The sequence below is a fragment of the Phragmites australis genome, chromosome 8 (genome assembly GCF_958298935.1).
Source record: "Phragmites australis chromosome 8, lpPhrAust1.1, whole genome shotgun sequence".
NCBI lineage: Eukaryota > Viridiplantae > Streptophyta > Magnoliopsida > Poales > Poaceae > Phragmites > Phragmites australis.
Window position 1 is genome coordinate 18,630,593 of NC_084928.1, and position 144,179 is coordinate 18,774,771.

The 144,179-nt window shown below is 46.0% G+C and overlaps 1 protein-coding gene and 1 long non-coding RNA gene across 5 annotated transcripts; both read left to right on the forward strand.

Moving 5' to 3' along the window:
• The first annotated feature begins 29,351 nt into the window (after positions 1 to 29,351).
• LOC133926727 (protein decapping 5-like) lies at positions 29,352 to 36,229 on the forward strand. 3 transcript variants are annotated; one of them, XM_062372777.1, is made up of 8 exons: positions 29,355 to 29,681; positions 31,827 to 31,927; positions 32,735 to 32,803; positions 32,937 to 34,055; positions 34,301 to 34,372; positions 35,229 to 35,414; positions 35,501 to 35,611; positions 35,712 to 36,229. In XM_062372777.1, the coding sequence occupies exons 1-8, from the start codon at positions 29,552 to 29,554 to the stop codon at positions 35,874 to 35,876; spliced, it is 1,953 nt and encodes a 650-aa protein (XP_062228761.1). In that variant the 5' UTR covers positions 29,355 to 29,551; the 3' UTR covers positions 35,877 to 36,229. The 3 variants fall into 3 exon arrangements, with proteins under 3 accessions (XP_062228764.1, XP_062228761.1, XP_062228763.1); XM_062372779.1 differs by having other exon boundaries at positions 29,356 to 29,681; positions 35,693 to 36,229; XM_062372780.1 differs by lacking the exons at positions 35,501 to 35,611; positions 35,712 to 36,229 and having other exon boundaries at positions 29,352 to 29,681; positions 35,198 to 35,408.
• An 870-nt stretch (positions 36,230 to 37,099) lies between these two features.
• Positions 37,100 to 91,972, forward strand: LOC133926728 (uncharacterized). 2 transcript variants are annotated; one of them, XR_009911172.1, is made up of 5 exons: positions 37,100 to 37,481; positions 37,554 to 37,758; positions 39,543 to 39,782; positions 89,434 to 91,445; positions 91,526 to 91,972. It is a non-coding gene; the product is annotated as an uncharacterized LOC133926728 (long non-coding RNA). The 2 variants fall into 2 exon arrangements; XR_009911171.1 differs by having other exon boundaries at positions 37,100 to 37,475.
• Positions 91,973 to 144,179: the final 52,207 nt, after the last annotated feature.

Sequence of the window (144,179 nt, forward strand, 5' to 3'; positions counted from 1 at the left end):
TCTAGATCATCATCAACCAACGTATCTCCGGCAGGCGACATATTAGTGTATTCGTCAGCCAGCATATCGGTACACAAGTCTTCATTTTCTCTGCCAATGTATTGCCCTTCCTGTACGATTTCAGCTTCACCGTGCTCGGTCCAATGAGTATAGCCAGGTATAAAGCCCCTTGGCATCAAGTGGGAATGTATCTGCTGGGTGGTGGAAAACCGTTTCTTGTTCTCGCAATCGACGCATGGATAGCACATGTATTGAGACTGTGTATTTGACTTGTGCGCCATGGCTTGTAACAGGAAACAATCCACGCTGTTCTTGTACTCTACGCTCACACGGCTCGCATCGTACATCCATCTTCTGTCCATCTACAACTATATCATTATTGTAAATCCAAATTCATAACATCTAGAAGATTTTGCGATCACCAACAAATAAATTACCTCGTCATCTCCCACCGCCTTTTGTATGCTTTTGCGTACGCTTCCGATGAGTATTTATTGGTGCCATCCCTAGAAATTTTGTTTATTATTCAACCCCTTGTAGGACTAATTAAGTAAAACAAATACGCTCCTACATAAAGTTTATATATTGGAGCCTGCTAATTAAATAAAATATAAAAATTATAATTGGATCTTGCTACATACCTAAATATCATAGAGAAATTTTCTAATTCATTAAAAATCAAAATAAATATGCTCATACCTAAAGTTTTCATATAGGAGCGTGCGAATTGATTAAAATATAAAAATATAATTGGAGCTTGCAACATACCTAAATATCATGGCCAATTTTTCTAATTCATTCTAAATCAAAAATAAATATGCTCATACCTAAAGTTTCTATATTAGAGCTTGCTAAATTAATTAAAATATAAAAATATACTTGAAGTTTGCCATATATCTTAATTTTATGGCTTATTTTTCAATTCACTAAAAATAAAAAATAAATATGCTCAAACCTATAGCTAACGTAAATCAATAATAAAGACACTTTCCACTATAAGCTACTATTTGATGCTTCCGTATAATAAATGAGATATAATTGTATCTACATTGTCTTAAAACATCATGGCCATAAGTGCATCTCCATTATTTCAAAATATAGAGCAATTTAGTAAATACAATTCAACTAGAAATGGATTGAAGATGAAGTTACATATCTTGGAATACCTAGGGCATGAGAATTTCTTAAAATTTTGAAGCCACTAAGAACTTGGTGACCAAAAATGGCCGCCACCAAGCAAACAGAGCTCCTCTCTGTTGTGTGCTCGGGCTGGGGAAGGAGAAGGTGACTTTTATATAGTCGAGATATCACTATCGGCTCATATAACAAGCTGGCAGTGACGCCCTGCTATCACTGCCAGTCAGTGGATTAAACTGGAAGTGAAGAAGGAGCAGGGTATCACTGCCGGCTCATGCCAACAGCAGGCAGTGATGCCTTAATCACTGCCAGTTCGTAAGCCACGATGGCTATATTTTCCCGCGCGGCTTATGAACCGGCAGTGATTCCCCATCACTGCCGGCCCATTAGGAACTGGCAGTTATGGGCCGGTACATATAAGGGTTTATGTAGTAGCGGTGACAGGCTGTGACTGTGCATCGCGCCGCAGTGGCTGCTGAGGCGGGGGCACTTTGGCCCATGGACGCGAGGCATGCGCGAAGGTGGCGCGCGAAGCAAAGAGGTGGACAAGCGTGACCTGTGTGGCGGCTTGCCCCCACCGGAGGGACAACCAGAAGAGGAGGAGAGTTGAGGAACTGGTGGCTGGTTGTGGTGGGAGGGGCAATGGCAACGGCACGGAATAGGTAAGAGCTAGCGGCGCTCGGGGGTGGCAGCACACGGAGGAGAGGAGGGCAGAGCGGCTCAAGGGAATGGGGTGCGTAGAGGGAGACCAGGTGTCGGGTGAGAAAGACGAGGATAGGAGAAATCAAGAGAGCTCCGTAGAATAGATATTTTCAGCCGAGCGAACCAAGCATCGGTACGTGGACCACACTAGTTGGATGACGTGGTGGAGCGCTCCGCTGGCGTCGAGCACTGCACGATTTAGATCGGACGGGTCACAAGAATTTCACGGACGAGGACCGCACAACTAGCCTTCAAGACACGCTGCTCTAATATATAGTATATAGTAATGTTGGGGTTTGTACCCATGACCAATGATATATAACGATGGGCCAAGCTATGATGCTCATATATTAAAAAACTATTTACTCCTATAAATCTGATAGAGATATAATTTTTAGTACATGATCTTTTTCATACTACATACATGGCATGTACTCTCCTTAAAATACTGCTAGGAGCTCGCCAAGGACTAGCTGGACCACCTGCTCGCCGCTGTTGCTGACGCTAGTACCGACGATGTAGTGGACCATATTGCCTCAGAGGTGAATCTTTGTGTTGTTCTCTTATGGTCTACAGATCTAATCTTGGTTAAGTTTATTTGGGTGCAGGGATTTTGGGCAATGAACCGGGGAGCAGGTGGACCGTGCGCTCGCTGCCGGTGCTGATGCAAGCGCTGATGATTTGGTCGAGGAAACTGTGTCAAAGGACCCTTTGGGTCCGCATGTTTTGTCTTGGTTGATTTTATTTACATGCAGGGATTGCCATTGGGGATGAGGCTTCATAGCAACACTGTATATACGCTACTATTTTTCTAAGGTTTAGTTTACTAAGTATCCATCTAGAAGAAAAAAAAGGTGTTGGAGTTCAATTCTCTTAGGTGCAGTAGCCAGTAGATGTCATCAAGTGTTAGCTAATTTAATTTAATGAATTTTCTTGAATAAAAAATGCCATTTGTAGATGTTTAGAAGCAGATAACCTGAAAGGTGAAACCACAATATCAGTTGCCTTTCACAAGTAGGTGATGTTTTTTGGATATGACAAGAATTTGCGGTATGATGGTTTCACATGTGCATGCAAATTATGATCAATTTTTGGTCTCCCATATTTCATTTTCAACTCCGCTAAATAACTGAAGCATCCTAGCTGAATTGTCGGGTCTTAGGTAATGTGCCATAACTGAAGGATAATTGCATTATATTTATTATAACTTGACAAACAAATAAGCACATTTTTTTGCTTTGGGGCTCATGAAAGTCGGTGATGGGTACACATTCAGTTAGGAAGAATTATTACACGCTTACCCACACTTATACTGAATGTGAATGATCCGAGTTTTTGGACCCTCAAACAGACTTATAACCTCATGTTATTATCATAATAGAGAAACTAGGAATGTTAATGATCATCTATGTACCTGCAATGCATGAGTGGAAATCATATGCATTTTTCAAATTTTTCTTTTCATTGATCCTACTTGCTCCAGCTGGACGTTTGACATCTGTTGGTAATATGTTATTTGTTGCGCTATCGATATCACTTAAATACATAGAGCTAATATAGGCTCGAGATTTCATTCGAATTGGTTTTTATTTTGTGCAGGGATTTTGGTTGGAGATGCAGGACATCATAAGCTAATTTGAGGGTTATCAGAGCTATCACAACATCAAGGTGTTTTGGTTCCATTTTCCTTGTTGAATTCTTCCTACATGTATGCATATTTTCTACAGCATCACTTACCAATATGGAAATACAAATGGTTATATTCCGTTGGCCTCCATGTTTTGGTACGAAATGTGATATATCACATTACCACATAATTCAGCTCTGGAATGGTCCAGCGGTACGGTGTAAGCTTGTTACTTTTGAATTGTTCTCCCTTCCAACTAGACATCCTTCTACGTTTGTTCCTTGGTTTATCTCACTACTTCCTATTTTATTAAGTGTGTTTTGAGCCTATCTTATTATCCATCCAATTGACACATATAAGTTGCGTCTTGCAGGATCTACATTTCTGGAAAAGTAGAGGATCTAAATGATCTGCTAGATTTGATTTCTCTTTTGCAGGTGGGTTGCAATAGGTTTCATCCAAAGAATTCAAGTGAATAATTTGTCAATATAATATTCAGCTCAAGGCATTGCAACATGAGCTTCCATGTACAACAGCTGGGCTTAATTCTTAAGAGACTAAGGAACATGATGCAGATGGATCCATGGAAGAGACTTTTTTTAGTTTGAGGTACCCTTTACCAAAAGATTCTCTATTCGTTGAAGTTAGTAATATTAATTTTTGTGTATATAGTTTGGTTTGGCTACATATCATATGCTGGTTCTAAACTTGAGTGTACCTTCTTAGATTAGAGGAAAGGGTTGGCATTTTTGTTTTCGTGTATTACCCAATGGCTTCCACTGACAATTATGGAAGCAAAGGTTGGGGAAAAAAAGAGAGGCAGGATCATTTTCTGTTGTTGAGACAAATTTGTCATTTATATTTGTATTTGTCTATTAATGTAGCCTCTTCTTATTGTTCAATATTTCCATGGTTGTATTTGGCAGATTATATGATTGATATATTTTCAAGCATGAGATTGTTTTATGTTACATCAGTTTCCCTTCTCTGATTGCCTCCTTTGAAGTAATAGTGCTCTTTGTTTTGAAGTTTGGATGTAGCGTCAATGCATGGTAACACTTGCTACAAGACGGGTATGAAATAGTTTATTGAATCACGTGTGTTATATATGTAAATATGTTTGAGTTTAGTCAGTCCATTACATAGCAAAATTCCAGACTTAGCTTTTATCCATGGTGGGGTGCTAAAATTGACCTGTACAAAAAGTAAAGTTGATTATTCATGGCTTTCTTTTTCACTATTCTGAACTGTAACCAAGGCACGTCACAATGAACGAACCACTATGTCTTATCTGCAAAGAAGGCAATGTTTCTAGGCATAGAATGGACAAGATCAAAGATGCTTATCTGTTATGGACAAGTCTAGACAATAGTTTATGAGCCCAAAAAATTAATCCTAGCTGTCCAAAACATTAATTTTAATTATATTTACACATAAAATTAGACAGGTGTTCCGAACCTGGCCCTAACTATGGCTTGACTTTGCTGTTGAGTGGGATTATTGGATCGGAACTGGACAACCACTTTCAACCCAAAACAAAATCGAGCTTTTCTTCGATCCAACCCAGGTCTAGCCCGACCCATGCTCAGGTCTAATTCATAGCTAGCATATGATAGCTTGTGGTTATCATTGTATGGTTACGCGTATATGTTTTTTGGGATATTGTTAACCCATTCAGCTTCTTATTTTCAAGATGATGTTTAATCAACTGTAACTAAACAACTCTTGTTAAAGAAATTCACTTGCTGAGATTTTCAAGTCTCATCCTTAGTATCTTTTCTTGTGCCTCTCGAGGTGACGTCGAGCATACAGGATAGATAGCAGCATGATTTATGCATGATCACCTTCACATTTTTGTCTATTTAGATAAAAAGTTAATTTGGTGTCTCTTAGCTATTGTGCTTATGCAATGGATGTATAATTGAGACATGTTCCTCGTTTGTTAGGATGTTTAATATTGTTAGTATGATGATATACTTTTTCTCTACGTGATGATTGACCAGTTATACCTCTAGTTACAGAGAAGGTGTTGCCGAATTTTTTTATACTTTGACGGTCTTGTTGGTTGGTTTAAATAGCACTTCGAGTTTATACCGGTCCCGGGGTGTCATAGAAATATTTCTTAGCCATGCATAGAAATTTTGGCCTCCCACAATTTGGCGTACCAAGTTTGACAAACTAATGCTTGTATGAGATACATATACACAATAAGGGCATCCATATAGTGCAGATGATGGTGGCAGATTTGTCATCTCACTACCATTCGCACAAGAGCTAAATAATCTTTGTTTCTCCCTCTAGTTTTTACGATGGCCTCCTCTCTCGTTTGGGTGTAAGCAAGGCCGGCAGGCATCATCTCCCTTCGCCGGCCATTTGGATGCATGTAGGCATAACGATGCTGCGATCGAGGATATGTATCATTTGTTATGTGAAGTTTGAACCTTGAAACTTGGCCCGCACTATCCAAAATTATATACAGCTCTGATCCTGTACCCAGATACTACTAAAAATCTAAGGTTCGTTAAAAATGTATACTGGAATCGCAAAGTTGAGAAGAAAAAGAAAATATAGCTAGCTTATTGGTAGTCGCAGTCTACGTCAGAGCAAAACCGCATAGGAAATTGTATACCAAATAATTATTGGTGACTCAAAAAGGGATTGTCTTAACTAGCTAGCAGGTTTGTCTTGTTGGCAGGGTTCGGTCAGTGTTTTCGCTCCCGCTGTGCGCCACTACCATCACTCCAGTTTCTAACTGTCTATATATGCTCAGGACCAATACGGAAAGAACTCTCTCTGTCTCTCTCTCTCGGGGACGTGAGCGAGAAGAATATAGAGGGGGCACCATGGAGAAGGCGAGCCTTGAGGAAGCCCTACTCCCGAAGAACCCAGCCCCAGATCTGCGCATGGAGGGAGGAGAGAGCTTGGCAGCAGTGCCAGTGAGCGACGAGGTGAAGAGGCAATTTCGGCTGGCCGGACCACTGATCGCCGGCAGCCTGCTGCAGAGCCTGATCCAGATGATTTCCGTCATATTTGTCGGCGACCTCGGCGAGCTTCCCCTCACCGTCGCCTCCATGGCCAGCTCTGGCCGTCACCGGCTTTAGCCTCCCGGTACTTACCTTACCTTCTCTCGTTATCAAAAAACTATTTTTCAAAACATCTGTATGTCTTTTTACATACGACTCATGCAACAAACCATCTGACTAACTACTTACGGTTTCGGACCACATGTAAAATAAATTTTTACATACGTTACGACAACTACCTCTAAAAATAGGATAATTATCATAAACGGTTCTTTAGACCATTTATGTAAAAGATCATTTTCAAAGTTGGTTTATTTTCACAGATAATTCTTTATGTGACTCGCATCTATTAATGATGTCAACTTATTTTAAAAAATTTATAACTTTTTCATTCGAAGTCGGACAAGGACAAATTCTATAACTTTGTAGTTGAAAATATTTTCATTTAAAATTATTTAGATGTCTAAATAATCATTTAAAGTTTCAGACAGAACAGATTAAAATGATTGCATATGCAATTAGTATCACTAGTACTTATGTGGTGGGATTGTAATGATGTGTGACGCGAGCTGAGAGGTCCTAGGTTCAAGTGCCATGAACCGCACACACGTGAATTTCTACTATAAAAAGATTTTTCACGTCGCTATGAACATTTGAGCGTGAAAATCTCCTAAATCGGTGTTACGAACAAAAAGTTATAAGCTTTTAAAGTTTCAGAGCTTTTCTGCAAATTTTACTTGATTTTCAAGAATAAACCGATTTGTTTTATACTAAAAATCTTATTTATGACATCATAAAACATATATTGAATTATTTTTTAGTTAAAAAATGCGTGAAAAATGTTCATTGGCTCATGGATCATGGCTTGGAGGCCGGTCCATAGGTCTACGGTCAATCGATTACATAAACCGAAGAGATATGCGATCTCGACCATTGGATCTTGATCAGATGGCCAGAATCAAAAGGGCTCAGCTAGACAGCCCTAAACAGGGAGGGTGGTCGGTTGACGGCGGCCGGGTGGCTGGAGCATCGCTGGAGTGGCGTAAATACGCGCCTGCGGCCACGGATCTCAACGGGGAGGAGCACAAAATGAAGAGGTGGGCGAGGGGAGCATTACCGAGGGCTTCTCATCGGCGGAGAGGGGCTAAGGGAGGCCGGCGATGGAGAGGGGTAGTTGGCAGGGGCTCGAGCTCAGTGTGGTGGTGCTCCAGGGGTTAGGCGATGCCAAGAAGCGGCGGGACGGTCTTTCGGAGGCTTTGTGACACCAAAGCAGCAAGAAATGAGATCAATGGTGGCCCGAGCATAGAGAATCGATGCGGTCAAGCACTTTTGCCGGCAACGGTGAAGAAGGGCACAACAACAGCGCTAGAGCGAGGGAGAGAGGGAAAAAGTGGCCGGACGGGGTGTGAAACGAACGTGTGGTGCTCGTGATGGGTTTATATACGGAGGAGAGGGTTCGGGGAGGGAGATGGACACGACTGGAGCCGTTTCCAAACCCAGCGGCCACCTTGGGTAAAGGAGGGGGAAACGGCTGGGGACATGTGATTAGGGGGTCGGGATCACGGCCACGGCTTTTAATTGATGCGAAACTGCTCGAGGAGGAGCAGATTTGAATGCCTGACGGGATTTAGGGGCAGTGAGGGTGGGCATGAGGAGGAAGAAGCGGAGTTGTTCGGGTGACTCGGCGGCTCGGCTCGGCGCGAGGCTCGCTTGAGAGAGAGAGAGAGAGAGGGCAGGAGGGGGCAGTTTGGGCAGGCGGCTCGGCGGCTCTAGTTGGGCTCACCTGGCAAGGAGAGAGAGCTGGAGAGGAAGGCTTAGGCGTGAGGGAAGGCTAGCTCGGCCGGGGTAGGCCGGCCCGAGGCCCACCGCGGGAGAGGAAAGGGGCCCATGCGGGAAAGAAATGGAGAGAGGGGGGCAGCTTACGCGGGGAGAGAGAGGAAGGGAGAGGAAATGCGCCAAAAAAGGAGAATCGGCCTGAAATGCTTTTATGAATTTTGAAATTCCTTTACTTTTTACATTTTGAACCAAATTCAAAAGAGGTTTAAATGAGTGCCTCCTAGCAAACTTTCACAAAATAAAATTCATGCATGGAAACCTATTGCAACTACGACGGCATGAATGCATCAAACTTAAATATAACCTATGGCAAATTTACATTTAGAAAATAATTTCTTTCCATTCAGCAAAATTTGCAACTCCTATTTAATTATAGAAAAATTTTAAACTATTCCAAAAATTAAAAATTTAGGCTGTTACAAACCTACCCCTTGGGTTGAATCTTGCCCTCGAGATTCAGAAGGATCGGAGAAGAGATGGGGAAACTCTGCCTTTAGATCATCCTCTGTTTCCCAATTTGCTTCCTCTTCTGAGTGATGCTTCCACTGCACTATGCATATACGGACTCGCCTATTTTGGGTAACTTGTTCTGATATCTCGACAATCTTTATTAGACACTCTGAGTAAGAGTGATTTTCTCGCACATCCAGTTCTTCTACTAGTAGCTGCTCCTCGGGAACTCTTAGACACTTTTTCAGCTGTGACACAAGGAAAACATCATGTACTCCTTAGAGTTGAGGTGGTAACTCAAGCTGGTAAGCTATTTCTCCTCGTCTTTCCAATATCTTGTACAAACTAATAAACCGAGGTGAAAGCTTGCCCTTGACCTTGAATCTACGTAGACCTCTTATAGGTGACACCTTGAGACACACAAAGTCTCCATATGGAATCATATTCTGACTGTGTTCGTGGTAGACCCACTATGAAATCCATGCTAATTTCTTCCCACTTTCATTCGGGTATTTTCAATGGCTTAGCAGCCCTGTCCGTACCACCAATACTGATCTTTAAGATCTTGGTACATCTTGGTACTCCCTAGGTGAATGGAACATGCTAAATCATGAACTTCCCTTAGAATTATATCTCGAATGGCCTTCACGTCTAGAACACATATCCTGTGCTTGTACCACACTGTATCTTGCTCATCTTCAGTGAAATCTGGGGCTTTGCCAACTCTGATGAGCTGCTTGATTTCCAAAATCTTCTCATCCTCAACCTGACCTTTCCTTATATCTTGTTCAATCGTTGAGTCTATTTTCATTGCAATTATTTTGGTGTTACATACCGTTCCCAAATTCAACTTCTCAAATTCCTTGCATAGCTCGGGACTCATCTCTTGAAGAGTTATAGAGTTGACCTAAGATTTTCTACTCAAGGCATCAGCTACTACATTTGCCTTTCCTGGGTGATAGTTAATTTTCAAGTTGTAATCCATGATAAGTTCTAACCATCTACATTGTCTGAGATTTAGATCTGGTTGAGTGAAGATATACTTCAAGCTCTTATAATCTGAATAGATCTCACACCTTTGACCTATCAGATAGTGTATCCAGATCTTGAGTGCATGAACTACTGCAGCTAGCTCCAAGTCATGCGTCAGGTAGTTCTCTTCATGTTTCCTTAACTACCTAGAAGCATATGCTACCACATGACCCTCTTGCATGAGCACACAACCTAAACCTTGATGAGATGCATCACAATACAACAAAAATGGCTTCTGGGTGTTGGGCATGATTAATACTAGAGCTGAGATTAACCTTTTCTTCAACTCATTGAAACTAGCTTCTCGAGCGGCTGTCCACTTGAACTCTGCTCCTTTCTCTAGCAGTTCTATCATTGGCTTTACTATCTTGGAGAAACCTTCTATGAACCGATGATAATATCATGCTAGACCCAAGAAACTACTGATCTCTAAAACATTTTGCGGTGGTTTCCAATTCAGAACATCTCTCACTTTGGATGGGTCCACAGATATACTTCCTATTGATATAATGTGACCAAGGAAGTGAACTTCCTTCAACCAGAACTCACACTTGCTCAATTTAGCATACAGATGGTTCTCTCTGAGCTTTTGCAATACCATCCTTAGATGTTCCACATGCTCTTCCTTATTCTTGGAGTAAACCAGGATGTCGTCAATAAATACTACGACAAACTTGTCCAAATACTCCATACAAACCTTGTCCATCAGATATATGAAGTAGGCTTGGGCATTTATCAAACCAAAAGACATTATTGTGTACTCGTATAGACCATACCGAGTAACGAATGTGGTGTTTGGAAAATCCAAGGCACGGATCTTCAGTTGATGATACCCAGACCAAAGATCGATCTTGGAGAACACACAAGCTCCTTTTAATTGGTCAAACAGACTTTCAATGCGGAGTAGAGGATACTTGTTCTTGATTGTTACTTCATTCAAGGCTCGATAATCTATACATATCCTTTGGGTTCCATCCTTCTTCGGTGCGAAGATAACTGGGGCTCCCCAGTGCAAAGAACTGGGGCAGATAAACACTTTGTTTAGTATCTCTTAGATTTGCTCCTTGTGTTCAGCCAACTGATTGGCATCAGTCTCTTATATATAGGAGCCATTTCGGGTACTAACTCAATAACGAACTCAATTTCGCGATCGGGTGGCATACCTGGCAATACCTCCTTGAAGACGTCAGGAAATTCACTGACCACTCTGCTCTCTTCCACTGCATTGGCCTTGTTGAGACTGGTGTCGATAGCTGACTCCGTTGTGGCTTGGAATTCCACCTTGGTACCATCTGTGTGTGTCAACTATACTGACTTCGTAGCACATCCAATGATTTCATTATACTTGGTCAACCAATCCATTCCCAGGATGATATCAATTTCCTTGGACTCTAGAATGATGAGGTTTGCAAGAAAGTCTACCCCCTTATGCATATACTTATTTTAGGGCATACATGCCTTGATTCTATTTCTCCTCTAGGAGAACTAACTAGCACCCAATTTTCATTAATGCTCTTGGTAATTTATATGTATTCACAAACTGAGATGATATGAAAGAATGTGTAACACCAAAATCGAACAAAACTGTAGCAGGGTGAGAGTTTGCAGAAAACATATCCAGCACTATGTCAGGAGCATCCTAGGATTTCTCTACTGCAACATGATTGACACGACCTTGAATAACATTCTGCTAGGATTGTTGCTGATTGTTACCCTGAGCTTGTGCTTGATCTTGCTGCTTCTTGGGGCACTTGTTGGCGAGGTGCCCGAAGTTGCCACAAATGAAACATGGACCATTGTTGCCTGATCCTTGACCTAGACGATTCTGCTGCTGGGGTTGTTAGGTTTCTGCTGGTGGTAGTTAGGATGAGACTACTGATATTGCTGTTGTTGCACTAGCTGCACTGGCGGCTTGTATGCACCTGCGCCCTGATTGAGCATCTTCTGTGGTGGCCACTGCTACTGATTTGGCCCTCCATGATGGAACACATGACCTGTAGATGGGGGGTTGAAATGGGGATGGGTGTTGCTGCTTGAAGACTGACCTTGCAGGCTGCGCTTGCATTCTTTTCCCAGATTCTTTCACTTCTTCTCCATGATAAAAGCTTTGTCTGCCAGTTTCTGGAAACTGATACTCATTGGCCGAGAGGGCTACTGTAATCCTGTGTTAAGTCCCTCCAGAAAACAGTCCTGCTTCTTCTCGTCGGTGTCAACATCATTGGGAGCATAGCGAGAGAGCTGGGTGAACTTGGTGAGGTACTCTCTCACTGACATGGAATCTTCCTTTAGACTGATGAACTCCTTCCTTTTTCAACTTCACTTCTCCTGCAGGGACATGATGTGCACGAAAGCTATTCCAGAACTTTGCCCATGTGATCTCTGGGGATTCTCATGAGCGACAGTGTATGCTATCAACCATTCTTGTGTTGGCCCAATGAGCTAATGGGAAGCGAAAAGAACTCTTTCCCTTCCGGGACATTGAGCTTTCTGCAGCTTGCTTTCAATGGTCTCCACTACCAGCATCGCCTCATCCCCCACGGTGTCCAGCTCGTCCATCAACTTGTTGTTTCCACGCATCCCCTGTCGCCACATCCCTAAGCTCCGAGGCGTCGTCGAGGATGTTGTCCTTGCTTCAAGTGAGTCTGGTAGGCTCGTGAGTCCTCACGAGCCAGCAAACGAGCTGAGCTGAGCCAGCATTTTAGCTCAGTTTGCAAACCGAGCCAAGCCGAGCCGAGCCTGTAGTTCACTAAGCTTCTCCAAGCCGAGTCGAACCTCTCGTTTCCAGCCCTATTCATAATGGATGACAACTTATCTTAAAAATTCATAATTTTTTCATACAAAGTCAGATGAGAACAAACTTCTATGAAAATTATAGTGCTCGACTAGATCTACAACTTTGTAGTTAAAAACTTTTGCATTTGAAGTCATTTAGATGTCCAAATAATTATTTGAAATTTTAGACAGAAGAGATCAAAAGGATTGCTTTTGCTATTGTTATGGTGGCATGGTAAGGACATATCGCATGAGCTGAGAGGTTTCGAGTTTGGGTCCTACAAACCACACGTGTGCGTATTTTACGTGAAAAATCGTGTAACTTGTGACTTGCGATGTCACATGCGCGGGGGTTCCTTAGGTGCCAAAAAAATTGCTTTTTTGAAGCAAAAAATGTCGATTTTGGGACGGACTATCACTGTCGACTGAATTCTTCAGCCGATAGTGATAACCGACTATCACTGCTGGCTAAACCTTCAGCCAATAGTGATAACCCTTTCACGGTTGGTCCCTAGGCCGACCGTGATATTTAGGGACTATCACTTCCTGTTGGCCACTATCGACTCCAAAACTGGCAATGAAGGTGGTTTTAGAGCCAGCAGTGAGACCCATTTCTATAGTAGTGTCTCCCCTTTTTTGGTAATTGATGACAATAACACTAAGGAGTGATGTGATTTTAGTTTTGAGCACACTTTTAGATCAAAGTATAAAGAAAACTCTAGGGTGAGTTTCAATAGCAAATAATGCAAGGATATGAAAATAAGTAGAGATGAATGCTATTTCATGGCATAAATTAAGAATTTGAATAAAATTTTGATGGAGTTTACCTTTTATTATTAGATCCAAGGAAAAAAGAGATATTATCAATGAGATCACTATGTCGAATATATCGTGATAAATAATTCCTCAAGACATCCAACAACAACATTAGAACAAGTCATAGAGATGAACAAAAAGATAAGAAAATCAACATAATTCATCACATTACAATACCACAAGTTCTTAATCAACATAAATGAAAAGTTCACACACAACCCGCCACTCAACCCATAAGAAACAATATGCGAGTAATAAGGTTTATGAGACATAAGAGAAAGACAATAAGAACTAAGTCTCATCCTTACCTAGCTAAGAAAGAAATAAAAGCTAAAGCTAAACTAATGAAACTTCTTGTGCCTTCTCTTCACTTCTTCACCAAATCTTATCCCCTTTTGGCATTAAGTACCAAATAGATCTAATCATCCCGAGGAGGAATAGGAGGAGGCCTGGGATAGATATTGTAGAAGTGATCAGAGAAGCTAGTGAACTACTACTGAATACTCTGTTGCCCGAGAGATAAGTTATGAAACATGTCATTCAATTTTTGGTCCTAAATATTCAAAGCTGCAATGTCTTCACGGGCGATATAGATAGTCTGCTGAGTCGACTAGAACTCTGACATCATAGGCTGAAAATAGTTTTGATGAAAGTTCGCCTGGAAAGAGTTCAAACTTTGCTGAAAGTTCTGCTGCATAGATGCCACGAAGAATCAAAGAACCCAGCTAGAGGTGCCCACTGAGGTGAAACTCGCTGTATAGGTCTGACGATCAGACCGGTGATCTGGCGGTCAGACCGTTGGGACCAGACAACTCTAGATTTTCAAGATTGAGCTAGGGATAGGATTTTAGAGATTTGAGAAATCTAAAGATATGATTTTTGATAGCTCTACTAGCAACACAAATCAATCGTAACCATAGATTGAGTATCTCAAATTTAAATTGTGCATCAACTTGGCATAATCAAGAGAGAACTTAGCATATGGAATATGAACATGTAATTCATGGTATGATGCTAGAATATAAAAAATGCATAAAAAACATGTGTCTAATGTTTGAAGCAACATTTGAGAAGTTAATGACATTAAGCTCATTTTTTAATTTACAAAAATGACTCTCATCTAGAGGTTTGGTGAAAATATCCACCAATTGATCTTTGATCCTCACACTATCTACTAGGATATCACTTTTGCTCATATGATCTTTATGAAAATGATGGAGAATATCAATATGTTTGGTTATAGAGTATTGGACCGGGTTTGTAGATATTTTCACGACACTCTCATTATCACACCAAAGCGGCACCATTTTGAACTTAACTCTATAATCTAATAAGGTTTGCCTCATCCATAGCAATTGTGTACAACAACTACCCGCGGAAATATATTTTGCTCCAGTAGTAGATAAAAACTACATAACTTTGTTTCTTGGATGACCATGAAACAAGCGACATGCAAAGAAATTAACAACTTCCGAAAGTGTTTTTTCTATCTACTTTGCAACCCGCTTAATCAAAATCCGAATATCTGATAAACTCAAACTTAGCGCATTTGGTGGTGCCGCCCGCCTCGGCACTGCCCTCCAAGCTAGGTGCCCCCTGGCCCAGGTGTCACACTGCCAACCGCACCCACCCTCCTCGGCACCACTCTACCACCCACGCCCACTCGCCTCGACGCCGCTCTACCGCCCACGCCCACTCACCTCGGTGCTTGTCGGAGGATTAACTCATGTCGCAGGGATCCCGAGAGACCCCTTTTTAGAGATTCGACCGGGGGGATGATCCTGAATAAGTTCGTTGGAGAAATAAATGGAAGTGGAAGTAAATGCAACGGCCGGTGGTGGGGGATGATCGACCTAGTGCAACAGGAAGTAAATGCACCGGAGTTTAGACAGGTTCGGGCCGCACGGGGGCGTAATACCCTACTCCTGTATGGATGCAATAACTTATCCTGAGGGGGATCCCTCAAGGATATATCTGGTTACAAGAATGTAGTGTCTAAATAAGGGCTTGATGCTCCTTGTTCTTCGGCAGGAGCCCTGCTCAGGCTTGCTTGCAATGTGTTCGTCTGTTGGCTTGGTTCGTCGTGGGGTTCGTCTTCTTCGTCTGAGTGTGGCACGGTCGACAGCTTGGGCTTGTGTTCAATCCAATTGTTCTATCCCTCGATCCTTGTCTTCTTCTCTCTGTATGCCAATCCTTTTATGCACTCGCCGGCTGCGACATACCCCGAACGGGAAGGAAGGGGCACAAGTTCCAAGACGCCACGACTGAGAAAGGCGTCATCATTTCCTCTGGGCGAAGTGACAGGGGCGGTAGAAAAACACGGCGCGCGTCCGGTCACTCGTCACTGTAGGCGCCCTAGCGACGGGCGCCATTGAGAGGGCCCACCGAGCAGCCACAGAGGCACCCGGCGTGCCCGCCCTGTCTTGTTCCTCTGCCACGGCAGGGCGGCAGGCGGAACGCCTTGGTCCTAGCAACGTTATCCTGAGATACACCGGATGATACGGGACGGGACCCGTGCAATTAATGGCCCCACGCCTCTCTGCCAAAGCATGGCAGGGACTGACACTGCGGCGGGAGCAGTTGGGTATGTCAGGCCACGCATGCCCATTAAATGCGGCCTCGGTCCTCTGACTGGTTGACACCTCATCGACGGGCCCCTCGGGGGCCCTTCTGGGTCGTCGGGGCACCGAGTGCTCGGGGGTACTATTCACCTCCCCGAGCACCCTCTCCCGAGCACTCTCGCACGAACCTTCGGGGAACCGAGTGCTCGGGGGCTGCCACGTGCAACCCCGAGCACTCTCTCCCGAGCACTTTTGCACTGACCCTTCGGGGAACCGAGTGCTCGGGGGCTGCCACGTGCTACCCCGAGCACTCTCTCCCGGAACTTAGCTCTTCTGATCGTCAGGGGACTAGGGTGGTCGGGGGTGACCAGGCACCTCCCCGAGCACTTTTTTTCCCAGTACTTGGACTCTGCGGGTCGTCGGGAAACTGGGGTGCTCAGGGACCAGAGGCTATGGCCCCGAGCGCCTTCTCCCGGAACTTAGATTTTGCGGGTCGTCGGGGAATTGGGGTGCTCAGGGACCAGAGGTTGTGGCCCCGAGCGCCTTCTCCCGGAACTTAGATTTTCCTCATCCCGCGGGAGAGACCTCGCGGGATGGTGACACGTGGCAGACGGCTGGCCTGGCCTCGAACCTCAGGGACCCCCAGTTCCTGATACACCGACAGTAGCCCCCGGGCCCATTGGCAGGTGATGGCACGGAGACTGCGGATGGGCCCTTCGTCGTGGACGAGGCCGAGGCTGGCGTGGACGCCACATGGCAGGCTTTCAAGAGGTGGCCCTTTAGACCCGGGCCTCTGGTACGGCCCAGCGGGGAGACAAGCGGACGCGTGGCCACACAACTCCCGAAGGGCATGACAATGGTACGGGCGGCACGCGCGGCTGCCACGCAGATCGAGGAAAATACGCCTGGCAGCCGCTGACGCCGCACGACGAGCGGGAGATTCGCCTGGCAGTTGCGTCGACCGAGGAAGCCGTCCCGCCGAGCGAACCATTGGCAGGCGTCGTTTGAACTCTGAGATATAAAAGGGGGAGGGGATCGATCCGCCCCCCCCTCTTTACGCCTTCTTGCGATCTTGCTCTTGTCTCCTTCGTGCTCCGGAGCCCTTAGAAACCCTTCAGGCGATCGGAGCGCTTCTCCTCCTCCCTCTCCACCACCAGACAACCTCCCCTCCCGTCGAGATACCGAGAGCCGGAGGAGGCCGTCGTGACAGGACTCCGGACAGCGTGCTGCCGGAGTCTCGCCTGAAGAATGAAGAAGCGGCTGATAAGATCAGTAAGCTGCTGGTCCCCGAGGGCCAGCAGGGAGTCGCGGTGGTGACGCCGGCGAACTTCCCGCCGGCGACGACCGTTCCCGGGTGAATTGTCTTGTTCACGTCTTTCGTGGCGGCGGGGTTGGTGCCGCCGTTTTCAACTTTCTTCCTCCAAGTTCTCGACACCTACGGCATCCAACTGGTGCACTTGAGCCCCAACTCCGTTGTGGTGCTGGCAGTCTTCGCGCACCTCTGCGAGATGTTCGTGGGGGTGGTGCCTTCGGTGACGCTTCTCTGACACTTCTTCGTCCTTCGGCCGGCCAGGAAGAAGAGGGGGTACTCCACGGCGGACATCGCGGGGTGCTGCAATCTTCAGCTGCGAGACGGCTTGGGGGAGCAGTACATCCCCCAGGTGCTGTGCAGCAAATGGGAGGAGTGGCGGCGGGACTGGTTCTTCGTCGACGTCGACCCCCATGATCGTCTCGCTCTACCGGAGGTGGCGGCGGAGCCCCGAAAGTCGACGTGAGCGGTGCCACCGCCGGAGGACGCGAGGTTGGAGCCGATGTTCGAGCGCATCAAATTCCTGCGTGACTCCAGGCTGACCTCGGTAATGGTGGTGGCAGACTTCTTGCGCCATCACCTGGCGCCACTGCGGGAGCGGGCCCGGCCGTGCTGGCTCTACACCGGGCCCGAAGATATCACCCGGACCCAAATCGGCGCAAGCTGGGATCTGGGCCCAGCGGAGCTGAGGGGCATGACCCGAGTGGTGACCGGGGTGGAGGACAAAAGCCGGGCGGTGCTCCCGTGGCTGGAGATGGCGCTCTGTACTAACCCCGAGCACGCGGTGATCTTGGCGAAGCTGCCGGAGTTCGACGCCCAGGGGCTCGTCGACCAGCCGAGGAGCCGGAGCCCCAAGGCCCCCGAGCTCCCTGGGTTGGACGAGGTGGTCAGCGAGGAGGCTGCGAGCAGCCCGGTGCGGGCCGGTGGCCCGGGCGCCGGGTGTAGCGAGCCGCAAGCCAACGGTAGAGCCGCTGCGGGAAGCAACCGCCGCATCGGAGAAGAGGGCACCGCCGACAGCGCAGCGACGGTGGCGCCGGGAGACCGTGGGAAGCGCCCCCGAATCTACATCCCTGTGCCAGATTCCCCGCCATCGCCATCGGCGGTGGCGGCGTTCCAGGCCCTGGAGCCGCGCCTTGTGAGGATGGGACCTGACTCGGCACCTGGAGACCGCGCGGCGGCCCCGCCGAGCCCCTGGCGAAAGAGGCGGCAGGAGGATTCCGGTCCAGCACCGCCGGACCCGGAGTTCAGGCTCCCGGCGGCCAAATGGCAGTACCGGGGAACTACGACCGCATAAGTTTCATTCTTTGCTTTTTCTTGGGTGCTCTTCGCCCGAACTAGACGTCGGTTTTGACCTTCGCCTATCTCCTGCAAGCCACACACGGGCGCCGCCGAGGGCAAAGGAACGCTGGCGCTGGCGCTAGAGCCAAGCCCGCCGGCCGAGCCGAGGCAGGCGGACGCAGCGATGGCGGGGGGGCCAGCGAACGCGGCGGCCGAGGGGAGGACGGCGGAAGCGGCGGCCGAGGGGAGGATGGAGCCGTCGCCCGAACCCTCGGCATCGGTGGAACCTACCTCGGGCGTGCAGAGCCCGGGGCGGATGGTGGCGGAAGTAGCGGCCTTGCCGAGGCCGGCGGATGCGGCGGCCGAGGCAGGAACGCGGCCATCGCCCGAGCGCCGGGCGCCGGTCCAACCTACCCCGGGCGTGCCGAGCCCAGGGCGGATGATCGTGTGGCGACCCTTGGGGACCCCGAACCCCTCGGAGGCGGATCGCGGGGAAACCAGCGCTCCGCCGGCGCCCGGCCGGCCTGCCGACCCCTTCCTAGCCGCAATCGAGGGGCAGCTCGAAGCGGAGCACGCCCGGCTGGACTTGGAGAGGGCGCAGCTTGTGAACGCCCAGGAAGAGGCCCGCGCGGCGGCTGCGTGAGAGCAGAAGCTTTTGGAAGATACCCGCGCGGAGGTTGCGTGGGAGCGGGAGATTTTGAAGACCGCCCACGCCGAAGCCGCGCGGGAGTGAGAAGACGTCGCCCGCCTGGCTGAGGCTTCGCGACAGCGTGCTGCTGAGGCCCTTGCTAGGGAGGCGCGGGCGCAGGAACGGGAGGAGGCGGTCGCCGGCCGCGAGAAGGCGGCGGATGACCTCCAGGCTGAGCTAACCCGACGAGAGGGTGAGGCCGAGCGGACGCGCGCCAGCCTCCAACGTTGGAAGGAGGAGCTCCAGAGAACGGACGGAGATGTCCGACGGTGGGAGGAGGACGTCTCCATCCGGGAGGTCGACAACGAGATTGCGGCGGCGAAGCTGGGTGCCCGGGAAGACTCGCTGACCCGCCGGGAGGGGGAGGATGCCGCGGCGGCGACGGCCGTTGCCGCCAGGGAGGAGGAGAACGCTAAACACGAGGCAGAGCTAACTGCCCGTGAACGCGCTTTGTCCGAACTGGTGGCGCGAACGAAGCAAGCCGCCGGCCCGGCAACCAACGCCAGCTCTTCTGGCATGGCCGAGGGCCAGGGACTCGAGGAGCAGCTGCAGGCCGCGAAGGAGAAGCTCGAGGCTGCCTTTGTCTCACGGGTCAACTTGCAGCAGATGTTGTAGGACGTACTCCGGCGGATGCGGCGGGCCGTGGAGAGGGCCAGCCTTGGGCAACTCGTCATGGACAAGAAGAGCGATGGCCCCGCACGACAAGTCCTGGGGCTTCAACAAGTCTGCGAGTGCCTCGAGGCGCTACCCTGGGCCGTCCAGGAGCTCGCCGCCCGGGAAGGACGTGGCTTGGCCCAAGCAGTGGCCGAGCACGTCCTGGCCTGCTACCAGAGCAGAGACTCGAACTTCCCGCTGGAGCCAGCGCGGGAAGGAGTGGTCGAAGCAGAGGGAGAGGCCGCCCGGGAAGCAGTTCGGAGCACTGCTGCCGAGGTGGCGGCCGGCTTCAGGCGGGAAGTGCCGCCGCCGCCAGCCCCCGGGCATGGCCAAGACGACTCCGATGCCGACTCTGCCTCCGATTAGGCTTTTGTAGTAGTTTTCTCTTCTTTTATTTTTTTCTTGGCTGGATGTAAATATGGGAGCGATCCCTTAGAAATGCTTGTATTTTCCTTGTGAATATAATAGGAGCTTTTCTTTGGGCTTGCAACTCCAATGTTCTTGAGTACTTAGTGTTTCTTCCGATGTTTTGCCTTGAAGCCCCGGGGAGTACTCAGTCGGACCGTTCCCGACCTTTACGTCCCCGAGAACGAAGTCGTCCCGATCGTCTTTCTTGGCGCGTTCAGCCCCCGAGCCCTCGCGAGTCCGCATCGACTGAGTCAAGAGACAAAGACACGAACTTCCTTGCTCGGGAGATGGATCGATCCAGCACGGAACACGCCATGACCGGTGAATACTTTTTCACCTTGCGACCACTCAGTCAGCAGACCGGAGACACGCACGGGTGGGTACGCGCCCAAGAGTCCCCATGGTTCGGTGGTGCCCGGGCTTAAGACGGCCCGAACCGAGCACCGATAGCCCGCCCCTGAGGCCTAGGCTCCGGACTACTCGAGTAGCTCGAGCGATAGGATTACCCAGGGCACCCAAGGACTCGGTAGTGCTCGGGGCCCTTAAAAGCGGACCGAACACCACGACCACCACGAAGGACTTCGGTCGGACATTACCGCACGTACGGTACACCTTTCTACGGACCGTTCTGTCGTTCTAGGAAAAAGTAGACACACGGTAGGGTTTTGTGCGCGAGGAGATCATCTTATCGGGCAGATTAGAATACGAGGGCCCCCGAGGATGACTCGGGAACAGAATACTATTGAACGTAAATTTATCTGAATTTAATCACTCACCGGACAGCTGTCGGCCTTTCGGCCGGCCGATCCAGGAGGAGCGTGCGCTCCGAGCTCGGGGTGCCCGGGGGCTTGGTTCCTTCCGCCGGGGTGCCCGAGCGTCAAGGGGTACGCGAGGATGTCGGGGTCGGGTGATGTCGACCACTCATGCCTAAGCGGTAGGACCACCCGAGGACCCTTGGGGCCGATCAGCGACCTGGGCATCGAGGCCCTCGCGGTCGAGCTGCTTTTGCTTTGATTGTCGACCTGTGACTTAAGAGAGAATAGGGAATTTCCTTGCTTGGTGCGCTCTGTCAGTGCGGTACTTGTTATAAATTGCTCTCGTTTTTGACCCGAGACCTCTCGAATACCCAGACCGGCGGACAAGAGCAGGCAGAGGCATAACCCAGAGGTCCTATGGTTCGGTGGCGCCCGGGTATGACAGACCAGACCGAGCACCGACAGCCCGCCCCTAGGGCCTGAGCTCCGGACTACCCGAGCGGCTCGAGCGATAGGATTACCCAGAGCACCCAGGGACTCGGTAGTGCCCGGAGATCAGCCAGGACATCGAACACCACAGCCTACCATATCGGACGTAAGTCAGCGGCAGCTGCCCGCGCGCATACCGATCGGGATTCTTTTATCAACGGGGAAAATGAGAGAGCGAACATTTCTCGCACAACCGAGCACCTCACCAGACAGATTAAACATATGGAATCCGGAAAAAAAGAAATTGACATACAACTGCACATTAATATTTATGTTGAATTGACAAATTTTACAAGGTTGGGTGACTTACCTACCCAGCTAGTGGTGGCCCCCGGTCAACTTGGGCGGGGGGGGGGGGGGAGCCCCCGGCCTGGTTGACCTGAGCCGCGAGCATAGTCATCTACGGGTAGAACCTGCGCAACTGCTTGATGTTCCACGGGTTGGGAAGCGGTCGCCCGTCTTCTGCAGCCAGCCTGAAAGAACCTTCTCGCGGGACCCCGATCACGGTGAAGGGACCTTCCCACATAGGGGATAGCTTATTCTTTCCTTCGCGCGACTGGACGCGTCGGAGAACTAGATCCCCCACCTGAAAGGACCGTGCCCGGACGTGGCGCTGGTGGTAGCGCCGCAAACTTTGCTGGTACCGAGCCGCCCGGACAGCGGCACGCCGCCGACGCTCTTCCAGGTAGTCGACGTTGTCGCGCCTTTGCTGCTCTTGCTCACCCTCAGAATATGCATGCACCCGAGGGGAGCCTAGAGTGAGCTCGGAGGGGAGGACCGCCTCAGCGCCGTACACCAAGAAGAATGGAGTCTCCCCGGTGGCGCGGCTTGGCGTGGTCCGATTAGCCCATAGCACGGCGGGCAGCTCGTCCACCCATCCCTTCCCGTGCTTTGCGAGCATGTCATAGGTCCAGGTTTTGAGGCCCTTCAGTATCTCCGCGTTGGCGCGCTCGACTTGCCCGTTACTCCGAGAATGAGCGACGGAGGCGAAGCAGAGCTTGATGCCGAGGTCTTCGCAGTAGTCCCCGAACAGGGCACTCGTGAACTGGGTGCCGTTGTCGGTGATGATCCGGTTCGGGACACCGAAGCGACTGGTGATGCCGCGGATAAACTGGAGCGCCATGTTCTTGGTCACCTTGATGACTGGGACCGCCTCCGGCCACTTGGTGAACTTATCGATGGCGACGTAGAGGTACTCATAGCCCCCGATTGCTCGGGGGAATGGACCCAGAATGTCCAACCCACAGACCGCGAAAGGCCATGACAGGGGGATGGTGTGAAGAGCCTGAGCTGGCTGGTGAATCTGCTTTGCGTGGAACTGGCACGCCCTGCAGCGCCGAACCAGCTCGGAAGCATCCTGGAGAGCTGTAGGCCAGTAGAAACCTTACCGGAAGGCCTTCCCGACCAGCATGCGGAACGATGAATGGCCACCGCACTCGCCCTCGTGGATCTCAGCGAGAAGCTCGCCGCCTTCTGCCCGGGAGATGCATTTCAGGAGGACACCTCCTGCGCTACGCCGGTAGAGATCCCCATCTACTATGGCATAGCGTCTGGACTGCCGAGCAACTCTTTCGGCAGACGCCTCATCCCCGGGGAGGGACTTTTCCTTCAAGTACCCTCAGATGTCGGACATCCACGAGGCATCTTGAGAACATTCAGCGAGTGCAGCATACTCGCCGGACGGCAGCACCCTGACGGGGCTTCCCACTGAGGGCACCGCCGGGGTCCCCTGAATTGGGTTCGAGGTTTCCCCTTCGTCCTGTTCGGCAGGCAGGACGGAAGGCCGTGCGAGTCTTTCTTCAAAGACTCCGGCAGGGACGCGCACACGGGAGGAGGCCAGGCGAGAGAGCTCGTCGGCTAGAGCGTTGTCGCGGCGAGGGATGTACCGCAACTCAAGGCCATCGAAGCGCCTCTCCAGCTTCCTGACTGCTGCCACGTACGCCACCATTTGAGGATCCGTGCACTGGTACTCTTTGGATACCTGGTTGATCACCAGCTGGGGGTCTCCTTTGACCAGGAGGTGATGAATCCCGAGCCCCACCGCAGCTCGGAGGCCGGCGATGAGGCCTTCATATTCCGCCATGTTGTTGGATGCACGGAACTACAGCTGCATAACGTATCGGAGTTCTTCACCCATTGGACAGGTGAGAACCACTCCGGCCCCCGTGCCTTTCAGCGTGAGGGAACCGTCGAAGTGCATGACCTAGTATCCGGGCGCGTCGTGCCCGGGATACGCAGAAATCTCTTTTGGGACGACCTCGGGGACGGGTGTCCACTCTACCACGAAGTCGGAGAGCGCCTGACTTCTGATCTCCTGGCGACTGACAAAGTGCATAACGTATCGGAGTTCTTCACCCAGCACCTGGCCCCGCGCACTCGTCGCTCTCCACCACAAACACCATGCTTACGACCTGAGGAGTGGCCGATACGTAGAGCAGTAGGGGCTCGCCTTCGAAGGGAGCCACCAGCACGGGTGGTGAGGTAAGGTACTTCTTCAGATCGCGGAGGGCCTGTTCGGCCTCCGGCGTCCAGTCGAAACAACCGGTCTTCTTCAGAAGCTTAAAGAGGGGGAGCCCTCGCTCCCCGAGCTTGGAGATGAAGCGCCCGAGGGCCGCCATGCAGCCGACAAGACGCTGGACCTTTTTGAGTCGAGCCGGGGGTCGCATCTGCTCGATGGCCCGGATCTTCTTTGGGTTGGTCTCGATTCCTCGGCCGGAAACCAAGAAACCGAGGAGCTTGCCCACCGGCACCCCAAAGACACACTTCTCGGGGATGACCTTGAGGCGGGTGGTGCGGAGACTGTCGAAAGTCTCGGTAAGGTCCTCGAGCAGGGTGGCGCGGTCTCGGGACTTCACCACGAGATCGTCGATGTAGGCCTCGACGTTGCGGCCAACCTGCGAATCAAGGGTAATGCGAATGGCGCGCTGGAAAGAAGACCCAGCATTGCGCAAACCAAAAGGCATTGACGTATAATAGTAAGTCCCCACCGGGGTGGTAAAAGTAGTTTTTTCTTCGTCCTCAACGGCCATGCGGATCTGGTGATACCCGGAGTTTGCATCTAAAAAACATAAAAGATCGCATCCCGCGGTTGCATCTACAATTTGATCAATGCGAGGCAAGGGAAAAGGATCTTTAGGGCAAGCCTTATTTAGGTCGGTGTAGTCCACACACATGCGGAGCTTGCCGTTGGCCTTCGGGACGATTACTGGATTTGCCAGCCAGTCGGGGTGAAGGACCTCTCGGATAAATCCGGCGTCAAGGAGCTTGCTGACCTACTGCCAGATGAACTCCTGGCGCTCAGGCGCCTGCCGCCGGACCTTCTGCTTCACCGGGCGGGCGTCCGGGCGCACCGCCAAGTGATGCTCGATCACCTCCCTGGGGATCCCGGGCATGTCGGATGGTTGCCATGCAAACACGTCTGCGTTAGCCCGGAGGAAGGTGACAAGCGCGCTTTCCTATTTGCTGCCCAGGTCACCGCCGATCCGGATGACCTGGGTAGCGCCTTCGCCCACCACGACCTCCTTCGTAGGAACAGAGGCGTCGGCGGTGAGTCGGGGTTTAGATGAAGAGGGTCCCGGGCCCCCTGTGCAGCCTTCGACTTCGGCCCGTGCTAAAACCAGAGCCATGTACGACTGCTCGGCGCAGGAGACGGCGCCGCCGGAGTCAGCAATCACGGAGATGGGGCCTGCTGGGCCCGGCATCTTAACCGTGAGATACACATAATGCGTGGCCATCATGAATTTGACGAGCGCCGGACGCCCGAGGATGGCGTTGTAGGGGAGGGGGAGCTCCGCGACGTTGAAGAGGACGTTCTTCGTGCGGAAGTTGACTCCCAAAGGTCACGGGTAGCTCGACCTGCCCGAGGGGCAGGGAGTGCCCGGGTGTCACTCCACAGAATGGGAGCGACGGCCTTAGGCGCCTGGAGGACACCTGCAGCTTTTGGAAAGCCTACATGGAGAGGAGGTTGAGGCCTGCACCACCATCAATCAGCACTCTGCCGACCTTGACATTGCAGATGGTGGGGGACACTACCAGGGGTAGTCGCCCCACGGCTGCAGTACTCGCGGGGTGGTCGGCCATGCTGAACGTGATCGGGGCATCCGACCACCTTAGGGGCCTAGCGGCTTCCTCGCTCGGGGTTGCCGAGCACACCTCGTGCCGCATGACCTTGATGCCACGGCACAAGGAAGGCGTGTAGGCGCCTCCGTCGATGAAGGCGACGGTATGCTCGGGCTCCTGGAAGCCGAGCTCGATGTTGCCGGGGGCGGCCTCAGCATCGCCTCCCCCGCGGGACTCATCGCGCTCCCTCTGGCGTTGCTCGACGAGACCTTTGACCGTACGACACTCCGTGAGATTGTGCCATCTGGTCTGGTGTATGGGGCACCATTTGCCTGCCTCGGGCCCCGTGGGAGCGGGGACCCTCGCTGGAGCAGGAGCCCGGCCAGGTGCTGGGGCTCTTGCGGGAGCCGGTACCCTAGCAGGTGCCGGGGCCCTCGCGGGGGCCGGGGCCCGAGGAGGGGCCCTGGCAGGGGCCCTTGCGGGCGCGGGCCGTCTGTCAGCGGCCGCCCGGCATTCTTGCCGGTGGTCAGGCTCTTGGGCTGGCCTATGGGCGGGGCCCTGGGCCGGTTCGACAAGAGCGGCTTCACGCTTTCTTCTCTTCTTTTTTTCCTGCCTGTCGGAACGGGAAGAACTTGGCTGGTCGGCGGTGGGGCGCGAAGCATGCCACGCCCGGGCCTCCGCCGCCTTGGCGCACTTATCGGCCAGTGCGAAGAGCTCCGAAGTGGTTTCGATTTCGTGCGTACTTAGCTTTTCGAGCATCCGCTCGTCGCGGACGCCCTGCCGGAAGGCGACGATGACAGCGTGGGGGGCTACCCGCGGGATGGTGTTGCGGACCTGGCTGAAGTGCTGAATAAAGCGTCGCAGCGTCTCCCCCTCCTGTTGCTTGACGGCGTGGAGGTCGCACTCCAAACCGGGGCGCGTGAATGTGCCCTGAAAATTAGCCACAAACTGGTGGCAGAGGTCATCCCAGGAGCTAATAGACCCTGGGGGTAAGTTCATGAGCCAAGAACGAGCAGAGCCCCTCAAGGCAACATGGAAATAATTTGCCATCACCTTTTCACTGCCCCCCGCCGCTTGGACGGCCGTAGTGTAGATCTGGAGGAACTCGACGGGGTCGATGGACCCGTCGTACTTCTCCGGCAGCTCAGGGTGGAACTTGGAGGGCCATTTGACCCGACGGAGCTCAGTGGTAAAGGCACGGCAACCGGTGCCGTACCCCGTGGCGTGGGCGGCAGTCCTTGGTGGCGAATGCCGGCGAGCCGGGGATTCCTGGCGATCGTGGGCCAGGAAAGAGGAAGCCTGATCCTCTGCCTCGGCCTCCTGCCGGGTTTCCCGTTGACGCCCGAGAGTGACGCGCGCATCTTCGTGGCCCCTTCGCTCGTTGAGACGCGAGCGGAGGTCCTGGGCTTCGGACGCGGCCAGGGGGGTGGCGCTCCGCCTGGAGGCCCCCCGGCCCGCGCGAACGTTGCCCGGTAGCGCCACGCTGGGTGGTGGCGCGAGAACTCCCGGCCAGCACCTGGCGGCGAGCAGTGCCGACCAGGGCGACGACGTCTTGGATCCACCGGCCTTCCGAAGTGTTCGGCGTTGCCTGGACAGGCGGATGCATGAGGAGAGCGTGCGCCGCAAGTAGCGCACTTCCGGGGCCAGCCTTGCCGAAGGCGAGCCTACGCCGTAGAGGCACCTGGCGCTGCCCAGAGGCGGACCTGGCGACCGGGGTTTCGACCACCTGCTGGGGGTCGGACGGTGCACCGGCGGCGACGGCGGCGGCCCTGCTGGGCCCAGCACCCTGGTCCCCTTGGGAGGGGAAAGCCGCACGTGCAGATAGTGGCGGCTGCTAAAACGCAGCAGCGACTGGGGCCTCCTGGACGTCGGGCAGCATTTCCTCACTGGAAGTGGAGCCGAAACGCTGGAGACGGTGTCCACCGGCCATTTTTCCTGCGGAAGAAAACAAACGAACAGATTCAGGGATGTTCCCCCCTACCTGGCGCGCCAGCTGTCGGAGGATTAACTCCTGTCGCAGGGATCCCGAGAGACCCCTTTTTAGAGATTCGGCCAGGGGGATGATCCTGAATAAGTTCATCGGAGAAGTAAATGCAACGACCGGTGGTAGGGGATGATCGACCTAGTGCAACGGGAAGTAAATGCACCGAAGTTTAGACAGGTTCGGGCCGCACGGGGGCGTAATACCCTACTCCTGTATGGATGCAATAACTTATCCTGAGGGGGATCCCTCAAGGATATATCTGGTTACAAGAATATAGTGTCTAACTAAGGGCTTGATGCCCCTTGTTCTTCGGCAGGAGCCCTGCTCAGGCTTGCTTGCAATGTGTTCGTCTGTTGGCTTGGTTCGTCGTGGGGTTCGTCTTCTTTGTTTGAGTGTGGCACGGTCGACAGCTTGGGCTTGTGTTCAATCCAATTGTTCTATCCCTCGATCCTTGTCTTCTTCTCTCTGTATGCCGATCCTTTTATGCACTCGCCGGCCGCGACATACCCCGAACGGGAAGGAAGGGGCACAAGTTCCAAGACGCCACGACTGAGAAAGGCGTCATCATTTCCTCTGGGCGAAGTGACAGGGGCGGTGAAAAAATGCGACGCGCGTCCGGTCACTTGTCACTGTAGGCGCCCTAGCGACGGGCGCCATTGAGAGGGCCCATCGGGAAGCCACAGAGGCACCCGGCGTGCCCGCCCTGTCTTGTTCCTCTGCCACGGCAGGGCGGCAGGTGGAACGCCTTGGTCCTGGCAACGTTATCCCGAGATACACCGGATGATACCGGACGGGACCCGTGCAATTAATGGCCCCACGCCTCTCTGCCAAAGCATGGCAGGGACTGACACTGCGGCGGGAGCAGTTGGGTATGTCAGGCCGCGCATGCCCATTAAATGCAGCCTCGGACCTCTGACTGGTTGACACCTCATCGACGGGCCCCTCGGGGGCCCTTCTGGGTCGTCGGGCACCGAGTGCTCGGGGGTACTGTTCACCTCCCCGAGCACCCTCTCCCGAGCACTCTCGCACGAACCTTCGGGGAACCGAGTGCTCGGGGGCTACCACGTGCAACCCCGAGCACTTTTGCACTGACCCTTTGGGGAACCGAGTGCTCGGGGGCTGCCACGTGCAACCCCGAGCACTCTCTCCCGGAACTTAGCTCTTCTGATCGTCAGGGGACTAGGGTGCTCGGGGGTGACCGGGCACCTCCCCGAGCACTTTCTTCCCGGTACTTGAACTCTGCGGGTCGTCGGGGACCTAGGGTGCTCGGGGACCAGAGGCTGTGACCCCGAGCACCTTTTCCGGGAACTTAGATTTTCCTCATCCCGCGGGAGAGACCTCGCGAGATGGTGACACGTGGCAGATGGCTGGCCTGGCCTCGGACCTTAGGGACCTCCGGTTCCTGATACACCGACAATGCTACTGCTCGAGTCAACTCGTAGCTCCCACCCATAGGATTCTAGTTGGGTTTTGGGTCCCCACCAGATTTGAGGGTAAGGGTGAGTTTTCACCTGTTAGGAATTTTAGAATCGGATAGAGTTTTTTATTCAAATTTTGAATCAGATTTTTTATTTAGGTTTCAAGTTAAATAGTTCTTGCTGCACTGCCCCGTTGACCGGTCTAGTGCCATTAGACCGCGGACCTGGCATGTCATAGTCAGTGAGTTCACGGCACTGGCATATGAATCCGGCCATTACGCCGCATATCCAATGCACCTGCCGTACATCGATGGCCTATACGCACCCTCGACAACTCCCGGGGCCACATGGGGCCCCGAGCCGACGTCACAGAGGGTCCCACTTACACAAGTGGCAGCAGCATGAGTCCACATGAATGAAATAGAGGGATGGTGGGAGACTAGGCGGAGCGATTAGCGGAGGCTTCTAAACAAGAAGGGGAAGAAATAGAGAGAGAAACAAATAATCAGCGAAGAGGGAGCGGGGATCGAAACCCTAGGCGAGACCGACGGCGATGGCTTCTGCGGCGGCGCCGGAGTCGTACATCGGGAGCGTGATAAGCCTCACGTCCAAGAGCGAGATCCGGTACGAGGGCATCCTCTACACCATCAACACCGAGGAGTCCAGCATCGGGCTCAGGAACGGTAGGGCTGCATCCATCCCCCTCTCTTTTCCCTGCTTCTTCCGAGATTGGTTGCTAATCTGTGGAGAGTTGTATGTAACGACGCCGCAGGATTACGGATTTAGTCTTATTTATTTGTTTGACTCCTTTTTTAGACATTTTTGTTTGAATCCGTACTGCCGGGCCGATGGTACAGGATTTTGAATTTTTCTTTCCACGATTACTGTTATATCTAGGTTTTCAGTCTATTAATTTTACAATTTTTTAATTACTCTTAAACTACACTACTTTGTTCATATTTTAAGTCGATTGTTACTGATTGGATGCTTTAATTTGAGTTGGTATATACAAAGTTCGTGCTTGGCTAAACATCCAGGACTATGTTTTGAGCTGTGCGCATCTTGCTTTTTTGTGCTGTATGTTTTGTTCCCTGAGAATAGCGGCTCTACAGTGGAGAGGGCATAAGGTTGGCAGCTTAGGGATGATCCATGTCTCATCGACTTAACGAGTAGTGTTGTACATTAGTTATGGAAAACTCTTTTGGTTTTGTCCATCAAGAGCAATCCACTTTCAGGAGTATTACAATGTAATTGCCAGGGCTAGGAATCTATACCATGTTTGGATTGTGTAGTTACACCAAAATGGAGAGTGGTGGATGTTGGAGGGTCCCATCATGCCCTAGTTGTCAAACTGTCAATTGCCATACATCTGTTTAAGTATCAAAAAAAAAAAAAAAAAACAGAGGTTTCAATTTTATGCACACATGCTTCTGTTCTAAATTATTTCCTTGTTGGAGATGGTGCTGCGACTTGACCCATGCCTTCTTGACCAATCCAGTAGTAAACCTTGCTGTCCAAGGATCATTGCCTCGTGTGTCTATTTGTTGTATTTTTTTAGATAATGGAAGTGCAACTTCACCAACAAGATGCAGACAGGACACATCCATTTTTTTAAAAAAAATAGGCACTCAAATTTGCGTCCAAGAGGACTCGAACTTGGGTGGTCTAGGCGTACATCCACACTCTCAACCGAGCTAGGCTTAGTTCCTTATTTGTAAGGGAGACTACCTGTTTTGTTGCGCAGCCAACCTTCCGTTGCCAAGCTGTCAATTGATGTGCTTCTGTTATGTAGCACCAAATAGGCAAAGGCTTCTCTTTTAGGAACTGAATCTGTCTTACCGACCTTTTTTACATGCTGGAGATAGGTGTATTTATGGCTATTCTTAATTTAGTAAATTCCATGAGATTTACAAAATCACATAAATTGTACCTGCATTGTTTTCTAGAGAGCAAACAGTAAACGTTTAAAATTGTTAATAGCATTTGATTGCCTGATAGGTACCACCGTACCGAATTTGGGCCCAATCTTTATTTGGTAATTATATATCTGATCTTTGTTTAAATTCGAGTAATATTCTTAATTTCTTATTACCTTAGCATAGGTTGAAAAATTTGGACATTATTTTATCCCAAGATGTGCCTGCCTAGGTGCTAGGCACCACCCTCCTTCCTAGGGCCTAAATTCTGTGTAGCCTGCCTAGGTGGCCACCTAACCCCCGTTTGGTTCCAGGCATCACCAAGATGGCTTTCTAGAGCCTAGCCCTTTTCAGAACACTGAGTTTGATATGAAACCTGTTAAAGACCATTGTTTGATCCATACTCTACTGATTACACTGGTCACGTGAGAATCTTGCTCTCTAAGTCATTGCCAGATTTATTTGTCTGTTTTATCTATAAATGGGGCTTCAGTATCAATCTCAATTCCACTGTACTTCGATTTGCGTTTTACTGTATAAAGTTGACTATATCATCTGCACAATGTGGGAGCCTACAGCAACTTACGTTGACAGGAGCGTGCACATGCATGCAATTTTGTTTATATTCTTGAGTACACAAATTCTTTGCCATGTGAGGCCTTCGGCTTCTGTATTTCAAGTCCGAAACCTTTTAATAAGTTTTTCCTGGAGCATTCGCGAAAGTAGTTCGATGAAGCTATTTGTATAGTTTATTAGCATAAAAAAGTTTTCTTGTGCTTTTTTTGGTTCCGCTGATTGGATCAGGCATGTCTGCACCAGGTTCAAAGTTTTTTGTGGCCTTAAAAAGTAAAGTTTCACCGGTCTTGCTCACTATCTTATTATTAACGAGTCACTCTGTGTACTTTGTTACAGTTCGCTCATTAGGAACTGAAGGTCGTAAGAAGGATGGCCAACAGATTCCTGCCAGTGACAAGATATATGAGTACATACTCTTTCGAGGAAGTGATATAAAGGTAATGACAGTAAGTTAGAAAATATACAACTAATAGTTGTCATATCTGTTATGATTATTTAACTGTTGCTCAAACATTTTGCGAACTAATGTGCCTTGGAGTGATTTATGTAAGTTGTGCAATCATTGATATGATGTATCTTATCCCTTATGCTTTTCAGTATTTTAAACTTCAGACATCTATTTTTATCATATAGCTAATTGGTGCGCATATGCATGTCATCAAATCACATCAGATTTAGATGAAACAATGGGAAATGCTAGAAAACAAGTTGTCTATTCCAAGCTCCCAAATCAGGCAACACCCGAGCGTACAGTGGAGAAGGGGCTTGGCCCATGTAGTATAGCTTATTGGATATGGGTATTAAGGGAAAATTCAGGAGGATGGAGTTGTGCCTGTAAGGAAATTTCAGGATTGGGGTCTAGTTCGGCTTGTTTTTATGTTGAATTGTTGATAGGATCAGGAGCGTGGGATGTTATCTCCTGAATTGTGATATATTGAAGGTTTTGACTACCATTTTATTTAGCTTTACTTAATTGACACGTAGTGGTGTAAATATTAGAGTGGTCCCACATGAGCTTAGGATTTGTGATTTCCTATAGTATATATTGAGGTCCTAACAACTTTGTTCATTGGCATTTCCAAAACTAAAGTGGTTGATTTTCAAAGAAAAGACGGGTGCTTTCAGTGCAAATCCACTTTTTTTTACTGATTCACTGTTTCCATTAATCTGCCCTTTTACTTGTCTGATAGTTCTGTCATAATATTCTCCTTATCGATTCCTTAGCGTTACTTGTTTTACCGCAGGATTTGCATGTTAAATCCTCTCCACCAGCTCAGCCTGCAACTTTGCTCAATGATCCTGCAATTATTCAGGTATTTATTTTATTTTTCCTGTAAATCTTCTGTAAAATGTTAACTGCCTTTGATGATTCTTTTATTTCGAAAAAAATGTTAGCATAGTAATTATGGCTCGTCTTTGCTCACTGTTATTATTCTTTTTGTGTAGTCACACTATCCTCGTCCTGCCTCATTGTCTACAAGCTTGCCTTCCGCCGCAAGCACAACAGCAGCTAATCCTACTTCACACAATGCTCTGTCTGGAATTCAGATGCCACCACCATTTCAAGGGAATTTTCCCCCATATCAGCCTGGGGCCAGCTTACAGTCATGGAACTCATCACCTATGCCATCATCAGCAAATGACACCGGCCTTACAATGCCACCAATGTTCTGGCCGGGATATTATGCACCGCCAAGTGGGTTTCCTCATTTGCAGCCACCACCCTTTCTTCGGCCACCGCATGGTTTGACGGTTCCACAGGCCCTGCAGCCTCCTGTACAGTATCCTGGACTTAATGAATCTTTACTAGTTGGGTTTCCAAGTATGCCAGAGCTTCCTTCTTTTCTTCAACCTGGTAATAGTAATAGTCTAAGTCAATCTTCAGGTGCATCCACATCAGTGCCAGCGCCTGCTTCATCGAGTACATCAGGAAGCCAACTGCCAAATAAGTTATCATCTGTTTCTGCTTCTGTGTTCTCCATGGGTTTAACTCCCCCATCTGCGAGTCCTTCGATTTCTACAGTTGAACGCACCATGCCCCTGTCCCAAGGCACTTCTTCTCTAGTGAACAGTAAGCCAGTTGCTCTACCTTACTCCAGCCTTCTATCTCTATCCAGTGATAAGCCTGTTAGTGTACCTGCTTCTATACCAACCTATCTACCTTCCTCTCAGCCACCATCTGCTAATGTTGGGCCTACAGTAAATGTTGTGGAACCAGTTACATTGGTAATTCCTGGCCAACTTCTGCCAACTACTTCCTCTATGGTCATTTCATCTCATGCCTTGCAAACTGCTTCTGCTATGGTGCCATCCTCTAAGGCCGCCTCTTCTACGGTTCCATCCTCTCAGGCAACCTCCTCTGTGGTTCCATCCTCTCAGGCTACTTCGGCTATAGTTTCACCCTCACAGGTTGCTTCCTCTTCTGTTCTGTCGTCGCAACAGTTGGAGGTGAGCAGAGAAAATAAAGATGCCAAGCAGCGTGAATGGAAGGCAAAACAACCCGCGGTTGCTCAATCTGAAAATAATGAGCCCCAATTGCCAACACCAAAGCCCGTACATCAGAAGGTAGCACAGAGTATTTAAATTTGATTGTCATTAGACAATTAGAGGGAAAGCATATTTTGAGGAAATTTGCATAAACTCTCTACATGTCACTCTAAGCCTGACCCCCACCCCACCCTGAACTCCCCAAAAAAACCACACACAAAAACTTATTTTGTGTCATTTACACTCTAAGGCACTACTTCCCCTAATTTGCATGTTTTGTGATCAGTCCCTTTTTCTTTCCTATATAATTGTTTTGGTTTCAGCCTGTTGGAGCTTCCTTGTATGTTCAGTACAACAATCGAGGCCGAGGAAGAGTTCAGGGTAGAGGAAATGGGGTATGTCCATATAAAACATGTTCTGTATTTATAGCTTTCCAGATCTAGAAGCACCTGATTCTTAATATGAAGTTCTGTTTATTTGATGATACTGGCATTGTTTTGAACACATAGTGTAATGGGCTAATGGCTCATTTTATCATCCAGTTTTCGTAGCCTCCTCTACACTTGAAGGTTGTAACCACTATAAGAACTACACCAACTATAATATTTTTGAGATATTATTTCTCTTATTACATTATTGGCACTCAATGCATAGACCATTCTTAATTTCAGAAACATTCTCTGGAAAGCACTATCAATAACATTGGTTTTCCTTTTTTTTTCCAAAAAAGATAACATTGGTGCTCCTTGTTACTTGGTGAGCTGTAGAAACAAGCAGTTAAACATAGAGAAATTTTTTGGTACTTATAAATTTGTCACAACAACATAATTGTACCCCTACTCTGTTCTAATCAATATATGACCCATGTGACGTTTACATATGACTTTGTTTGGTTGGGGCATACTGTTATGAGCTTTTCTTCTATTGCATCCCCAATGTCAAGTTGTTTGGAATTTGCAGTGTGACTAACCCAGTGTATGTGTCATAATATGTTAGCAAAAATTATATGTACTTTTCGGTCAACATATGTTAATCAAAGCAGTGCAATTTAAATGAACTGTGTCTTGTCACTTGGTGGCACAAAATAATTGCCAACTGAACTGCGAACTGCACATGCATATAATAGTATGAGGATTGGTCTGTCTTTAAATGCTTCTTTTCTATCTTCAGCTCCTTGAGGACATGAACCATCTTTGTAATCTGCTTTACTTTTGTGTTAGATTGTAGATTTCACTAATATTCTCTCTCCAGCAATCACGTCCCATAACCAAGTTCACAGAGGACTTTGATTTCACGGCAATGAATGAGAAGTTCAACAAAGATGAAGTATGGGGCCATCTTGGTAAAAGCAAGAGACTGTTGAATGATGAACGAAATGATTATGAAGATGATGTGCTAGAAGATGATGATATATCTCCTAGAAAGCTGGAAGCTAAGGTAACGGTGTTGTTGGATTGCTTCTTGTGATTTACCATTCAGTATCCTTGATGCTTATTAGCCTTTTTTCCCTTGTGCCTGCAAAGCCTGTGTATGTCAAAGATGACTTCTTTGATTCACTCTCGTGCAACACAATTAACAATGGAGGGAGGAATGGAAGAATCAAATTCTCCGAGCAAAGAAAAATAGACACCGAGGTACTAAACAGCCATACATTATCTTTACTGTACCATGTCGTGTTAGCATTCAATGCTTATGATAGTTTAATTTGGTTATAGACCTTTGGTGACTCCGCAGGGCATCGACCAATGGGCATCCGGGGAGGGAGGGGTCCACGTGTTGGTGGTCCTCCTGGTCATGGCTATTATGGTAGAGGGTATGGATATATGGGTAGGGGACGTGGCTACTCTTACCCAAATCACCAATTGTGATACAACTGTTAGATTTGCTTTCAGTGCCTAGAAGCAGATAAATGTCGATTGGTATCACTAGCCCCAGCACGGCTGTTGGAAAGGAGCAACATATTCTTATCTTCCAGCTACAGCTGAAAATGCCATTTATTTTCGTTCTTGTCAATGTTGATGCTCATTTTTTTTTCTTGTGGAGGCAGATGGGGGATGGACTAAATTATTTTGCGATTTAGTGGGTTGTATGCAGTCTTGTTGTGACACTATTTGGAGAAAGTCATCTAGCACTGTTGGATGGTCTTGTTGAGCTTCCTATAGAGCATGTCTGGAGACATAACCCAGTTTGATGTATGCTAGACAAGCCTGTAAAGTTGCATCTTTGGTTTGAGCAAAATTTCCTCTTTTTAATCATGTGCCAGTGGTGTGACATAAGCAAACCGTAACTAGTTATGGTTTGCTTGCTTTGAGTAATTAACTCATCTGCAATTTATGAGACGGTCCATCGTGTGTCATCAAATGATTTTAGCGAGATCATATTATTTGTTATATACGAGGAATGGCGCTGGTGATGATGAACTCAGTAAAGTTCTCATATCAATTAAGTGGGTTAGATTCGTAGTCAATATCAGATAGCCCGCGAGCATCTTATTCCTCAGATGAAGCATTTTTGTAAAATTTCTATTATAAGGGTAATTGGTGCTGTTGTGGCGTATCTATATCTATACTAATATATAAAGCCCCAGTTGGGTGATTAACATTTGATCTCCTCCCCAATAGGTTTTGAACGAAAGATCCAGATTTAGAGTTAGTCCCCTCCTAAACTTAAGGAGCTAATTAGTGCTCCCCTCTGCAAATTACATTATTTATCCTACCTTTCCCTAAAATTAAGGACCTATTATCCGATCTGCTGCGTAAATTACGAGATGGAACGAATAGTTCACGTGCATTATTTCTATAGCCTGTTAGTTCATTCAATTTTGTAAATTAATAGTGATTAATTCGATAATGGTAATTGTTATGTTGCCTTGACATGCAACTCTACAAAATTTGATGTATTATACTTTTTGTCTTTTAGGATCGCACAGGTATTTAGATGGTCTATATTTATATATCTATATAATTTACCAATTATGATAGACCTGAAAGATCTTTATCGTCTGTATAAAATTAGACTCTATTTTTCTTCTAAAAATATTACCAATAACAATTTATTATCTTTCATACTAAACATCTTCTTTCATATTTCACCTCTTTCAATCAACGCATGATTGTAGGTGACGGTATCGGTTGCTGCAGCTCCTGCCGGCCCTAAGCGCACGGTGCCACACGGCCACGCTCCATTGTTGCTCGGGTCGACCACGATGCCTAGGGTCACTCCGCTCGGACTCCGCCATCGCCGCCTTCGATTCTCTCTAATCATTCGTCTCTTACAGGGACGGTAGCCAATGTAAAAGTTCTCAAAAGCTTTCGTTTCCTGTACTCTGTGCTGACGAATAGAGCCCGAGACATGAGTGGGGGTGTAGAGCCGGAGGCCACGCCCGGTAGCAGCAGCGGCGGTAGCAAGCCGCTGGGCGGCTAGCCACTGCAGCACCACCTGACGTCCATCCGCCACTGCGCCAGCAGCGCCCGCATCGCCGAGGCCTCCGCAGAATTTGTAACTGTGCTCACTACCGTTCCAGCTCGTTACCCAGCCATTTCTTCCCCAAACAATTGTGACGCTTGTCTCTTGCAGGAGCTGGATTCAGGGACACTGAGCTTGATCTCGCCCACATACATCCGTCCGGGCTTCCTGCCTGTGTTCCGGTCAGGGAGCTGCGCGGATATCGGGCTCAAATCGTACATGGAGGACGAACATGTCTGCGTCGAGTGGCGACAACCTCGTCGGGCACCTCCTATTGCGTACTCCAGGCATGCCTGCACCGGGTGCCTTCTATTGGGTGAGTTGGAATTGCATTTGCCATAAAATCTTGTTGGTGCAGTGGTTGCTTGCTGAGTGCTGCCCAAGGTTTAAAAAACCGTTTGGAGCACGAAAATCGAGACCTTACGGTAACCCAAAAATCGCGGTATCGCGATAACTGCTCGAAATTCGGTGTTCAATCAAATTTAAAATTTGGTGAGAATTCGGACCGAATCGACCGAATGGTAACCGCTCGGTTTGCATCGGTTTCTGAGCGGTTTTGCTGATTTATGGAGCGTATTTTCCACATTTTTTACATTGTTGGTTACCGTTCGGTTTTAGCGATTTATCGAGCGGTTTGCTCAAATTTCAGTGATGTTCGAAAAATAAAAAAAATGGCTCAATATTGTAAAATCAATAACTAATTCACTGAGCTTCAAATCAAGTGAAACAAATTTTTTTAGTTTCCTTCTAACGTGATCTACATGATAAAATTATTTATACTCATAAAAAAGTTGAATATTTTCTGTGAGAAAATGTATTTGCTAAACCAAGTTAAATGCATAGTTTACTCATTGTTACTCTAAAAATCATGAAACCAATTTTGTTAGTCTTCTTACATGATCTTATGTCTTTGAAAAATACATGAACTCATGAAATAGTTAATGTAACATGCATGATTGTATAAATATGTTGTAGCTAGATTAATTCATAACTAACCTATCACATCTCCAAAATTAGTGAAGCCACTTTTATTAGTTTACTTATACTATTATTTATGTAGGAAAAATAATGGTAGACATGAAAAAGTTAATTACAATTATGTTTCTTAACATATTCACTTTATACTTCTGAAATTTGTAAATATCATGAAGAAATTAATAAATATCTAACTGAAATGAAACCAATTTTAAAGATCCTCTTAACATACACCCTACAAAAGAAAAATATATGTTTGCATGTTAAGATTTTCCTTAATATGAGTTAATAAATGAGCTGCACGCTTAAAGTTTTTCTCTCTTTTTTTTCAAACTTCCTCCCCGTAAATATGATGCAAATGATATTATTTTTGAATTTTTTTCACGGAAGTTCTTAGAATTGTCTCTAGTTTTTAAGGATTTTTTTTCCTAATTTTTTAGTATTTTGAATTTTTTGAATTTAAATTCGGTAACCAATCAGTTTATATTATCGGAGCGGAACGGTAAGTTCGGTTACCGCGAATATATTCAAATTTGTTTTCCAGATATGAATATATATATATATATATATATATATATGAATCCGTTAAATGGATATGGATATAGGTAATATCCGTATCCGAATATGCAGAAATACTTCTATAAAATATAAATATGAGTAACATAAAGTTTTATTTTCTTATTTTGTTCTTTTGTAAACTCTTTCGATCCTACCAAATATTTTATTATTTGATACTGTACTACGAATATTGTAGCAATAAATCGGGCATTTTCATCTTCCATCCAAAGGTCCAAAAGCATATGAAGTTATGGTTTTTTGTCTTGAAGGTAGATGGTCAATCCATTAAAAATGAAGTTCCTTATGATAAGTTGACATCATGCTTGTATTTCATAAATTTATTATGTCACAATTTGTTGTTAAATTTATACGATATTCACATACAACTGAATCTAAGTATGTATTCGGATGTAGATTCATATTCGTATTTGAGGATATTTAGATTCATATTAAAATATTAATAGCAATGTGAAAAAAGAATTATTTAATTCGTATATGATTCGTTTGCACCTCCACCTCACATTGTAGACACGAAGACATTTAATATTTTGTTTGTGGAAAATTTAGGTGTTTGATGGCCATGGCGGTACAGATGCTGCCTGTTTTGTTCGGAAGAATATAATTAAGTTAATAACCGAAGATTGCCACTTCCCCAACAGCATGGAGAATGCGTTCGTAAAGGCTGATCGGGCAATTACGGATTCTCATTCTCTTGACCGTAATTCTGGGACCACAGCATTGACGGTCCTTATATTCGGCAAGTAAACTCTCAAGCTAAGAGCATCTACAACAGTACATGGCAGCTAGGTATAAGATTATTTATACATATTTTTGTGTAGATGAAGAGAGGCGAAGAAAAACTAGCTCTTAATACGTAGATAGACTATAGCACATGAGACATTAAATGAAAGATAAAATCCTCTTTACTGTTAGTTTTAGAGTCGACAATGGATAATGGACAATAATAGTAAGGGACTATCACTGTCGGCTTCGTGGACCGGCAGTGAAAGGGGTTATCATTTACATCACCGGATGGTTCGGTGTTATGGATGTTAAGCTCATCGGACCATATTTGACAAATAGGGAGATGGGCCTGAAGACCTCACCGGAAGGTCCAGTGATTAGTAAGTGTGCTCACCAGAGCAATTCTTCCAGAGAAGGATGCCGTGTTGAAGAATGAAGGCTAAGCCTCACTAGATAGTCCGGTGATCAAAGTATGGCAACACTAGAGTGTTTTTGTCTAAAAGGCAGAATGGAACAACCCACTAGATAGTCTGGTGATCAGAGGAAGATACACATCATAGCATTTCCACCAGAGAAGGTTGCAGCCATGGAAGATCAAAAATCAACACGTCAGAAGGTCCGGTGATGAATCAAGGGTACACTGGACAATACACCAGACAATGAATAGTGCAAAGAGGTAGAACAAAGTTTAAGATATCAGATAGTCCAATGATGAAGTGATGTGCACCTGATACTAACACCGGACCAATTTACATATAGAGGATGCAATTGGCTCGGATGGCTCAGGATAACTCACCAAATAGTTTGGTGATGGCGATAAAGTATACATCGGAGTGGCTGGTGTTCATAGAGGCTTGAGTGAGGTTCCAATGGCTAGTTTGTGAGAGTATACTCATCAGATGATTCGGTGTTAGTACTATTGTTCTCACCGAATTATCTTGTGTTAACAACTTTTCTGAGCAGTTAGGTTAACGGCTAATGCGCGGGTTTGAGGCTATAAATACCCCTCCACTCAGTCATTTAAATGTGTGGCATGCTGCTGGAGTCCTAAGAAGTTCATGTACACCTCAGAAGACATCCAAGCCACCAAAGTGCTTAAAATAATCATCCAAGGCGATTAAGCACAATATTAGAGAGTGATTAGTGCTTATAGGCCTAGAGAGAGTGTTGCTAGGTGATTGCTGCCTAGAGTGTGGATCAAGGAGTGATCCATCCTTATACCAAATAGTACGTTGGCACCTTGGAGTCTTGGTGACCCTCCAACTTGGTGTGGAGTGGCAACGAGAAGCGTGTACGGGGACACGAAGACCTTTGCCTTGGTGGCTCAAGCTCCGAAGTAATCATAGCGGCAAGGAACCGGAAGAAAGACTAGTGGTGAGACCTTTCCTTGGTGGCTTGGTGGCTCATCTGGGTGGAGGCCTTGTCTTTATAACTTGGTGGCTCAAGATCCGTGACCGGATGTTGATCGAGAGCATATCCTTTGTGGAGCTCCAACGTGAACCAGGGGTGGCATTCATGCCAGTGATATGACAGGATAAATATCCTTGTGCCGAGTTTTCTCTCTCTACTGTATTTACGTTTCCGCATTTACATTGTTGCAATTTACCTTCTTAGATAGGTTGCAAGCTCTTTTGATCGGTAGAGTAGACACATTAGATAAACCTAGAATGCATTTAGATAGAAATTGATATAGGTTTATCTTTTGTAGTTTTTGGAGCTGAATAGATTCTAAGTGTCATAATTCACCCCTTTTTAGGATGTCACCGATCCCTTCAATTGGTATCAGAGCCAGGGCTCACATCTAGCTTGTGTTAGAGCTTCACACCTTTCATAAGGTTTTACCAATTCAAGTAGCATTTGAGCCTGTCTCATTGTGATTATTTGAACTTCACTGCCTAGTGAGTTGTGATGGATTCTCATAGTGCTCCACTTTTTGATGACACAAACTTTCCCTAGTGAAAAATTCTAATGATTTTTTATTTGCAAGCCCGAGGGTTAGATGTTTGGAGAGTCACCGATGAAGGGATGAGGCAACGCATCACTAATAAGGAGAGGCAATTAGATACATTGGCAAAGATTATTCATTTATCATTTCTATGTGTTGATGTGTTTAATCGTGCTTATTCTCTCACTAATGCACATAATATTTGGACTAGTCTTATTGAAATACATGAAGGCACAAAGGATGTGCGCAATGAGAAATATCATGTGCTTGTTACTAAGCTTAATGACACCAAGCAATTACTAAGCTAATGATATGTACTCACGTTTGAATATTCTTGTCAATTAGATTAATAGGTTAGGTTTGACGCCAATTGAAGATGATCAAGTGATGAGAAGAATACTTCAAACACTTCTTCTAAAGTACAGGTTGATAGTCTCCATCATCTACGACAACAATGACATTAAGAAGATGACTCCAAGTCAAGTGCTCGACAAGATCACCGCCTATGAGATGACAATAAAAATGGAGGTGGAAGCTCCTATCTCATCCAACGCCAAGAATCTTGCCCTCACAAGCAAACAAGCTCAATGCTCACACATGAAGTCGAAGATAAGGAGACAAGAGGAAGAGTCAAGCTCAAACAAAAATGATGGTGATCAAGATGAAGAGAGTAATGAAGAGGATGATCAAAGCACAACAAGTGATGATAAAATTGATCTAAATATGGCCAAGCTCTTCTCAAGGATAGAGAATAATATGAAGAGGATCAATGCCAAGATTGATCTTCCTATTTTCATAAAAGATTTGGTCAACACAATTGATCATATCAAGAAGGAAAAGAAGACCAAGAACAAGAGGGAGACAAAGGGAAGAGCTAAGGTATTCACAAGCATAGGAAGATGGGTGAGCGACGATGAAGAGTCAAGATCAAGTGATGAAAGCTTCTGTTGGGGATCATCTCCCGCCAACCCCTCACTCGAAGGCAACTGCGAAGTTAGCTGGAGGTGCTACGTGATAGTTGTCGTGTTGATTGCAGGAGTTCGCCCGTCAGTCGTGGAGATCACGGAGCGAAGTCGGTCGAAGGGTGCGGGCGTCCAAGCACCTTCTGGTCACCGAATTGGCGCATGCGAAGGCTAACCGACTTCGATTGTCAGGCGAAGCCTCAGTTCGCATCCTGCGTCCTTTGGAGCGAGCGAAGACAAGACCAGGTCTTCGCCAGGGGGCGTCGAAGGTAGTTCATCATGTGGTCGGGCGAAGAGGGCTTCGACACCCTTAGTGTGGACAGCCAGCTCGACAGTGGGCCCGACTACGGTTGTCCTGGGTACTGTTATAATTATGGGATCACGCTCATTTGTACCATATTACTCCCGGATATTCCGGGAATGTAGCAGGTTAGGGGGTAAGATATGTAAACAGGACCCATGATCGCCGGGTACGGGTTATAAATAGAGCCACAGTGTAACCGTGAAAGGTAATTGAAAACTGTTCCACTTCCAGTACGTGTCACTCTAAGGGACCTTCGCCACTTCCACCTCTGAAGGCCCACCTTGTCTGGGACTTCGATCCCAATAGTTGGCGCCGTCTGTGGGATTGAACCCACGAAGGCATGCCACCCAAGAAGAAAGCGAAGCCACCTTGAGGAGCGGAGGCGTTACTAGAACCCCCAGCCGCGGTCGGACCTTCGGCCGACAGAACAACTCCAGCCGTACTAGGATCAAGTAATGCCTTAGCCAGGGGGGCTTCGGCTGGACAAGAGCAGCATTGCGAAGTTGATGCAGCGCCACAACAAGTTGCCGATGGCCGACATGACGGCGCGCTTCGGATGGACACGGAGCAAATGCCGATCATGGAGCCAATGGATCGCATTCGCTTCGATCTTCCAAGAAAAGGAGGCAAAAGAGGGCGGAACGAAGAATGGGAGGAACTAGGCGACTTCGCGGAGTTTGAACATGATGAAGAAACAAACAAAGAACGAAATGGTAGGCTAGAAGCTGAGGAGTTGGAAAGGCAGATTACACACAAGAAGCGCATGTTGGATGCCCTAGCAGTGACCCGGAAAGCTGCGGAGTACCGCCGGCGAGCAGACGAAGCAAGAAAAATGTTGGAAAAGATCCAAGAGGAAATCAATATACTCCAAGCGGAAGGCATGTATCGCCGGCCGACGCCACCGGGAGATTTGATACGAGCTTCGCAAGAAGTTCGGCGAAGATCTTCCACGGGAGATCCTAAGTCACCCCTAGCAATGGACCTGCAAAATTAGCCATGGCCACTAGGATTCAAGATGCCCAGAGTGGTAATGTTTGATGGAGAATCAGATCCGAGAGAATTTGTCATGAGTTTCGAGGCAGCCATAGAGTCAGCTGGTGGGGACGGTGTAACCTTGGCAAAGGCTTTCGTATTGGCGATAAAGGGAATAGCAAGGTCGTGGTACTCCGCCCTACCCCCGGGGTCCATGTATTCATGCACAGCTGCGCACTTCCCTGTACAGCAACTTTCAGGGGAACCGGGCAGACAACATTACCGCAACCGACCTCTTCGCGCTGAAGCAGCAACCAACATAAACTTTACAGAGCTATATGCGCCGATTCGTACACATACGTTGTCAGGCGAAGGGATTGAGCGAAGATACGATCATTGATGCCGCAATACAGGGCATCAGAGGGGGCCTGTTGGCAGGAAAGCTCACCAGAAAAAGACCCACAAGCGTCCAGGAGCTGCTAAACAAGATGGAAGAATACTCAAGGTCTGAGCTCGATCATCTCCAGAGGAAAAATGAGTTTATGGCCTCAAGAGTAAAGCATGCACCACCTAAAGAGGCAGTTGGTGGCAATCAGAGAGACAGACCTCAGCGTCCAAGAAAACCCGAAGGTCCTGATTATCCAAGCCAAAAAGAAATCAACCAGATCAACCCCGGCCCGCCCGAAGCAGTCCAAGGCTTGTGCGAAGCCTACAACTCGTCCAATAGAGGAGGCCGGGCGGGCAGGGGAAGAGGCCGCGGAGGTAGAGAAGGACGACCTTCGCATGACCTAGCAACCTTTTACTACGAGCTGCACGGCGAAGGAGCAGGCCACTGGACTAAACATTGCCCACAGGTCGTGGCTATGAAAGAAAGTTTAGCGAAGCAGTCGGTAGATAACAGAAGGACAGTTCACCACGCAACAAGCTTCGCAAGAAGCGAAGGGTGGCAAAACCACAATTAGAACGTGGTGTTTCCGAACCAATGGCAGCAAATTCCAGCACCACAATATGCACCCGCACCTTCAGCCCAATTTGATCAAACTAGGCAAATGAACATTCGGGGCGACCTACCCCTGCCACCGCTAAGACCCGCAATCGAGGCACCACCAGAAAGTAGCAAATCAGCTAATACCATAAACCATGGGTACAATGTGGTGCTGGCCATTTTAGGGGGGTCCAGCCAGCAAACAGAATCCAAGAGACAACGAAAACAATACGTGCGAAGGGTTAACCACGTCGGAGTGGGACCAATGTACATCAATTCAAGATGGTCCAGCATTTCCATTACATTCTCGCAAGAGGATATGAGGGTATTAGATTATCCGCACACAGATGCCTTCGTCATTACCGCGAACATCTCAGGAAACGAAGTACATAGGATCTTGATCGATGGAGGAAATCTTCGCTGATGCCTTCGACAAGATGGGGCTGCGAAGAAGTGACTTGAAACAAGCTGGGTCGCCGTTGCTAGGCTTCGGCGGAAACACAATCAATGCCCTAGGAAAATTAACAATCCCAGTGTCGTTTGGCGAACAGACGAATTTCCGCAAAGAGGAAATTACCTTCGATGTGGTGGACATTAGCTACCCATACAATGCGATATTTGGGAGGGGGTTCCTCAATAAATTCGGAGCAATACCACACCACGCATATTTGTGCATGAAGATGCCTGGCCCAGAAGGAGTCATAAAGGTGTTGGGAGATCAGCGAGTTGCTAGGCGAATCGAAGTAGGAATAGCTCTAGGAAGAAGAAATGTCCACAACATCGCAGACCCTTCGACGGGTGCCGAAGCAGGCCACAACCAGCAAACCATAGAGAAATGTGCGAAGGCTGCACCAGAAGGACCTACCAGAATAGTACTGCTAAATCATGAAAAAGAAGATAAAAAGATCACAATAGGGGCAGAGGCCCCAGCAGAGGATTAGCAACAACTTGTAATGTTCCTTCGCAAAAACGACGATGTCTTCGCGTGGTCCCCTAGAGACCTGCAAGGAGTAAGTCGAAACATCATTCAGCACAATCTAAATGTGGACCCCAAAGCGAAGCCAAGGAAGCAGAAGCTCAGAAAAGCTTCGGGGGAAAGAGAAGAAGCAGCAAAGGCCGAAGTAGAAAAACTGCTCGATGCCGGAGTAATATGCGAAGTTATGCACTCGGAGTGGCTGTCTAACCCTGTATTAGTAAGGAAAAGCAATGGAAAGGGCTGCTTTCTGGCCTCCGGGCTTCGAAGAAGCCTTAGCGTCCCAAAGCCATGCCTCCCATAGGCCCAGCCTCTGGAGCTTGAGCAGGCTTCCCGAAGGCTACGAGTTGAGTCATGAGGCCTCAAGAAAGATCTACCAGAGGGAGAACGCCGGTCATCCTTCCCATGCAAGGATGTGACCAGCATTCCGTACCAATGCTAGTGGACACCATCCTAACACGAAGTTGCGTGCAATTAATGCCGGTGCAAGTTGTGCTTATCCTGACACTCCAGTGCAATGGAGGTCATCCTGATACCCTTAGCAGTACGGCACCAGGCCGCAATTGGCGACTGTAACAACCTATTTTTCAATTTTTTCCAATTTACAAAATTTACTAGACTTTATTTTGAGCTTAAACAATTTCAAAAGGGTTAAATGCTATTTTATAAAAAGGAGATCTAATTTGACATAGAAAATATTTGTATATTTTGCATTCATGTTGTTTTTAGGTATAATGGTTCTCCTCTATTTTATTGGTTTTTATTTGGTGGCTTTAGGTTTGAATTTGAGTGCTTAGTTTAAATGGAATTGAAATAAAAAAAGGAAAAAACAAAACCATCCCAGGCTGTCCTTCCCTTCTCTCTTCTCTCCCTCTGGCCCAGCCCGCCGGTTAGTTTTTTTTCAGCCCGCTCCTCTCTCCCTTGCTTGGCCCAGCCTGAGCTGAGCTGGCATGCTCCTGCTTTTCTGCCCTTTCCTCCACGTGGCCTACGCTCTAGCCCTTTCTCACGCGCGCCAACAGCTAGAGCCCACGCCTAAGGCGCCCGGCTGTTTCCTGTCTTCGCTCGAGAAACCAACATGTGGGGCCCGCCTGTTAGGTTCATCGTCTCCAAGTCAAACTCGGCTGGCCACCGCGTCCGATTTGATCTCCGATGTCGCTTCAGAGAGTCCGCAAGTCAACCGGAGGACGTCCACCCATTCTTCAATGTGTTTCAACTGAAGAGCAGATTGATGACCCCACTTTCCGCAATATGGATCATGATCCCGACGTGTACGAGAGTGACGGTCTTCACACTGGACACCTTCCTCACCTGCTGTGGGGAATACTTTCTGGACTTGGACATACGCAGAAGCCGATCTACAAGAGAACTAAGAAGCAATAATATGGATATGTTGAATGGAAGGTAGAAGTCACCATCTATGACTACGAGCGAAGCGAAGATGAAGGAATGGATGTTCGTCAAGTTGTGGGCATTCACTCAGCATTGGCCCCAAAAGCAACCTTCACCGCTAGTGTTCGAGATGCAGCTCGTCAAGCCATAGCCTATGTTCGAGATCAATACAACAGCAAGATTGTTGACTCTCTTTATGCATATTGTCCCCGGAGAACTCGTGGAAGTAATGAACTGTTCGTGAAGCGTCCCTTTGGAGAAAACCCCAAGCTACGTGAACAAGTTGCGATCACTATGGCCTTGGAAGATGAACTAGACTACGCCTTATGGGAGTTGGGAGATGTTCGCCAACACCTTGCTTTCATCACTACACTTCTCGAGGATGAACATGATGCCAACCAAAAAGAATCTGAAGATGAAGAAGAAGACCTGTCTATCCACTCACCCCCGTGCAAGAGGATCTTTCTCAATGCCCCCGACATAGATGAAGATGGATCAGTCGAGTCCTCCCCCTCAGGATCCTGCACTAGAGAGGAATCCTAATAGTATAGTCCTTTAGTAGATCATCTTAGCATCATTAGAGTCGAGCGTCGATGTAATCGTTAAGGATAATAATATTACTAGTGTGAGAATTGTTATCGTGCTAAGTGTGTGATTTGGATCTTTTGTTTGAGTGTTGATGTGAGCTGTGGAATGCTTTGGTACCTTGTCCACAGTCGCATCATTAATATCTATAATATAATATAGTTGGGTTTCCTTAGTTAAATCTTTTCCTGTCTTGCTTATCTACCCCTGTCTCTCTTCCCAACCCTAATCAGATGGTGAACAAAAGAAGAAACAATAACACCAACGAGGAGGACAACATCGACTAGAATCCACCCCCACCTCCTCCGATGACTCTGGAACAGCATATGGCTATGCAGACTCAGATTTTGCAAGCTCTAGCTTAAACTATGGTGCAGATGCAGCAACAAAAACCAAACCATGTCCCACCACACCATCAACCTTCAAGACTTGGAGAATTCAAAAGAACTCAACCCCCAGTCTTCAGTCATGCAGTGGAGCCTATGGATGCAGATGATTGGCTGAAAGATATAGAAAGGAAACTACAAGTTACTCAGTGCAATGACAGAGAGATGGTTCTCTATGCCTCACATCAACTCGCCAGTCAAGCCCTAGATTGGTGGGAAGCGTATTGTGCTGCACATGAAAATCTAGTAGCTATCACTTGGATGGAGTTCAAATCCAACTTTCGTACTCACCATGTGTCATTTGGTGATGTCCGTCTGAAGAAGAAAGAATTCATGAGCTTGAAGCAAGGACCAATGACTGTGAGGGGGTATGTGACCAAGTTTATCAAGTTGTCTAGGTACGCTCCAAATGAAGTGGATACAGGTGAGAAAAAGTAGGAACACTTTTTGGAAGGTCTAAATGATGCCATTGAATATGCCCTACTTCCTCAAGAGTTTGCCAATTTCCAAGCTCTGGTGAACGTAGCTTTAGTGGTTGAGCACAAGCGTCGTCAGCTAGATGAGAAGAAAAGGAAGATGTCTTTCCAAGGATAATCAAGCAACACCCGACCTCGTGTGGCAACTCAAGCTCCTCCACAAGGACCTATGTTCCGCTCCAACAACCAGTACAGGCCTCAGACACAAGCCCTAGTTCAGTGTTCCAACTACCAGACTCCTCGCTCTACACCACCAGCTACCCCGCAAATCAAGAATAGCCCAGTTACCTTTGGTTCCAACAAAGGGTGTTTCCACTGTGGAGAGCTCGGACACTATGTGAACCAGTGCCCTAAGAAGAATCCAAACCTGGTCAACACCAACACTCTGAAGTCTACTCAATTCCAACCCCAAGTACGTAATAGAAATCAGAACAACCGTGGATAGCAGAACTTCGTTCAAGGGAGGGTTAACCATGTCACAACAGAACAAGCTCAAGATGTTCAGGATGTGGTGTACGGTATGTTCCTCATCAACTCTCAGCATGCATCAATTTTGTTTGATTTTGTAGCATCGCATTCTTTCATAACTACCCGGTTTGTTACCAAGCATGGTTTGCCTATGGTTATGATGAAATACCCTATGCTAATTAGTTCTCCTGGAGGAGAAATGAGAGCAAAGTATATGTGCACTAGGATGAAACTTAAAATAAAGGGGGGGGGGGGGTAGACTTTCTAGTAAATCTTATAGTCTTGGAATCAAAGGGCATAGATGTTATCCTTAGAATGGATTGGTTAGTCAAGTTTGATGGAGTTATAGAATGTGCCAGAAGGGCAGTTCACCTAACCAATGGAAATAGTACCAAAGTTCAATTCGTGGCTACTGTTCTAGCAGCAGAGGATTGCTCTCTCAATTTGCTTGAAGGTACAACCATTGATCAGATCAAGGTGGTTTGTGAGTTTCCCGATGTCTTTCCCGATGAATTGCCAGGTTTGCTACCAGATCAAGAAATTGAGTTTGTAATTGAATTGGTACTTGGTACGGCCCCTATAGCTAAAAGGCCATATAGAATGTCTGCTAATGACCTAATTGAGTTAAAGAAGCAATCCAAGAACAGTTAGGTAAATATTTTATTATACCAAGTGCATCACCTTGGGGAGCCCCAGTTCTTTTTGTGGATAAGAAGGATGGTACCCAAAAAATGTGTGTAGACTACAAAGTGCTTAATGATGTAACCATTAAGAACAAGTACCCGTTATCCCAGATTAAGGATTTGTTTGATCAGATGAAGGGAGCCCGAGTGTTCTCCAAGATTGATCTAAGGTCTGGATATTATCAGTTGAAGATTCGATCGTCAGATGTACCCAAGACTGCCTTCAGTACTCGATATGGACTATATGAGTATACTGTTATGTCTTTTGGATTGACCAATGCCCTAGCCTATTTCATGAATCTCATGAATAAGGTATTTATGGATTATCTGGGCAAGTTTGTAGTGGTGTTCATTGATGATATCTAATTTTCTTGGGAGTGAAGAAGAGCATGAAGAACATTTGAGAAAATTGCTACAGACACTCAGAGAACATTAGTTGTATGCCAAGCTTAGCAAGTGTAATTTTTGGTTAGATCAAGTCGCTTTTCTTGGCCATATCATAACAGCTGGAGGTGTAGCAGTAGATCCAAGCAAAGTGAAGGATGTGTTGAATTGGTTACTGCCTACCAATGTGTCAGAGATCCGAAGTTTCCTTGGTTTAGCAGGATATTATCATCGCTTCATAGAAGGATTCTCTAAGATAGCTCAACCTCTTATCTCTTTGCTACAAAAAAGTGTGGTCTTTAAATGGAGCCTAGCTTGTCAAGCAAGTTTTGAGGAATTGAAGAGGAGATTGACTACAGCCCCAGTGCTAGTTCTACCAGACATTAGCAAGAACTTTGATATTTACTATGATGTATCGCAATAAGGACTTGGATGTGTTCTTATGCAAGAAGGTCAAGTCGTAGCCTATGCATCAAGGCAGTTAAAGAAGCATGAGGAATATTATCCTACGCATGAGCTGGAGTTAGCAGCTGTGGTTCATGCATTAAAGATTTAGAGACACTATCTTATCGAAAAACGGTGTGAGATATATACAGATCACAAGAGTTTGAAGTACATATTCACTCAACCGGATTTAAATCTTCATCAACGTCGATGGCTAGAGTTAATCAAGGATTATGATGTAGGAATCCACTATCACCCAGGAAAGGCTAACATAGTGGTTGATGCTTTGAGTCGAAGAAGTTACTGTAACTCAATGATGGTTCAAGAAAGTCAACCTGAGTTATGGATGGAATTTAAGAAACTCAATCTTGGATTTGTGGCAGATATGGAGGCAACTGCCATGAAAGTTGATTTCATGTTAGAGCAGGAGATTCGAAATGGTCAACTCAAGGATGAGAAACTCAAGAAAATTAGACAGCTTATCAAGAATGATAAAGAACCAGGCTTTACAGAAGACAGTTATGGTACTGTGTGGTTCAAGAAAAGGATCAATGTGCCTAACGAGAAGGACATCAAGGAGTTGATTTTGAGAGAAGCTCATGATTCAGCGTACTCCATTCACCCTGGAAGCACGAAGATGTATCAAGATCTTAAGGATCTCAAGGATTGTTATTGGTGGTATGGAATGAAAAGAGATGTTGCAGAATACGTAGCCCTATGTGATACTTGCCAGAAGGTCAAAGCAGAACATCAGAGACCAGCAGGATTGCTACAACCCCTAAAAGTACTAGAATGAAAATGGGAGGAAATTGGTATGGATTTCATTGTCGGATTACCCCATACACAAAGTGGATATGATTCTATATGGGTTATAGTTGATCGATTGACTAAAGTCGCCATTTTATCCCAGTTAAGATTACATATAGTGGAGCCAAACTAGCAAAGTTGTATATGTCAAGAATAGTGTGTTTGCATGGAGTACCAAAGAAGATTGTTTCAGATAGAGGAACTCAATTTACTTCCAACTTTTGGCAAAAGCTACACGAGTCTATGGACACGAAGCGGAATTTCAGTTCTGCCTATCACCCTCAAACAGATGGTCAGACTGAGAGAGTAAATCAGATACTCGAGGATATGTTAAGAGCTTGTGCTCTAAAGTATGGTAAAAGTTGGGATAAAAGTCTGCCATATACAAGTTCTCGTATAACAATAGTTATCAGGCAAGTCTCCAAATATCTCCATTTGAAGCCTTGTAAGGAAGAAAGTGTAGAACACCGCTGTTCTGGAATGAGATCGGAGAAAGTCAAGTTTTTGGTCTAGAAGCAAGTTCAAATAATTCAAGAGAATCTAAGGATTGCACAGTCGAGGTACAAAAGTTATGCTGATAACAGGCGAAGAGAATTGGTCTTTTAAATTGGAGAGTTGGTCTATCTCAAGGTTTCTCCCATAAGAGGTCTTCGTAGATTTAAGGTCAAAGGGAAGTTATCACCATGATTCATTGGACCTTTCAAGATACTGGATAAGAGAGGAGAAGTAGCTTATCAGTTGGAGTTACCACCTCAACTATTAGATGTGCACGATGTCTTCCATGTTTCTCAGTTGAAGAAATGTCTTCAACTGCCTAAAGAACAGTTACCAATGGAAGAACTGGATGTTCAGGAAGATCTCTCCTATACAGAGTATCCTGTGAAGATTCTTGAGAGATCAGAAAGAGTGACCAGAACCAAAGTAATACCAATGTGCAAAGTACAATGGAGTCACCACTCGGAAGATGAAGCAACGTGGGAAAGAGAAGAAGACCTGAAGATGCAGTTTCCTTATCTCTTCACCGATCCGTCCGAATCTCGAGGGTGAGATTCATTCCAAGGGGGGTAGGTTTGTAACACCCTAATTTTCAATTTTTGCCAATTTATAAAATTTGCTAGAATTTATTTTGAGCTTAAACAATTTCAAAAGGATTAAATGCTATTTTATAAAAAGGAGATCTAATTTGACATAGGAAATATTTATATTTTTTGCATTCATGATGTTTTTAGGCATATGGGATCTCCTTTGTTTTATTGGTTTTTATTTGGTGGCTTTAGGTTTGACTTTGAGTGCTTAGTTTAAATTCAAAAGCTTTTGATATTGAAATAAAAAAGGAAAAAACAAAGCCATCCTAGGCCGCCCTTCCCTTCTCTCTTCTCTCCCTTTGGCCCAGCCTGCCAGTCAAGTTTTTTCAGCCTGCTCCTCTCTCTCCCCTACCTGGCCTAGCCCAAGCCGAGCCGGCCTTCCCGCTTTTCCTCCCTTTCCTCCATGTGGGCTGCGCTCCACCCCATTCCCGCACGCGCCAGCAGCCAGCGCCGCGCCCACGCCGAAGTCGCTCGGCTGTTTCCCGTCTTCGCTCGAGACGTCGATGTGTGGGGACCGCCTGTTAGGTTCGTCGTCTCCGAGTCGAACTCGGCCAGCCACCGCGTCCGAGTTGATCTCCGCCGTCGCCTGAGAGAGTCCAGGTCCTCCCCGAGCCCTCTTGAGCCGCCTATAAAGATCCCCATGACCCCCTCGATCTATTCCCGCCCCAAACTCAGCGAGTTCCAGCTCAATCGTCGAGATCCGTAGCTTTCCTCTACCGCTACCATTGCCGCCTCGGTCGAGCTCGCTGACCCAACGTTCCAGAGCCCCACTGCCCCAGCTGATACCACCGGAAGAATGGTCTACCTTCGCTGATCATGTTGGATCCTTCGCCATCGCCGTTGACAAAGATCCGAGCCACTCTGCCACCTCTCGCGTCACTAGCCTTCTTCACATGTGTCGCCACCCTCGGTAAGTCCCCCATCCGTTTCCTCATGAGCATGTCGTTGTGTTCCGCCACTTGTCGTCGAGATCCGACACCAGCGACAATGTTTCGGCCATCCTTTAGCGAGTGTGCTGTCGCTTTCCCCTATTGGCGTCGCCGTGAACTCCCTCTCCGGTCGTCCCTTTGATCTTAGCCATCGGATCCATCATTATCGGTCTAGATTAGATCATCAAAATACCTCTTCATTAGCCAATCAGAAACCACCATGTGTCCACATAGATCCCAGTCAGGAAATAAGTCCGACGTGGCCGCCATGCCACCTTGCCACATCAGCAAAATAGTCTAGTCATCATGTCGAGTCAGCTTTTTGGTTTATAAAGTAATTCCTTGCTATTTATGACATCAACATGACATCATAAATCTTCTTTTTCAGTACAAAAATAATTCCAGAAAATAGCTCTTTTACAATTAGACCCTTGAACTCTTCTGTAATTACCTAAAAGCCCTTATCTTTTTACAAATTAATCCCTAGACTTTTCTAAAATTACAAATAGGACCCTCTATTTTTACAAAAAGGTTCCTAAACTTTTTGTTTTATTTATAATAAGCCCTTTTCTTGTTCAAATTTAACCTTAAAATTGTTTTAGCCATACCCTTTTCGTCGTAGCTCCTTTTTCAGCGATTCTTGCGCCCTTAGATTCCTTTTTTTAGTGCTATTTCTTTCTAGATAAGTTTCGTCTTTTTGTTCTCTTGTTTTGTGCTCTGTTCTTAGTGTGTTTTATTTGTGTGCTTGCTGGTAATTGTGCTCTTATTCAACAACGCCCCAGATCAACTTGAAGAACATCAAGACCAGGAGCAAGAGTACACTGAGCAGCAGTAAGGAGAAGACAGGTGTCCTTGGTCATCTTGAACCTATGTTTTCAATGTTTTGTTTTACAAAATTGCATGCAATGTCTGTCAACTTGATGTGTAGTCACCTATGTTAGGGTTTACCTAGTTCTTCCTTTACATTCCTTGAAGCCTAAGTGGTAGTTGATATGAGTCTATTGGGTAGAATTGCTTAGCCATGCTTTTGGGATGTTGGGAAGTGCATATACATGTTTAGTGGATATATAAAAGGGTGACGATGAACTTGTTTTAGTAACATGGAACCCTAGGACTTGGACAAAGAGTTGGTTCAATAATGGTGATTTATGTGGTGGGCTTGTGGATATGTTCCAAGCAGTTTTGTTAGGTTTTGTTGGTTGGTTATCTCCTTGTTTGATAGTCTTTGCCCAAGTGTCACATATAAGGACCGGTTCGTGGAGCGACAACCCAAGAATTACCGTACCAACTACAAGACTGATATAGGTAAGGCTTAGCATATTGGTTAGACACCTGGTTGGCATTCATTGGAGTACCAAGACTTAATCTTTTTGATACATAGTGATACTCCCCCTAGACCAATTGTTTCGACTATTAATACATTTTCGGTGTCCCTTCCTCTCAAACTTCCTCTCCAAGCTTGAGTCTCCTCCTCAAAAGAAACTCTCACCGTACTTCTTAGCGCAAGACGATATCTTGCTCCAACAATGCGCCGTCCGTGGGGACTCGGACACATAAGTGCTAAGAGAGGTAGGGTGCCACCGCTGAAAACACCATTCCACCCGAGCGTCAATCATGCTTGGTAGCACTCCTGGCCCATATGGAGGAGCTACAGACAGCTATGTGGGTCAAGTAGCAAGCTACCTGCATGGCCACCACCACCCCCGTGACGACCGGCTCTATTCCAGCCCAAGCCCTAAGAGCCGATGATCTCTTTGACGCTAGGACTCATCACGTTCTGCTTCCGGAGCCTTGGAGCCAGTGTCGCGAGGATCCTCTACAAGACTATGAATCTCCCCTACAGGTTGATCTACAGACTACGCCCAACCCAGAGGGCTTTCAGATTGGAACGCTGATGAGTTCATCCATTCCTATGCCCTCGCCATAGAGGCCAGCAGAGGCGGACCAGCCACCATGGCTAAATGCTTTCCTCTCGCCCTGGAAGGGCTAGCCATACGTTGGTTCTAGGCACTGGACCCTGGTGCCATTCACGCCTGGTCCCAACTCTGAGACCTCTTTTACAGCAACTTCCATGGCACCTTTGTTGAGCCGATGACCTCCGGAAGTCTATTCACTATCAGGCAGGAGCCAGACGAAATCCTCCAGGATTACTTCCAAAGGTTTTCCCAAACCAAGGCCCAGATTAAGGGCATATTAGACTCTTAAGTTATCGATGCCACAACCCAGGGTCTGGCTGAAGGACCCCTGTACAGTCGGCTGAATCAACGTCCCACACGCACGATGGAAGTTCTCATGAGCAAGTTCAAGGAATATGCACATGCAGAGGAGGAAAAACTCCACCGACGGCTCTCGCGAGCTACCGAGACTTCCCGCGTTGTGATGAGGACATCACTCTTTCGGATACACACACACCGAATATTCCTCCAACAATAGGTCCATTGACACGAGCTCGTGCACGTCAACTAAATTATGAGGTGAGCTCGTTCCTTAGTGTTCCTTTATATTTTGATGAGGATGGGATGCTACTAAATAATTGTGATGTATTGTTACTTAGGAACACGGGAGAAGAACAGCAAGGGCGCCCAAGCCAAGGTGGAGGTCCAATCCAGTTCGAGTCCGTTTCGGAGTCCAGGACCAGTCTGCACTAAAATCGTCGCCCAGGACTCATACAGACTCCGTTTTTGACGTTCTACACATGGTTGGAAAGCTAACGAGATAAGCTTTCCAGAGGAACTGGTCCCATGTCCAAATTCTTTCTGAGTCAACAGGAATCATCAAAAAAAGACGACGTCCAGAATCTGTCAGGGTGCTGCGCCACCATCTTTTGGGCCGTTGGGCCATGTAATGTGTTGGAGTCTATTAGGGACACGTAGCCGCCGCCCTAATTAGGGTTGGGTTTTGCTTAGATATTGATCTACACACAGTTGTGAGATTTTCGCTCTTGTTCCGGACCGACTAGGCCGCCGCAAGTGTTTGTGGAACCCCGACTTTGAGTGCTTGAATTCAATTTGCAATATTTCAGATTGCATCTTCTACGTTCTTGCTTGTGTTCTCGGTACGCTTGCAGGGATTGAGCCTTCTTGGTGAGGTCAACCGCGCGACACGGTTGATAACCATCGGAGCTGTGGTGTAGTGATTGCAAGGGAGACGATCTGTTCGGGTTGAAGCCTTTGGATCATCAACATCGAGTTCTCCACCCACCGACTTATCGCTACCTATCGGAAGATCAGGCCAACATTGCTCATCAACTGGTATCAGATTTTCAGGTTGCCCGTTAGGTAATTTCGTTTTCCCCTTTAGATTAGTTTGTTTTTCATTACCTAGAGTCCAGAAAAAGCCAAAAAAATTCCGTCAATTTCCGCTGCCCTAGAACCCTTTATGCCTTTGCAATTTTTGTTTTCAGTTACGCGTTGTTGAGTATGTGTCCGTGGTCGAGTCTTGTTGCTGGTTTTAGAGTCGTGTTCTTAGTCTTTAGTCAACGCTCCGTGCTGCTTTGATCACGCCGCTATCCCATCGCCACCATCCCCACCAACAAGTCGAGCCACCACATTACTCGATTTGCCACCGCGAGCCGCCTTGTGTTACTTTCTGCCACGCCAACCCTAGATAGGTCGCAAGCCACCTTGTATCAATTGCCCTGCCACCGCTGCCCTCCTTGTTCATCTGGCGATCCTATTGCTTGCAATACCTTAAAGAGGTCAATTTCTGCAAGAGGTGCTTTGAAAAAAACCCTAACTCGACAGGGGTTCAGTAAAACGGCCATAACTTTCTCATACGGACTCGGAATCAGGCAAAATTTTTTTTCACGGACATCTACAGAAAAAGTTACATCCGTTGCTCCCCCGCTTTGTCAAGTTCCACCAAATTTTTTTTCCCAAATTCGGCTCAGAAGATTGAGTATTCGAGCCGCGAAGTTTCCGCACGCTTTTCAGAGAACGTGCTTGATTTTCTATAGGCCACATCTTGCATCCGTTTGAGCTAAAAATTTCTGTGGTTGTTGCTTGTGTGCTCCTAGTTCAGAAAAAATATCAGAAAAATACAAAAAAAAACAAATTTCGTGATTCCTACTAGTGCTAAAAGACAAAAAAGAGGAGCACATAGAGAACACCCAGATCATTGTGCTATTTGCTGTGTCTTTCTCTGATCTTCCTTTTTAGCTTTGTTTCTAAGATTAAGTTTTCAATGCCTCCTTTTGATGGTGCATATGATGCTGATGCTTATTTGAATTGGGAAATGACGGTTGATCAAAAGTATAATTCTCATATGGTTCCTGAAATGCATAGAGTTAGACTAGCCACTTGTGAGTTCACGAATTATGCTATTATTTGGTGGAATGGTCTAGTTTCTAGTGGCTTAGAACCTGAATCATGGCCTAGACTAAAGCGTGCCATGCGCAATAGATTTATTCCTCCTGATTATACACGTGAATTGAAAAAGAAATTGCAGCGCTTAAATCAAGGTTCTAAATCTGTGCATGATTACTATTAAGAGCTTCAAATTGCTATGCTTCGTTGTAGTATACAAGAGGATGATGAGGATACCATGATTCGTTTTTACTCCGGGTTGAGACGTGAAATTCAGGACCTTGTTGATTATAAAGATTACAATACTACCAATAGGTTGTTCCATTTTGCTATCTTGGCAAAAAAAGAACTGCAGGGTCGACAACAGGTGCAGAAATTGCGAAACAATTTTGGGAGTACATCTACTTCACGAGTACCACCGGGACAAGCAACAACATTCCCTTCTACATCTACACGATCTGCTGCCCCCTCCTCCAACACTCGGGCGCATTCAGCAGGAGCACCACAACCATCACGTGAGGTGAGTAAATCTACTGTTTCGCAGGATCCAATGCCACGCTCTTCTTCAGGTGCAGCTACCACGGGTCGTACAACGGGCATTGTGTGCCGTCGCTGCCAAGGTATTGGCCACGTCATGAAGGATTGCCCAAGCCAGCGAGCATACTCCGCAACAGCAGATGGTGGATATGTTAGTCATAGTGATGTCGAGGAAGAATATGCATTTGAAGCTAATCTTGCAGCCGATCATGACATGGATAGTGAGGGGGAGGAGATTAATGGTACCTCTGCCACGGAGAGTTATGCAGCAGGCACCTTCATTGTGAAGCAGTTTTGAGTTCTCAAATGGGGCAAGCAGAGCAGCTACAACGCCATAATCTATTCCAGACATTCCTCATTGTCAAAGATGCCCGTGTTCGTACCATAATTGATGGCGGGAGTTGCAACAACCTCTTGAGCTCCGATCTTGTGAAGAATCTTTCCTTGCCAACACGTGCACATCCTCATCCATACTACATTCAGTGGTTCAATAACAGCGGTAAGGTTAAGGTAACACAATCTGCGAGAGTACATCTTTCTATTGGTTCCTACCATGACTATGCTGATTTTGATGTAGTGCCTATGCAAGCATGTTCACTTTTGTTAGGCCATCCTTGGGAATTTGATACCAATGCTACACACCATGGTAGAAGTAATAAATACTCTCTCATGCAAGGGAAAGAAAATCTCTTTGCTTCCTTTGACACCTGCTGAAATTGTGCAATGTGATAAAGCTTTAGCTGAAAAAGAAAAGAAAGAACGTGTTTTGGAATCTGAAAATCAGCAAGTAGCTCAATCTGTTTTTCCACCTAAGAAAGAGAAGAACACACCTAGGTCCGAAGGCATTAAGTTAAAGGGTGGTGTTATGCTTGCTACTAAATCTGACATTGCTGAAATTCAAGATAATGATACTTTGTGCTATGCTTTCGTATGCAAAGAGGTTTTATTTTCAATTGATGATATACCTAGCTCTTTGCCTGCTGCTGTCACTAACCTTTTGCAAGAGTATAAGGATGTCTTTCCAGCTGAGATACCCCCGGGGCTGCCACCATTGAGAGGGATAGAGTACCAAATAGATTTGATCCCGGGAGCGATATTGCCAAACCGCGCTGCATATAGGACCAATCCGGAGGAGACTAAGGAAATTCAGCGACAAGTCCAAGACCTTTTGGACCATGGGTACGTACGAGAGAGCCTTAGTCCTTGTGCTGTTCCTGTTCTTTTGGTTCCTAAGAAAGAGGGTACATGGCGCATGTGTGTTGATTGTAGAGCCATTAATAATATCACAATAAGGTATCGTCACCCTATTCCTAGGCTAGACGACATGCTTGATGAGTTGAGTGGTTCTATTATTTTCACGAAGATTGACTTGCGTAGTGGTTACCACCAAATAAGAATGAAATTGGGAGATGAATGGAAAACTGCTTTCAAAACTAAGTTCGGTCTATATGAGTGGTTAGTGATGCCTTTTGGTTTAACTAATGCACCTAGCACTTTCATGAGATTGATGAATGAGATTTTACGTGCTTTCATAGGAAGATTTGTGGTGGTGTACTTTGATGATATTTTGATCTATAGCAAGTCACATGAAGAACACATTGATCATCTACGTGCTTTTTTTACTGCTTTGAGAGAGGCACGTTTGTTTGCTAACCTTGATAAGTGCACCTTTTGCACGAATAGAGTTGCTTTTCTTGGCTATGTTGTTACTCCATAGGGAATTGAAGTGGATGAAGCTAAAATTGAAGCCATCAAGAGCTGGCTGACCCCTGGGACTATCACACAGGTGAGAAGCTTTCTTGGCCTTGCAGGGTTCTATCGGCGTTTTGTGAGAGATTTCAGCACCATTGCTGCCCCACTCAATGAGTTGACAAAGAAGGGCGTTCCGTTCCAATGAGGGCCAGCACAAGAACAAGCTTTTAATACGCTGAAAGATAAGCTTACGCATGCACCTCTACTCCAACTTCCGGACTTTGGTAAGACTTTTGAGTTAGAATATGATGCTAGCGGCATTGGAATTGGAGGAGTGCTACTACAAGGAGGTAAACCCGTTGCTTATTTTAGTGAGAAATTGAATGGGCCATCTCTTAATTATTCGACCTATGATAAGGAGTTGTATGCTTTAGTGCGAGTTTTAGAAACATGGCAACATTATCTTTGGCCCAAGGAGTTCATTATTCATTCTGATCATGAAGCTTTGAAACATATTAGAAGCCAAGCCAAACTGAACAAACGTCATGCTAAATGGGTTGAATTTATAGAGTCATTTCCTTATATCATTAAACACAAGAAAGGTAAAGACAATGTCATTGCAGATACGTTATCTAGACGTTATACCATGCTGTCCCAACTCGATCATAAGATTTTTGGTTTAGAAACAATTAAAGGATTATATGCTACTGATTTGGACTTTAAAGATGATTTTGAACATTGTAAAGAAGGAAGAATTTGGAATAAATATGTGCTGAATGATGGATTACTATACCGTGCTAACAGGCTATGCATCCCAGCTAGCTCTATTCGCCTATTGTTCTTGCAGGAAGCGCATGGAGGTGGTTTGATGGGACATTTTGGAGTGAAGAAGACCGAGGATGTACTGGCTACTCACTTCTTTTGGCCTAAGATGAGACGCGACGTCGAGCGCCTCGTGGCACACTGCACTACTTGCAATAAAGCTAAGTCTCGTTTGAACCCACATGGACTTTATATGCCTCTTCCTGTTCCTAGTGTGCCTTGGGAGGATATTTCTATGGATTTTGCTTTAGGTTTGCCTAGGACCAAGAGGGGGAGGGATACTATATTTGTCGTTGTGGATCGTTTTTAAAAAATGGCACATTTTATACCTAGTCACAAGAGCGATGATGCTACAAACATAGCTGATTTGTTTTTCAGGGAAATCATTCGCTGGCATGGAGTGCCTAACACCATTGTTTTGGATCGTGATGCAAAATTTTTGAGCCACTTTTGGAGGACACTTTGGAATAAACTTGGGACAAAGCTGCTGTTTTCGACGACATGTCACCCTCAAACCGACGGACAAACGGAGGTTGTGAACCGCACATTATCCACCATGTTGCGGGTTGTTTTGAAGAAAAATTTGAGGATGTGGGAAGAGTGTCTACCCCATATTGAGTTCGCTTACAACAGATCAGTTCACTCCACCACCAAGGTAAGTCCGTTTCAGGTAGTGTATGGTTTTAACCCCCGTGCCCCTATTGATTTACTTCCTTTCCCAACATCCGAGAAATTGAATTTTGATGCTAAGACACGTGCTGATTTGATTCTGAAAATGCATGAGTTGACTAGGCAAAATATTGAAAAGATGAATGAGAAGTATAGAACTTATGGTAGCTAAGGTCGGAAACATATTACTTTTGAAATTGGTGATCTTGTGTGGTTACATTTGCGCAAAGATAGGTTTCCTGATTTGAGAAAGTCTAAATTGCTGCCTCGAGCTGATGGTCCTTTTAAAATTGTGGAAAAGATCAATGATAATGCATATAAGCTTGAGTTGCCTGCAGATTATGGGGTTAGTCCCACATTTAACATTTCAGATTTAAAGCCTTACTTGGGAGAAGAAGATGACATTGCGTCGAGGATGACTCCAATTCAAGAGGGGGAGGATGATGAGGACATCACTCTTTCGGATACACACACACCGAGTATTCCTCCAACAATAGGTCCATTGACACGAGCTCGTGCACGTCAACTAAATCATGAGGTGAGCTCGTTCCTTAGTGTTCCTTTATATTTTGATGAGGATGGGATGCTACTGAATAATTGTGATGTATTGTTACTTAGGAACACGGGAGAAGAACAGCAAGGGCGCCCAAGCCAAGGTGGAGGTCCAATCCAGTTCGAGTCCGTTTCGGAGTCCAGGACCAGTCTGCACTAAAATCGTCGCCCAAGACGCATACGGACTCCGTTTTCGACGTTCTACACATGGTTGGAAAGCTAACGAGATAAGCTTTCCAACGGAACTAGTCCTATGTCCAAATTATTTCTGAGTCAACAGGAATCGTCGAAACAAGAAGATGTCCAGAATCTGTCAGGGTGCTGCGCCACCATCTTTTGGGCCGTTGGGCCGTGTAATGTGTTGGAGTCCATTAGGGACACGTCCAGCGGTCCTTGGCCAACCCTAGTCTTTTATATATAGTAGCTGCCGCCCTAATTAGGGTTGGGTTTTGCTTAGATATTGATCTACACACAGTTGTGAGATTTTCGCTCTTGTTCCGGACCGACTAGGCCACCGCAAGTGTTTGTGGAACCCCGACTTCGAGTGCTTGAATTCAATTCGCAATATTTCAGATTGTATCTTCTACGTTCTTGCTTGTGTTCTCGGTACGCTTGCAGGGATTGAGCCTTCTTGGCGAGGTCAACCGCGCGACACGGTTGATAACCATCGGAGCTGTGGTGTAGTGATTGCAAGGGAGACGATATGTTTGGGTCGAACCCTTTGGATCATCAACGTCGAGTTCTCCATCCACCGACTTATCGCTACCTATCAGAAGATCAGGCCAACATTACTCATCACGTTGACTCGACAAGTCACATTCACAGGCTCATCACACGCGCCCCTTCCCCAACGAAGAGGGGCTTCGAGGAGGCTCATACCTCCGGGTCACAAAGGGAGTGGCAGCGACAACGCCAAAACCTCAACAACATCAACCAAGGCCACAGGGCTCCAAACTAAAATCATCTCAGAGGGCATGGCCAAGGACGCTCTAGAGCCTTCCCGGAGCGAAACTGCGCCTCGAGCCGGTATCCTGAGGAGGAATCTTGGTGCACTCTACACGGAGCGGGATGAGGACATACCGTCGACCACTGCCAGAATCTCACAACCTTCCAAGAGGAGTACCTTGGAAGGTAGGCAGCCTTCGCCGCGCCTGAAGGGGCCATCGACGAGCAGTCTGAAGATCGCAGGCCATTAGCAAGCTGGCAGGTTGATCATCTGGCCTTACAGAAACCTCCGTAGCTGGCCTTACCTTCTCCACCTCAATCATCTGCGGAGCAATACAACAACAAAAGGGCCCAGGGAAAACATGTCGTCCTCGCTATAACCGGCGGAGGGAGCTCCGGTTGCGCTTCGAAGCGACAGTGGTGAGACTACGCATGTGGAGTAAACCACATCAGAGCAACTAGCATCCATCAACAGGTCCCCGAATATGCTGACGCCCCTGTGACATTCACCTTCGATGACTCTGAAGGGGTGAAGTTTCCCCACTCTGATGCCTTGGTCATCTCAGCCAACATCACTGAAGTTGAGGTCCGGAGAGTATTAGTCGATGGAGGTAGCTCGGCAAACCTCATATTCGTACATGCCTTCGACCAGCTCCATATCCCATGGAGCCACCTCTCACCCAACCATATACCCCTCCAGGGGTTCAACAGGCCCCCCATTGATGCCCTAGGCTAGATAGAACTCCCAACCATCTTCAGCGAGGGCCCTGCAGCACAGACCAAAGTAATCTCCTTCAATGTTGTGGATGTACCTTACGCCTACAATGTCATTCTGGGACGGGGAACTCTGAGTAGATTTAGACCTGTACCCCATTACAATTACCTCTACCTGAAGATGCCCGAACCCCAGGGGCTAATAACCATCCGTGGCGACCAAGACCTGGCTAGGTGCATCAAGTACGGGCACCCTGCTCCGCTCCCTAGCTGCCACATCCATGCCATAACCCAAGAGGGCTTCGAGGACCCTCCTTCGGCGCATCCTGGGCACCGTGGCCCTCTGAGGCCACAATTGGAGGGGGACATAAAGCATGTCCCTATACATCCAGACCAACCCGACCGTACCTTGCAAATAGGGGCGGACCTTACCTCTGAGCGGGAAGCCCAGCTTCTGGCCATCCTGCAAGGTCCATCCAAAGGCCAAGCCTGTACACCAGGGGCTTCATAAGCTCTCCCTAGAGTGGGCAGAGGTTGCAAAGGAGGAGGTCAATAAGCTACAAAAAGCCAGTGTTATCTGATAGGTCATTCACTTCAATTGGCTCTCCAACACCGTCCTGGTCAAGAAACACAACACGAAGTGGCATATGTGCATCGATTTCACATCACTAAAAAAGTATGCTCTCGGGATTCGTACCCCCTTCCTTGCATTGACTAGCTAGTGGACTCCATTGCCAGCTACGAGTTGCTAAGCTTCCTAGATGCCTACTCTGGGTACCATCAAGTGTGGATGGCAATAGAGGATGAGAGCAAGATCAGATTCATTACCCCCTTCGGGGTATACTATTACGTCTGGATGCCCTTCAATCTTCAGAATGATGGGGCCACCTTCTCCCGCCTGGTACACAAGGTACTAGAGAAACAACTAGGCTGCAACGTCGAAGCCTACGTGGATGATATTGTGGTAAAAATCTGGCTTGCAACCAACCATGTCGCCGACCTACAAGAAACACTAGATAGTCTTCGGGCTGCAGGCGTACGGCTCAACCTGGAGAAGTGCGTATTCGGCACTAAAACCGAAAAGATGTTGGGATATCTCATCCCCAAAGAGGCATTGAGGACAACGCTAGCAAGATTCATGCCATCGTAGAGATGTCACCTCCCACCAATCCAAAGAAGTATAGCGCTTGGCCGACCGCCTCGTAGCCCTTAGCCACTTTCTCGCCAAATCGGCTAAGCATAACCTTCCCTTCTTCAAAATGCTAAGGGGCTCCAAACCATTTAGCTGGACTCCGAAGTGCCATGTTGCATTCAATGCCCCCAAGGCCCACATTTCCTGCCTTGAGACACTCACGATGCCCCTCCCCGGCGAAGGGCCACTCTTATACTTGTCTGTCTCTGCCTCTGCTGCCAGCGCTGCCCTGGTTTTTGAGGAGAAAAGTGACAGTAACTCTGCTCAAAGGGTCATATACTATGTATCGGAGGCCTTAGCCAGGGCCAAGACATGCTACAGCGAGCTCGAAAAGATAGCATATGCCCTCCTGATGGCCTCGTGCAAGCTCTGGTACTACTTCCTTGCCCACAACATCACTGTCCCAATCTCTTACTGGCTTGGTGACATGTTTCGCAACATCTTACCCCTTCCCGCTTGGTCTGAGCCTTAGGAGCAGCCAGAGTCATCATCCGGACCAACTCTCAAATCATAACTTGTCACGTCGACAAGAGCTTCTAAGTTTGGCATCCGGACATGGCAAGATACCTCAAAGCCATCCGCAAGGCCGAAGCATATTTCCGCGGCATATCAATCCAGAGCATACCACGAACGGACAATGGAAAGGCAGATGCCCTGGCAAAAGCTGCTGCCACAGGCAAGGACCTACCGTTGGGCGCCTTCCTTGAGATCCTACACCAGCCGGCTGCTAAAGCACTTAAAAAGACAGCCGCCACCATTCTCCCCATTGAAACCATAACTAGATATCTCCCCTCTTATCCTTCCTGAATGGAACATAATAGCCGGAAGACCCAATTGCGCTCTGTGGCATTGAGCATCACGCTAGGGGCTACCGTCTCATAGATGGCGCCCTTTACAATTTAGGTGTTTGCGCTCCCCTCCTCCGCTGCATTACCAGGGAAGAGGGGGCCAACCTCCTCCGGGAGTTACATGAAGGCCTCTGCGGCAATCATTTGGCGCCTCACACTCTAGCCGGCAAGGCATTTCGCCACGGGCGGCACTGCCTACAATCATGTCCGATATTGAAGACCTCATCCGCACATGCCAAGGATGCCAATGGATGGGACGCCAAAGCCACCGACCCTTAGCACCCCTATAACCGATCGCTCCCATCTGGCCCCTAGCTTGTTAGGGCATGGATCTCATCGGACCATTCCCCTGTGCCAAATGCAACCTTCAGTACACGGTGGTAGCATTGGAATACTTCTCCAAATGGGTCGAGGCTGAGCCCCTCATAGTGATCACATCGAAGAATGTCCAGAAATTCTTCTGGAAGAACATAATCTGCCACTTCAGCGTCCCATGGCAGCTCACAGTCGACAATGGAGCACAATTCGACTACGGACCTTTCAGACAATTTTGCGATGACCACGACATCAAATTATGCTTTGATTCCATTCCCCATCCTCAGTCCAACGGGGCCGTCAAACGGGCCAACGACAACATTCTCTCTGGCTTAAATCCAACTCACCGGCCTAGCCCAAGGCCTATGGTTCGAAGAGCTTCCCAAGGTATTGTGGTCCCTCCTCACCACGGTCACGCGAGCCACCGGGTTCACCCCCTTCCGCCTCCTATATGGTGAAGCTATGACCCCACTGAGGTCAAAGGATGCTCGCTCAGGGTGCAACTGCCGCAAACTACCGGAGAGAGAGAGCTCTACCTCGATCTCACCAAAGGCACGTGACTCCATGCCATCCAGAATCTTGATTGCTACATCGCAAAAACCAAGGCCTGGTACAATCCTAAGGCTGCACCACGAAGCTTCAAACCCGAGGACCTGGTTCTTCGACATGCCCTGGCTCTTTGAAAACTGTGCAACAAATGGGAAGGCCCATACCTGGTCCTCGAGTCTAACAGGCCCAACTCCTACTGTCTGGCCGATACAGAAGGGACCCCCTTGAACACAGTTGGAATGCAGAGATCCTCCGCAAATACTATGTGTAGGGAACCCTAGGCTCAGTCCTCTCTAAAGGTCCAAGACAATAAAAGCCGTAGGTTTATGTACACTGGAAATAGCCACCTAACCTATAGGTGTTACCTCCCAAAAAAAGTACCTCACAACAACCTCACACAAAGCCTACATAAACCGTCCGGCATCTTGAAGGCAGTGCCTCCATGCTGGAGAAGTAAATCCCTTCGGCATCTTGAAGGTAGTGCCTCTGTGCTGGAGAAGTAAATCCCTCAAGCATCTTGAAGGCAGTGCCTCCATGCCAGAGAAGTAAAACCTTGCAGCATCTTGAAGGCAATGCCTCCGTGCTAGAGAAGTATATCCCTTCGCTATCTTGAAGGCCTCGCTGACCTACGTAGTGGAGAGGCAAAGACCGCTCCAGCATCTTGATGGCATTTCCTCCGTACCGGACAGGCATAGACCCTCCATCATGTTTAAGGCCTGGCTAATCTACGTGGTGGAGGGATAACCTCCACGGCCTCTTGAAGGCCTAGCCTTCATGCCAAAAAGGATTAATAACAAAGTCATGATCCTCCAGCATCTTGAAGACTAAAAGTCTTCGTGCCAAAATCATCTGACCTCACCGGTATCATGAAGGCATAGCCTCCGTACTACAGAGGCGTCACGCATTGAAATGTTAGTAAACTAGTTGCTTTACCCTGCTCTGACCTAACACAACTCAGTATCCCTTAGATCTCGCACCCCGCGGCTGCTAACAGCCGCATAATATGAAGAGGCTAGGATAAGGGGCACAGGTAAAGCATTGATGCGACAAAATTATAACACCAAAAAACAAAGTTAACATAACGCAAGTTTATTCATACGTGACATACAAAAGTTTGTATTTGGCTAGTCACTATACATTGAATCTAAGCCTAGCAAACTTGCTATCCTGTTGCACCTCCATGAAGTACTACAGGATGTGGAGGGCACTTGGCCACCACGTGTCCCAGAAGTACCGCGGGATCTAGAGGATTGACCCCGGTAATGGCACACATAGGGTCGATGCAAATCCCCTCCATGCAAAGACCTACTGCCAAAGATAGAGCCCCCCCGAGCTTGGGAAGACGAAGGTTCCACTGGGAAGAGATACAATTAGAAGGCCAAAAAATGCAGCTCTTCCTCTTCCACCTCCTCCGGCAGGGACTCCGCAGCCTGTACCTCCTCCACCTTCACTCCAGTCAGAATAGGCTCAAGGATTTCCAAAGACACCCTTCCGTTAGAATCCTGGGGGAGGACAAAACGTTGAAGGAAGCGTGGGCACCTCCTGAGCTGTCCGGGCTGTACACCAATCATCCTTTTCAACAAAATACACATCAGAGTAGACACAGGGGGGTCCTCCGTCTTGACCTTGACCAAGATATCGGCGTCCACCTTCGGATCCACACACCCTTCGGAATCACAGGGCATGATGAAGCCACTCCACCGCCAGTCAGATGGGGTGGCCCCAAATGCTCCAGACGCACTTGATCCCTCCACAGAGGCACCGCCCTGGGCACGTGCAAGGTCCCCTTTGGCCTCAGGTCGCTAGACCCATATGCATAGATCGGACTCCAGTTAGCCTCAAGGCATGATTATTCCAGAAAAACACAGGAAAAAGCACAAGGATATAGACATGGCTCCATTTGGCAAGGAAAAGTCTAAATACATGAAGTAGAAGAGGGTAGTCAACATACTAAGACTCTAACCCCTTTCGGAAAGGAAAGAAAAGCAAAAACAACAGCTTGCGTAGAGTTACACCTCCGAAGGCAATTTTTGCGGAGCATCCACGTGCGGAGACTGCTCCCGCGGAATAATGACTTGAAGCAAAGAACCTCTAGAGGGCGGTCCACCTACAGGCTCTTGATGAAGGACCCAAACTCCCAATGAAGAACTTGGGCAAGGAGCCCCGTGGTGCCTGGAGTCACCTGACCTGCCATGTAGTGCAGCATCATGTTCCGGCCATGCCTCACCCACAAATTCTGGGGGAATTTATCCAGAGCCGCACGAATCTCCACCAGAGGTGCCTCAAGATAGAAGCCCTCGATCATAGAGTCTGGCACTTGTTGCTCCAATGCTTCGAATGGGCCAACCCCCGCTTGGTATAGCAGGGTCAGTTGGAGCACCACGACGATGCGTGCACTGGACCTCGTGCAGTCTCCGCAGTTTTAACCATCACCCTCGTAGCAGACCGAAGCCAGAAGAGCAGCATAATCGACACCTCTGAGTTAGAGGGTAGTGGCGGACACCTAGCCCTAAGCCTGCTCATAGTATCGGAGGTGATCCGGGCAACCTCCGATGCACGTGCAGCTAGCTGGTGGCACTCCGAATGTAGTACCGCTTCCGATGCTTGTGCCTCCTCCAGCTCTCATTGTGCCTCAACCACCGCAGTCCAAAAGGTCGTACTTTCACATTCGGTTGACACACGAGCTGCGTTGACCGCATCAGCAAACTCTGTCTCCTCCTGGAGATCTTCGGTAGCCTTCCGCACCTCAGCCTTCACGTGCTCCCATTTTGAAACCTCCTCTTCCAGCGAAGATCGGGCGACGGATGTAAAGGGAATCTTCCCCTCCCTAACCATCTGGTCAAGCTCCTCATCGCCAATGGTAGATACACCCAGCACGGTGGTTTGCTAGGGATGCGTCCTGCTGGCACAGCGGAGCTCCACTCCTAGCGGCGGCCCCAGTGACAGCGGAGGAATCAACACCATTTGAAGGCCCATCGCCCCGTCGCATCGGCGGAATCGCTCACCGCCTGAGTTTTCCACTTGGTGCACTTGAGCTAGCCATGAGGATTGCAAGAAAGAGGGAAGAACAGCGATCGATGGGTGCTCGCACAAAGACTGGAATGGTTGGAGCAAAGGCAGATAAGAACGATGCGCAAAGCGAGATCGCCGCTTGGAATAATCCATCTCCTTATAAAGATAAGGGAGATATTACTTCCCCTAAGGAAACAAATGCACACCTTGTCCCTTCGCTTGCCAGGCTACGGTCATGGGGGAACAGAACCACCCCCCCACGAGCCCCCAACAAACAAGATGCCACGCATCCCACATCCACCTAACTAGGCATAATCATGCCTTTTTCACAGGGCACATTCAATGCCCCTTGTCACCAGCATCACCGAACGGTCGGTTCAATCAAGAGGATAGAATCTTTCAAGGCAAGCCAAGCAATACTATGGGCCATAAGCCATCAGCAGCGAAACCAGGGACTGCCGGAGGCCTGGCTTTGAAAGAATTGTGGGCCCAACCACTCCGCTAGTCGCCCTCGCGATGGGCTACTATTAGGGGTCATTGTTAAGGACCCCCGACAACCCCTTGGCTCAGCTAGGCTATGCCTATGGACCTAAGCCCCCGAAGGCCGCTTTCGGACCTTCGGTCTTCAGGGAAGCCTCAACGTCCTGGAGCTATGCCTCCCATAGCCCCAGCCTCCGGAGCTTGGGCAGGCTTCCTAAAGGCTACGGGGTGAGTCATCAGGCCCAAGAAAGATCTGCCAAATAGGGAACGATGGTCATCCTTCCCCTGCAAGGATGTGATAGGCATTCCGTACCAAGGCTAGTGGACGCCATCCTAACATGAAGTGATGGGAAATTAATGCCGGTGTAAGTGATGCTTATCCTAACACTCTAGTGCAATAGAGGTCATCATGACACCCCTATTAGTACGGTGCCAGGCCACAATTGGCGACCGGCTCAACCCCCAGGGTTGCTTGTACCACAATAGTTGCTATGGTTGATATTTATCTTCTATGTAGGGTTAAAAGTAGTTATCCAAGATAAAGCCATGTAATTTGGCCAGGTCCTAGATATTTGTACATGATGATACCTTGTACACCAAGCTACGTACAACACTATAAATGTGGGGCCATGGTCATCTGGGGGGCTGCAAATACACACAAACACAAAGATACATAGTGATACTCCCCCTAGAGCATTCTTTTCGACTATCAATACATTTTCGGTGTCCCTTCCTCATAAACTTCGTCTCCAAGCTTGAGTCTCCTCCTTAGAAGAAACTCCCACCGTACTTGTTAGCGCAAGACGATCTCTTGCTCCAACACTTGTGTTCATATCTAACCCATGATGGACAACATACCATGTCATACCAGTCCTTAATTTCAGAGAATATGCAAAAATAATATATTGCGTAGTGCTTTTCACACAAACTCATCATGACAGTGCATTAATCAAAACTAAAATAAGCATAACATTAGTATCTATACATTAGGGTGTAAGAAGAAAAGCAACAAACAAAAATAAAAATCAATCACTAGCATCATATGCAACCACTATCCAACAAAGAGTCTATTATTTGATTGATCCGCATCAAATTATGGAGATAATTATATATGACTACAAGCTCAACTGGGATAGTGAAAAGACGCACAAGGTGCATGTGTAATAACCATCCCAGTCGGGCTTTGCAGTCATATGTATGGTAAATAGTTATCTTCTTTCATCATTTGCGATTGCAAAATATGCTTGAGGACCATCCGAATATAAAAATCAAGAAACAAAGTAGTTCATATACACTGAACATGTACATACACGTTAGTGCCATAAGTACAGAAGCAAAACCACCTCCCTTCAAGCATGATAATAAACTGAACAACATATACATGATTGAATAAAATTGCTTTGAGATAAATATAATATTTGGCCCTAGGACTACGATATCCTGCTCCCTAATTGTCCTTTTGACACATCATAAGCTAGGCTAGAAGCTAAGATCACAACTAGATGTAAAACTAAAAAAAATTGTTCTTTGAAATTGAGCTTTCTTCCTGGACAATGCTGCTAGACATAAAATCTGTCAGGGAGAGCATTACTCTTTGAGAAACAAACACTACCCGAGTAGAAAAATATTAGAATAGTACCAAAGGTTAACCTGCTCTTCCAAAATTCACTCAAAACAAGATTAATTGAATCAATAAATATAGCAGCTCCTAGTCCAAGAATTGAGCCTAACTGGCAATGTACAGACTACCAGCGATAAGCATAGAATGGACCACTACTTTTAGGACAATCTATGCCGATCCAACAATAAAGAATAAACATATTTAACACCAATTGCACCTAGACATCTAGCCCAACCTTAGTGTTCCATTTGATCATCACAGAGCATATCACCAAGCTGTCCAGAGAGCAGAAATGAAAGGGAGGAGAAAACAGAAATACTCATAGTGTAATTCGGCTAAAGGCAAAATCAATAGAGTTAATAAGCACCTCCACCAATACAGTACCTCCACCAATCGATTGCCTGAGCACCAAAGTTCTGAACACTAGAACTGAGCTCACTCGGCTCAATTTCAATTGACTAAACCACCCAGTAGTGAAACCAGAACTCAATTACCAAATCAGCCATTAACCTCACAGTACCTATCACTTCGCAGTCCACAAACACTGTCTGGGAGGTGGAGGGAGATGACAGATAGTGGATTACTCACCACGATGATGTATTGGAGCTTGGAGATGATAGCGATGGAGACGACCGCGTGGAGGAAGGTGGCCTGGGGGACAAGGCAGCAGTAGAGGTAGGTAACTTCGTGGAGGATGGGAATGGTGCCAGGAAAGAGGACAACGATGGTTCCAGGGAGGAGGACGATGGCGTCGAGGAGGACAAGGATAGTGGGCTCAGGCTCGTTGGTGCGGGCTCGTGGTCCTTCGGCGTGGGCTCCTCGGTGTCAGGAGGTGTTTCGGCGGAGGGCACAGTGAAGGGGAAATTTTTTCTAAGTGTTAGAGGGTGCAAGCGTTGAGCCAATTTATAGGGGAAGGCTTTCATTGCCGGCTCAATATGATGACCGATAGTGAAAGGGTACTATTGGGGGAAAGGCCCAAGCCTACAAAGGATCCCACGTAGCAAAGTAGTCCACGTAAAGGCCCAAGGGCCTCTTTGTAATATTTGTACCCCACCAAGGGGTGGAGAGGAAGTTTCACCTCCCCCTTCACCTATATAAAGGACCCAAGGGGTCAAGGGTAGGGGTTGATTCCTCCCACCTCCACTCTCTCTCTTTGCCTGGAATGAACCCCTTCAGCACTGTAGCTGGAAAGAGTTCCAACAGTTGGCACCGTCCATGGCGATCCGATTCCAAAGAGTGAGAAGGCCTTGGGACCAAGCCTTAAGCCTTTGGATCTGCTAGGCTTTGCTCTGCTCCCGCAGCCCAGCCGCACGTGGGCCTTTAGACAACCAGCCCTTCGGACCATTGGGCGTTAGCCTTCGTACCAGGCCTTCGGCCCACTGGGCCTTTGGGCTAGTGGTCGTTGGCCTTTGAATAGGTGGGCCTTCGAATAGGTGGGCGTTATCCTTTCGACTGGGCATTCGAACTACCTGGCCTTCGGACAACCATACCCATTCCACCGCACCAATCCTTCGGATCAGGCCTTCGCGAGACGGGCGCGAGCCTTCGGAACAGCGAGCTTCACAACTATCACATGTGCTGCACGTTGAATGGGCTTTGGGCAGGCCTTCACATCGTGCTCGCGGCTGGCGAGGCTCAGTTGGTCTTCAGCTGACGGTGTAGGCCTTCGGCCGATAAGGCCCATCCGACAGGACTTCAAATGGAGGCCCGGACTTCGATGCGCGACGTGAGCCTGCCTTCAGGCTGGCGCAGCGAGGCCTTCGGTTGGCGAAAGGGCGTAGTCCACCTTCTTTTCCTAGCGAGGGGTGTGGTCTAGGTAAGTCCACACGCCCCTTCCCACCATTATCTTTATGCTAAATCCGCAAAAGGAACGCGCCCTAGCCAGGAATCGAGCCCTTATCTGCACTGCGGCAGGGTGGCATTCAACTCCATCAAAGTTGCTCCTTCCCAAGCATTGGATAATGAGGTTCCTTGCCTTGCTGTTCGCCTCAACATGAGACATGTTCAGTGTCGTCACTTCATTATTCTCTGGGACCACAAATGGCTTGTAGACCTTTTCTCAGATTGCAAAGCCCCGTGCTTGAATATAGGCCTCCATCTTCGCCTTCCAGAACTGAAAATCAACTCCATTGAAAACACAAGGTTTTGTGGAATACCTATCTGAAGTCATGTTTCAAATTACCGATTAAGATCAATTAGAAAGGATTAAAGCTCTGATACCAATTGTAGGATCAAATATGCGCAAAATACCCAATCATAGGGGGTGAATGATTGCAGCCAAATTCAAAGATTAGCTCACCCAAATTGAAACTCGATTTATACTCGATATTCGACTCGAAACAAAATGTACACACTATAGTAAAAACGATGCACAGAAAGATCTGCTAGTCAGATTGCTCTCAAATTTGGTCAGCAGAAACTAGAATCAAATACGAAACTAACCCAATAAGAGAGAATCAAATCTTGTTGTTTCAATGATTTCAATGAGCATCAGAATTCATCCACATATATAACAAATACTCGATCAAGCCACACTATCAAGAATACTTGCACCAACCTGTCTACACATGTAAAAATATAGTGTGAGCACAACTTATCAAGTATAATTAATGATTAATATACAAGGCACGGTCTCACGCTCTCAAGCACACGGATCCTCAATTTATATGCTATCAAAAACATGAATATCAAAAGTATGTCATTATTTTGATTTAAAAAGATATAACAAGATACCAATTTTGATGTCAAGAACTTCTCATATTCTTTTGCAAGGAATTATATACACCATTAGCCTTATTCTATCCAACCATGCCAATCCTATGTCAAAAAGACAATTAGAAACTTAAGACAATGATTTTGGTCATACATGACTTCTTCCAAGTTCATATCAAAGTGCAATGATAAGCAATCTCGAAAAAAAGAAGTGCGACAGTGCGTACTTCCTTGATCTTTTATCTATCAACTTTTATTCAACACTTTTCATTTCTTTGATTCTTTCACATATAGCATTTTTTTTTATCAAAGATAAAAGTAATCAAGAGAATTTAACCATGATAAGATTTAATTCAAGTTGTCATTCGATTTAAAAAGTCATGACAAAAACTACACAGTTACACATATAGATATGAAAGTGCAAAAACTCCTATGTAGCAGACACACTGGCTTCAAAAGTCACATACGTATCAGATATGATACTCATCATATTTCATTGTTTTCTTATTTTTATAAACTTCGACAAGTTCCAAAGATATAAGAACTCCTCATCAAAACAATCCTATAGGATGAATAACACCAAGTTCTCCTCGAAGAAAAATAAACCAAGAAGAATCCAAAGGTTTTGTGAAAATGTCTACCAATTGGTGTCCAGTATTCACATCGAGAAGTTCCTTTTTCAACATTGTCTCTAAGAAAATAAAATCTAATATCAATGTGTTTAGTCCAAGAATGTTGCACAGGATTTTTAGCAATACTTATAGCACTAGTGTTATCACCGAAAAGTGGAACACTCTCTAAATTAACCCCATAATCTTTAAGTGTAGCAACTATCCAAAGAGTTCGTGAACAACAACTAGCAGCAGCTACATATTCAGATTCACCAGTAGATCATGCAACAGAGGACTGTTTCCTAGATGACCATGCAACAAGAGAATTACCCAAGAAATGACATGTACCAGATGTACTTTTCCTATCAATTCTACAACCTCCAAAATTAGTAATAGAAAAAGCTCTTAAGTTAATAGATGAAGAAGCAGAAAGCCAAATGCCAAAATCTTGAGTTCCATGAAGATACCTTAGAATTCGTTTGATAGCTTGTCGATGTGAAGCACGTGGAGGAGCTTGAAATAGTGCACACAAGCATACATCAAATTGTATGTCTGGCCTTGAAGCAGTGAGATACAAAAGTGATCCAATCATACTTCAATATTCTTTTTGATCAACTGGCTCACCATCTTCATCAGGATTAAGTGTCATTGTTGCTCCAATAGGTGTTATGATCGGCTTGCTATTTTCCATCTCAAAACGTCGTAGCAGGTCTCGTATATACTTACTTTGATGAACAAAAGTACCTTCTTTGGTTTGTTTGACTTGAAGCCCCCAAAAAGTATGTTAGTTCACCCATCATACTCATCTCAAATTCCCTACTCATCGTTTCTGAAAACTGGGACACCAAAGCATGAGAAGAACAACCAAAGATGATATCATATACATTAATCTGAACAAATAGTTGATCATTACCATACTTGAGCACAAACAACGTCTTGTCTATTTTTCCCATTTCAAAACCCTTTTCAAGCAAGAAGGTTTTAAGCCTATCATACCACGCTCTAGGGGCTTGTTTTAAACTATACAAAGCTTTCGACAACTTGTATACATAATCTGGATATTTAGGATTTTAAAAACCGGGTGGTTGCTTGACATAAATCTCGTCATTTATGTAGTCATTCAGAAAAGCGTTCTTGACATCCATTTGATATAATCTAAAGCCTTTAGATGCAGCAAAAGCTAAAAGAATTCTAATGGCTTCTAGTCTAGCAACCGGAGCAAAAGTTTCCTCAAAATCTAGCCATTCTACCTGTGTAAAACCTTGAGTTACAAGTCTAGCTTTGTTTCTAACAACAACACCATCCTCATTTTGTTTATTTTTGAAAACCCATTTAGTACCGGTAAGTGTATGATCTGGAGGAGGTGCGACAACTTCCATACTTCGTTGCGTTCAAAATTTTCAAGTTCCTTATGCATGGCATTGATCTAAGATTCGTCAGTTAATGCATGTGAAACATCTTTAGGTTCAAAAGAAGTAACAAAAGCTGAATGAGCATGAGAATTAGAATCAATAAACCTGGACCGTGTGACTCACTCATGCAAATCTCTAATCATCTGATCAGGTGGGTCACTCCGCTGAATGTGCAAAGGAGCTGTCACTCGAGAAGCAATCTCTTCTTCTCCTTCAGTACGCAAAGATGATGTAGTAGCTTGAGGATGTCCAACTGTAATTGAAGTGATCAAAGGTGTCAAGGGATCTACAGCTGATTGTATCATTGGAATTAAAATCTCATCCACATTGACCTCATCATCATCCACAATAATGGTCTCGAGCTCCCCCTGAATATGTGTACCTATACCTGCATCACTTGATCAATTCTAGGACTAGTCTCATCAAAAGTAACCTCACAGGTTTCAATAATTTTGTTAGTCTCCAAAACAAACACTCGATAATCATGAGTATGAGTAGGATATCCAAGAAAAATACCATCTATTGATCTGGACTCAAACTTATCCAAATTTCCAGATTTCAACACAAAGCACTTGCAGCCAAAAACTCAAAAGTGAGATAAACTAGGTCTATGTCCAAACCACAGCTCATATGAAGTTTTACCCAATTTAGATCCCAAGAAAACACGGTTTGAAACATAATAAGCAGTAGATATAGTTTGAACCCAAAATTTTCTAGGAGTAGAAAATTCATCTAACATGATCCTAGCCATCTCGGCTAGAGTTCTATTCTTTCTTTCAACTACACATTTTTGTTGACGAAACCTAGGTGATGAAAATTGATGTTCAATACCTTTCTCAGCACAAAAGTGATCAAAAGAAGAATTCTTAAATTATGTTCCATTATCACTTCTAATCGCACTCAAAGATCCTGGGAGATCAACAGACAATCTAAGAACTAAACTTCTAAAATAACCAAAAGCTTCATCGTTAGATACCATAAAGTAAACACAAGAATATCTAGAGTAGTCATCAACAATAACAAGCACATACCATCTACCTCCAAAAGATTGTACTCTAGAAGGACCAACAGTATCAAGGTGTAAAAGTTGACTGGGTGCATTTGTCATAACCATGGTAATAAGTGGATGTGAACCTGAATGCATTTTACCATGTCTACAAGAAGAGCAAACTAACTCGCTATCACCCTTAAGCTTAGGCAAGCCACGAATAAGATATAAACCACTAACTCAAGTAAGATGATCTATACCAACATGACCAAGTCTACAAAGCCAAAAGAATAAATCTTTAGAAATAATAGCAACAAGACATCTAAGCTTAGAAGAAGGTGATGCATTAAAATCAGCCTTAAAAACTCTTTCAAAACGTGAGATTCTAAAAACCAGATCACCTGAAGCATTTAATGCTTTACATTCATTTTTCATAAAGCACACATCAAGGTCTTCATCAATCATTTGTGAGACAGAAAGCAAGTAAATTTCAAGTTCTTGACTAAAGCAACATTCTTGAACATAAACTTATCATTTACCTGTACTGTACCTTTTGCAACAACTGATGTAGAAGAAGCATCTCCAAAAGTAACACTTTCAGCACAAGATGCACGTACAAGGGAGGAGAACCAATTTTTACCACCGGGCATGTGGCATGAGACTCTGGAATCAACTAGGCAAATGTTCTCCTTCCTCGCTCGAGAAGCCTACAAGAAAACAGAAAATGTTGAGGCCTTAGTACTGGGTTAGTAATAAAGCTTTTAGGAATCCAGTACTGAGTCACTCGACTAACAACACAAGTAGCCCGAGTAGACTTGACTTGAGAAGCTCGAGTAGGTTCAACTCGAGTTACACGAGTTGTAAAAGGTGATGACTATTTCACCTGAGGCACAAAATGAGGTGCCACAACCTCACAAGGGATAAAACGTGCCTTTCACAAATTAGACCTAGCCTTAGACTTTTCTTTCTTTTGTTGTTTAGCTAGTCTAAAACAAAAATCTACTAAATGTCCATCTCTACCACAATGAGTGCAAGTGTACTTAACCCGATGTATGGACATTGAAGAAGAAGCATTGCATTCATTGTAGAGGATAAAAATCCAGCAGACTTAAAAACAACCTTCTTAGGTTCATATTCACTAAGAGTTTCAAATTTGCACATCCAAGAGTTCTAACAATAGTGGGTGGATTTGTCTTGAACGAGCATAAGGATCAAAACCTAAGCCTTGTTTACATGTACTTGACTTAGATGAATCTAAAATCAGGTTCAGATTTTTCTTTCCCTTAGAAAGACGTTCTAAAGTTCCTTTCAAGTAATCAACCTGTTTAGAAAGAGCTGGACACTTATCACAAGCAACACTCATGGGTTTCTTTTGTTTACGACAGTTAGAGCATGAAAGAACCTCATGAGTAATCATGTCATTAGCTATTTGAGAAACTCTAGTATTAGCATCATGCAACTTCAATTAAAAAATTAGCAATTAGAATAGGAAATTGAATCATGCAAATCACACGTTTAACAACTTGCATTTTTAACATGTTTGCAATTTAACACAACAAGTTTCTCATTTTTCTTAATTTCTTCTCTAAGTTTTTCAAGGGTAGAAGTATGAACATCTCTAAGAGAAGTGAGCTCAGAATAAATTAAGTCATATGACTTGCTAGCATCATCATCAGGAATTGAAGTCTTATGTCTTGCAATTTTGGAATTAAGTGATTCAATTAAAACATCATGTTTCTTAATTTTCTTGTTACGTTTCTCTAAGAGTATACCAAGACGAACAACAGCATTAGATAGATCATCATAAGTAGGTAATACCTCGTTACTATCGCTATCAAGTTCATCCTCGGTTGAGCTTTCTTTGTTGCTTGCCATGAGACACAAACCAGTCAAATCACGCAATGTCTTGCTCTTAGATGTTGTGTCATCCTCGCTGCTCTCTAAATTAACATCACTCAAGTTGACTAGTTCGAGTGCTGAACGAACTCGATGCACAACCTTGCGGTTGAGAAAGCTCTTTTTCTTCTTGTTGTTGAACGATCGCTTCTTTTTCTCCTTTTCCTATTTTGATGCTTTATCTGCAAGCTTAGAACAATTGGAACGAATATCGTTGAGATCACGTCATTCATAGCATCTTTGAGGTCCACCACTTCCCCTCTTCCTCATATGCACATTCCGCAATGCTTTAGAGAACCGAGTAGAAAGTAGTGCTAAATCTTCTTTAGGAATCAACTTAAGCTGATCATCAGTTAGTGAAGATTTAGAAGATAATGAGAAACTTGAAGAAGAAGATTCAGTATGAGACATGCTGGGTTCAGAGACCAAAGCAATTGATTTATCAACATTCTTCCTAGCAAAAACATCTAGCTGATGAGTTTTCAACTTAGAATAAAGTACATCTAATGTAAGTGAACTCATGACAGTAGAATCTCTAATAGATGCAACTTTCATCTCCCACACTGACATATCTAAAGCTCCTAGTAATTGATGTGCATTCTTAGTATCAATATATGTAATATTAATAGCATGCAACTTACTAAGAATTTTATTAAACTGAGCAAACAAATCATCTAGTGACTCACCAGGCTTCATCCCAAAATGCATGTAATCTTTCTTACATAAATCTTGACGTACCTCTTTAATAGTATTTGAACCTTCATGATAATCAGAGAGTGCTTTCCATACCTCGTACGCCGATTTGGATGTATTACTCGATCAAAGTCGCTCCTACCCAAGCCTTGGATAATCAAGTTCCTTGCTTTGCTGTTCGCTTCGACATGAGACTTGTTTTGTGCCGTCACTTCATTATTCTCAGGGACCACATATGGCTTGTAGACCTTCTCCCAGATTGCAAAGCCCTGTGCTTGAATATAGGCCTCCATCTTCGCCTTCCAGAATTGAAAATCAACTCCATTGAAAATACAAGGTTTTATGGAATACCTATCTGAAGCCATATTTCTAATTACCGATTAAAATCAATTAGAAAGGATTAAGACTCTGATACCAATTGTAGGACCGAATATGCGCAAAATACCCAATCAGAAGGGGGTGAATGATTGTAGAAGCCAAATTCAAAGATTAGCTCACCCATATTCCTCTCGAAACAGAATGTACACACTCTAGTAAAAATGATGTACAGAAAGATCTGCTGGTCGGATTGCTCTCAAATTTGGTCAATAGAAACTAGATTCAAAAAAAATAAACTAACTCAACAAGTATCGAGTAAATCGGCTATGTGGATCAAAATTTATTACTGGTCGAATTAGACTATGTCAACTAGTATCGAGTAGATCAAAACTTAGTCAAGTTGACAAAAAGCTACTCGAGAACAAATCAAATCCACTCAAAATTCTCAGATCAAACACTAGATATTCTAGCAAGATTTTGGATGGATTAAACTAAGATAAAACTTTATAAAAGCACGTGATTAATTGAAAACCAAAGCCAAACATGCAGAATATAGAACATAGAGAAAATTCTGAATAAGCAACTTATCAACTTACGAAACTTGATTTTCATTGCATAGACGAGTTTAAAAGGTTCCTCTCCAAAGCATCCAACAAGTATTTTCATGAAATCCGAAAACAACTCTTTCTCCAGTTTCTCTATCTCTGCTGCGTTGTGCTGCCCTATTCTGTGCTTTGTTGTGCTCTACCCAATACAACAGACCTCTCTACTTATAGGGTAGCCACATGCACAAACATAACTGAATCGAACTACAACTCCCTATCGTATTCAATCTGGTCTCTATCCTCTTCTAATCACAAGAGGACAAACAACTTCTGCTAATTAATCTAATTAGCCAACTACTCTTACGTAATCATGCATGGACATTTCCCATGCACACATGCATATACGTAACCAACTGAGAGTCCGTCTTCGACACTAATTCTTGTCTCAAGTCCAGTCACCACACGACTCCCTCATGCCTTGCTAATTCACATCCTCTCATGATCAAATCACCTCCTGTGTCCATCACGAAGCCTTGTCTCCATATGCATTGTTTTCTCAGCTCAAATGTCCCGCATGACATCCTCGATCACCACGACCTCAGTTCCTCTTGAACCTAGTCGCCGAACCTTAGTTCCTTCCTGAACTTACTTCGTCGATCCGTCATCAACCACGTTTGCCTTCGAGCAACACCTGCACATGAATTAAACAACAATCGTGTATGAGCACAAGTCCTTCCCGACTTGACTCAAGATCTATTCACACAACACCACGCAAACTCCAAGCAAAACCAACACGCTAACATAAGCATACCCAACTAATGATAACGCATCAAACCATCTATGCTATCCAAGCATATCTTAGCAACTCATGAACATCAACCAAATGTCATTATGTTAAATCACTTTGCTCTGCTAGTTTCATCAATCAAACCAATTTTTCATCGCATGATCTCACAATATGTGTTGTATTTTTCATATGGCGAGAAATATGCTTCATACATCACATTTATGTGCTGAAGTGTTTATTTTTTGTGCATTTGCATGAATGCATACTCCGCGTATATATACGCTTCGCACGCGTCTATATCTTCATTACTCATTTGCGATGAAGCGCATTCTTTTCATATATGTGCATAGCATCATCACTCAGGAATGCATACGCTTCGCATGATTTGTATTGCATAAGTGCATTAAGATATTTATTCTCCGTGTATGTTTACTTTTTCAAACACTTGCATATGTATCGAAGCATTTATCCTTCGCACGATTATCGAAGTACTTATTTTCTATACACTTGCATTCCTCATGTGCATCGAAGCAACTATTCTTACCCTCCTCGTGTGCAAAGCAAGTGTTCTTCATGCGCTGGCATTACATATGCATAAAAAATTTTACCCTTCGCTCGTGTGTTGAAGCCTTTATATTTCGCGTGCTCTCATTACATTTGCGCCAAAGCGTATACGTTTTTTCCATAAATGATGAAGTATTTATCTTCTGTGCATTGCATGACATAAATGCATCGGAGCATTTGAAGGTTCTTACCCTTCACTTGAGGGAATATTTATTCCTCATATACAAGTTTTAATCTTCGCTTGTAAATCATAACACATATCACTTGCAGGAATCTATAGTCTTCACAGGATGAACTGACAATCATTTGTTGACAATCCTTTGCTTCTATCTATATTGTTATGTTGAAACACTAAATGCACGGTGCACAATACGAGGGATAACACTTGCCCTCGTAAGAACTGTAAAACGAAGTGACTGTTGACCTCAATGAGAGGCAACGCGCCTTCACAGCAATGAAAAGACGAAGCGTCAATCGACCTCCAAACTGAGGCATCGCCTTCGCAAAAATTGTAAGACAAAGTGAAGGTTGACCTCAATGAGAGGCAACGTGCCTTCGCGGCAATGAAAAGATGAAGCGTGAATCGACCTCCAAACTGAGGCATCGCCTTCACAAAAACTGTAAGATGAAGTAACGGTTGACCTCAATAAGAGGCAACACACCTTCACGGCAATGAAAAGATGAAGCACCAATCGACCTCAAAACCGAGGCATCGCCTTCGAAAAAATTGTAAGTGACAGTTGACCTCAATAAGAGGCAACGCACCTTCACGGCAACGAAAGATTCTAAGATGAAGTGCAAGTTCTTACCCTTTGCTGGAGGGAATATTAATTCCTCATACACAAGTTTTAACCTTCACATGAGAAAGCTCTTATTGCTCTTATACAAGAATTTTTAATGTTCACAGGATGGGGCTTATCCCTCATATACCGAAGGTTTTATCCTTCGCTGCTACATTTATCATTATGCCAAAGCATTTACTCTTTGATTGTACTTTTCGTGCATCTATTTAACACATGCACAAAAGACGAGGGCTAAGAGTGCTTGTCCCCGCACCAAAGGCAAAAGAGACCTTTAGGAACAAAAAACCGAAGTGCTGCTTGACCATAAACAAAGGCAACGCACCTCTCGACTTAAAATAAAAGATGGGGGCTAAGAGTGCCTACCCCCGCACCAATGGCAAAACAGACCTTCAGGAACAAAAAACCGAAGTGCTGCTTGACCATAAACAAAGGCAACGCACCTCTCGACTTAAAACAAAAGATGGGGGCTAAGGGTGCCTGCCTCCGCACCGAAGGCAAAAGAGACCTTCGGGAATAAAAAGCCAAAGTGTTGCTTGACCTTAAACAAATGCAGTGCACCTCTCAACTTACAAAAGACGGGGGCTAAGAGTGCTTGCCCCCGCACCGAAGGCAAAAGAGACCTTAGGATTACATTAATGCATTTAAGTATTTATTCTTCATGTCCACATACCGAAGATACATTGATTATAATGTGTATTTCATCTCTAGAAAGGGGTGTGAAGCACCTATTATCCTACATGACAGGAAGTCGAAGTGTCACTGGTCCTTAGGAAAAGACAGCGCACTAATCGACTTAAAAGGTAGGAGAAGGCCCAACAAAGAGGACCGAGATTCCGCTCAACTTCAGGTAAAGGCAACGCTCCACTCGAACATCGCACAACAAGTCCTGAAGACACGACCCTTTGCATTCCAAGAAGCCAAAGATCCTTTCGTACACGGTGCATTGATGACCACCTTCGTCGACAATGGCTACTACTTCGGCCATGTTGGCACCTTCAATATCGACTCATCATCACCTTCGTCATCGGCATCAACTCAGAGTGAGTCGCCCTCACCTTTGGCTTCAACAGCGTTGATGAGACTCCGGATGGAGTCCTCGATAGCTTCGCCCCCATCTACTTCGACTAGAGGGGCCTTCGGCCACGTCCACTTTGGCCCGGTCGATGACTTCGCATCCATTGACTATGACTATGTTGACCATAGGGGCTTCGGCCGCGACTACTTTTCTTGGGCCGCAATGACTTCGCCTCCATTGACTCTGACAACGTCAACCAGATGGGCTTCGGTCGTGACTACTTCACTTTGGACATGATGACTTCACCTCTGTCAACTCCGACTACGTTGACTAGAGGTGATGAGGACATCACTCATTTAGATACATGCGCTACAAGTGATCCTCCGGTGATTGATCCATTACAAGGACCGATTACATGGGCTCGTGCATGTCGTTTAACTCATGAGGTAAATTCGTTACTCGCTATCCATACTACTAATTATAAGGATGAGATGCTACTCAATTTTTTTGAAATTTTGATGCTTAGGAATATGGGAGAAGCACCTATGGAACAGCCAAGTCGGACGGGGCTCAAGCCAACTTCAAGTCAGAGTCGAAACTCAGTTCGGATTCAGCAGACAGCGCCGCACTAAAACGGCCATAACTACTTCATATGGAATCCAAATAAGGTGTTCTTTGATGAGTTGGAAAGCTAAGGACGATAGCTTTGTTTTGGTACTGGTCCCAGCTCCAGATTCACGGTGGATTATTTTGTGTCGTCAAAACAATGTGCTATGTCACAATTTTGGGTCATATCGGGCCTTGTAAATGTGTTCGGGTCTAAGACCAAGTTGTGGACGCCCCCTGGTTGTCCAAAACCCTAGCACGCCCCTCTTCATATATCTAGCAGCCATCGTCATAGACTTTTTGGGTTTTACTTAGATTAATCTGTCATGAACAGTTTTGCCGTCGTTCGGTTTGTGAAACCCCAACTCGTGAGCTTAACCGTATTTGAAATTTCAGATTCTGTTCTTCCATGTTCTTGCATGTGTTCTTGATTCGCTTGCAGGAATTAGTCTTCTTGGTGAGGTCAATCGTGCCGCGCGCGGTTGATAACCAACAGAGCAGTGGTGTAGTAATTGCAAGAGTTGCGTTCTGTCCTGATCGGAAGCCTTGGATCATCAACATCGAATCTCCACCAATCAACTTACCATTACCTAACAGAAGATTAGGCCTAATCCTCTTATCAACTGGTATCAGATTTTTAGGTTGCCCACTAGGTAATTTCGTTTTCCCCTTAGATTAGTTCTATTTTCATCACCTAGAGTCTACAAAAAGCCAAAAATATTTCCCTTGTCCGCTGTCCTACAACCCTTTGGGCCTTGCAGTTTCGTTTTTGGTGTCGCGTTGTTTAGTTTGTGTCCATCGTGGCTGAGTCTTGTTGCTGGTCTAGAGTAGTGTTCTTGGTCTTAGTTCAACGCCAGTGCTATTTGTCGCGCCGCTCTCCCACCACCCCACCCCCACCAACAAGTTGAGCCATTACATCACTCGATTTTCCCTCGCGAACCGCCTTGTGTTAATTCTCGCCACGCTAGCCCTAGATAGGTCACAAGCTGTCTTGTATCACTCGCCTTGCCACTGCAGCCCTCCTTTTTCATCTGGTGATCAGATTGCTTGCTTGCCCTAATTTCGTGGGCTTACCGATTGAGTAGGGAAGCTTTGTCCTAATTTTTCGCTGCTGTTATCATCCATATCCCAGGGAACCTTTGCCCTAGGTGTGTTTACATCGCTAAGTAGAGTTACTTAGCCGTGTCCTGTGTTCGGTTGATAGGGAAGCTTTGCCCAAACCGACAGAAGAAAATAAGTGTGCAGAAATCCTAGTTTGAGCAGTGTTCACTAAATCGGGCATAACTTTTGCCTACGAACTCGGATTTGGACGTTCTATACACTGTTGGAAAGCTAATTTCAAGCCCGACGTGAAAAAACCAACTCTTATTTGACTTGTTGCCCTGTTTGACCCCCAAATTCGACTGCTTAGACCCTCTTTCAGGGCCCAGAAGTTTCAACACCCGTTTTTCACATCCTACTGTCTACCGCTTTGTGATCTGTTTTGGCTTTGCTTGCTTCAAAATTTTGTGCCTATCCTTTTTAGGCCCTTTATAAGTGTGTGCTACAACATCTGGAAAAGAAAGTGTGCAAAAAAAATAGAGAAAAAATATTGTGGTAAAAATCAAAAATATTAAAGGCAATCAGATTGTGGTAGCACACTGTGTTCTTTATGCTTGGTCCTTTCTTTCACCTTGTTGTGCTAGGTCTAGGGATACACTAGGGACCAGCAACGATAACTACTTTGGACATTTATTTAGCTTTGCTAATCTGATTACGATTTTTGCTACTCCTTGGTACCATATTGTTCCGTGCCAAGCTACACTTTCTCTTGATCAGAACAGGTCCTCTCTTGCAATCATACCCTCACTCGACAAGTTATCAAGAAGCAGCCGCCGATTGTTCCACCTGCTGCATTGGTAAGAACACTTGTAAGACACTTGAGTGTGTGTGATTCCACTGCCTAATAGTGATAGGGATAATTTTGTTTTGTCCTTTGCTTTCTACTAACCATGGCAGATGATCCGACGGATTTCAAAGACTGTGTCTCCAAGGGAGAACTTAACACCCTCATTTAGCAACAGAATCAAGCGTTGAACGACATGATGGCAAGACAGAATCAAACATTGAACGACATTGTCACAAGGATGAACGACATGACAGCAAGCATTGCTAATCTAGTCACACGGGTGAACGACATTGAGCTGCGGGATCCATAGGAAGAAGATGCTTCTGACAATGATGATCCTAATGCTGGACATGATGATGATGCTGGTGTTTTTGTGGGACAAATTGGAGGGCACAACTTCAGCGCTGGCCAAACAACAATAACAACAACCGTAACCACCGCATGGGAGGTAATGTTCGACGTAATGATGATCACTACGCTAAGGTCAAGTTTAAGATACCCTCTTTTGATGGTTCATATGATGCTGATGCTTATTTAGATTGGGAAATGACGGTTGAACAGAAGTTTAATTCTCACATGGTTCCTGACATACATAGAGTTAGACAAGCCACTAGTGAGTTCACTAATTATGCAATTATTTGGTGGAATGGGTTGGTAAATGCTGGATTAGAATCTACTACTTGGGAGAGATTAAAGCATGAGTACAAATGAGATTTAAAAAAGAAATTGCAGCGCTTCAATCAAGGTAGTCGATCTGTAATGAATACTATAATGAACTACACATTGTTGTCCTTCGATGTGGTATACAAGAAAATGATGAGGATACAATGATTCGTTTTTATTCGGGGTTACAACGTGAAATTCAGGACTTGGTTGATTATAGAGATTATAATACTATGGATAGGTTGTTCCATCTTGCTATGTTGGCAGAGAAAGAATTGCAGGGACGTGAGCCAAAGTCGTGGAACATTGGGAGTTCGTTTTCCTCCATATAGCAATCGTGCTAAGCTCAATCAGCCTCGTTCGCTCCAGCACGGTTTGCTGCCCCCTCCGATAATAGGGCGTGTACAGCAACACCGTCACCACCAGCACCACATACAACCGAGGTGAGCAAATATGTTTCTGTGCAGCAACCAGCGACGAAGACCACTCCTTCAACTGGCTCCACGAGTAGTTTAGTGAATATTGTGTTCCACCGTTGCAAGAGCATGGGCCATGTCATGAAGGATTGCCCTAGTCAACGCGCTTACGTTGCAACTGATGACGGTGGGTACATCAATACTAGTGATGTTGAGGATGAATTTTTGCTTCAAGCTAATCTTGCAGGTGATCATGAGACCGATAGCGATGGTGATGAGATTTTAGGTGCCGTTGCCACTGAGGACTACAAAAATAGAACATTTGTTGTACAACGGGTTTTGAGTGCTCAAATAGAGTAAGCAGAGTAGCTGCAATGCCATAATTTATTTCAGATGTTTTTCATTGTCAAGGACTACCGTGTTTGAGTTATAATTGATGGTGGGAGTTGCAATAACTTGGTGAGTTTAGATTTTATCAAGAAGCTTGGCTTGGCCACTCGCGCACACCCTTGTCCATATCACATTCAATGGCTCAACAACAGTGGTAAGGCGAAGGTAACACACACTGTTCGTGTTCATTTTTCCATTGGTTCCTACAATGATTATGCAGATTGTGATGTCGTGCCTATGCAAGAATGTTCCCTTTTGTTAGGCCGTCCTTGGGAGTTTGATACTAATGCTACACACCATGATAGAAGTAATAAATACACACTTATGCACAAAGGAAAGAAAATAATCTTGCTTCCTTTAACACCGAGTGAGATTGTGCAATGTGATAAAGCGATAGCTGAAAATGCGAAGAGAGAGCAAGATTTACAATCTGAAAATCAGAAAGTAGCTAAACATGTTTTTCCACCAAAGAAAGAGCAACCAACATCTTCTTCTAGTTCCACAGGCATTAAATTAAAATGTGGTGTTATGCTTGTTACAAAATCAGACCTTGCTCAAATTGTTAACAATGATGTTCCTTGCTACGCTTTGGTATGTAAAGAGGCTTTATTTTCACTTGATGATATACCTTCCTCTTTGCCTTCTGCTGTCACTAACCTTTTACAGGAGTATAAGGATGTGTTTCCAACCGAGATACCCCCGAGGCTGCCACCTTTGAGAGGAATCGAGCACCAAATTGATTTGATCCTGGGAGCAACTTTGCCAAACCGTGTAGCATATAGGACCAATCCGGAGGAGACTAGTAAATTCAGCGGCAAGTCCAAGACCTTTTGGACCGTGGGTATGTACGAGAAAGCCTTAGTCCTTATGTTATGCCTGTTCTTTTGGTTCAAAAAAAGACGGTAGTTGACGCATGTGTGTTGATTGTAGAGCCATTAATAACATTACCATAAGATATCATCATCCTATCCCTAGGCTAGATGACATGCTTGATGAGTTAAGTGGTACTATTGTGTTCATAAAGGTTGACTTGCGTAGTGGTTACCACCAAATAAGAATGAAATTGGGAGATGAATCGAAAACTGGTTTTAAAACAAAGTTTGGTTTATATGAGTGGTTAGTGATGCCTTTTGGTTTAACTAATGCACCTAGCACGTTTATGAGATTGATGAATGAGGTTCTACGTGCTTTCATTGGTAAATTTGTGGTGGTTTATTTCGATGACATCTTGACCTATAGCAAGTCACATACACAACATATTGATCATCTATGTGTTGTTTTTTATGCTTTGTGAGAGGCACGTTTGTTTGCTAATCTTGAAAAGTGCACCTTTTGCACCGATCGAGTTGGTTTTCTTGGCTATGTTGTTACCCCACAGGGAATTGAAGTGGATGAATCAAAAATTGAAGCCATCAAGAGCTGGCCGATCTCGGAGACTATTACACAGGTGAGAAGTTTTCATGGTCTTGCAGGGTTTTATCAGCATTTTGTGAGAGATTTCAGCACCATTGCTGCGCCCCTTAATGAGTTGACAAAAAAGGGTATTCCATTCCATTGGGGTCCAGCACAAGAAGAAGCTTTTAACACGCTGAAAGAGAAGCTTACACGTGCACCTCTACTCCAACTTCCGAACTTTGGTAAGAATTTTGAGTTAGAATGTGATGCTAGCGGAATTGGAATCGGAGGAGTGTTACTTCAAGAATGTAAACCCGTTGCTTACTTTAGTGAGAAATTATATGGGCTATCTCTGAATTATTCGACTTATGATAAGGAATTGTATGCTTTAGTTCGAGTTTTAGAAACATGGCAACACTATCTTTGGCCTAAGGAGTTTATTATTCATTCTGATCATGAATCTTTGAAGCACATTAGAAGTCAAGCTATACTGAATAAATGACATGCTAAATGGGTTGAGTTCATAGAATCTTTTCCATACATAATTAAACACAAGAAAGGTAAAGACAATGTCATTGCGGATGCATTATCTAGACGTTACACCATGTTCCCAACTAGATCACAAAATCTTTGGTTTAGAAACAATAAAAGGGTTGTATGCAACTGATTCGGACTTTAAAGATGCTTTTCAAAATTGTAAAGAAGGGAGAACTTGGACTAAGTATGTGCTGAATGATGGACTTCTTTATCGCGCTAATAAGCTATGCATTCCAGCTAGCTCCGTTCGTCTTTTGTTTTTACAGGAGGCGCATGGAGGAGGTTTGATGGGACATTTTGGAGTGAAGAAAACTGAAGATGTGCTGGCCACTCATTTATTTTGGCCAAAGATGAGACGTGATATCGAGCGCTACGTGTCACGCTGCACTACTTGCAATAAAGCTAAGTCTCGCTTGAATCCACATGATCTTTATATGCCTCTTCCTGTTCCTAGTGTACCTTAGGAGGATATTTCTATGGACTCTGTTTTAGGATTGCCTAGGACAAAGAGGGGGAGGGATAGTATATTTGTAGTGGTGGATCATTTTTCTAAAATGGAACATTTTATACCTTGTCACAAGAGTGATGATGCTACACACATAGCTGATTTATTTTTCAGGGAGATTATATGCTTACATGGAGTGCAAAATACCATTGTCTCTGATCGTGATGCAAAGTTTTTGAGTCGTTTTTGGAGGACATTATGGAATAAATTGGGGACAAAGATGTTGTTCTCTACTGCATGTCATCCCCAAACTGATGGATAAATGGAGGTTGTTAATCGCACATTATCTACTATGTTGCAGGCTATTTTAAAGAAGAATTTGAAGATGTGGGAAGAGTATTTGCCTCATATTGAGTTCGCTTACAACAGATCCGTCCACTCCACCACCAAGGTAAGTCCGTTTCAGGTAGTGTATGGTTTCAATCGTCGTGCTCCTATTGATTTACTACCTTTACCTCCTTCTGAAATTCTGAATTTGGATGCTACACAACGTGCTGAATTTATTCTAAAGATGCATGAAACAACTAAAGAAAATATTAAAGATGAATGAGAAATATAGAGCTTATGGTAGCCAGGGTAGAAAACATTAAACTTTTGAACATGGTGATCTTGTTTAGTTACACTTGCGTAAAGATCGATTTCCTGAGTTGAGAAAATCTAAATTGGTGCCTCGAGCTTATGGTCCTTTTAAAGTTCTTGAGAAGATTAATGATAATACATATAAGCTTGAGTTGCCTGCAGATTTTAGGGTTAGTCCCACATTTAACATTTCAGATTTAAAACTATATGTTGGAGAGGAAGATGAGGTTGCGTCGAGGGAAACTCCAATTCAAGAGGGGGAGGATGATGAGGACATCACTAATTTAGATACACGCGCTACAAGTGATCCTCCGATGATTCATCCATTACAAGGACCGATTACACGGGCTCGTGCACGTCGTTTAACTTATGAGGTAAATTCGTTACTCACTGTCCATACTACTAATTATAAGGATGGGATGCCACTCAATTTTTGTGAAATTTTGATGCTTAGGAATATGGGAGAAGCACCTATGGAACAGCCAAGTCGGACGGGGCTCAAGCAAACTTCAAGTCGGAGTCGGAACTCGGTTCGGATTCAGCAGACAGCGCCGCACTAAAATGATCATAACTACTTCATATGGAGTCAAAATAAGGTGTTCTTTGATGCGTTGGAAAGCTAAGGACAACAACTTTGTTTTGGTACTGGTCCCAGATCCAGATTCATGGTGGATTATTTTGTGTCATCAAAACAATGTGCGGTGTCACAATTTTGGGCCATATCAGGCCTTGTAAATGTGTTCAGGTCTAAGACCAAGTTGTGGACGCCCCCTGGTCACCCAAAACCTAGCACGCCCCTCTTCATATATCTAGCAGCCGTCATCATAGACTTTTTAGGTTTTACTTAGATTAATTTGTCATTGAACAGTTTTGCTGTCATTCGGTTTGTGAAACCCCAACTCGTGAGCTTAATCATATTTGCAATTTCAGATTGTGTTCTTCCGTGTTCTTGCTTGTGTTCTCGATTCACTTGCAAGAATTAGCCTTCTTGGTGAGGTCAATCGTGTCATGCGCGGTTGATAACCAACAGAGTAGTGGTGTAGCGATTGCAAGGGTTGCGTTCTGTCTTGATTGGAAGCCTTGGATCGTCAACGTCGAGTCTCCACCAATCGACTTACCATTACCTAACGAAAGATTAGGCCTAATCCTCTCATCAAGAGGGGATTTGGCCATGATAACTTTGCCTCTGTTGACTTTGACTACGTTGACCAGAGGGGCTTCGGCCAGAACTACTTTGCTTCGACCGTCAACTAGGCGATGACTACGGTCATAACACCTTTGATTTGTCGACTTGGACATCGACTAGAGGGCCTCTAACACATGACTTCTCATTTGGCGGCTTTGACATCAATAAAGGGTCATCGTCCACAACTACTTTGCCTCTGTCAATTCTGACATCGACACAGGGGATTCGTCTTCATTGACCATGGCATCGATCAGAGGGGATTCACTCACGATGACTTCACCCATGCTGACTTAGACTACGTCAACTACACAACATCTTTAACCACTCATGAACAACGGCCAAGAGGGTCTACGGTGGGCACCCAGATTAAAGTCCCATCCTGAGTCCCAAGAGTTTGGTCGGCACACATAAGCGGAGACACGAGGACACCATGGACTTTGATGAGCCATGATAATAATCTTCAAACTCGGCTACCTACATTGAAGCTGCTTCCGTCGAAGCCTCAGTAGAAGCTTTCACCGAGCACTTCACCGAAGACCCCTTCATTGGAACCCCCTTCACTGACCAGGACGAAGAAGAACCTTTGACTTCCGCTGTGGAGGATCACCTCCTGAAGCCATAGCAGCAGCCTTCGCCAAGCACTTCACTGAAGTCCCCTTTGCCGAAACCCCCTTCGCTAACCAGGACGAAGAAGAACCTTCGACTTTCTCTACGGAGGAGCACCTCCTGAAGCCGTAGCAGCAGCCTTTGCCGAGCAAGACGAAGCTTAGTTATGAGTGTTAGCTCTAGCAACCATATAAGGAACATGCACATGTACGCGCTCTTTTCTCTATGCCCTTTTTTCCCACTGTGTTTTTGGGATGGAGTTTTTAGCGAGGCGTACATGTCAACAATAAATCTGGGTCCTTTCCTAGTAGTAGCTATTCGCCCTGCTGTCCCGTCAGAGCTTGCAGCTGAGGGGCTCCTGGTTGGGAAAGAAGCAGGCCTACAAAGGAGCCCATGTAGCAAAGCAGCCCATGTAAAGGCCCAATGGCCTCTTTGTAATATTTGTACCCCACCAAGGGGTGGAGAGGAAGTTTCACCTCCCCCTCACCTATATAAAGGACCCAAGGGATCAAGGGTAGGGGTTGACTCCTCCCACCTCCACTCTCTCTATCTTTGCCTAGAATGAACCACTTTGGCACTGTAGCTGGAAAGAGTTTCAACAGGTACTTTCACTGCTAGCTCAAGAAGACGACCGACAGTGAAAGTAGTATCACTGTTGTCAGAGGGTGAACTCCTCAAGCAGGGATCCAGAGGGACCCTCTTTGAGATTCGGCCGGGGGGATGATTCTGAATCCGTTTCGCGGGTGAAATAAATGGGTGTAAATACAATGCAGGTGGAATGGGATGATCAGATGTATAAAATAGTAAATACTCAGGAGGTTTTTAGACAGGTTCGGGCCGCACTGAGCGTAACATCCTACTCCTGTGTGTATGCTATAAATGCTCTGAGAATGTCTCTCAGAGGTTCTGCTGGGTTACAAGAATATTTGCTAGTCTAGAGCTTCGGGCTCCTTGTTTTCGGTGTTCGTCCGGCTTGTCGTGGGCTCGAGCTGGTCTAAAGTTGTACTTCAACTAACTTGTCTTCTCCGGGGAGCCCGCCCCGCCTTAAGTACCCGTCAGGGCGGTAGCGTGCCCAGAAAGGGAGGGCGCAAGTTCCAAGGTGCCATAAATGGAAAGCAACCATCATGGGCTACTGTGCGAGGTGACGGGGAGGGTTGAAAACGCATCCCCGTCCGGCCTTGTAGGCCATCATGCTGTTTTTCGACGGGCGCCGCGGGGAGGGCCCACCGGGCAGCCACCAAGCAGCCCGGCGTGCCCGCCCGGTCAGAGCGAGTCTGACACAGCAGGGCGGCAGGCGGGGCACCTTGGGCTTCGCGATGTTATCCCGAGGCGTGCCGAATGTTCCGCGATGGGACCCGTGCATTAAATGTCTCCACGCCTCCCTGCCAGGCCATAGCAGGAACTGACAACAAGCGTGGGGGAGCAGCTGGAGGTGATAGGCCATGCGCCCTCTTAAATGCAGCATCAGGCCTTTCACTGGTTGACACCTCACCACTGGACCTCTGTGGGGGCCACTGGCGAAGGATTTCTTAGGCCCTCGGGGAACCGAGTGCTCGGTGGCCAGTGTTCACAGCCCCGAGCACTCTCTCCCGGATATGCACTTTCTTGGTCCTCGGGGAACCGAGTGCTCGGGAGCCACTGTTCGTGGCCCCGAGCACTCTCTCCCGGAACTGACTGTTCGGGTCCTCGGGGAACTGAGTGCTTGGGGGCCACTGTTCACGGCCTTGAGCACTCTCTCCCGGAACTAACTTCCCTTGGGTCCTTGGGGTACTCAGGTGCTCGGGGGCCACTGTTTGTGGCCCCAAACTCCCTCCTCCTGGTACTTGGCTTTTTTGGTCGTTGGGGGACTTGAGTGCTTGGGGGGCACTGTTCGCGGCCCCGAGCACTCTCTTCCCGGCACTTGGTCTTCTCGGGTCGTCGGGGAACTCGGGTACTCGGGAACCACTGTTCATGGTTCCGAGCACCCTATCCCAGGACTTAGTCTTCTCGCACCGTGTGGAGATGATCCCGCGGGAGGGCGTCATGTGGCACTCTGTTGTTCTGGCCTCGGGACTCGGGGACCCCTGGTTCCTGTGTCACCAACAACTGTCGGCCCAATAAGTCCATCAACAATGAAAGTAGTTTCACTACCAGTAGACATATTCATCCGGAAGTGAAACCCCTTTCACTGTTGGTGCCGCCGGGTGCAAAAAAAAAATTAGTTGCGCACGTCCGAAGAAACTTGAACCCATGACCTGCCTGGTACATGTTTTCTAGCAATACATTTTCCTTTGGAAGCAATTTCTTCAAGAACAGTAACAACTCTGTGAAGCTTTTATTAGACAACCTGTTGCTTGCCTTTAATTGCACTAGTGGAAGCACGATACACAACTTTGTGTGCTCCTTCTCACAGCCTGGGAACAACTGTGTTTTAAAGTCCTCTACCATACGCTGGAACTTTTGAAACTCTCTTTCATTGGTGAAGTTCCCCTCCCCATCACGCAACATCTGCTCCAGATCATCGATGTCAGCGTCAGCCAACATCTTCTCTAGATCATCATCGGCCAACGTGTGTCCGACAGGCGGCATATCAATGTATTCCTCGACTGGCATATCGGTACACATGTTTTCATCTTCTCTTCCAATGTATTGCCCTTCTTGTACGGCGGGAGCTCTCAACGCGCCCGCACGGAGAGTCAGCCTCCACCATCTCACGTGCCGGCGTCAGCTGCTCCACATCTGATGTGGATTGTGCAGCGTCCAACTTTCTTCGCTCCACAAGGGTAGACGGCAAAACCTACCGGCTCTCAAGTGATCATGACTGGTGGCCCCGACGGCCCGTGCTACAATTGAGGTCGTGTCGGCCACTATGCTCTTGATTGCCCATATCCGAAGTCGGGAGCCGTGGTGACTACTCCAAGGCCACCACCAGCTCAGTCTGCACCTCAGTCCTCTTAGGTGACCCATGTCTCCAAGTGTGGTCAAGCATGCCACACCACAACTGAGGACGTTCACGAGAGTGACACCGTCGAGCATTGCATTCACATTCTGTCATAGCTCCAGCAGTTGTTCTTTTCGATTCTAGAGCTTCTCACTGCTTCATAGCGGTAAGTTATACTCGGTGTCATGGATTGACAGTCAGCACCACCCCTACGCCCTATCTTATAGATGCACCTGGAGCCAAGGTCCTTATTAAGCAATGTGTGCCCAACACCTCGATAATCATCAATGGGATGTCTTTTGGTGTGAATTTGTTAGTGATGGACTCGAAGGGGATATACATCATATTGGGGATGAACTGGCTCACCAAGAATAAGGCGGTCTTAGATTGTGCTCAGCGGACAGTTACTCTAAATGGTTCGTCTGGCACCCGTATTCAATTGAAGCTTGAGGGTGTTGAGTCTTGTCTCTTTGCTTTGAAGGTTGTCCCCACCATAGAACTGTTAAGTATTCCTGTGGTGTGGGAATTCCCAGATGACTTTCTGGACTCCAGTTCGCCTCAAAGGCATGAACATACCAGAACAACACAGGCAAACCACAAGAAGATAGACATGGCTCTATTAGATAAGAAAAGGCCCAAATACAAGAAGCAGAAGGGGGTAGTCAACATACTAAGACTTTGACCCCCTTCGGAAAGAAAAGAAAGCAAAAAATAGATAGCCTATGATAGAGCTACATCTCTGGGTCGTCCACATGTGGAGACTCCTCCTGCGGAGCAACGACGTGAAGCAAAAAGACTACAGAGGGCCTCGATGCGCCTGCAGGCTTCGGATGAAGGGCGGGACTCCTCGATGAAGAACTCGGGTGAAGACCCCCTGGGGTGCCTAGAGTCATCTGATTGGCTATGTATCGCAGCGTCATGCTCCGGCCATGGCTCACCCATATAAGTTATGGAGGAAGTTCTCCAGAGCCACCCGAATCTCCACCAGAGGTACCTCTGTACGAACACCCTCGATCACGGAGTCTGGCACCTGCTGCTCCAGTACTTCGAAGGGGCCAACCCCCACTTGGTGCAGCAGGGTCAGCTAGAGCACCATAGCCACGCGTGTACTGGACCTGACGTAGGTCTCCGTAGCTCTAACCATGACCTTTGCAGCAGACCGAAGCCAGAAGAGCAGTATAACCGAAGCCTTTAAGTCGGAGGGTAGTGCCGGACACTAGCCCCAAGGCCGCTCATGGCATCGGAGGTGATCTGGGCAACTTCCGATGCAAGTGCAGCTAACTGCTGGCACTCCGAGTGCAGTACCCCCTTCGATGCCTGAGCCTCCTTTAGCTCTCGCCGCACCTCACCCACCGCAGCTCGAAGGGTCTCAACATCACCTTCGGCCAACACACAAGCCGTGTTGGCCATGTCGGTGAACTCCCTTGCCTCCCAGAGGTCTTCGATAGCCCTTCTGCGCCTCAAGTTTTTGGTCCTCTGTAGTCATACCGTACTTGTCGATCTTTACACCCCCTGGGAGTCTGACCCATTGGCACCAGAAAAGAGAAACCTTTAACACTCCATAGTTGAGCTCCCAGATCTACTCTATGAATTCGTAATAGGTCTCCCTATTTCCATTGTAGTCATAGGCATCTATATGGACATCGCTATTTTGGTTGGAGCTCTTATTAGCTTGAGCTCTCCAATAAAATGTATAGCCATTCATGTCATATCCTTAGAATGTGAGGATTGTAGTAGATAGTCCGTGAGCCAACACATTCAATTGAGCACACTCTATCTGCCTATCCATCACCTGACTGCATAACTAAGTGCCAAAATGACCTTTGTGGTATCACGCGATCCAAACATCGGACTGGTGTGTAGCATCTTCTAGTGTTCTTCGACATACGAGTCCACTACAACTGATTGTTGCAGAACTGCAAAATGTGCTTGCAAGAATGAAATAGGGTCGTTAGTGCGGAATGCATTTGCACCTATCATCCCTTTCCCCTGTAGTCTCCCCTCATGGCGAGATACATGCACACCAATCGATTTGAGATTCATGTAGTCGACGCAGAAATCAATTGTAACACCCAGTTTTAAACTACCAAAATTGGGCACAACACATGTATGCCAGGATCTAGTTTCATACATGTGCTTACATCATCAGTGTTATCATCACAATGCCATTATTACAACATCGTATTTAGCTTAATACAAAAGGACCCGAGGGTCTAAAAGAAAACACAGCGGAGAACAAAAAGGGGGGAGGGGGTCTTTAGCGCCAACGGTTCCATCTTCCACAGGCGGCGACCGGGGGCACCACAGCCTATAACAGCAGCTCCGGGTTGAAGCCGTCATTGTCGAAGGCTCCAGCTTCATTGATGGCTTCTAAACGGCGGTAGAATGCAGGGTAGGGGACAACAAGTGAGAGTACAAAGATTATACTCTGCAAGTGTAGGGAAGAACATGATATGCGGCTTAAGTCAAGGAAAGGCTTGACACTGGCTAACAGCACTAAGCAACTATGACCTGTCTATGACTCCAACAACAGGCATCCTATTTACTAAGTGTGAAGACACTGCTATAACCAAAGGGATATGACACACCGGATTCCATCCGACTACCAAGACTCACTAGGTAATTCCATTACCTGGCTACCGCAACTAATCCTGAAGATCCAGTTGAGTGAAAATATACTTCAAGCTTTTATGATCAGAATAGATTTCACATCTCTGACCAATCAGATAATGCCTCCAGATCTTGAGTGCGTGAACCACTGCGGCTAGCTCCAAGTCATGTGTCAGATAATTCTCTTCATGTTTCCTTAACTGCCGGGATGCATATGCAACAACATGACCTTCTTACATGAGCACACATCCCAAGCCTTGACGGGATGCATCACAATACACCGAAAACGGATTCTGAGTATCTGGCATGATCAAAACTGGTGTTGAGGTCAACCTCTTCTTTAATTCATTGAAACTAGCTTCTCGAGCTGTTGTCCACTTGAACTCTGCTCCTTTTTCTAGCAGTTCTATCATTGGCTTCACTATCTTCGAGAAACCTTCTATGAAACGACGATATTATCCTGCTAGACCAAGAAAACTGTGAATCTCGGACCAGTCACAGGGGCGTTGAAGCGGGGGCAGGTGTTACTACCAGAAGACTGACCCTGTAGATGGTGCTTACGCTCTTCACCCAGATTCTAGTGCTTCTTCTCCATGATGAAGGCCCTATCTACCAGCTTTTGGAAACTAGGGTACTCATTGGCGGAGAGGGCATACTACAGACCATTGTTAAGACCCTCAAGAAAGCAATTCTGCTTCTTCTCATCCGTGTCGACGTTGTTGGGGGCGTAGCGAGACAATTGAGTAAACTTCATGAGGTACTCCCTCACAAACATAGGTCCTTGCTTGATACTGAGGAACTCCTTCCTCTTTACCTTTATTTCTCCAGCGGAAGTTGTTTCGGAACTCTGCCAAGGTGATCTCCTCGGGATCCTCATGAGCGACAGTGTAAGCAATCCACCACTCCTGAGCTGGCCCAATCAGCTGGTGGGATGCAAAGAGGACTTTCTCCCTTCCATTGCATTGAGCTATCTGAAGCTTGCTATCAATTGTTTTTAGCCAATCATCTGCCTCCATTGGCTCCATTGCCTAAGAGAAGGTAGGTGGCTGGGTGCTCAAGAAAGTCTGGAGCCGGGACTGTGGCTACTGCGGTAGTGCCTGCTGAGCTTGGGGTTGCTGGTTGATTGCTTGGACCAAGCCTTGAAGAAGAGTCATGACTTGGTTGGCGTCCATGAGGGGTGGCAGGGGAGGAAGATCGTTGTTGTTCGCAGCGTTGTCGTTGATGTTGTCGTTGGTGTTGTTGGTGTTGTTGTTATGTCTGGTGTTCACCATTTGTTGTTGCCAAGGTACGGGGAACATAAGAGAAAAGGAAAGGCGGAAAACGAGACAAGAACATAAAAGAACTGATAGGAACTGAAGGAAATAGATAGAAAGGACTCCCAACTATAATATTATTAACTGATGAAAATGCAGAGGGGAAACCCCTACATCACACCAACACTCAATCAAAGATCCAACTCATAACAAGGTTCAAACAACAGACTCAAGCACAAGCACACACACGAACAGACGACACAAGACAACAAGGACACACGGGACTAAACGACTTATTCAGCTAGGGACATCTTCTTAGCTCGACTCTACTCTTGGCCTGTTGTGCCTGAAGGGCCTGGAACATCTGCCTGATGAAGCCTCTTGCGCGGAGGAGAGCGGGGTGGTGCAGGCGCGGGTGCCAGTACCGGTACCGTGGGAACCTCGTTGAGGTGCTGGTCAGGGTCCTGTAGCATCACCTCCAGCTCGTAGATCATCTGCTCGTGCTTGGCGTGGCGTTGGTGAAGATCCTCCAACTCGTCAAGTGCTCTGTCCAGCTCAACGTAGAGAGGTGGATCTGCTCTCTCAGACGGAGATCTGCTCCGTTGCCCACGGGTGCAAAGGTGACCTCCAGGCTGCCTGACGGGCGCTGCAGGAACTTCCCGAACTGGGTGTGGCTGAGGTCTTGTCTGTTCTCCTGGCAGAGAATAGCCAAAGCCTGGTGAGCGATGTCCTCCATCCCTGCCTCGAACATAGCTCTGAGGATGGTGGCGGTGTGGACTCGACGAACTCGATGAAGACCGTCGTCGGAGGGCTTCTCGAACATGGTCATCTCCACTGACCAGGAGTAACCACATCCTCCCAGCGGAACCCTGACGCCTCTGAAGAGTGGAGCATCGTGGTAACCAAGACCCTGCAGCAGGTACCACAGAGTGCGGCCGAAGTACCCAGTCAGTTGTCCATCAGAGTAGAACTTAGGTGGGGGTTTGTGCCTCCAAACTGCATCAGTAGGAACTTCCACGTCTGGCACAAGCACGTGCTTGTGCGGGGTGATCTTCATCCGGGCCATCTAACATTTTGAAGAGAGACCGAAATCAGTAACCATTTTATAAAGAACAGTAGACTAAGAAAGGAAAAACTGGAAGAAAAACAACTTTGCAAAAGTAGTTTGTACAAACGTAAGTCCTTAGCGCGTCCATACTATCTAGGCTGCGTCCTACGGTCAACATGGCTCTGATACCACTTCTGTAACACACTGTTTTAAATGGCCAAAACCGGGAACAACACATGTATGTCAGGATCTAGTTTCATACATGTGCTTACATCATTAGTGTTATCATCATAGTGCCATTATTACAACATCGTATTTAGCTTAATACAAAAGGACCTGAGGGTCTAAAAGAAAATACAGCGAAGAACAAAAAGGGGGGAGGGGGGTCTTTAGCGCCAGCGGTTCCACCTTCCACAGGCGTCTACCGGGGGCACCACAACCTAGAATAGCAGCTCCGGGTCGAAGTCGTCATCGTCGAAGGCTCAAGCTTCATTGATGGCTTTTTAATGGCGGTAGAATGCAGGGTAGGGGACAACAAGTGTGAGTACAAAGATTGTACTCCGCAAGTGTAGGGAAGAACATGATATGCGGCTTAAGTAAAGGAAAGGCTTGACACTGGCTAATAGCACTAAGCAACTATGACCTGTCTATGACTCGAACAACAGGCATCCTATTTACTAAGTGTGAAGACACTACTGTAACCAAAGGGATATGACACACCGGATTCCATCTGACTACCAACACTCACCAGGTAATTCCATTACCTAGCCACCCCAACTAATCCTGAAAAAGTCCAGCTTGCTCTTGTCCGAGAGCACGGCTGATCGACCAGATTGATACTCTGTAGAGTTTGCACTGCTTTCCCCACAAGTCATGATTCCCGTGTTACTCCATACATCCGCGGTGTGGAGTCGGGGTCTCACTACAAGGCCTTTACAAAGCTCCCTCTAACCTGCAGGCACCTACTGAGGTTCCACTGCTAACAGACAATTACATTGCTGCAGAAGGCCCCTCTTGTGCCTCTTATACCGACCTATGGTGCCCACAAAGCTAGAAGGTGGCTAATTAGTTGACCAAGTTGTACCCATATAGGCTTCATGGTTGTGCGGATATAACTTGGTTACATGCCCAAGAACTGGTCCTTAGGACCCCACACAGATACAAACACAAACATGCCATAGCCTTCTCTTCAAACCATCCATTCTGTTGGGGATTCCTATATCATGTTGTTACAAAAAGAATTACCATCTCCCAACATTACTGCATAGTTCATTAGTCAATATTAAGATTTCCCAAGCAAGACTGCGCTAGCATAAACTACCCATTTTCATAACATGATGAACAACGGCGACAAGAAAAAAGAATTCATTCAAAACTAGTAAACCCTAATCATGGGACATCATATTTGACAAGCATGCATATTGAAGGATAAAAACTACACCTGCAAATCCTACGGTTGGGTAGCCATGTAATGGAATTACTTGGTGAGTCTTGGTAGTCGGATGGAAACCGATGAGTTAATCCTTTTGTCATAGTTGTGTCTTCACCTAGTAAATAGGATGCCTGATGTTGAGGTCATAGGCCATAGTTGCTTAGTGCAGTTAACCTGTGCCTATCCTTTCCTTGACTTGAGCCCCATAGCATGTTTTCCCTACAGTTGCGGAGTACATTTTTGTACTCACACTCGTTGCCCCCTTCTTTTTCCCCTTTTGCTGATCAGAAGCCGTCAATGAAGCTTCAACCTTCGACGAGGACAACTTCAACCTAGATCTGCTGTTCTAGGCTACTGTGCCCCCGATCAACGCATGCGGATGATGGAAGCTCCACTGGCGCTGAAGACCCCCTTTTGTTTCCGCTGCGTTTTTCTTTTAGACCCTCAGGTCCTTTTGTAATAAGTTAAATAACGTTATAATAATGGCACTGTGATGATACATTGATGATGTAGCACATGTATGGAAACTTGATCCTGGCATACTTATGTTGTGTCTGGTTTTGTTCCTTTAAAATTGGGTGTTACAGAAGTTGTATCAGAGCAGTGTTGACCGTAGGACGTAGCCTAGATCGAATGAACATACTAAGGATTTATATTTGTACAAATTACTTTTGGAAAATTGTTTTTCTTCCACGTTTTCCTTTCTCTGTCTATTGCTCTTTATAAAATGGTTACTAATTTTTTGTCCTTTTCAAAATTTTAGATGGCTCACACGAAGATCACTCCGCGTAAGCGCGTGTTGGTTCATGAGGTGGAGATCCCTGCTGGTGCAGTCTGGAGGCACCAACCCCCAGCTGAAGTCTACTCCGATGGACAGCTTGCCAGATTCTTCGCCCGCACACTATGGTACCTGCTGCAGGGTCTCGGCTACCACGACGCTCCTCTCTTCAAGGGCATCAGGGTTCCGCTTGGACGACGTGGTTACTCCTGGTCAGTGGAGGTGACCATATTCGAGAAGCCCTCCGACGACGGTCTTTGCTGAGTTCACCGAGTTCACACTACCACCTCCCTTAGAGCTACGTTCGAGGCAGGGATCAAGGACGCCACTCGCCAGGCTCTAGCTGTTCTTTTTCCTGGAGAATAGACAGGACCTTAGCCACACCCAGTTCGAGAAGTTCCCGCAGCGTCCGTCAGGCAGCCTGGAGGTCACCTTCGCGTTCGTGGGCAATGTAGCAGATCTCCGTCTGAGAGAGCAGGTCTGCCTCATTGCCGCCCTCTACGCTGAGCTGGACAGAGCACTCGACAAGTTGGAGGATCTACACCAGCGCCACGACGAGCATGACCACATGATCTACGAGCTAGAGATGATGCTGCAGGACCCTGACCAGCTCCTCGACGAGGTTCCCCTGGCACAAGCACCCGCAACTGCACTGCTCCATTCTCCTCCACGCAAGAAGCTTCGTCAGGCAGATGTTGCAGGCCCTTCAAGCACAGTAGGCCAGGAGTAGAGACGAGCTAGGAGGATGTTGCCACACCCGGTTTTAACGGACAAAATCAGATGTGGCTTATGTGTGTCCAGGATGTTCAACACACATAAGGACGTCATAGGTAAAGTAACAAAAGCAATACTTCTATTAAATAAACGTTAAACTCTTACAACAATTAACATATATTGTCTTCTATGAAGATATCTACAGCGAAACAGAAGCACTGGTGCCCAACAACACCGCAGTCAACTGACCGGGAGATATGCGCCTAGAACGTCACAACCTCGTCTTGTTAGTCTTCAACACCTTCACTCACTGAGCAGCAGCATACATGTCGCATGGTATAGGGAAAATAGCAAGAGTGAGCACATGACGAGCTCAGCAAGTGTGGGAAAGATAATGATCTGCAGCCTTATATCAAGAATAGGCTAACGTATGGTATATTTGCGTAAATGCGAGTAATGAAAACATATTTGGACTCAAAATATTAAGCAATTATTGAGTGAACGTAACCCATATAGTCCAACATGCAGCATACAAGGCTCCCCACCTTGCATACCATAACTGTCTAGTACTCCTTGTACTATAACCAAAACCACAACCATCTAGTACTCCCTGTACCAGAACCATAACCACAACCATCTAGTACTCCCTGTACCAGAACCATAACCACAACTATTTAGTACTCCCTGTACCAAAACCATAACCACAACCAAATCCATAACCACAACCCATAATCACAACCCACTAATCATGTGAGGATCCAAGTCTCTCATAACCATGAGCACGAATGTTATAACAGTTTTACACTCTGCAGAGGTTGTCCATCTTTCCCCACGAGTCAGTGAATTCCATGTTGCCGTGTTGCGCAAACACTTAACACACGCCAGTGGTGTGCCACCAAGAATTGCTGCATGACATTTGCCACCAACCAGAGACTAATCCAGTATGTGTCTGCCCACTTAATTTCACCGCCAAGCATTACGCGAGTTCAACTCCTACCCAGAAGATCCCTTTTGCGCTGTCACAACACACACTGGATAGACTCTAATCAGTATGTCACGCCTTACTCATATTAGCCTCATGGTTGGTACGTTATTTCTTGGGTTGTCACTCCACGAACTGGTCCTTACTTAGGTTACTTGAGCAAACACTAAACCAACATCATAACCATGACAACCATCGAAACCACTTTGCTCAAGGCCTAAGGTTCCATGTTGCTAGACCATTAACAAATTAACCATCAATGTTGCATATGTTCATTAGCAAGATTATGACACTTCCCAGTATCCCAAAAAGCATGGCTAAGCAATCTACCCATAAAAGACACCTAACCATAAACCATCTAGGTTCCAAGGGATGATAAGGGAAAATCTAGGGAAAACCCTAAAATAGGTGACTACCCATCATATTGACACTGCATGCAATTTTGTAAAACAAAACATTTAAAAACATAGGTTCAAGATGTTCAAGGACACTTGCCTTTTACCCAATGCTGCTCAGTGTTGTCAAAATCTTGGTTTCGAAGTCCCTCGAATTGCTCCGGAATGTTATCGACTAATCACGAGAACTACCGATAAACAACACAAAGGAAAATACTAAGAACAACATACCAAATATCATCAAAACACTTTTAAAACACTATGGCTGGATAGGGATGATTTTAGAAATATTTAGACGCAAGAATCACCTAAATCGGAGTTAAGATGAAAAGAAATAGCTTTCGGGAAATGGATTAGGCTGGAAAGGAAAAACTAGTTTACTGGAGTTATCTTCCTATGGGAAAGGTTTTATTGCACATTCACTTGTCAGGCTTGACAACATTATTGCGCAAGATTCAAGAAGTGTAGGGCAGACTAGACTTCGCTGACTAGGCTAAGGAGAATGATGGGGCGCTGACTTGGCATGCTATGCAAGTAACATCTTGGATTAAAGAAGGGATACGCGGAGATCTAGTATCGACCACCTATGATGGATCAAAAAGGCTGAAGGTTGCACTTCTAGGTTAAGGATACTACTGGTCACTCTATGTAGCGGTGGTGGTTCGGGTTTCGTCGGAGATGGCGATTAGGCACGTGGCTACAAACATCAATGTCGGCTTCAGTGTTGTTTTAGTGAAATGAGGGAAGCATGGTGTAGAACTAGGAAAGATGAACTCAGCGGTATGGTTGGTTTTGGAAGGGGTCATTCGAGGTAGCGGCAAAACAGCAATGACTGCTTCTAGGTTTGGTGGTGGCCGCGAACAGATGCAGGAATGAAAACGCTCGCGTTCCAGAAGATTGGCTATGAAATTTGAGAAACCGTTTGAACAAAGATGTTCCTATATCTCGGGAACACAATGCTACGATATAGTTTTGGGTAGATCATCCACTGAGAGGAAGAACGAGCAACGGAGATGAGACGGGTAATGGCTGCAACGTGCTGTGATTGGCAATGACGTCCTGGTCGTGTCACTGCACAAATGGGGATGGGCTCCTACAGTCACTTAGAAGACTCCCTGGGAGATGTCGTGACGTGGTTGGCGCATCCATACAGCTTTCGAATTGACGGGGGACACGAATGCAAATCCGGTGCGCGCGCAAAACACGTCCAGAAACCGGACAGCGGGTATGTCGACCTTGATTGCGGTAGTTTGGCTACTCTACTGGCCGACCTGATTGGTGAGGGCGTGGGGAACATCATGGGACATGCACCAATGAAAGGGCTTGGTGATTTGACCTCTGGTCGGTCGGGAACGTCGATGCCAATCGGCTACAGCACGGCTGTCTCGCGGCTGTCCGCGACAGCGACGACCGTGGCGGCGTAGATCGGGCTTTAGCTAGGGCTAGAGCTTGGCTAGGGACTTAGTACGATGCTAAAACATTAGTAAGGGAGGAGAAGAAGGGGTCCTCACCTTGCTTTGATGGTTGAGGAAGGAGGATTCACGGAAGAAGACGACGTAGCGCATCACGGGCGGCGGCGGCGGCTCCGGCGAACGGCGGCACTCCGGCGATGCACGGGCATCAGCAGCAACTTCTAGGGCTTGGGGCATGGAATAGGGGTAGGAGAGGGCGTGCAACTCATATATATAGGGCTAGGGGCGGCTCGTTGAGGTGGAGTCCAAACCGAACACGAATTGGATTCAAGTTCGAGTCGGTTACGATTTCTTTTTTCGCAGCTCTGTATTCCGAGGATGATATCTCCATTGTCCGGACTCCAAATTGGACGTTTCTTGATTCTAAATTGTAGTACTCGAAAAGATATACAACTTTGGTAATCATTAGAACTTCTGAAAATGTCATATTAATTTCCAAAAATGCTCCACAATATAAACTGTTTGAACTCAGACTTATCTGCGCAGCACTGATTTCGGGGGCCATAACTCCTAGCTCCATTATCCAAAAGGGGACTTCCATAGGTTTACATCAAAGCTCTCGACGAGACCTACAACTTTGGTATTGTCAAGATTTGTATTTGAGGCCGTTTTGAACTCCAAAACGTCATGAGAAAATAAGGTTGTCCAGGACTCCGCGAAAATTTGTAGATTTCGTGGATCCTTTGTTGAGCCATCTAGAAGACTTGGCTAAGGGTTTGGACTTGAGCAAGATTGATCCTAGAGACACTTTAGGTATATCTAGGGTTTAGAAAAGAAACTTTTGTAGAGAAATTTGAATAGAATTTAAATTTGAATTGTGTTCAGAGTGAATTTAAGAGAAACGAAAAAGATGAGGGTTGAACAAGAATAAGACTAGATAAGGAATTTGAATTTAGATTTTGGGTAGAATTTGAGAAAGAGGAGAGATTGAATTTAAACAAGAATTTGGATACGATTTGAATTGACCTGGAGAAGGATCAGGTATAATCAAGGATTGAATAGATGATGAATTCAAAGATTTTGAATTCCAACCATTGAGATCCTTAACTTATTCACTATTGAGTTTTGCAAAAACCTTTTCAAAATCTTTTTCACTCAAAACACCATAGAGAAAGAAAAGGAAAAAGAACTCTAATGCATTTACCTGGCTCCTAACAAAACTCAGCATGCAATGCACACAAAATAATAACCTATATTGATTGATTGATTAAGAAAATAGGTTTTAAACCTATACTACTAGTGAAGCTATTCAATACTCTTGGAAAATTTTAGAAATTTGAGAAATCTAAAAATCAGGGTGTTACATTATGCTTTACGACCTCCAAAGATCAAGAAGTGATGTAAACTCTTGCAAAAAAGCTTATGGAGCCCACGAGAAGTATGCACAAGGCTCTTTCAACTAGACAAGGATAAGGACAAGCTAACCTTGGCACTGGTAAACAAGAAGCACAGTGGTCGCACACGAGGCATTAGGGTGATGGGTTGAAAATATGGATTCCCAGGCAACACTAATAGTTACAAGAGTCGAAAGAGATCCCAAACAGAGCGAGATGCAAAATGAGTGTAGAACAAGCTAGGATGATGAAAATGTTTGAACAAACGCTATAAAAGGAGAGAGAATATACATATGAGAAGATAGCACAAGAAGTATAGCAGGCCCTCATGCGTGAACGGGGCACTATTGTGAGCAAAAAGGAAAGGGTGGTAGCATCTTCTAATGTTGGGTGCTCCAGCCCCTGTGGTCATCGGAGCAGCTGTGCATCCATAAGAGGATTTCGTTGCGGTGTCGGCGACTGGTGGCATTGAGTGGAGGAGGGAGATGCTCTTGGAGAGGGCGGCCGTTTGATGGTTGACTGGAGCCTGGCCTCAGACAGAGCCCTCCGTCCTCTCGGATGCTCTGATGACGCAATGCTGCATGGCCATCCACGAATGCCAGTTGGTGAAGCACCACCTAGAGGATTTTCTTATCATCTTCAAGAGCAGGAGAATCAGAGATGAGATTGTCAATGCTCAGCCTTTGTCCTATAGAGGTCAAGAGTTTCGCTTTGCGCCATGGAGTGAAAGGAGGTATGCTGACTCGACGGCCTGAGGTTTCCGCGTCCATCTATGTATCGAAGGCCTTCCGGCCCAAGCCTGGTTTGAGGAGGTGGTTGCGGTGATCATTGGGAGATGTTTTGCGCTACATTTTGTGGAAGAACAGTCAACATGGAGAGAGCGCACACGAACATATGATCTGTGGGCTTGGTGTAATAACCCTGACCTCATTCCGAACACAGTATGGTTGACAATCCCAGAGATTGACCGAGAGCTGCCCCCGATTTCCTTTCCTCTGGACGAGATCGAGGTTCGTTATGACAGGCCAACAGATGTTAAGAGGGGACAGTCCTACAGCTCTTCGTTCACCTCGAGATTATCCAAGACTTGGCGTTCCTCATCGATAATCCTCCTGATCCGAGGCTCAGCAACCGGAGATGGGAAAGGCTTTTGGATTGGCAGTATGGTGTCCCGGATGGTGGCGTCCAACCTGAGCACATCCCCATCGGCCCTACCGTCAGGACGGGGGGCGGTCGTAGAGATCGCGACGGAGATTCAGATGAAGATCGACATCGGCGTACTCCACGTTGATACCGAAGCCGCTCCCTCTGGTCACGGCTCTCACGTCCTTGTCACGATGAGGGCAGTGCTGTCCACGGGGGAGATCACCGCAGAAGATATGGTTGGCGCATGGACGGTCATGCGCACCTCCTGTCAAGCTCCCCTTCGAGGAGCCTGGTCCGGCACCAGTACCATGGTGTTCAGAAGAGGCTGTGGCGCAAGAAAGTTTCCTTCACTTCGCCGATTGTCGAGTTCTGCTCCCCCACCCGCTAGAAGCTCTGCTCTCCTACGCAAGAAGGTGAAGTGTTGATGATTCAAGCCTCATCGGCAGTGGCAACCTGCTATCTTTGGCCAGAAGGCTTCGATCCTATGCTTGTTGATCTGGCTATTGCCTCCTCTTTTGCAGGTCTACACAGCCTTCTGCCCTCCAGGTTGCCTTCACCGCAGAAGGTCTGCTATGGAAGCTCACCTGTCAAAGAGGAGACGTGCAACCTTGACATCATCCAGGGGCTTGAGTCTGGTGAAGGCGGCAGCAAGGATGTGCACCTCCAAACTCCTGCTTCCCCGTGCGATGGTCCCCACCTGTTGCCCGTTGCTGTCGAGACCGAGATCCAAGGGGCCACTGCAGAGCCAGTTCTCGGGACAGAACAAGAACGGTGCAACACCGAGATCAACATAGGCGCCACCCTCGTCGTTCCTGAGGTACAATCACTGGAAGACTTTGTTATATCCGTTTCTGGGGTCCCTCCTGCTCCGTTGTGTCCAGTCGGCCGTTTCAAGACCTCCCCTGAATCCCCCCTCTCAGAGTACTCCACAAACACCCAAACGTAGTGCTAGATTTGCCGACAAGCCTTCCCGAGGCAAATCTACTGAGCAACTAGCGCAAGAAGTCCTTGCTAAAAAACTTGCAGACCTTTCCCCATCCAATTCCCCTAATAAAGCATCATCTGAACGTTATTTGCAGCGTTTCTAGCAGCCCTTGAACAAGGTGGCGATGGAGGTCATCAACATGCTGGTGGAAAAAGGAAACCACAACAAAGCCAAGAGATCCAAGAAGGTGGCATCCGCAGAGGTCTCTTTGGCATGATGGAAGGTTTTCTAGAAGTTTGGAGTGCGGCGTTCTCGTTAGTCATGGGAGTTTGCTTTTGTGTTATGCTCTTCGGGGCATGTACTGTTAAGTGTTCCTCGCAGTGTTTATTCAGTAGTAGTGGTTTGTGCTTCAAGAGTCATGAACAGTCTGTAATCAAGAAGCTTGTTGTAGTCGTTGCTCGGGCGACACCCTTCACCTATTGCGCTCCGGGCGTCCTGCTGTACTGCAGATGGAAGTTGGGGGTGACCGGTTGGAGAAGAAGACTAAGGCAAAGGAAGGCTATGAGCTGCCTCTGGGTACTTCTGATCACTTTTGTACTCTCTCACCCCACAATTCAGCCCCCTAGTAGTGTTCGATGTCTCTTCCATGGCTCAAGCTAATTGCAATATTTTGTGCTGGAATGTTCAGGGTTTAAACTCCTCGGCTAGAAGAGCTGCTGTGCATAATACGGTGATCTCCTCGGCGGCAAAAATCGTATGTCTGCAAGAAACAAAAATGCAAGATTGCTCACAGCAAGACATCAGAGAGATTATGGGAGCAGAATTTGACCAATCCTTCGCTTTTCTTCCGTTTTTGGGGGCCAGCGCAGGCATTCTTCTTGCTTGCTCTTCTAATCTCTTCTCACTTAGTAACATTACAACAATTGAACAAACTATTTTGGCCACCATTACTATGCTCAGTGACAATATTTCTTGGTCGATCTCCACGGTGTATGGTCCGCAAATTGAAGAGCAGAAACTGGCCTTCCTTGAAGAGTTAAAAGGTATCAAGCCTCTGATGCGCGAAGAGTGGCTGTTGCTAGGAGATTTCAATCTCACCTATAAAGCCGAAGATAAAAATAACAGTCGTTTGAACCATCGCTTGATGGGCAAATTCAAACGTACCATTGATGAACTGCAGATTAGAGAACTCCCGCTCAAAGGGAGACGCTTCACCTGGAGCAATGAGCAAGACTGCCCTACCCTGACACGTATCGACCGCTGTTTCACCTCTCCAGAATGGGACCTGTTATTCCCTCGAGCAGGCCTCTATGTTCTTTCATAAGCGGCTTCTGATCATTATGCTTTAGTAGTTCGAGGCGAGGAAGATTTGGTGAGATATTCAGGTTTCCATTTCGAATCCTTTTGGGTTAAGTTGCCAGGCTTCTTGGACACGGTTTAGACCGCTTGAGAGCAACCGGCTACATTCTGAACCCCTTGTTGCTACTGTGGGTCAAGCTCAATAGAACAGCAAAAGCTTTGAAGATTTGGGCACGAAGGTCGATTGGAAACACTCGGTTGCATCTGGCCATTGCAAATGAAGGTTATCCTCAGACTGGGCATTGCTCAAGAGCAAAGATCACTTACCCCAGAGGAAAAGGAGTTTAGACGACATTTGAAGAAAAAAGTGCTCACGCTAGCGCCAATTGAACGCAACCGGCTGAGACAACACTCGAGATTGACTTGGGTTCGGAAGGGAGACACAAACTGAAAATTCTTTCAAATTAGAGCAAATGCGCGGCGGAGGAAGCATTTCATTCACTCTTTGGATACGGAAGAAGGGACAGTGTTAAACATAGAACAAAACAAGGCCGAATTGCTTAGATATTTCAAAAGCCAGCTGGGCACAAACATTCAGAGAGTGCACTGTCTCCGTTGGGAGGAGCTGGGCTACCAAGCGACCGATCTTTCAGACCTTGAGCAGCCTTTCATAGTAGAGGAGATAGAGAAATCCTTTAAGATTTTGCCGAATGAAAAATCCCTAGGGTAGATGGTTTTATGGGGATCTTTGACAAATCCTCCTGGCACATCATAAAAGAGGATATGATTGAAGCAATCAAGTGCTTCCACAGCCTCAACGTTCCTGACCCTGCTCTTATCAATGAGGTGAACATCCTTCTACTGCCGAAAAAGTCTAAAGCTATTAGGGTGGCAGATTACCGCCCAATTAGCCTGATAAACATCGTTTCTAAGATCATAACAAAACTCTTAGCAAACAGGTTGGGAAAAAGACTCAAGGACATCATGTCAATTAGCCAAAGTGCATTTATTAAGAAACGCTGCATCCATGACAATTTCATCTACGTGCAGAATGTAATCCGTGAGCTGCAAAGGTTTAAAAAACCAGCACTCTTCATCAAACTTGACATCTCAAAGGCATTTGACTCTATTAACTGGCCTTACATGATTGAAGTTATGCAAGCCATTGGTTTTGGTCTGAGATGGAGAAATTGGATTTCGGCTCTCCTTAGAACTCCAACTTCTAGAGTCCTTCTCAACGGGCAGCCGAGTCAATCAATTCAGCATGCCAGAGGTCTTCGTCAAGGGGACCCCCTTTCGTCGATGCTGTTCATTTTAGCAATAGATCCTTTGCAATGTCTTATTGAGCTTTCGGCCCAAAGGAACATCATCAAACCGGTTTTTCCTCGTCAGGCTAGCATGAGATGCTCCCTTTACGCGGATGATGCGGCTATTTTTGCTCGTCCAGACACCTCAGACCTCACGGCTCTTAGCGAGATCCTCTCAACCTTTGAAAAATGCTCCGGGTTGAAAACAAATATGCACAGGACAGAGATATACCCAATACGATGTGACAAAATGCCCACATATAATCTCCTACAAAACTTTCCAGGGAAGATATGTGAATTTCCTTGCCGTTACTTGGGTCTACCATTGCACAAGAGAAGATTATCAAAATTGGATATTCAACAGGTGATTGACAAGATAGGTAGTAGGCTCCCGGGATGGAAAGGTAGGTTTCTTTCTTTGGTGGGAAGAGAAACTTTAGTCAAGACTATCATGTCCTCGCAGCCAATTCCTCACTGTGTTCCCTCTCAAAAAATGGCTGCTCAAAGATTGACCGACTGAGGAGAGCTTTCCTTTGGAGAGGCGATGAGCCAGAGAAGGTAAGCAGAGGTCACTACCTTGTAAACTGGAACATGGTATGTTTGCCAAAGACCCTAGGCGGTTTGGGAGTTTTAGAACTACAGAAGTTTGCCCACGCTCTTTGGATTAGATGGTTATGGTTTAGTTGGAAAGACGAGGGTAGGCCTTGGACACAAATGCACTGCCCTGTGATCAATCAGACCTGGACCTCTTTAATGCTTCGATGATCGTTTCTCTGGGGGATGGAAAGAAAACCCTCTTCTGGCAATCCAGCTGGATCAATGGACAAGCGCCAAAGAACATCGCCCCGAGTATTTATGAGAAATCTAAAAGAAAGAAACAACTTGTCTGTAATGCTCTCCCAGACCAAAATTGGATTAATTGGCTTGGTCCAATTGAATCCCAATGAAAAGAGGTTTAAAGAAAAATGGGCGATGTCGCTTCTCCTCCTCGCGACGTCTCTCCTCCCCGCGACGCCTCTCCTCCCCGTAGCCTTCCTTCTTCCCTCCGCCGCTCCTTTCCCGGCGTTCCTCCACCCCTAAGCCTTGCGCCTGGTTCCACTCCAGACCTGGCGGCCACATTTTCGGCCATTTCCAAGGCCACTCTCCCCTCCTCTTCTCGGGCGCCAAGCTCCTCCTTCGCCCCTATCGCAGAACCATTCTCTCCGGTAAGCCGCTCCAAAGAGTCCCGATGGAACGACGACTCCCCCTCGTCGGACCCCTCCAATAGTCGTAGCCTGCCTCGGCGTGTCCATGGCCAGGTCTCCTACTGTGAGGTGGTGAAGTGCTCGCTACCAGTCTCCTCCCCGGCTCTGGTCCCTCCGGCTGTGTGTCGTGCTCCGGTCAAGGCGGCAAGCCCTCGTCCTGCTCTCTTCTCGGGGGTTCCCCGGGTCTCTAGTCCGGGACGCGGTCCGGGCGTGGACGACTGGTCTAAGGTGATCTCTCGTCGCTCCCGGCGTGGTGACTTCCCCGGACGGCTTCGCAGGCTGGTGCCAGCCGACTTGAGGGGTAGATGCTTCAACTGCTTCTCGTCGGGTCATCACGCGGCTGTGTGTAGGCGAAGCACTCGTTGTTTCCGCTGTCGTGTGACTCGTGTCCTTGGACATAAGGCCCAAGCCTGTCAGTGGTTGAGCTCCCCCTCGTTTCCTTCGTCTGCGCGCATGGCTGCAGAGCCCCCCCCCCCCCCCTAGCGTGCATCGTTCCGTGTGGCGCCGTATTTCGCCCCGCCCTGGGGTCGACCGCGGGCCGGGCAGACTCGCCGGTTGAGCTGCCGGTGGATCCTGTGCTGCGGTCTACGACTGATGGTCAATACAACGGGCGTCGTCAGCGCCCTCGACGCAGGCGGCGGGCTCCTTCGGGCCTTCGGCTACCAGTGGGTCAGGGCCTCCGCTTCCTACTGGTTCGAGCAATGATCGAGGTGTTGAGGGTCCGGCTCCCTCGGGCACTGATCTTGAGCCTCGTGTGGTTTCTGCGGGGACCCTCAGCGCCTCCTCCGAGCGGTGGTGTGTGATTGAGCGCTCCGATGGCATTGCTCAATCCGAGTTCCGAGGCAGCTCTCGGTCGTGCCGTTCTCGTCACCATCCTTGGCTTCAGCCTTCAGGCTGGAGGTCTCGCCGCTTGAGGTCTCGGGGGCCATTGCCGGAGTTTTCAACCTCGACGTAAACTCCCTCGTTATTCATCGTTCAAGGCCTGCTAATTTCATTCTGTTGCTGCCGGACTTCCTTACAGCGGAGATCGTTCTCAACCGCGGGCAACTGGTTATTTGTCCTCAGTTCAGGCTCCGTATCATGCCATGGACAAGGCTCGCCGGTGCTTCTGGTGTCACGTTCCCCTTCAGGGTTGAGCTGGCACTAAGTGGCATTCCTGCCCATGCGTGGGAGTTCACTACGGCTGAACAGTTGCTTGGATCGTGTTGCTGGATTCAGAGCCTTCTCCTGGATACGGCCGACCGTTTGGATCTGTCAGTGTTCCGGCTTATTGCTTGGACCTCTGATCCGAGTTGTATTCCATCTAGGATGCAGCTCCGCATTGCTGAGCCTGATGTTCCGGTCGGCGTCGGTGTTCCTCCGGTGGAGAAGACTCTCGCATGTGAAATTGACATTTTGGTCGCGGATGTTATTGATTTTTCTCTGCTGCTGGACCCACCGGTCTCTCCGGTGGTCTCTTCGGGCCCTTCTTCGCCAGGTGGTGGCAGCTCTTCCCGTCGTACCCGTCGCCGCGTTCTTTCCGATGATGGCTGTGTCGATCCGGCGGGAGGCGGGGCTCCTTCCCTTGGCGGTGCTGGAGATTCTACCCATATTGGCGGTGCTGACCTCGGGTCTGGTGCTTCCCAGGGTGCGCGTCTCGACGGTTCGGGCTTCGGCGGTGCATTGACGGCCGCGCCAGTTGGGCTATCATCGTCGGCGCTCTTCCCCACTGAGGACGCCTCGGATACCCCCTCCTTTCAATGCGACGCAGGCCTTTTGGCTTGTTCTTTCCAAGGCGGGGTCGCGGGGATGGGGACTCCGCGGATGTTCAATTGGCTGAGGTGCGTGGGGAGCCCGAGGTGGTGCATGTCGTCTTGGCGGCTGTTGTTGGTCCCGAGGAGTCTGGACAGGTCTCTGACTTCTGTCTTTCCACTCCTCCCGTGAGGCTTGCTTCTTCTCCTCGTACTGACTACCTAGGCCTAGGTGGTCAGCCTACGTCTGTGGGGGCAGTTCGAGCTATCCAGGCTGTGGTTGCTCCTAATCCTGATCGCTACATGCCTAAGGAATGTTCTTTTGGTGTACTCCAGAAGGTCTTGTTCACGTTCGGTGCCCAGTGCCCTAGTGGACGTTGGCATGCCTGCTACTCCGGCGGAGTTCCTGGCTAGGCTATCTAAACCAGTCGTTGCTGTTCTCCCTATTCCGGCCTCTCGGAAGTGCAGACAGTGGACTTTGCCAACCGGACCACTTCCATTTCATTAAACCAGCAGGCATCGACCCAGGTGATGCGTAAGCTGGGCCTCTTGGAGGCGCATGAAAAGATCAATGATGAAGCTTTGGAAAGGTATTGTCGGGTGTTTGACAAGCCCCTTAGCAGTGCTCATATCTCTGCTCTGGCTGCTCTTTTTGGGTGGTCCGCCCCACCGGATGCGCAGGCAAGGTCTTTGGAGCACGCTGCTGCGTGACTGGGTTCTTTCGGTCGTTTTCTCTAGCAGTTTTCCTCAATGAATTCCTCTAATGTGTTGGTTTGGAACGCCTGTGGCTTAAATGCCAAGGCGAGGCGTGATGTGGTTCGTGAGGTGGTTGCTTCTTGTACTCCGGATATTGTTTGCATCCAAGAAACAAAATTGGCGTTTATCTCGGTCAGTGATGTTCTTTCTCTCTTGAGGGCTGATTTTGATAATTTTGTCTTTCTCCCTGCGATCAACACAAGAGGTGGTATTCTGGTGGCTTGGAAAGGTTTTGTGTATGGGGCTGAGGCCCATCGGGTCGATGGTCACTTGGTCTCAGTCAAGCTCAAGCCGACAGATGAGCCAGCTTGGTGGTTCACGGGAGTCTACGGCCCTCAACTTGATGCTGAAAAATTGGTTTTCATGCAGGAGCTAAGGGATGTGAGGTCTGTTTGCCCGGGGCCTTGGGTGGTTGCGGGAGACTTCAACTTGATCTACCATTCCGAAGATAAAACAACTCTAATATCAACCGTGCCATGATGAGTCGCTTTCGTAGGTTGGTCAATGATCTTGAACTCAAAGAGGTTCCCCTTATTGGTCGGCGGTATACGTGGTCTATGAGCGCGAGGCTCCTACTCTTGTTAAGCTTGATCGGGTTCTTTGTAACGCCGATTGGGACCTTCTCTATCCGGACTGCCTTCTCCAAAGCAATGCTACTGAGATGTCTGTTCATTGCCCTTTAATCTTAGGCCTCAAGGATGGGGTTAGAAGCAAACGGAGATTTGTCTTTGAAAGTTTTTGGACTAAGCTCCCCAGTTTCATTGAAGCAGTGGCGGACTCTTGGGATATGCCAGTGAGTGCTGCCTGCCCTTTAGAGAGGCTCTCCATCAAATTTAAGAGGTTATCCCGTGCTTTCAGTCTTTTGGGCACCGGTGGGTTGGTCACGTTAAGCAACAACTTCAGCTTACTAAAGAGGTGCTTCACCGTATTGAAATTGCTCAAGATCTCCGTGTTCTTTCAACCACTGAGGATTGGCTTCGTTGTGAGCTGAAACGTCATTGCCTCGGGTTTGCTTTGCTTTAGCGGACTATTGCACGTCTTCGCTTGCGTATTAGATGGTTAAAAGATAGAGATGCAAACACCTCCTTCTTCCATTTGCAAGCTAGCTTCAGGAAGAGGAAGAATTACATTGCCAAGCTTCAAAATGGTGATCAGGTGGTCACTTCCCAGGAGGAAAAATAGCAAGTTATTCTGGATTTCTATGAGGGCCTTCTTGGTACTGCAGAGTCTAGAGTCTCTTCCATTGATCTGCAGTTTTGTCATCGAGACTCTTTGGATCTTTCTCACCTGGATGTCCCCTTTTCGGATGAGGAGGTTTGGGACACGGTGAAGCAGTTGCCTCCGAATAAAGCACTCGGGCCTGATGGGTATACAGTACGTTTCTATCGCTCCTGCTGGTCTGTGATCAAGGTGGATATTATGGCTGCCTTACAGGTGCTGCACTCGGGTGATGGTCGTAAGATGGGGCTGCTAAACTTAGCATATATTACTTTGTTGCCAAAGAAAGTGGAAGCCATTCATGCTCGTGATTTCAGGCCTATAAGTCTTATTCATGGCTTCGCTAAACTCGTGGCAAAGATCATGGCAAACCGGCTTGCTCCGAGACTTACCTCTATTGTGTCGCCTAATCAAAGTGCCTTCGTATGTGGTCAGTGTATTCATGATAACTTCATTTTGGTGCAGCAGTCTGTCAAGTACCTTCATCGTCAAAGGCAACCTCACTTGTTATTCAAGCTTGATATCTCAAAGGCCTTCGACTCGGTTTCTTGGATGTTTCTTTTGGAGATTCTCTCTTATTTGGGTTTTGGGCGATCTTGGTGCAATCTGATTTCCAATTTGGTTTCAACGGCAACCACGCGTGTCCTCCTCAATGGTGATCCGGGTGAGGTGATCAAGCACCGCCGTGGCCTTCGTCAAGGGGACCCTCTCTCCCCCATGCTTTTTATTATTGTGATGGATGTCTTGAACAGTATGGTCTCCAAAGCAAATGAGTTGGGTTTGCTGCAGCCGCTATCCACTCATGCTCCTGGCCATCGTGTATCCCTATATACTGATGATGTCGTCCTTTTTCTCCGGCCTATTTCAGCTGAATTGCAGCTGATCAAGGATATACTTTCTCTTTTTGGGGATGTTTCTGGGCTGCGAACTAATCTACAAAATTGTTCAGCTATGCCCATTTGTTGTTAGGATGCCGATCTGGTCTGTAATGACTTGGCTCTTCCTATCTCGGACAGGAAGTTATCTAAAGCTGATCTTTTGCCTTGGATTGAGAAGGTGGCAGATAAATTGCCAAGTTGGAAGGCTGCCGTGTTGAACAAAGCCGGCCATTTAATTTTGGTTCATGTGGTCCTCACGGCCATTCCTATCTACCTTTTAATCGCTTTGGATATTCCTAACTGGGCGGTTCACGCGATTGACAAAGTTCGTCGTGCATTTCTTTGGAAAGGTCGTAAGGAAGTGAATGGAGGAAATTGTCTCGTCGCTTGGGATAAGGTTTGCCAGCCTATTGAGCTGGGCAGTCTTGGTATTCATAATTTGGAGAAGCTTGGTTGGGCGCTAAGGATGAGGTGGTTATGGCTGCAAAAGACCCAACCTGATCGGCCATGGGTTGGGTTGCCATTACATGTCCACGCCAATACTTCAGCAATGTTTGATATCTCTATCACTACCCGAGTGGGCAATGGCCTTAACACCATTTTTTGGACTGATCGCTGGTTTCATGGGCTTTCTTTAGCTGAGCTGGCTCTGACTCTGGTGGACACTGTCCCGAAGCAAGCTCGCAAGCAAAGGACAGTTGCCCAAGCTCTTCTCAATCGTCATTGGATTGGTGACATTAGAGGAGGGCTCTCTGCTATGGTTATTATTGATTTCTTACAGTTGTGGGATGCGCTTGAAGATTTTGTTTTGTTGCATGATGAGCAAGACCAACACCTTTGGGATCACTCGGCTTTGGGTCAGTTTTCCACCAGATATGCCTCTAAAGCCTATTTTATTGGTTCGGTTGGATTTGAGCCATGGAAAAGAATTTGGAGTTCTTGGGCCCATTTGCGTTGCAAATTTTTTCTTTGGTTGGCCATCCGCAACCGATGCTAGACTTCTGATCGCCTAGCCAAGCGGGGATTGCCTCATCCTGCACTTTGTCCTTTTGTGATCAGGAGGCTGAAACGGCTCAGCATATCCTCGCTAATTGTGTATTTGCAAGGGAGGTCTGGTCGCGTCTCTTCTTTAGTGTTGGTCTTGCCCATGTCTCCCCTGGTCAGGATGACGATTGTTTTGCTGAGTGGTGGAGACGTGCTCTTCGGTTGGTCCCTAAGCAACATAGAAAAGGTTTCAACTCCCTGATTATTTTGGGAGCTTGGTGGTTGTGGAAGCATTAGAATGCCTGCGTTTTTGAGGAAGCTACTCCAAGGGTTCTTGAGGTTCTGCGACACATATCCGATGATTCTCATCTTTGGTGTTTGGCAGGGGCGAAGGGGCTTCAGGACCTTTGGTCGATCTAGTCTCGGGTTGTCCATCTATGGTCACCCTTGGCAGTGGGCTTCTCCTAGTTAGTTCTTTACTTCAATGGTTTGCGGTGTGGTTGTGTGTGTGAGTGTGTGCATGTGTGTGGGTGTGTTGTGGGGTGTGTGTGGCTTTGCCCCTTTTGGGGTAGCTCGTTTGTACTTATTTTTTCCTCCTCTCTAATACAAAGATACGTAGTTCTTTTGCATGTTCGAGAAAAAAAATTGAATCCCAATCTGAACTTGGTCAGTTGGTGCTGTTCTGGGAGCACCTGCAAGATCTCACAATCTCTGAGGATTCCCAAGACTCCATCTTTTGGAGGTGGACCGAAAATGGTGAATACACAACGAAAAGTGCGTATCAAATTCAATTCCTTGGCAGTTTTAGAAGGTATAACATGGCAAACATATGGAGTGCAAAAGCTAAATCCAAATGCAAAATATTTTCATGGATCCTTCTCCAAAAAAAGATTCTAATGGGAGACAACTTGGCTAAATGTGGGTGGGGAGATTCTACAACTTGTCAGCTATGTGATCAAGAGGAGGAAACTGCAAATCACCTGTGCAAAGACTACTCTTTCACCAAGGAAACTTGGCAACATATCACTTTTTGGTTCGACCTGCATCACATTCCTCAGTTGGACTCCTGTCAGACTCTCCACGCTTGGTGGCGCCAAGCAATAAGCATGTTGGTCATGACAACAGAAAAGACTTCAATGGCACCGTCAACTATTTTTGGTGGCACATTTGGAAGGAGCGTAATAGAAGAGTTTTTAAAAATCAATCTTTGTTAGATCAGAGGGTTGCTTCCTTGATCAAGGAGTCAGTTGAGGTTAGGGGAGCTGCTTGGAGGGAGCAAGCTGTGGGAGCACTCCAAGCTTAACTCCTCCTTTGTTTGCAGGTTTCCAGCAGCCTTCTCTGGACTCCTCCTTTAGTTGGCTAGGCCTCGGTTGCCCTCCTGTTGATTCTCTTTCCTGGTTAAGAGGCTAGCCATGAGTGCAGTGTGCTGCGTGTCTGGGTTGTTTTCAGACTCTTGTTTTTTTTCTTTCCTTTAATCTATGAAAAAATCAGCAGAGCTCCTGCTGTCGCTTCAAAAAAAGGGAGGCAAGAGAGAACACAATTGTTTGAACCCTGAACCCCAGTTCTATTTCAAATCCCAATCTACTTCTTCTCTTCCCAATCTCTTTGATTGTTCTTGTTACAATCTGGTACCACATCCTGTAGTTTCCCGAGTACCATTAGGTGTCGCGATATCGGACTTGTGAGCAACAGCATATGGCAGAGAGGGATCAACAAATGGCTGATCTCCTCCAATCACCGTCTCAAATCAAGCAGCAAAACATGGCGACGCAGGAAATGTTGGCGGTGCGAGTGGCGTCCCACGATGTGCTCACCAAGTGGAAGCCCAATATGGAGACCGGCGTGGCGAAACTAAGGACGGAGATGGGCGACCTGATGGGGCAGGTGAGCCAGACTACATGCAATTCGGCCCTCAACGTTCAGCCCATGGGTCTACCACCGATCCTGCCGTGAACGAGCAAGCAGCCGACGGATAAGGAGATCGGGGATGAGTCCGGAGGGCACAAGGATGGAGAGACGGGGCATGACAACCACAACTGGAATCACGAGATCCGGGGGTCAGGGCACGGCGTGATCACCACCCGGTTGCCATCCCTAACAACGGTATGAACTCCGCCTCCAAACTGCTTAATTCGTTGCGAGATGCAATTACTTAGGGAGATCGACACGCTTACAGTATGCACCACCATATATCTATGCCCAAAGCCCCAAATTGGACTTTTCGCAGTTCAGTGGTGATCAGCCGCGATTGTGGAAGAAGCGTTGTGAATCTTATTTTAGGGTGTTCGAGGTGGTCATAGAGTCTTGGGTGCATATTGTGGTGATGCACTTTGTGGGTGGAGCTGCTGTGTGGTTGGAGAACTATCAACTGCAGATTGATCATCTAAGGTTGAAGGATTTTTGTGAGGTAGTGTGTGAGAAATTTGGGAGGGATGAGTTTTCCCAGACCTTGAGACACTTCTTCCATCTGAGGCAAAATGGGTCAATAGTAGCGTACGTAGAGGTGTTCAAAGGAATGATGCACTCAATGTTAGCACACAATTCTCACTAGGATCAACGTTTCTTTGTCTCGATTTGTGGATGGGTTGAGGGAGGAGATTAGAGCCGATGTCGTGTTACATAGGCCTCAAGAACTAGATACTGTTGTGTCCTTGGCTATTTTGCAGGAGGATGTTGAGGTGGGCGACGAAGGGAGTCGCACAGAGCGGAGCCCGATGAAACCGAGTGAAACCAAGGGGTAGCTACTGCTGAAGGACAAGGCAAATCAATGTTTCAACGTCAGCTGAGGGTGAGGTGGTCCAATAGGTGCTGAACCCATCGGAGTTGGTGTGAGAGGCATGGAGGTTGAGCGTTACTTGTATGTGTGAGAGGAGCGAAGGGAGGCAAGAGAGAACACAATTTTTTGAACCCTGAACCCCAATTCTATCTGAAACCCAATCTATTGCTTCTCTTCCCAATCTCTTTGATTGTTCTTGTTACATAGCCTCCTCAGCATCGACCTCAACAAGGTGGCCAAACCCAATTGAGAAACCAAGTTCAAATGTGCCTTGGTTTTCTTGTGATGAGTGATTGACATTGTCATTTATTTGGTTTGATGATCTTTGGTTTTGCATGAGCTTTGATGTGATTTGAATTTATTTGAGATTTCATTTGAGCATAATGATTATGGACTACTGGAATTGGAGTTGGAGATATGTGTTTGCTTGTCTCATGGTGTGTAGGTGATGGATGCAACTTGGCGGTCGACGGTGGGATGATCGGGGCCAAGCGGAGTGCTTGGTGCCAGACGATCAAGGAGGCCGGGCGGAGTCAAGGGTGATCCTAGCTGAACACGTGGAGGTCAAGCAAAGCATTGAAGGCGGATGGAGACGATGTGTTGACAAAGTCAAGCGAAGGGGAAGCCGGTGCAAGTAACAAGGCGGCCCGAAGGATCGGGAGCAGGAGAGACTTGCCGGTAGTCAGGATCGTATGACGGAGTACACGCGTCGACATCGAAGCGCTTGCTTAAGGTGTAAGCAAGGCGGTGAGTCACGCTTTGAGAAGCGTGCAGGTGGTTTCGCGGTTTGGCCTCAAAACCGTGGGAGGACTGTATGAGTATGTGGCACCATCACGAAGCTTGCGTCGAGGTGAAGCTAAGTCGTGAAGGCGCCGCGGCCGTCCGATGAAAGGAGAAGAAAATAGACCAAAATGCCCTCGGTGGTAGGTAGAAGTGCACTACAAGAGAGGGGTATTTTGAGAAAAAGCTAGGAAACTTAAGGGCTAAGTTTCCTAGGCCTATAAATAGAGGGGTAGAGCTAGAGAGAGCTTTGAACCAGCCACTTGAGCCCCCTTGTGCCACTCATTTGAGAGCCTTAGAGCTAGGTTTTTAGAGAAGAGAAGGATGAGTGCTTAGCCTATGTAATAGGTGAGAGTTTTGAGAGATAAATTTGTGTAGTCCGCCTAAAATAGGGCTGACCTCTTTGAGTAATTAAGTTTATGTTTTTGTATATGCTTGAATTCCCCTCCTTCTAGTTTTCCTCTATTGGTTCCCTTGCAAGTTTGCAAGTTTTTCGATTTTTGGTTTTGATTTTCGTTTTGGTTTTTGGGCTGAAATTTCAGCACCTTGTGAGATCATTCTTCTTGTTGCTAGAGGCATAAAAACTCACATACGAGTGTATGCTCATGGGTCTTGAGTACCCTTGCCTCTAGATCATCAACTTGGAGAGGTTTCTTGCCCGGTGATCTTTTTCTTTGAGCTGCAATATTTCACCTTTGCAGGGTTGTTTTTCTTGATGCTAGTGGCTTAAATACTCACATACTCATGTATTTGAGCAGGTCTTGAGTCCCCTTGCCACTAGACTATCATCTTGGAGGATAAACTTGTCCGGTGTTCATCTTATCTAGTTTCTTTGGAAGTTGCGAGTTTTTGTGCACAAAGACACATGGAATGGTCTTGAATGGAACCTATGGTTCATATTCCATCTGTGGAGTCATGTTGCCATGGACGCAGTCTTCTTGCTTTGTCTCTTTAATTCTTTTGCTTCCGCTTGAGAGTTTTGAGGTGCGTTGGATGAGAAATAGGAAAAGGCCATCTATTTCGAAAGAAATTTGTCGAGGCGCCTATTCACCCCCCCCCTCTAGTCGCCATTCTCATTCCTACACCAATCTAGCCTCACCATGAACCCAACGCTTCTCCGGGAGGTTGTTGAGCTAGTGGAGGAGCTAGGCATGGAGCGGGGTGCACGGATGTTCCGGTGCATGCTTGCTTTGATCGCTTTTACGAGCATGGAGGTTGTCGCCAGGAGAATACAACTGCTATGAAAGCTTGGGTTCTTACAGGACGATGTTGTGGTAATTGTGAGGATTGCACCTCTCGTCCTGGGCTTGTCTGAGCAAAAGGTTGAGCAAAATATGGATTTCTTGATGAAGGATGATGTAGGTCTGGAGGTGCCGTACATTGCTCAAAGGCCAGTGCTAATCATGTACAGTTGAGCAGCGGTTGTTGCCCCATCATTGCTTGTTCAAGGCTCTTACTATGGCACAGCTTCCATGGGTGAGAAGATGTTTCTACAAAAGTTTGTGCTTCCTTATAAGGACATTGTCCCATGCCTCTCTGATGGTTATGCTTCCAAATGCTCCGGGAAGGCGATGCATGGAGTTGCTTGTCCAGAAGATGACATAGATTGCGGTGAACAATGTATGCCATAGATGTTCATTGGATCGACTTGATGTATGTATTGGTTGTTTGTTTTCTTAAAACAGGTCTAATGGTCACTGAATTTACTCCCTCCAGTAATAAGTTGGTCTGGGTTTGTTGTGCTGGCTCACATCCAACTCTGCCATAACATGTAGGTTGTTTCTGATTGTCGAGGATGAGATGTATAATTCACTTCTAGCTTGTATCTATACTCCTATATAATTTACCAGTTGTGACAAATTCGGACAATCAACATCGTCCATCCGTATTGATCAAGTGGTTATCGTGCAAAGTTGGACTTCATTTTCCTTCCAAAAATATTATCAATCACCCATTATTTACCTTATATACTAGACGTCTCATTCCATCTGGTAATTCATCTCCCCCTATGTGGTTTCCCACCTCTCCGTCTGTGATTGCACAAACTGAGCAGACACAACTGCAATGACCCACCCTGCCATGCAGGATGGCTCCACTCCCTGACCCACCGCCTCCCTGTACTCGGTCTCTTCTTTTTGCAATCTGTCATGCTATAAATCTATGAATAAGCCGACTAGCAAGGCATGAGGCAGCTCTCCCCCATTGGTGTCCTCGCCATAACCCTCACTAGCAAGGTGTTAATGCGAAAAGATGTCGCGCGCCAAACACTGAGCACCTCATGTGCAATATCCGGCAAGCAGCTCCTATGGTACCTAGGTCATGGCGCTGCGTTGTCGAACCTTTGTCATCACCCACGCTCGGGAGGAACCCCGTTAGAGTGCAGATGGCTGACGACTTGTCCTTGGTCGTCGAGATCAAGAATGAGTAGCAATATAGGTTGCAAAAGAGAATTAGGAAAAAAGAGATAAAAACAAAAGGTAGTGTAAACTGTGTTTGATCGATTGGATTCTTTTTCAATCGGCCATGACCCTCTCATATTTAAATAGTGGCATGTCTTAGCCGTAAAAGATCAGGACTCCTAATTGAAACTAAACAAGACTTATAGATATTATTTGACTATGCCATATGATCTCCAAACTTTCTATAACTAATATATCTTTTCTATTCAACCATGTAAATTCCCATACATCTACCCGAATATCCTTTAATGCAGTTTGGCCTTCTTAGATTCGACTACTTGCTCAATTCGAACATCTGCTCACGTACCTCCTGCTCGGTCTGACCACATGCTTAGAGACCGATTGCTCTATGTATCCATGTGCTCAAATCTGACCTATCCTTCCACCTATTCAGAGACCAGCTACTTAGTCTGACCATGTGCTCGAATTCGATCGGTCAATGTTGACTTGACCAGCTTCCCAGTTTGACCATTCATTGGAGACCATGTGCTCGAATTTGACCAGCCACTACTCAGTCTGTTACCTATTCGAAGACCTTGCAAATCATCTGGTCAGAAACATGCACCTACCCGCTCAAAGATCACCTAGTCAGAGACCACCTTAGCCAGAGACCATCTTAGCCAGAGACCACCTTAGCTAGAGACCACCTGCTTGAAGATAACCATAGCTGGAGATCACATGCTCAAAGATCAACTGGTCGGGGATAACCATAGCAAAAGATCACCTGGTCAGACCTGCTTGTTTCGACCTGATGAGGACATCACTCTTTCGGATACACACACACCGAGTATTCCTCCAACAATAGGTCCATTGACACGAGCTCGTGCACGTCAACTAAATCATGAGGTGAGCTCGTTCCTTAGTGTTCCTTTATATTTTGATGAGGATGGGATGCTACTGAATAATTATGATGTATTGTTACTTAGGAACACGGGAGAAGAACAGCAAGGGCGCCCAAGCCAAGGTGGAGGTCCAATCAAGTTCGAGTCCGTTTTGAAGAAAAATTTGAGGATGTGGGAAGAGTGTCTACCCCATATTGAGTTCACTTACAACAGATCAGTTCACTCCACCACCAAGGTAAGTCCGTTTCAGGTAGTGTATGGTTTTAACCCCCGTGCCCCTATTGATTTACTTCCTTTCCCAACATCCGAGAAATTGAATTTTGATGCTAAGACACGTGCTGATTTGATTCTGAAAATGCATGAGTTGACTAAGCAAAATATTGAAAAGATGAATGAGAAGTATAGAACTTATGGTAGCCAAGGTCGGAAACATATTACTTTTGAAATTGGTGATCTTGTGTGGTTATATTTGCGCAAAGATAGGTTTCCTGATTTGAGAAAGTCTAAATTGCTGCCTCGAGCTGATGGTCCTTTTAAAATTGTGGAAAAGATCAATGATAATGCATATAAGCTTGAGTTGCCTGCAGATTATGGGGTTAGTCCCACATTTAACATTTCAGATTTAAAGCCTTACTTGGGAGAAGAAGATGATATTGCGTGGAGGACGACTCCAATTCAAGAGGGGGAGGATGATGAGGACATAACTCTTTCGGATACAGACACACCGAGTATTCCTCCAACAATAGGTCCATTGACACGAGCTCGTGCACGTCAACTAAATCATGAGGTGAGCTCGTTCCTTAGTGTTCCTTTATATTTTGATGAGGATGGGATGCTACTGAATAATTGTGATGTATTGTTACTTAGGAACACGGGAGAAGAACAGCAAGGGCGCCCAAGCCAAGGTGGAGGTCCAATCCAGTTCGAGTCCGTTTCGGAGTCCAGGACCAGTCTACACTAAAATCGTCGCCTAGGACGCATACGGACTCCGTTTTTGACGTTCTACACATGGTTGGAAAGGTAAGGAGATAAGCTTTCCAACGGGACTGGTCCCATGTCCAAATTCTTTCTGAGTCAATATGAATCGTCGAAACAAGTGAACATTCAGAATCTGTCAGGGTGCTGCGCCACCATCTTTTGGGCCGTTGGGCCGTGTATCGTGTTGGAGTCCATTAGGGATGCGTCCAGGGGTCCTCGCCCGACCCTAGTCTTTTATATACAGTAGCCGCCGCTCTAATTAGGGTTGGGTTTTGCTTAGATATTGATCTACACACAGTCGTGAGATTTTCGCTCTTGTTCCGGACCGACTAGGCCGCCGCAAGTGTTTGTGGAACCCCGACTTCGAGTGCTTGAATTCAATTCGCAATATTTCAGATTGCATCTTCTACGTTCTTGCTTGTGTTCTCGGTACGCTTGCAGGGATTGAGCCTTCGTGGCGAGGTCAACCGCGCGACACGGTTGATAACCATTGGAGCTGTGGTGTAGTGATTGCAAGGGAGACGATCTGTTCGGGTCGAAGCCTTTGAATCATCAACGTCGAGTTCTCCACCCACCGACTTATCGCTACCTATTGGAAGATCAGGCCAACATTGCTCATCAACTGGTATCAGATTTTCAGGTTGCCCGTTAGGTAATTTCGTTTTCCCCTTTACATTAGTTTGTTTTTCATTACCTAGAGTCCAGAAAAAGCCAAAAAAATTTCGTCAATTTCCGCTGCCCTAGAACCCTTTGTGCCTTTGCAATTTTTGTTTTCAGTTGCGCGTTGTTGAGTTTGTGTCCGTGGTCGAGTCTTGTTGCTGGTTTTAGAATCGTGTTCTTAGTCTTTAGTCAACGCTCCGTGCTGCTTTGATCACGCCGCTATCCCATCGCCACCATCCCCACCAACAAGTCGAGCCACCACATTACTCGATTTGCCACCGCGAGCCGCCTTGTGTTACTTTCTGCCACGCCAACCCTAGATAGGTCGCAAGCCGCCTTGTATCAATTGCCCTGCCACCGCTGCCCTCCTTGTTCATCTCGCGATCCTATTGCTTGCAATACTTTAAAGAGGTCAATTTGTACAAGAGGTGCTTTGAAAAAAACCCTAACTCGACAGGGGTTCAGTAAAACTGCCATAACTTTCTCATACGGACTCGGAATCAGGCAAAACAAATTTTCACGGACATCTATAGAAAAAGTTACATCTGTTGCTCCCTTGCTTTGCAAGGTTTTGCCAAAAATGTTTTCCCAAATTCGGCTCAGAAGATTGAGCATTCGAGCCGCGAAGTTTTCGCACGCTTTTCAGAGAACGTGCTTGATTTTCTATAGGCCACATCTTGCATCCGTTTGAGCTGAAAATTTCTGTGGTTGTTGCTTGTGTGCTCCTAGTTCAGAAAAACATATCAGAAAAATACAAAAAAAAACAAATTTCGTGATTCCTACTAGTGCTAAAAGACAAAAAAGAGGAGCGTATAGAGAACACCCAGATCATTGTGCTATTTGCTGTGTCTTTCTCTGATCTTCCTTTTTAGCTTTGTTTCTAAGATTAAGTTTTCAATGCCTCCTTTTGATGGTGCATATGATGCTGATGCTTATTTGAATTGGGAAATGACGGTTGATCAAAAGTATAGTTCTCATCTGGTTTCTGAAATGCATAGAGTTCGACTAGCCACTTATGAGTTCACGAATTATGCTATTATTTGGTGGAATGGTCTAGTTTCTAGTGGCTTAGAACCTGAATCATGGCCTAGACTAAAGCGTGCCATGCGCAATAGATTTATTCCTCCTGATTATACACGTGAATTGAAAAAGAAATTGCAGCGCTTAAATCAAGGTTCTAAATCTGTGCATGATTACTATCAAGAGCTTCAAATTGCTATGCTTCGTTATAGTATACAAGAGGATGATGAGGATACCATGATTCGTTTTTACTCCGGGTTGAGACGTGAAATTCAGGACCTTGTTGATTATAAAGATTACAATACTACCAATAGGCTGTTCCATTTTGCTATCTTGGCAGAAAAAGAACTACAGGGTCGACAATAGGTGCAGAAATTGCGGAACAATTTTGGGAGTACATCTACTTCACAAGTACCACCGGGACAAGCAACAACATTCCCTTCTACATCTACACGATCTGCTGCCCCCTCCTCCAACACTCGGGCGCGTTCAGCAGGAGCACCACAACCATCACGTGAGGTGAGTAAATCTACTGTTTCGCAGGATCCAATGCCACGCTCTTCTTCAGGTGCAGCTACCACGGGTCGTACAACGGGCATTGTGTGCCGTCGCTGCCAAGGTATTGGCCACGTCATGAAGGATTGCCCAAGCCAGCGAGCATACTCCGCAACAGCAGATGGTGGATATGTTAGTCATAGTGATGTCGAGGAAGAATATGCATTTGAAGCTAATCTTGCAGCCGATCATGACATGGATAGTGAGGGGGAGGAGATTAATGGTACCGCTGCCACGGAGAGTTATACAGCACGCACCTTCATTGTGAAGCGAGTTTTGAGTTCTCAAATGGGGCAAGCAGAGCAGCTACAACGCCATAATCTATTCCAGACATTCTTCATTGTCAAAGATGCCCGTGTTCGTACCATAATTGATGGCGGGAGTTGCAACAACCTCTTGAGCTCCGATCTTGTGAAGAATCTTTCCTTGCCAACACGTGCACATCCTCATCCATACTACATTCAGTGGTTCAATAACAGCGGTAAGGTTAAGGTAACACAATCTGCGAGAGTACATTTTTCTATTGGTTCCTACCATGACTATGCTGATTTTGATGTAGTGCCTATGCAAGCATGTTCACTTTTGTTAGGCCGTCCTTGGGAATTTGATACCGATGCTACACACCATGGTAGAAGTAATAAATACTCTCTCATGCACAAGGGAAAGAAAATCTCTTTGCTTCCTTTGACACCTGCTGAAATTGTGCAATGTGATAAAGCTTTAGCTGAAAAAGAAAAGAAAGAACGTGTTTTGGAATCTGAAAATCAGGAAGTAGCTCAATCTGTTTTTCCACCTAAGAAAGAGAAGAACACACCTAGGTCCGAAGGCATTAAGTTAAAGGGTGGTGTTATGCTTGCTACTAAATCTGACCTTGCTGAAATTCAAGATAATGATACTTTGTCCTATGCTTTCGTATGCAAAGAGGTTTTATTTTTAATTGATGATATACCTAGCTCTTTGCCTGCTGCTGTCACTAACCTTTTGCAGGAGTATAAGGATGTCTTTCCAGCTGAGATACCCCCGGGGCTGCCACCATTGAGAGGGATAGAGCACCAAATAGATTTGATCCCGGGAGCGACATTGCCAAACCGCGCTGCATATAGGACCAATCCGGAGGAGACTAAAGAAATTCAGTGACAAGTCCAAGACCTTTTGGACCGTGGGTACGTACGAGAGAGCCTTAGTCCTTGTGTTGTTCCTGTTCTTTTGGTTCCTAAGAAAGATGGTACATGGTGCATGTATGTTGATTGTAGAGCCATTAATAATATCACAATAAGGTATCGTCACCCTATTCCTAGGCTAGACGAAATGCTTGATGAGTTGAGTGGTTCTATTATTTTCACGAAGATTGACTTGCGTAGTGGTTACCACCAAATAAGAATGAAATTGGGAGATGAATGGAAAACTGCTTTCAAAACTAAGTTCGGTCTATATGAGTGGTTAGTGATGCCTTTTGGTTTAACTAATGCACCTAGCACTTTCATGAGATTGATGAATGAGGTTTTACGTGCTTTCATAGGAAGATTTGTGGTGGTGTACTTTGATGATATTTTGATCTATAGCAAGTCACATGAAGAACACATTGATCATCTACGTGCTGTTTTTACTTCTTTGAGAGAGGCACGTTTGTTTGCTAACCTTGACAAGTGCACCTTTTGCATGAAAATAGTTGCTTTTCTTGGCTATGTTGTTACTCCACAGGGAATTGAAGTGGATGAAGCTAAAATTGAAGCCATCAAGAGCTGGCTGACCCCTGGGACTATCATACAGGTGAGAAGCTTTCATGGCCTTGCAGGGTTCTATCGGCGTTTTGTGAGAGATTTCAGCACCATTGCTGCCCCACTCAATGAGTTGACAAAGAAGGGCGTTCCGTTCCAATGGGGGCCAGCACAAGAATAAGCTTTTAATACGCTGAAAGATAAGCTTACGCATGCACCTCTACTCCAACTTCCGGACTTTGGTAAGACTTTTGAGTTAGAATGTGATGCTAGCGGCATTGGAATTGGAGGAGTGCTACTACAAGGAGGTAAACCCGTTGCTTATTTTAGTGAGAAATTGAATGGGCCATCTCTTAATTATTCGACTTATGATAAGGAGTTGTATGCTTTAGTGCGAGTTTTAGAAACATGGCAACATTATCTTTGGCCCAAGGAGTTTATTATTCATTCTGATCATGAAGCTTTGAAACATATTAGAAGCCAAGCCAAACTGAACAAACGTCATGCTAAATGGGTTGAATTTATAGAGTCATTTCCTTATATCATTAAACACAAGAAAGGTAAAGACAATGTCATTGCAGATGCGTTATCTAGACGTTATACCATGCTATCCCAACTCGATCATAAGATTTTTGGTTTGGAAACAATTAAAGGATTATATACTACTGATTTGGACTTTAAAGATGCTTTTAAACATTGTAAAGAAGGAAGAATTTGGAATAAATATGTGCTGAATGATGGATTACTATACCGTGCTAACAGGCTATGCATCCCAGCTAGCTCTATTCGCCTATTGTTCTTGCAGAAAGCGCATGGAGGTAGTTTGATGGGACATTTTGGAGTGAAGAAGACCGAGGATGTACTGGCTACTCACTTCTTTTGGCCTAAGATGAGGCGCGACGTCGAGCGCTACGTGGCACGCTGCACTACTTGCAATAAAGCTAAGTCTCGTTTGAACCCACATGGACTTTATATGCCTCTTTCTGTTCCTAGTGTGCCTTGGGAGGATATTTCTATGGATTTTGTTGTAGGATTGCCTAGGACCAAGAGGGGGAGGGATAGTATATTTGTCGTTGTGGATCGTTTTTCAAAAATGGCACATTTTATACCTTGTCACAAGAGCGATGATGCTACAAACATAGCTGATTTGTTTTTCAGGAAAATCATTCGCTTGCATGGAGTGCCTAACACCATTGTTTCGGATCGTGATGCAAAATTTTTGAGCCACTTTTGGAGGACACTTTGGAATAAACTTGGGACAAAGCTGCTGTTTTCGACGACATGTCACCCTCAAACCGACGGACAAACGGAGGTTGTGAACCGCATATTATCCACCATGTTGCGGGCTGTTTTGAAGAAAAATTTGAGGATGTGGGAAGAGTGTCTACCCCATATTGAGTTCACTTACAACAGATCAGTTCACTCCACCACCAAGGTAAGTCCGTTTCAGGTAGTGTATGGTTTTAACCCCCGTGCCCCTATTGATTTACTTCCTTTCCCAACATCCGAGAAATTGAATTTTGATGCTAAGACACGTGCTGATTTGATTCTGAAAATGCATGAGTTGACTAAGCAAAATATTGAAAAGATGAATGAGAAGTATAGAACTTATGGTAGCCAAGGTCGGAAACATATTACTTTTGAAATTGGTGATCTTGTGTGGTTATATTTGCGCAAAGATAGGTTTCCTGATTTGAGAAAGTCTAAATTGCTGCCTCGAGCTGATGGTCCTTTTAAAATTGTGGAAAAGATCAATGATAATGCATATAAGCTTGAGTTGCCTGCAGATTATGGGGTTAGTCCCACATTTAACATTTCAGATTTAAAGCCTTACTTGGGAGAAGAAGATGATATTGCGTGGAGGACGACTCCAATTCAAGAGGGGGAGGATGATGAGGACATAACTCTTTCGGATACAGACACACCGAGTATTCCTCCAACAATAGGTCCATTGACACGAGCTCGTGCACGTCAACTAAATCATGAGGTGAGCTCGTTCCTTAGTGTTCCTTTATATTTTGATGAGGATGGGATGCTACTGAATAATTGTGATGTATTGTTACTTAGGAACACGGGAGAAGAACAGCAAGGGCGCCCAAGCCAAGGTGGAGGTCCAATCCAGTTCGAGTCCGTTTCGGAGTCCAGGACCAGTCTACACTAAAATCGTCGCCTAGGACGCATACGGACTCCGTTTTCGACGTTCTACACATGGTTGGAAAGCTAAGGAGATAAGCTTTCCAACGGAACTGGTTCTATGTCCAAATTCTTTCTGAGTCAATAGGAATCATCGAAACAAGACGACGTCCAGAATCTGTCAGGGTGCTGCGCCACCATCTTTTGGGCCGTTGGGCCGTGTAACGTGTTGGAGTCCATTAGGGACACGTCCAGGGGTCCTTGGCCGACCATAGTCTTTTATATACAGTAGCCGCCATCCTAATTAGGGTTGAGTTTTGCTTAGATATTGATCTACACACAGTTGTGAGATTTTCGCTCTTGTTCCGGACCGACTAGGCCGCCGCAAGTGTTTGTGGAACCCCGACTTCGAGTGCTTGAATTCAATTCGCAATATTTTAGATTGCATCTTCTACGTTCTTGCTTGTGTTCTCGGTACGCTTGCAGGGATTGAGCCTTCTTGGCGAGGTCAACCGCGCGATACGGTTGATAACCATCGGAGCTGTGGTGTAGTGATTGCAAGAGAGACGATCTGTTCGGGTCGAAGCCTTTGGATCATCAACGTCGAGTTCTCCACCCACCGACTTATCGCTACCTATCGGAAGATCAGGCCAACATTACCCATCACGACCACTCCCACGCATTCGATCAGGTCCAACAATATCTTATTAAGCTGATCATCACTGCAATAACTACTATAGATGCCAAATCTTGTCTTCAACACATGCCCACTTTTTTTTTGCAAAGCTTGCATGCCAAAAAATAAACCTAACTCTCAAGCACGACTACAAGCCCAGAATAATTACTACTTAAACATCAGCTCTTACTCCCTCAGGTGACAAAAACAATTCATATTTCTAGTTTAGATATCCCTTTGAGATACTAATATAATTGAAATAAAAAGTTCTAACAAATGTTTCGGCTTTTAATACATAATAACAATGTTCTAGATACGACTGTAGCAACCGATCACATCCATCTCCTTTTTGATGATACACAACTAAAATATGAAGACTCAGAAAACGAGATCTAAGGACCATGTCCAGTCCATAATGGATATTCAACATACTTGGATAAGGAGTCAATGGCATATGCATTGGCAGAATAGATGATAAAAAGTGATAATATGGTTACCAATGATTTTGGTACTCGTATGCAGACTTCTGACATTGTAATCGCCTTTTGGATCCCCACGCCTAACCTAGACCACGTTGATCAGCTTTTTCATCCTCACGTTTGTCCTGAAGTTGTTTGGATGTTAACTTCAACTTTGCCTTTTTGGTAGCTTCAATAATTGGTGTTTGAATATTAGTTTCAACCTTTTTGCTACACTTAGGGATCCAAACTATCTTCCTCTCTTTCAACCTTTTTGTGCAAGGTTGCTGCGACAATCTTCCCTTCTATGGATATGATAAACCAAGTTAACACCATCTCCGCTATGGCTTCGCATTAGGCAACATAGACACTCCCATTCCCTTTTTTATGCACATCCAACTTTCTTTTAAATGCAGCCAAATTTGATGCTTTTGCATTGCTTCTGGCTGAACTCATAGTACCATTGCCTCTCTATTCAGCCCGCATACTTGTTTGGACATCATCAACATTCTTGTGACTAACTCCTACCATTGTTTTGTCATCATCACCAGCAACCAGGAAAGCAGCAGTAACTGGCTGTTTACATTCCTTTAAATCAGTCAACTCCTCCTTTGCGTAGGCATCAATTATATTGATTGTATCTCCTTCAACCTCTTTGCCTTGCATAATAACCGACCTTGCAGCAACATCAATAAGCCTTTCCTTCTTTACAACTAAATTTGATTGCCCATCAAAATTGCCACTATCCTTGACATGATACACTTTATTAACCACTTATTCTCTCATTTATTACTAGATCGCTTTCTTTGATCAAAATTGTCATTATTAGGATATGATGATTTTCAAACACGGGTCTCCTTGGCGACGCCCATCCTGAATGAAAAGAAGTAGAATGCATTTGAGGAGGTGACATCTACATACCATTGAAACCCCATGTCGAGCAAGGAGGAAACACAGTTGGATGATATCTGCATGGCATGGGCATTGTCGGTTTGTATGGTGGAAACTGGACCTCTTCATTGGCACTCTTTTATTGATAACACTGACCGCCGAATCCTTGCTTTGATGATGACCTCAGTCGTCTGAAATTATTAAATTGACTAGCACTTACTTTGTCGGTCTTTTCTTTCTCATACTTAGCCAGAAGCTCCTTGAATGTAGTCTTTGGCCTATTAATCCTATTCATGCCACTATTCTTGTTATTATTAACTTTATGTCTACCAACCTCTAGCTTTTTTGATTTTGACTTCTTTAGCTTAGCACTTTTGTGCCCCCCATAACTTGATGTTGAAATTGACTTGTGACCTTTTGGAGTATTTTCAATTTGCACCTTTCCCAAAAGATCATCATTCTCTCTTGAAGGCCTTTCATGCTCCTCTCTAATAACCATATCCTTGTCTTTCGTATACTCAGCCTGAGATAGCTGAACCAAGACACTTTTACTCTCAAGTTTGATCATGTCGACAGGAAATGACTGAGTACCTTCTTGCATCTTCGAACTTTCAACAAACTTCAATCATCTTTCAATAGCCGATTGATCCTTGTCCAAAGTCTTAGAATTATCTTCCATCACACGAATATTGGCATTTTTAAATTCCTTCAGCCTCAGCCTTGTACCTCTACATCTGAAATAATCACAAAACTTATGCCCCACTCGTGACCAAGTGTAGACTGAATTTAGAACAAGTAAAGTAACCCATACAAATACAATGCCTGACAAAGATGATAGAAATAATTCTAACTTTAATATATTGCTATTGCCGGCATCCTCATATGGAGAAATAACTTGGCCGACAAACTCACAATGATTCTATCATCCTTACTCGTGAATTTTGCAAGCTCTAGTACTTCAAATCCTGGCAGGAATGGTGTCACACCCAGTTTTAACGGCCAAAACCAAATACGGCTTATGTGTGCTCAAGATGTTCAACACACATAAGGACGTCACAGGTGAAGTAGAAAAACTTTTATTAAATAAACGTTAAACTCTTACAGCAATTGACATATACTATCTTCTGTGAAGATATCTGCAGCGGAACAGAAGCACTAGTGCCCAACAACACCGCAGGCAACTGACCGGAAGACACGCGCCTAGAATGTGACAACCTCGTCTTGATAGTCTTCAACATCTTCACTCACTGAGCAGCACTACACATGTCGCATGGCATAGGGAAAATAACAAGTGTGAGTACATGACGCGCTCAATAAGTGTGGGAAAGATAATGATATGCAGGCTTACATCAAGAATAGGCTAACACATGATATATATTTGTGTAAATATGAGTAATGAAAATATATTTGGACTCAAAAAGCATTAAACAATTATTAAGTGAATGTACCCCATACAGTCAAACACCCAGCATACAAGGCTCCCCACCTTGCATACCATAATCGTCTAGTACTCCCTGTACTACAACCAAAATCACAACCAACCCATAACCACAACCTATTAATCATGTGAGGATCCAAGTCTCCCATAACCATGGGCACGGCTGTTATAACAGTTTTACGCTCTGCAGAGGTTGTCCATCTTTCCCCATGAGTCAGTGAATTTTATGTTGCCGTGTTTGCAAGACACTTAACACACACCAGTGGTATGTCGCCAAGAACTAAATGACAATGTCCAATAACCAGAGACTAATCTATTATATGTCTGCCCACTAGGTTTCACCGCTAGGATTTACGCGAGTTCAACTCCTACCCAGAAGCCCCCTTTTGTGCCGACACAACACACACTGTATAGGCTCTAACTAGTATATCACGCCTTACCCATATCAGCCTCGTAGTTGGTACATTACTTCTTAGGTTGTCGCTCCACGAACAGGTCCTTACTTAGGTTACTTGAGCAAATACTAAACCAACATCATAACCATCAAAACCACATTGCTCAAGGCATAAGGTTCCATATTGCTAGACCATTACATTACAACAGAAATGATCATCCGTGCTGCCCCATCAGTGCCGGTTAGGCACAAACCAGCACTGATGAAGCATCAGTGCCGGCTAGTAACTTCCCACGCTCGATCGATGGTCGAGCCCGGTTGAACCGGCACTGATACTTATTAGAACGAACCGGCATTGATACTTCAGTGTCAGCTTGTAACTATGAGCCGGCACTGATACTTAGTATTAGTGCCGGTTCGTTTTACGGGCCGACACTAATAATTACATGTCTATTAAAGGCTCACGTCTTCTTCTCCCGCCAGCAGAAAGCTCTCCCTCCATTTATTGCAGCTCTACCTTGCGCTTGGGGTCAGCCGGATGAGGAGCTGCGGCTGGATGTCGCCCTGGACCCCTCCCCTAGGTGGAAGGCTGACAAGGAGCTCGGTCGCGCCCTCTCCATCCTTCTTCTCCGGCTGGCTGGGCACTTCGAGAGCTCTCCTCTGCCTCCACGCCGACTGCAGCCACCTTCGGCCACTCTCCGACCAGGCTGAAGGTATGGTGACATCGCCCTCCTTCTTAAGTAGCTCATGCTCTCCTCACTTCTCTCTATTCCTTGCCGGTTCACCTAGATTGTAATAAAATGAGTGAAACTAATTTTGTTGTGTTTGGAAGAGTGAAACTAAATTTGTTAAGATTATAAAATACGTACAAAAATAATTAGAGCTCGGAAAAGGGTGAAACTAATTTTGTTGTGTTCACATTTATGTAATATACATGCTAAAAATACAAGCACACTTGAAAAGTGTACTGAAATTCCTTTATTCCATTAATTGTGCTGTAAATTATTAATTCCATAACTAATTAAGGAGAAATCCAAAAATGATGACACCAACTTTATTAAGCTTCTTTTATCATCCTCTGTACGGAAAAACACCATCAAGTCATGAAACAGTGGATTAACATAATTTCTTGGTTAATGTTTTACTAACCATTTATGTTTCATTAATTTAAAAACACATAAAATGGAAAAACAATGTTCTTAAGACTTCTCTAGATAGATTAAAACCTAGCTCCAATTTTCTAGTAGTGATTTAAGAAAAAGAATATTTAAATTACATCTAAATAGATTAAAACCTAGCTCAAATTTTCTAGTAGTGAATTAGTAAAAAAAGATTAACATATTGAATATGAATATTATGCTATAGGGATGGCAAATCCACCCGCTAGTCGCAAGCGGACGCGGCAGTATTTAGAAGGTGGGTCCTCCGACCGAGACCAAGTGCCGGAAGGTGATGGGTCATCTGACATGGAGCAATCAAGATGCGAGGTAATTCAATAAATTAGATTTGCATTTTGAAATATTTCATGGTTATCATTTCTTTAGTTTTTTATTGATTGGTAAAACTAATGATAATCATAAATTTATAGATCGACCGGACATGGATGTACAACTCTAACCGTCACGGCCAAGAGTTCTTTCATGGCGTGGATGCTTTTTTGAGGGCTGTTGTGATGTACAGAAAGCCAAAAAAGAAGAGTGATGATCACTATATATGCTATCCCTGTGTTGATTGCAAGAATGAGAAGCAGTTCTCAGGCATAGAGCAGATCCGTGCACACTTGCTTCTCATGGGTTTCAAGCCTGGCTATATCCGCTGGACCGTGCACGATGAACATGAGGAGGTTGTGCATGAAGAGCAGCCCACAGTCAAGGAAGATAGAGGCAATGATATGACGGCTGACGAAGACATCGATATGTCGGTGTTCGAAGATACTTTTGTCGGCAACGATGATAACGACCTACACGAAATGTTGCGCAATGCGGAGGGAGACTTCACCAGTGATAGGCAACATGAAAAGTTCGAGCGCATGAAGGAGGACATTCGGTGTTCTTGGGCTGTAAGGAAGAGTACAACAAGTTGCATGTTGTGCTAACATTGTTGCAAATGAAGTCTAGCAATGGTTGGTCTGATAAGGGCTTCAACGAGTTGTTACAATTCATGAGGGACTTGCTTCCAGAGGGCAATGAGTTGCCTAAAAACACGTACCACGCCAAGCAGATTATCTGTCCATTGGGGTTGGATGTAGAGAAAATACATGCTTGTCGAAACGACTGCATGTTGTTTCGCAACGGGGATGCAGACTTGGAAGCGTGTCACGTTTGCGGTGTATCAAGGTACAAGCGCAACATTGACGATATCGATAGCGATGACGTAGGGGAGAAGATGAAGGATGAAAGACCCCCCGCTAAGATGGTTTGGTATTTCCATATAATCTCCCATCTGAAGCGATTGTTTACCAACAAAGCGAATGCCGAGTTGATGCGATGGCACGCCAAAGGGCGCAAGAAAGACGGAATGCTTAGACACCCTATTGATGGAATGCAATGGAGGAACTTCGATACAGAATACAAGGAATTCAAAGCTGAAGTGAGGATTATAAGGTTTGGGTTGAGTAGGGATGGGATGAATCCTTTCGGCAACATGAGCAATAGTCATAGCACTTGGCCCGTGACTCTCTGTATCTATAACCTTCCATCTTGGTTGTGTATGAAGCGAACGTTCCTTATGATGCCTTTGCTGATCAGTGGCCCGAATCAATCTGGCAACAATATCGATGTGTATCTCCAACCATTGCTTGATGATCTCCTTGTACTATGGACAGATGGCGTACGGGTGTGGGATGAATACAAACACGAGCATTTCAACCTACGCGTAATGTTGTTCGTAACAATTCAGGATTGGCCTGCTCTTGCAAACCTATCGGGAAAGACTTTAAAAGGCTACAATGGATGTGTCTGGTGCTTGGATGAAACAAAGGGGCTGTGGCTGAAGAATTGTAAGAAAATGGTATACATAAGTCACGGTAGGTTTCTGCGTCCGGATCACTCGTACTGTAGGAATAAAAGAGCTTTTGACGGGACAGTGGAGACTCGTCGCGCTCCGAAGCTTCACACTCGGTAGCATGTATATAAGATGGTAAAGAATCTTAGAGTTGTCCTTGGAAAGGGGAAAGGCAGTACAAAATTTCCAGCTGGAAAACTCGCTACTATGTTTAAGAAGAGATCAATTTTTTGGAACCTACCTTATTGGAAGCACTTGATGGTCCGACACGCGATCGGCATCATGCATGTGGAGAAGAATGTGTTTGACAGCTTGATTGGTACCTTACTGGACATACCTAGTAAAACAAAAGATATACTCAATGCACGGTTGGACCTGGAACGGCGGCGTACGGACAGGGTAGCAGTGACATCTAGGGCTTGGTGGCATAGAATAGCGGTAGGAGAGGCGTGTAAATCTTATTTATAGGGCTAGGGGCGGCTGGTTGAGGTGGATTCCAAGCCGAACACGAATCGGATTCGAGTTTGAGTTAGTTTCGGTTTCCTTTTTCGCAGCTCTCTACTTCGAGGATGATATCTTCTTCGTCTGGACTCCAAATTGGACGTTTCTAGACTCTAAATTATATTACTCAAAACATATTTACAACTTTGGTATTCATTGGAACTTCTGAAAACGCCACTTTGATTTTCAAAAATGCAACACAAGATAAACTGTTTGAACTTAGACTTATCTGCGCAGCACTAATTTCGGGGGCAATAACTCCTAGCTGAATTATCCAAAAGGGGCCTTCCATAGGTTCAAATCGAAGCCCTCGACGAGACCTGTAACTTTGGTATTGTCAAGAATTACATTTGAGGCTATTTTGAACTCCAAAACTTCATGAGAAGATGAGGATGTCCAGGACTTCACGAAAATTTGCAGATTTCGTGGATCCTTTGTTGGGCCATCTAGAAGACTTGGCTAAGGATTTGGAATTGAGAAAGATTGAGCTCAAAGACACTTTAGGTATATCTAGAGTTTAGAAAAGAAACTTTTGCAGAGAAATTTAAATAGGGTTTGAATTTGAATTGAGCTTGGATTGAATTTAAGATAAACGAAAAATGAGGTTGAACAAGAATAGGACTAGATAAGGAATTTGAATTTGGATATGGTTAGAATTTGAGAAAGATGAGAGATTGGCTTTAAACAAGGATTTGAATAAGATTTGAATTGAAGTAGAGAAGAATCAGGTATGATCAAGGATTGAATAGATGATGAATTCAAGGATTTTGAATTCTAACTATTAAGATCCTTAACTTATTCACTATTGAGTTTTGTAAAAACCTTTTCAAAATCTTTTTCACTCAAAACAGCAAGAGAAAGAAAAAGAAAAAGAACTCTAATACATTTACTTATCTCCTAACAAAACTCAGCATATAATGCATACAAAATAATAACCTATTTTGATTGATTGATTAAAAAAATAGATTTTAAACCTATACTACTCGTCAAGCTATTCAATAATCATGGAAAATTTTAAAAAGTTATAAATTCTGAAAATCAGGGTGTTACAAATAAGTCCGTAATATCAAGTTCTATTTCAAATTTTCCTTGCAACACTATCAATTTATTTATTAACACCTCTATACTCTATACATGGTTTGACTTCAAGCAGCAATGGTATTTCTTTTTTACTTTGAGAAACATCCGAACTATTCCTTTGTTCGATTGTAGCTGTTATTATGAATTTGCTCAAGCTAGTATCCAAACTATTATCATGCTCAGCTATTATGTCTTGTTGGGTAACACTAGGGTTTGAAACCAAATCGAACTATTATTCGGTTATTATAATCGACAATTCCCTTTCATTATGCTTAGCAACCAACAACTCTTCTTTTTCCTTAGTAGTTACTGACATCTTTCCCTTTTCGCTAACCGACTGTTTGTATGCAATAGTAATCAGCTTTTCGATATTTGTACTCGAACCTGATTATTTATTTATATTACCTTCTTTACCCAATCTTTCAGAATCATTCCATTAGTATCACCAATAGATCTATCTATTAAAACTATAGAATTAAATTGGGAAACATATAATGTACTTGCATATCATACCTCTTGTAGCATGGTATCGATGGATGAAAAGTCATTTATCTTAATGATTCCTTGCTTTGTTTTCCGATAGCATGAAAGCAACTTCTTCCACTGTTCTTACAATTCTACTTCAATTGCGCTATGATCTCCTTCAGATGCTTCATCAAGCATAGACCTCTGTTCTTTTGAGCTTGAATTTGGCTCTTCATATGATGAAGCCCAAACTCCTTTTATCATATAAATTGCCCCCAACTGAATTCACTATTTTAGCACCGTTCAAGCTAGGCATATGTTTAGTTGTATGCACTGTTCCTGTAACACTATTGCGGCTAGAATTTTCTTCATGTTGTTGTAGCCGAATAGCTGAATAAGGTATGTATGAAGGTAAACTATATGCCACAGTGCTACATGTAGGTCTATACACGTTTGCTGATTTTTCGTTTATTCAGCTATAATCTGAAAACCCATGTGGAGGCATTAAGTGCAACACATAACCATGGTGTTTCATAACTTTAGGGCTGCATATATGTAGTATTTTGCAAAGGAGCCCTAAAATTTGCTTCTGGCAATGATCCGTACGGAATACCGAAACTTTGTGGTAATGTATAAGGCACATAATAGGTTGCAGCATGGTATGAAGGTGTATGTACGCTCACCAAATTCTCAACAACTCGGCTATAACTTGTAACCGAGGCATATGTATTAGGCGCTTGAGTATTTACTGACTAAACTACTGGGCCATGATCACTAGCGGAATATGTGGTGAAGTTAAGTGAATATTGTGATGCAACCTCTGGTTTAGATGGCCCACCATAAGTATTTGAATTGCTAATATCATTTTGGCCTGTTACATAAACCCATTAGATGAAAACATTTTTGAGGAATTAATATGTAAACTTCCTTATTGCATGATACCAACATTACTAGCAAATGGCGGCTCAAAATAATTTGCCGAATTCATCAACTTAATTCAACCATGTTGATCATTCATTAGCACTCTATTTTGTGATGTCCTAAGTGGTGCAAGCATCGCCGATGAGCTTAGAGTCACATAATCATGTTGCATGTTACCAAAAGAATTAATATTTGGAGTACTAATGCCATGCGATAGGAGTTGTCTCTGACGCTGCTCATCTGGTACTTGAAACATTAAAGCCCTAATATGGCTAGATAAATCTAAACTCTAAACCATTCTTTCGCAATGTTTCACCATGGCAGTACCAACTAATTGATCAATCACAGCTTTGGCATTTTCCCGAGTAATAAGTGTGCTACTTACATTAGGATTTACGTCGGGCATGGTGCATATAGATGGCAATGCCATTACCATGAGCGCAAATGTAACAATGCTCCCTTGATTAATTTTTTATCGGATTGATTATGGCCGAAAGCTTCGAATCCCCGACGGAGTCACCAAAAAGTGTGTTGACGCGAAAAGATGCCGCGCGCCAAACACTAAGCACCTCGTATATACGACGAGTAGCACCTAGGGTACCCTTGTTGTGGTGTTGTGTCATTAGACCTTCGTCGTCATCCACGCTCGGGAGGGACCCCGTCACAGCACAGATGGCTGACATCTTGTCCTTGCTTGTTGAGATCAAGAACGAGTGGCAATGAAGGTTGGAAAAGAGAACTAGGAAAAAAGAGATAAAAATGAAAGGTAATGTAAATTGTGTTTGATCAATTGGATTCTTTTTCAATCGGTCATGATTCTCATATTTGTAGGGTGGCAGGTCTTAGCCGTAAAAGAGCAGGATTCCTAATTCAAACTGAACAAGACTTACATATATGATTCAGCTACGCCATCTGATATCCAAGCTTTCTATAACTAATAGATCTTTCCTATTCGACCACGTAAATTCCTATACATCTACCCGAGTATCCTTTATTGCAGTTCGGCCTTCTTGGATTCGACTACCTACTTGATTCGAACATCTACTCGCGTATCGCCTGCTCAGTCTAGCCACCTACTTAGAGATCGATTGCTCTATGTATCCTTATGCCCGAATCCAACTAGTCCTTCCACCTGCTCAAAGA

Excerpts from the sequence above, each read along its gene's own strand:
- LOC133926727 (XM_062372777.1), top strand. The coding sequence starts at position 29,552 with ATGGCTTCTGCGGCGGCGCCGGAGTCGTACATCGGGAGCGTGATAAGC. Across the intron at positions 29,682-31,826 it reads CAGCATCGGGCTCAGGAACG|TTCGCTCATTAGGAACTGAA; the intron begins GTAGGGCTGCAT and ends ACTTTGTTACAG. Across the intron at positions 35,415-35,500 it reads CTAGAAAGCTGGAAGCTAAG|CCTGTGTATGTCAAAGATGA; the intron begins GTAACGGTGTTG and ends GTGCCTGCAAAG.